Consider the following 132,385-nt stretch of genomic DNA (forward strand, 5'->3'; position numbering starts at 1 on the left):
AAGGGAGGAGGAGAGTCCTAACATTCGACTCCCAGGCCAGAGACTGGAGGGCAGCAACTGGAGTGTCTTTACTGATGCATCAAGTTTGAATAAGGGAATTGAAGAGTCACCTAAAAAGTTAGTTAGGAAATATAAACACGGAGGGCCTGAGGGCTGATCTAAGGAATCCTGACTTTCTTCCATGGGCAAGTAGGACCCTATACTGACAAGGGTGCTCAGTGATCCTGCATAAACCTGGTGGCAGGTCATCTGCTGGCTTGTAACCAGGATACACTAGGTGGGCAGACCAGTGGGACACCCACGAGGAAAATGAGAGCCCGATTCAGGGTAGTGGCACTGGAAGCTATAAGAAAATAGATGTGGTATTGACATATTTTACTAAACAAATTTTATATCTTTGAAACTGGAATACATCTTTCAGTTAATTGTATGTCTCAACTGGCAGCATTTCTCCTTTCTTAACAACAGGTAAAAATTACTGTGTATCTTAAATCTGATGGTGTCCTAGATTCAACGATTATAAGACCTGAAAATGAGTAAGAGATAAGGACTTTAAAGGCTAAGTTTTAAACCTGGGTGATTGAAAGAACTATATTAATTCTAACAAAAAAGTAAGGGCATTTCCTTGACCCTATATAGAAGTCTAACCAAATCTTCTGTTTGAGCAATGACCCATAGATGATACTACTACTCACTGACCTTCCCCATCTGAACTTATTAATTAAAAGTAAGAGGAAATACTTATTAATGACAACTTTAATATGAACATGTGTTTGACCTTCAAGAAACTGTCATAATTTGGGGATTCTCTGGCAGTCCAGTGGTAAGGATTCTGCACTGCCAAGAGTGTGGGTTCAATCCCTGGTTGGAGAACTAAGATCCCACAAGCCATTTGGCATGGCCAAGAAAAAATAAAAACTACCAGAATTTAAAAGGAAGAGGGAATTGTCATTGAAAGGAGTACGCGGTGCTTAGGGATGGATGGCATGTAGTTTCTGGATTCAGCTGATACGCAAACATAACAAAGCAATGGATAACGTCAGTCATTTGAACAATCGGAACTTCTTCAAATACTGGCTCACTTCTTCCTTGGGGTAGGGACGGAGCGCAATGCAAGTGGGTATATTCTCTGGCTGCTCCATCCACAGCTTGTGGTCAATGTTCTTCTGTTGCAGCGTCTCTGCCAGCAACTTTAAGGTGGTCTCATCCGGGGCCTGAAAGGAGCAGAACACAGGCTGAAAAGCCCACTTAGGAAGTAACAAAAAGCAAAAGCAAAAAAAAAAAGTATGAAGGGGGACTCCTCTTAACTGAAAGTGGAGTAACAGCTCTACCAAAGAAGGCGCTGTAGAGAATGTCTCCAGAAGCAACAGCTTCATCGCTCCATTTGCCATTCACTCTCTGAAGGGGTGGGAGTGGGGTAAGGTTTAATATTCCTATGTATAAAATGGAGCTTTATCTCTCCCCTCCTGAGATGCTGAGGGGCTCTATCAGTAATTATGCTCTATGCATTTTCTAGTTCTGGTGACTAAACAGCCATCACTAATCCCACAGCCAGCTCTGACGTTAAGAGTTGACTACTGGAAGGCTTTCTAAAATCACATCACTTCCACCTCCCTCCTACTTCCACCCCAGTCCACACAAACCAAGAAGGATTTTCTTACTGCTGGGATAGTTCCCCCTTGTTAACTCAATGGTGGGCAAATGATTCTCTCGTGTCTTTCAGAAATCGTTTCTCATCATCTTTATCACCCATGCGAATCTCATTACAGGAAATAGTAAAGCCATCACTCAGAAAATAAAGATCGTTAGTGTGTTATGTTGCATAAGGTGTGTGTGTGTGTATATATATATATACACATATATATTGCCTAGAAAAGCAGAAGCCACTAAGATAACCAGAGGTTTGTCTTATCAAAGTAGAGGATGCTGGGATTGCTACTCTTAATCTATTGAGTCCTTTGGGCATGCTGAAGGACTTGCATTGACTTCCCTTCCTTCCTTTTTCAGCACCAGGAGCAGCATAGTAAAGTTAGAGTGAGTTCAAACCCTTGCTGTACCACTTTCTGGGCTTCTCTGGTGGCTCAGATGGTAAAGAACCTACCTGCAATGCAGGAGACCTGGGTTTGATCCCTGGGTTGAGAAGATCTCCTGGAGAAGGGAATGGCTGCCCACTCCAGTATTCTTGCCCAGAGAATTCCATGGACAGAGGAACCTGGTGGGCTACAGTCCATGGGGTCACAAAGAGTTGGACACAACTGAGCAACTAACACTTTAACTTTGCACCCCTTACTCATTGTGTGATCTCTGATAAGTTGTGTGGCTTAGCTAAATCTTTGTTTCCCCCCTGTAAAATGGGATGATAATGCTTCCTAGTAGTAATGAGATTCAGTGAAATTAGGCTCAGATCTGTGTCTGGCACACAGTAAACAGTAAACGGAGTTAATCATGGCATTGTCTTATATCTTATTGGTCTTTGTGGCTACAGGAGCACCTTTATTTAATCAGTGGTGACTCCTAAGTCCCTTTCTTGAGTCACAGCTAACAACAGACTCATGACATGTCTTTTAAACTCAGAGGAGTCACCTAATCTCTGGGCTTCAGATGTCTCATCTGAGAAAAGGGGTAAATATTTTATCTGCTAAAAGCAAGAGAGAGGGAGATGTCCAAACCACATGATTTCTTGAAGTCTTCCTATAAAAGTCCTATAAAAAGAATCCAAAGGAAAGACTATCTGTTTCTTTTCTGCCTTACAGATTCTCAGGACTTCTCCCTGCAGGTTACTATTTGATGTTTCAACACTCAACAGCAAGTTTTCTCTTGAAAAATAATGCTTTTGCCAGCTAGCCGAGAAGGAATTACCCCCAACCCTCCACCTCAGTTATTAAGATAAATTTTATAATGAGAAGAAAGCTGCTTTAAAATGAAAGCAATCATTTTTTCATTATAAAATATGTGCTTAATGTAGAAAAGTAAAAACAGAGAGAAGCATTACCTAAAAAACAAAATTCCACTATTTAGTATTTGGACGTATTTACTTAGTTTTTCCTTTCATAATCTGGATCATTTTGTATGTAGAATATAGTTCAGTGAGCACCACGTCATGAGCACTCTTGCACGCCAGCTAAATGTACTTCAAAAACACGACTTAGGAGGCTCAGTTCAGTTCAGTCGCTCAGTCGTGTCACTTAGGCCAGTTTCATAATAATCCATTATCAGGGCCGAAGTTTAGCCAACTCATCGTATTGGAAATTTAATGATTTCCACATTTTTTACTATTATAAAACGCCCCTATGAGTATCTTTGTGCAATGCTCTTTGGGTGCATCTTGTTATTTTCTTAAGATACGTTTCTAGAGTTCTACCTTCTAGAACTGACAGAAGGTAAGGGTAAGATCTGTTTGGCCATCTGTAGAAAGAACCTTACCTCTGATGCTAGGTTCAAATCACACTAGGGTTCACATTTATTTTCAAATTTTGGGGTCAGACCCAGGTAAATGCTTCAGTTTGATTTCACTTGCAATAAGGAACCCTGAGTCCCTACCCTTCTGGATCGGTTTTCTGGAGAGGGATAAGGACTGTACTTTTCGGCACAGCCATTAAAAGGCCAGCAAAGCACTCAGGTAGAAAGGCGGGTAGAAAGCCCTTCGCCCTCACAAGCATCTATTTAAGAGGGACACAGGTGAGACCGAAGCGGCGCAGAAAGCATTTATAACCAGCCGGGTGTCCACTCCTCACACCGTCAGGCCCCGCCCTGTTTAGGTAAGGCTCGCTGGGCAGTAGCTCAAGCCCCAGAACCGTTTCCACACACACACGCACACACGCGCCACACCCACTGTATGTTAGGCGCCCCCCACACACACACACAAATGCCACACCCACTCCATGATGATAGGCGCCCCCCACACACACTAATGCCACACCCACTCCATGATGTTAGGCGCGCGCCCACGCGCGCGCGCACACACACACACACATGCCACACACACACACACACACACATGCCACACACACACACACACACGCCACACCCACTCCATGATGTTAGGCGCCCGGACTCAAAACTACACCCACTTCCGGTCCAACGTCCTCAAGGTCCCACCCCTCTTCCTAGTGCCTCACCTCGAGGACCACCTTGCGCATGCGCTCTAGCTCCCGGAGGTAAGCTGCTGTGTGCGGGTGGTCGCGGTGAAGGTGCAAGGCCGCGGTGGCTGCGTGACAGGCCTGTGCAACCACTGCGCCTGCTGGCCAGGAAAACGGAGGCTGTGTTAGATCCTTTCGTAACACCAAGTACTGTACCAGGATCTGCGGCTCTCCGCCAGAGGCCGCCATCTTCCTGCTCAACAGAAAGGCCGGGCCTACCCCGCGGTGCATGCCGGGATCAGGGAGGGGCCCTGGGCGCTGCCATGTTTTTGTACGGTGGGAGCGCAAAGCACGCTGGGACCGCTTGGCTTGATTTTGAAGCCGAGGATGGCGGGAATTCTTGACCCTGGCTAGAGTGAGCAAGAGGAGAAGTGATAAAGGGAAAGCCAGACCCAGTGGCGGACGGGGCTCTGACCAGGGTGGAAGGCTGACAGGCCTCTTAACAGCCCCTTCCGTGTGCGAGGACACCCAGAGAGGGGATCCAGAGGCGTGGTGCCGCGGCAGCGCGCAGGGACCGGGAGGTAGAGGCCGACTCGCACCTGGGGATGGGCCGGGCGAGTCAGTGAAGGGGCGTCCTAGCGAATACGCTTGCGGTGTCGGGGCTCAGGGGTGCGTGTCTGCGTTGTGTGGGCCGGCCCTGTGGGTTTGTCGTGAGTGTGAATACATTCTTGGCATTTTCTTTTGCCCGCAAGGATAACGCAATTACTGGTGCATGGACAACTTTTCTAGGAAGGCCTTTGAAAATCTGAGGAGGAGATGGAGCTGGCAAATACTTTAAGACAAGACGGCGAGTCTCGCGGAGGTATTCAAAGGTTCACATTTAACTGCTGCTCCTCAAAATAATTCTCAGGCTGAAAGCCCGTTTGCCCTCTAACCTGAAGTTTGGGAGTAGGATGGTGAACTAAACTAACATGGAAGACTTAAAGGCAGCTGAGATCATTGGAGCAGGAAAAATGACTTATTTCTAAGCTCTTTTCCCTTTTTCGACCAGTAGGCTGCATGCAATAGTATGCTGCTGCTGCTGCTAAGTCTCATCAGTCGTGCCAGACTGTGTGCGACCCCATAGACGGCAGCCCACCAGGCTCCTCCGTCCCTGGGATTCTCCAGGCAAGAATACTGGAGTGGGTTGCCATTTCCTTCTCCAATGCATGAAAGTGAAAAGTGAAAGTGAAGTCGCTCAGTCGTGTCCGACTCTTAGCGATCCCGTGGACTGCAGCCTACCAGGCTCCTCCGTCCGTGGGATTTTCCAGACAAGAGTATTGGAGTGGGTCGCCAGTGCCTTCTCCACAATAGTGTGCTAAATGTTCGTATTCAGAGCTGCAGTTCTAGCCAGTGAGCCTTCTTTTCTTCTCAGAACTTTTGGGAGGCCATTTCCCGCATTACTCCTGTGGAAGGGGCCTTGCCAGGCAGTGACCAGTGTTGGTGAGACCTGGGTTTGAGTCTGGCTGTGTCATTATAAATATTGTTACCTTGAGCAAGCTATTTTACCTTTCTCTGCCTTGATTGCTTCATCTGAAAAAATGGAGGAAAATAATATTGTGGTGGTTGTGGAACTTAGGTAATTGTTTTGATGCTTTTCATTGAAGCATTTAGCAGATGCATAATGTATAGGAGATAAAAACGCTTTAATTCTTTACATGCTTTGCAAGTAAAGGATCTGGTGTAAGTGTCTTAATATGTAGGAAGTGTTCGCAGATGCTTCATTGCTAGAGTTGATTAGCATTTTAAAGCTAGGACCTCAACTATATTGGTCTTTAGTCTCTTGGAAACTGAGATTGCCAGTTTCTGTCCGTTGGTGAGCTTGTTTTCCTGTCTAATGCCCAGTAGTTTTGGTGGACAGTTCCTTTTAGTGTGTGCCTTTATAGTTCTATGCTCCTGATACTTTTCAGGGCTTCAGAATACTCAAGTCTTTATGGATGTCTAAATCCAACAGTTACACAGTACCACTTTGGGAAAACTTGTGTAAAACCCAATTTAAAAAAACCTTTTTCTGACCCTGTTTTTCCTCTGGGTCACTATTATCACAGATAACTAAGAGTAGCTATATTTAGATGATTCCCTTTTTGAACAATGGCCTAGTAAGTAACCACTTGTAGGTCAGAACTTGTAGGTTCTGCCTAAGGGGTTGCTGACCATTGACTTCTTGTTGTCAGCTCCTCTAGTTTTATAAATTGTTGGCAATTGTTATCTACAATTTAACTGACCACAAAGTTCTGGGGAAAGGGTCACCATCTGTTCTTCCCTGAAGTGCTTCCTGTTCCTGGACTTAGAAATCCTTAGCTTTGTTTGAAAGTTCCTTTTTACTTCCCGCAGGTGTTTTAGCTCACTTGGAAAGACTAGAGACTCAAGTGAGCAAATCCCGTAAAAAATTGGAAGAGCCACAGAATGCACAAGCTCTTGAAGCCAGGATTCATGAACTGAAACGTCTACGAGATAAGCTGAGGGCTGAAGTGAAACAGCGTCAAGCCAGAGTGAGTAGAAGTGTGATTGATATTGGCAGGCTTTCCTGGAGTGTAAAAACCTAACATGATCTGGGATAAGCAAATCTGAATAATAAGTTTTACCTGTGGTCTTAACTGGAGCAATTTCAGTCCTTGATCCCTCAAGTAATCACAGCTATAGAGTCAGCTGATATCAATATCATCTAACAGTTGGCAGGCCTTACTAATGGGTCAAGTGAATTCATCATAATCTCTTAACCTGCCCTCATGGACATGAGCCTCTTACCTTAGTTTCAGCCAGACTTGAGTCATTAGTACTTTTGTCATTAATACCATCTTTCTAGAATAATCTTTCACCCAACTTGAAACTTCACAGTAAACTTTGACTTTTCCTTCTTTTAAGCTTTCTCTCTAGCCCAGATCCAATTAGTAAAACCTGTCAAATTCTTTAGATTGTCTTTGTGCCCCCCTCCTCCACCTCCTCCTTACCATAGCTTGTGCATTATACACATGGGTCTTAATATTTACCAGGTTTTAGATGGTAGGATTATTGCAGTAGTCTGCTAGTTGGTTCTCTTCTAATATTTATATTTTCCAATACATTTTGCACAGCCAAGAAAATGTTCATAAAATACTACATTTTTCATTAAATTACAAGTTTTCTTGCTCAGTCACAAGCGTCCTCAGCCTTCCTTCTTTTTCTTCTCTTTCTCTTCCTTGTCTCCATTTCTTCTCTTCCTCCCTCTTCCCTTTCTTTTTTTTAGTAAAGAGAAAATATGTATCTATATATTAATATAGATAGATAAATACGTGTGTATATAACGTGTATATAGTGCACAAATCTAAAGATCCTTTTATAGAGATGAGCATACTCTGGTAAGTACCACATAAATCAAGGTGTAGACTATTACCAGTACCTGAGAAGTCTCCCTCCTCCATCCTCCTAGTCATTTCCTTCAAGGTAACACTATTCTGGTTTCTGTTATCGTAACACTGGTTTTACTTATTTTTGAGCTTTATATAAATGAAAAATGTATGAACTCTGTTCTGTCTGTCTTCTTTTGCGGATTGATTTCTCTATGAGGTTCATCCATTTTGGTGCATGCTGAGGTCTTTCTTGGAGAAGACAATGACATCCCACTCCAGTACTCTTGCCTGGAAAATCCCATGGATGGAGGAGCCTGGAAGGCTGCAGTCCATGGGGTCACTGAGGGTCGGACACGACTGAGCAACTTCACTTTCACTTTTCACTTTCATGCACTGGAGAAGGAAATGGCAGCCCACTCCAGTGTTCTTGCCTGGAGAATCCCAGGGATGGGGGAGTCTGGTGGGCTGCCATCTATGGGGTTGCACAGAGTCGGACATGACTGAAGCGACTTAGCAGCAGCAGCAGCAGCAGCAGCAGCAGTGGTCTTTCTTAGCCACTGAACAGCAACAATGTATGTACTTATTTTATTTGGTTGTGCTGAATCTTTTAGTTGTGGCATGTGAGATCTTAGTTCCCTGACCAGGAATCAAATCAGGAACCCCTGTATTGAGAGCATGGAGTCTTGGCTACTAGGTCACTAGAGAAGTCCGCTGGTCATTCTTTTTTATTGCTATATAATTATTCCATTTTAGAAAATATCCCACAATTTCTTTACTTATTGAACTGTTGGTGACATTTACATTATTTGGGTTTTTCACTTTGTGGGTATTAAGAATAATGCAGTATTCTTCATGCTCTTTTGATGTAAAAAGACGTACTTTTCTGTTGAATTGCTGGGTCACAGGGTACAAAGATTATCTGTAGTAAATGCTGTCAAACAGAATTTGAGACTGATTGTACCAATTTTACATTACCAGCAACAGTATATAGGATTTCCATTTTTTTTCATCTTTCCCAATACTTGATATTGTCAGTTTTAAAAAATTATCATTCTAGTGAGAGTATAATAGTAAGTCACTGTGAATTAATTTGAGTTCTTTTAATTAATGATTTTAAGTACCTTTTTTGGACACTTGAAAGTCTTGTGAAATGAACTTTTCAGAACTTCTGCAGAATTTTTATTGGGTTGTATATCTCTTATTGTAGAATTTTTTACACATTTTGGTTAGAAGTACCTTGTTTTGTATCTGTATTCCAAATCTTCTTTTAAAGACGAACTTGCCTTTTCACTCTCCTGTGACATCTTGTGATGATGAGGAGAAAGTCTTCATTTTAATGAGGCTTGATTTAAGAATCTAACTTCATGTTTCCTTTGAATAAATATCTGCCTAACTTAAGAACACAAAGATGTTCTGTGTTACTTTCTGAAAGTTTTTATTTTACTTTTTACTTTCAGAAATACAGTCCTTCTGGAATTGATTTTTGTGTAACATAGTGTGAAATAGAAGTCGTACTACTACTTCTTTTAAAACAGTATTTATTTTGCTGCACCAGGTCTTGGTTAATGGCACTCTGGATCTGTAGTTGTGGCATGCAGTCTCAGTTGCAGCATATGGGATCTAGCTCCTGACCAGAGACCAAACCCAGGCGCCCTGCATTGGGAGCGCACAGGCCCAGCCGCTGGACTGCGAGGGAAGTCCCTGAAGGTCACACTTGCTGTTTTTTTCCATATGGGTATGCAGTTCACTCAGTACCACTGCTTGAAGGTCACTCTTCCCCATTGATTGCAGTGGATCTTTGGGTCTGCTGCGGGCCCATCTTTGAATTGTTCTGTTCCATTGGTCTGTTGGTCTTTGTGCAGGTACCAGAGGTTTATTACTGAAAAGTTTTGATTCCTGTCGTTTAGGTCTTACTCTTCAGAATTATCTTGGCCATTCTTGGCCCCTCAAATTTCACATAAATTTGGGAATTGGCTGTCAGTTTCTGAAAAGAAACCTCCTTTAATTTTGATGGAAATTGCACTAAATCTATACATCCATTTGGAAAGAGTTGAAATCTTTTTAGTATTGTGCCTTCCAGTCATTGTACATGGCATATATCTTCTAGTTTCTTGGGATGAATACTTAACTGTTTTTTAAGTCTTTTTTTTTCTTCTGTATGTGTTTAAAGTTCTAAATTTCCCTCTAAGCATACTGTCTTAATCCACATGGGCCACAATAACAAAAATACGTAAACTAGATGGCTTATAAGCAACAAATATTTATTTTTCACAGTTGTAGTTGCTGGGAAATCTAGGATTATGACACTGGCAAATTTAGTGTCAGAGGACTTATTACTTCTTTTTAAAAGAATATTTTATTTTGGGCTGCACTGGGTCTTTGTTGCTGCAGCGCACGGACTCGTGGTGACTTCTTTGGTAGTTACGGCACACAGGCTCCAGAGCGTGGGCTTTGGTAGTGTGGTACTTGGGCTTAGTTGCTCTGCAGCATGTGGGATCTACCCAGACCAGGGATTGAACTTGCATCCCCTGCATTGGCAGGCAGATTCTTAACCAGTGGACCACCAGGGGAGTCCCCCTTACTACCTCTTTGATTGTGGTCTTCTCATTGTAACATCACATGGCACAAGGGGCAAGCTAGTGCTTTGGCATCTCATTTATAAGGACACTAATTCCAGACACTATAAGGACACTAATGAAGGCTCTCCAGCTATGACCTAATCACCTCCCAAAGGCCCCACCTCCAAATACCATCACACTGGGCATTAGATTTCAGCATGAAGTTTGAGGGACACAAATATGCATAGCACATGGCTTTAGCTATATCTTGCAAGTTTTGATATGTTTTCATTATCATTTCAGTTCAAAATATTTTTGATTTCCATTGTGATATCTCCTTTGTCCCATCAGTTTAAGAAGTATACTGCATAATATCTAAAAATTGGATTTGTTAATTAATTTTTTTAGTTATTGATTTGTAGCTTAATTCCATTGTGATTGAAGAATATGACCCAGCATGTGGTGAATTTTGACAAATGTTCCATGTTCATTAAATGTGGATTTTACATTTTTGGGTACTGTATTCTCTCTGTATATCAAATAGACCAAATGTGTTCATCATGATGTTCATTTCTTCACTATTTTATTTGTCAACTTATTAGTTGATAATAAGTGTTGATCTCCCACTGTGACTGTGGATTTGTACATTTTTTCCCCTTTCATTCAGTTTTGCTGTGTAGTAGGTACAGACAAATTTAGGATTGTTTTATCTTCTTGGTTGGTAAGCCTTTTATTTTTATGCAGCAACCTTTTATCATTATCAGCTATCCCTGATAGCTCAGTTGGTAGCAATGCAGGAGACTCCGGTTTGATTCCTGGGTCAGGAAGATCTGCTAGAGAAGGGATATGCTACCCAGTATTCTTGGGCTTCCCTGGTGGCTCAGATGGTAAAGCGTCTGCCTGGAATGTGGGAGACCCGGGTTTGATTCCTGGGTGGGAAAGATCCCCTGGAGAAGGAAATGGCAATCCACTCCAGCACTCTTGCCTGGAAAATCCCATGGACAGAGGAGCCTGATAGGCTACAGTCCATGGGGTCACAAAGAGTCGGACACGACTGAGCGACTTCACTTTCACTTTCCAGTATTCTTAGGCTTCCCTGGTGGCTCACCTGGTAAAGAATCTGCCTGCAATGCGGGAGACCTGGGTTCAATCCCTGGCTTGGGAAGATCCTCTGGAAAAGGGAATGGCTACCTGCTCCAGTATTCAGACCTGGAGAATTCCATGGACTGTATAGTCCATGGGGTTGCAGAGTCAGATGTGACTGAGCAACTTTGACTTTATCATTATGCAGGGTTCCTTTTATTTTAGTTAAACTTCTTGCCTTAAAACCAACTTTGTTAAGTATAACTTCGACAGTTCTTTTTTTTTTTTTTGACTATACATTTTATTTTATTTTATTTTTTATGTCTCTGCTTTTTTTTTTTTTTTTTAATTTTAAAATTGTTTATTTTCCAGTTTTTTTTTTTTTTAAATTAAAAAAATTTCAGGTATACACGTGCTCCCCATCCTGAACCCTCCTCCCTCCCCCCTCCCCATACCATCCCCCTGGGCCATCCCAGCGCACCAGCCCCAAGCATCCAGCATCGTGCACTGAACCTGGACTGGCATCTTGTTTCATACATGACATTTCACGTGTTTCAATGCCATTCTCTCAAATCTTCCCACCCTCTCCCTCTCCCACAGAGTCCATAAGACTGCTCCATACATCAGTGTCTCTTTTGCTGTCTCGTATACAGGGTTATCATTACCATCTTTCTAAATTCCATATATATGCGTTAGTATACTGTATTTATGTTTTTCCTTCTGGCTTACTTCACTCTGTATAATAGGCTCCAGTTTCATCCACCTCATTAGAACTGATTCAAATGTATTCTTTTTAATGGCTGAGTAATACTCCATTGTGTATATGTACCACAGCTTTCTTATCCATTCATCTGCTGATGGACATCTAGGTAGCTTCCATGTCCTGGCTATTATAAACAGTGCTGCGATGAACATTGGGGTACACGTGTCTCTTTCCCTTCTGGTTTCCTCAGTGTATGCCAAGCAGTGGGATTGCTGGATCATAAGGCAGTTCTATTTCCAGTTTTTTAAGGAATCTCCACACTGTTCTCCATAGTGGCTGTACTAGTTTGCATTCCCACCAACAGTGTAAGAGGGTTCCCTTTTCTCCACACCCTCTCCAGCATTTATTATTTGTAGACTTTTGGATCGCAGCCATTCTGACTGGCGTGAAATGGTACCTCACATAGTGGTTTTGATTTGCATTTCTCTGATAAGGAGTGATGTTGAGCATCTTTTCATGTGTTTGTTAGCCATCTGTATGTCTTCTTTGGAGAAATGTCTATTTAGATCTTTGGCCCATTTTTTGATTGGGTCATTTATTTTTCTGGAGTTGAGCTGTAGGAGTTGCTTGTATATTTTTGAGATTAGTTGTTTGTCGGTTGCTTCATTTGCTATTATTTTCTCCCATTCTGAAGGCTGTCTTTTCACCTTGCTAATAGTTTCCTTTGATGTGCAGAAGCTTTTAAGTTTAATTAGGTCCCATTTGTTTATTTTTGCTTTTATTTCCAATATTCTGGGAGGTGGGTCATAGAGGATCCTGCTGTGATGTAGGTCAGAGAGTGTTTTGCCTATGTTCTCCTCTAGGAGTTTTATAGTTTCTGGTCTTACGTTGAGATCTTTAATCCATTTTGAGTTTATTTTTGTATATGGTGTTAGAAAGTTTTCTAGTTTCATTCTTTTACAAGTGGTTGACCAGATTTCCCAGCACCACTTGTTAAAGAGATTGTCTTTAATCCACTGTATATTCTTGCCTCCTTTGTCAAAGATAAGCTGTCCATATGTGCGTGGATTTATCTCTGGGCTTTCTATTTTGTTCCATTGATCTATATTTCTGTCTTTGTGCCAGTACCATACTGTCTTGATAACTGTGGCTTTGTAGTAGAGCCTGAAGTCAGGTAGGTTGATTCCTCCAGTTCCATTTTTCTTTCTCAAGATCGCTTTGGCTATTCGAGGTTTTTTGTGTTTCCATACAAATTGTGAAATTATTTGTTCTAGCTCTGTGAAGAATACTGTTGGTAACTTGATAGGGATTGCATTGAATCTATAAATTGCTTTGGGTAGTATACTCATTTTCACTATATTGATTCTTCCAATCCATGAACATGGTATATTTCTCCATCAATTAGTGTCCTCTTTGATTTCTCTCACCAGTGTTTTATAGTTTTCTATATATAGGTCTTTAGTTTCTTTAGGTAGATATATTCCTAAGTATTTTATTCTTTTCATTGCAATGGTGAATGGAATTGTTTCCTTAATTTCTCTTTCTGTTTTCTCATTATTAGTGTATAGGAATGCAAGGGATTTCTGTGTGTTGATTTTATATCCTGCAACTTTACTATAATCATTGATTAGTTCTAGTAATTTTCTGGTGGAGTCTTTAGGGTTTTCTATGTAGAGGATCATGTCATCTGCAAATAGTGAGAGTTTTACTTCTTCTTTTCCAATTTGGATTCCTTTTATTTCTTTTTCTGCTCTGATTGCTGTGGCCAAAACTTCCAAAACTATGTTGAATAGTAATGGTGAAAGTGGGCACCCTTGTCTTGTTCCTGACTTTAGAGGAAATGCTTTCAATTTTTCACCATTGAGGATAATGTTTGCTGTGGGTTTGTCATATATAGCTTTTATTATGTTGAGGTATGTTCCTTCTATTCCTGCTTTCTGGAGAGTTTTTATCATAAATGGGTGTTGAATTTTGTCAAAGGCTTTCTCTGCATCTATTGAGATAATCATATGGTTTTTGTTTTTCAATTTGTTAATGTGGTGTATTACATTGATTGATTTGCGGATATTGAAGAATCCTTGCATCCCTGGGATAAAGCCCACTTGGTCATGGTGTATGATCTTTTTAATGTGTTGTTGGATTCTGATTGCTAGAATTTTGTTAAGGATTTTTGCATCTATGTTCATCAGTGATATTGGCCTGTAGTTTTCTTTTTTTGTGGCATCTTTGTCAGGTTTTGGTATTAGGGTGATGGTGGCCTCATAGAATGAGTTTGGAAGTTTACCTTCCTCTGCAATTTTCTGGAAGAGTTTGAGCAGGATAGGTGTTAGCTCTTCTCTAAATTTTTGGTAGAATTCAGCTGTGAAGCCGTCTGGACCTGGGCTTTTGTTTGCTGGAAGATTTTTGATTACAGTTTCAATTTCCGTGCTTGTGATGGGTCTGTTAAGGTTTTCTATTTCTTCCTGGTCGAGTTTTGGAAAGTTGTACTTTTCTAAGAATTTGTCCATTTCTTCCTCGTTGTCCATTTTATTGGCATATAATTGTTGATAATAGTCTCTTATGATCCTTTGTATTTCTGTGTTGTCTGTTGTGATCTCTCCATTTTCGTTTCTAATTTTATTGATTTGATTTTTCTCCCTTTGTTTCTTGATGAGTCTGGCTAATGGTTTGTCAATTTTATTTATCCTTTCAAAGAACCAGCTTTTGGTTTTGTTGATTTTTGCTATGGTCTCTTTTGTTTCTTTTGCATTTATTTCTGCTCTAATTTTTAAGATTTCTTTCCTTCTACTAACCCTGGGGTTCTTCATTTCTTCCTTTTCTAGTTGCTTTAGGTGTAGAGTTAGGTTATTTATTTGACTTTTTTCTTGTTTCTTGAGGTGTGCCTGTATTGCTATGAACTTTCCCCTTAGGACTGCTTTTACTGTGTCCCACAGGTTTTGGGTTGTTGTGTTTTCATTTTCATTCGTTTCTATGCAAATTTTGATTTCTTTTTTGATTTCTTCTGTGATTTGTTGGTTATTCAGCAGCGTGTTGTTCAGCCTCCATATGTTGGAATTTTTAATAGTTTTTCTCCTGTAATTGAGATCTAATCTTACTGCATTATGGTCAGAAAAGATGCTTGGAATGATTTCTATTTTTTTGAATTTACCAAGGCTAGCTTTATGGCCCAGGATGTGATCTATCCTGGAGAAGGTTCCATGTGCACTTGAGAAAAAGGTGAAATTCATTGTTTTGGGATGAAATGTCCTATAGATATCAATTAGGTCTAACTGGTCTATTGTATCGTTTAAAGTTTGTGTTTCCTTGTTAATTTTCTGTTTAGTTGATCTATCCATAGGTGTGAGTGGGGTATTAAAGTCTCCCACTATTATTGTGTTATTGTTAATTTCTCCTTTCATACTTGTTAGCATTTGTCTTACATACTGCGGTGCTCCCGTGTTGTGTGCATATATATTTATAATTGTTATATCTTCTTCTTGGATTGATCCTTTGATCATTATGTAGTGACCTTCTTTGTCTCTTTTCACAGCCTTTGTTTTAAAGTCTATTTTATCTGATATGAGTATTGCTACTCCTGCTTTCTTTTGGTCCCTATTTGCATGGAAAATCTTTTTCCAGCCCTTCACTTTCAGTCTGTATGTGTCCCCTGTTTTGAGGTGGGTCTCTTGTAGACAACATATGTAGGGGTCTTGTTTTTGTATCCATTCAGCCAGTCTTTGTCTTTTGGTTGGGGCATTCAACCCATTTACGTTTAAGGTAATTACTGATAAGTATGATCCCGTTGCCATTTACTTTATTGTTTGGGGTTCGAATTTATACACCATTTTTGTGTTTCCTGTCTAGAGAATATCCTTTAGTATTTGTTGTAGAGCTGGTTTGGTGGTGCAGAATTCTCTCAGCTTTTGCTTGTCTGAGAAGCTGTTGATTTCTCCTTCATACTTGAATGAAATCCTTGCTGGGTACAATAATCTGGGCTGTAGGTTATTTTCTTTCATCATTTTAAGTATGTCTTGCCATTCCCTCCTGGCTTGAAGAGTTTCTATTGAAAGATCAGCTGCTATCCTTATGGGAATTCCCTTGTGTGTTATTTGTTGTTTTTCCCTTGCTGCTTTTAATATTTGTTCTTTGTGTTTGATCTTTGTTAATTTGATTAATATGTGTCTTGGGGTGTTTCGCCTTGGGTTTATCCTGTTTGGGATTCTCTGGGTTTCTTGGACTTGGGTGATTATTTCCTTCCCCAGTTTAGGGAAGTTTTCAACTATTATCTCCTCAAGTATTTTCTCATGGTCTTTCTTTTTGTCTTCTTCTTCTGGAACCCCTATGATTCGAATGTTGTAGCGTTTAATATTGTCCTGGAGGTCTCTGAGATTGTCCTCATTTCTTTTAATTTGTTTTTCTTTTATTCTCTCTGATTCATTTATTTCTACCATTCTATCTTCTAATTCACTAATCCTATCTTCTGCCTCTGTTATTCTACTATTTGTTGCCTCCAGAGTGTTTTTAATTTCATTTATTGCATTATTCATTATATATTGACTCTTTTTTATTTCTTCTAGGTCCTTGTTAAACCTTTCTTGCATCTTCTCAATCCTTGTCTCCAAGCTATTTATCTGTGATTCCACTTTAATTTCAAGATTTTGGATCAATTTCACTATCATTATTCAGAATTCTTTATCAGGTAGATTCCCTATCTCTTCCTCTTTTGTTTGGTTTGGTGGGCATTTATCCTGTTCCTTTATCTGCTGGCTATTCCTCTGTCTCTTCATCTTGTTTAAATTGCTGAGTTTGGGGTGTCCTTTCTGTATTCTGGCAGTTTGTGGAGTTCTCTTTATTGTGGCTTTTCCTCGCTGTGTGTGGGTTTGTACAGGTGGCTTGTCAAGGTTTCCTGGTTAGGGAAGCTTGTGTCAGTGTTCTGATGGGTGGAGCTGTATTTCTTCTCTTTGTTCAGTCGCACTGTGGGGAGGGAGGGAGGGATGCTGCAAACAAATAACACTGGCATGCACTCGCAGTACCTCAGCCACACTGGGTCTGCCCCCGCTCACGGCGCGTGTAACCTCCCTGCCCACACTGCTCGGGCTCTAGGTTGTTCCGCCGGGAACAATCCGAGGCTGGCCCTGGGTTGCATGTACCTCCCAGGTCCAAGCCGCTCAGGTTCAGGCACTCGGGTAGTCCTCAGAGGCGCAGACTCAGTTGGGCCTGAGTTTTGTGCTCTTCCCAGGTCCGAGCAGCTCAAGTGATGAGGTGTTTGGCGAGCGCCAATGCTGCGACTTATCGCCTCCCCGCCACTCGGTTATCTGGGCGTAAAACCGGCGCACCTTCTCAGGCAGATGTTAACCGTCCAGACCCCCAAGAAGTTTTAGTTAGCAAAGAAGCCTGCTTACAGTTTTATAGATAATGTCTCTCTGGGGCTGCGATTGCCCCCTTCCGGCTCTGGCTGCCTGTCACCGGAGGGGGAAGGTCTGCAGCGGGCTATCTCTGTTCAATTCTTTGTTCCGTGTGCAGGCCTGGCGGTGTCTTAAGTTGGGGCTGGCTTTTCGGGTGGTAGATATCCCACAGTCTGGTTTGTTAGCCCAAATTATTTCGCTCAGATAGTGCTCAGGGTATTCAGGCCAGATTCTTACTCTAAGCGATGCAGCCCGCGCTGCGCCTCCCTGCCCAGCCCCCGCTTGCTAATGGCGCATGCAGGCGTCTGCGCTGCTTCTCCGCTGGGGGAGTTACCGTAGGACTCGCAATCTTCGAGTTTTAATTGTTTATTTATTTTTTCTTCCTGTTATGTTGCCCTCTGTGCTTCCAAAGCTCGGCACAGATTCGGCAGTGAGAAGGTTTCCTGGTGTTTGGAAACTTCTCTCTTTTTAAGACTCCCTTCCCGGGACGGAACTCCGTCCCTCCCTCTTTTGTCTCTTTTTTTGTCTTTTATATTTTTTCCTACCTCCTTTCGAAGAGTTGGATTGCTTTTCTGGGTGCCTGATGTCCTCTGCCGGCATTCAGAAGTTGTTTTGTGGAATTTACTCGACGTTTAAATGCTCTTTTGATGAATTTGTGGGGGAGAAAGTGTTCTCCCTGTCCTACTCCTCCGCCATCTTGGCTCCTCCTCCAGTTCTTATTTTTGTAAGTAGCGTATAGTTAGTTTTAATCCAGCCTGGCTGTCTTTGTCTTTTAATTATTTATCAACTTTTAATGATTCCTAACATATCTAGAAGAACTTCCATGTTGCTCAAATGGTACAGAATCTGCCTGCAATATAGGAGATTAGGGTTCAGTCCCTGGGTCAGGAAGATCCTGTGGAGAGGGGAACGGCAATCCACTCGTGTTCTTGCCTGGAGAATCCCATGGACAGAGAAGCCTGGCGGGCTGCAGTCCATGGGGTCACAAAGAGTTGGACACGACTGAGCGTATTCATGGGGTTGCAAAGAGTCGGACACGACTGAGCAACTGAACTGAACTTAGCGACTAAAGCATGTAATGCAATATATCTAGATCTCCATATAACACATATATCTAGATTTCCATCTCCATTAGTAACATCTAATAAAATAGATGTTACTATTTGTTCTTTGTTTCTCTTCTTTCTTGCTACTTTTTGTATTATTCCACTTCTGCATTAGCTTGTTAATTATATGACTTTTAGCATTTTCTTAGTGATTATCTTTGAGAAAAGAAAGTGAAAGTGAAGTCGCTCAGTCGTATCCGAATCTTTGCGACCTGTGGACTGTAGCCCACCAAGCTCCTCTGTCCATGGGCTTCTCCAGGCAAGAATACTGGAGTGGGTTGCCATTTCCTTCTCCAGGGGATCTTCCCGACCCAGGGATCGAACCCAGGTCTCCCACATTGCAGGCAGACGCTTTAACCTCTGCTTGTTTTTCTTACTAGAATATACTTTAGATTTGTACCTTTACCACTTCATAGATAATTATAGAACCTAACATCTTTTCTTTCCCACACATGCAACCTTTCATGTTATTGTTGTATGTAAATTCAACATGTGTTAAACTCTATGAAACACTTCATTGTACAGTCACTGTGCCTATAAAGTTACATACCTGTTTACCCTTTTCAGTGCTCTTTAGTACTGCATTTCCATGTTTTCATCTGGGATTATTTTTCTTCAGTTTAAGTAGGTCCTTTTGATACTATTATCAGTGTTGGTTTGCAGGAAATGAAAATTCTCTATTTTTGTCTGAAAGCACCCTTATTTCACTTTATTTTTCATGTTTAAATGGATATTTTTACTGGGTATTCAAATTATAGGTTGAAATTTATGTTCTTTCATACTTTAAAAACATTTTTTCATTGTCTTCTGGTTCCATAGTTTCTTTCAGATGTTAGTCTTACTATTTGAATATAATGTGTCTTTTTTCCTCTGGCTGCTTTTAAGATTCTATCCTTGGGTTTTAGCAGTTTCACATCATAATGTAGCTAGGATTGGTTTTCTTTCTTTATCCTGCTTTGTGTTATAGCACTCCTTAATCACTTGCAGTTTTCATTTGTTTGGAAAATTTGCCCAGTATCTCTTCAAGTAATGTATCTGTCTTGTTCTTTTTCTTTGTTTCTGGGGTTTCCATGTGTGGATTTTTTGTTCTTACTGTGATCTCTCTTATGTCTTTACTCTTCTTTAATCTAGCTATGAAAATATACCTATTTTCCACTTTTCTTATGTATCTGGTCAGCTTTTAAACCCGTTGAATTCCTGATTTCTGTTAACTGTATTTTTTGGATTCAGGATTTTCATCTGATTCTTTTTAATAGATTCCAGCCCTTTGGTATGAATTTTCCATCCTTTAATCTGTGTTAATGACTATGTCTGATAATAACTCAAATAGCTGAATCCCCTCAGATCTGCTTCTGTTGTCTTCTTTTTCCTTCTGGTTTTTAGACATCTGTTCCTCTTTCCTGATATGCTTGGTAATTTTTCTTTTTAATTCACTGATGGGTAGTGTTTGAAAAAAAAAAATAGGGATTCTGAACTATGCTGTCTTCTTGCAGAAAAAATTTCAGCTTTTTTCTGACAGGCAGATAGTGTAAGGGCACATCACTATCAACCAACTGAGGTCACCTGTTTCTGGTTTGCCCTCATTCGTAGAGTGTAGTCCTTTGTGGAGGCCTTACTTGAAAGCTTGGGTGTGCTAGGACAGATGTGTCAAGATCCGTCTTCTTTGGCAGGCCCTGACCTCCACAGTCTGCTCAGCTTTTTAATTTTCAGCAGCTTCTTTCTGTTATGCCTGGAGGACAAGTGTCATGCAGCCTGTTGGGTTCCCATTTCTATATCTTGGCCCATAGGAAGTCTGCTCTGGTAACCTCAGTCTCCAGTTTCTGTTGCCCTGGCGCTGCGAGACTGCTGCAGAATCTAGCCTGAAGCTTTCTATTTGGCCTGTATGCCATGTGATAAAAATCAACAGGACTATGAGGAGGAAAACCCAACTAACTTCCGCATTCATCTTTAGTCTTCAGTCTGGCTATTTTGGTGGTTCTCTGATGCCTTTGGGCCATTTTCTGTTTGTTTACTTGCATGATTGCTTATTTCTTTTTGGTATTTGCATCAGCTTGGGTAGTTGTCTCAGAAGGAGTTAGTCTGATAGCATCTACTGGGTTGTAGCTCACAGTGTGCAACTTATAATCAGTATTTCTCATCCTGGCACTTAAAAGCCTGCACAGTCTGACCCAACTTTACCAGCTTTGCCTCTTTACAGCTGTTTTTGCTTACCCTAGGCTTTCCTTACCTCTTTTTCTTTCTCCTCTCACAAGACTATACTGCAGCCAAATGCATTGTTCTTCAGGCCAGCATAGTTTCTACTTCTGATTCCTGGTACTGTATATAACCCACAAGATTCTTCCTCTGCTGTGAATTCATAGCACCAGCTGGCTGGCCACAGTAGCATTTCTTGATTCATAACCTAATAAAAAAAATACTCTGCGTTTACATTTTTCCCATGTAGGTGAGGGCATGGGACTTCTATTATGCCTCTGTACCCAGATAAATCTGCTACATGTCTTGCAGGTTAAAGCATCTACTGCCAATGTAGAACCTGACCAAATATTAGAGATTAGTGAGCAAGAAATTTTGGAGAGAAAACAGGAAAACATGAAAGCCATTCTGCAGGCATATCGTTTTACAGGTATAATTTTTTCTCACTTGTTTCAGTCTGAGTCTCCTGTCTAGTGAGATAGTTTGCAAGATGTATTATTAGTCCTGGACCTATTTCATTAACACTGAATTTTGCCCCCCACCCCCCCGACATACACATGCAGAACTGGCATGCTATTCATAGGCAGCTTTACCTGCAAAACTGGCCCCTGTGCAGCAGCAGATTGGTTGGTGACTGGCTTAGACTATTCATTGTAGTGATTCAACATGTGCTAGACCGTGTGCTAGAACTTCCTTTACAGCTGGTTTGCTTGATGCCACTGTTCAAATAGTTTGAACCCCTCAAGTCTCTGTTTGACCATTAAAATGAGGACTTACTTACCTATTATCTGTATCATAAGAGGATTGTGAGAAGACCTGAGTACTACCGTAAGTTACTTGACACTCAGGAAAAAAGGAGCCATAGGTAAATTGAAAATTTCAAAATCTCTTCTTCAATAATTTGATACTTAGAATGTTTTTTCCCCCCACAATTCTGTGGTTTTAAGAAAACAAACTCAGTGAGTCAAAGTCAGAAGAAAGAGTCTAGACATTCGTTCAGTGAGCATTTGAGCCCATGGTGTGTGTACTGGGTGGAGTTGAGGAGCGTGGGATGCACAGATGAAGCCTTTGCCTCATGTCCCTTAAGGCACTGTCTTGTCCCAGGGATCAGCGGGAAGCTGACCAGCCGAGGAGTCTGTGTCTGCATCAGCACTGCTTTCGAGGGGAACCTGCTGGATTCCTACTTTGTGGACCTTGTCATGGAGAAACCACTTTGGATACATCACCATTCAGTTCCAGTCTTCATTCCCCTAGAAGAGATATCTGCAAAATACCTACAGACTAATACTCGGCACTTCTTGTTTGTTCTCTGGGAATACCTAAATGCTTACTCAGGGAGGAAGTACCAGGCAGAACGACTTCAGGTATCTGTGATCTTATAAAGCATTTTGGGAGCCCAGATAGACTTGAAAGAAAGGGACATGTTCTTTTGTACTTTAGATTGGTTCATAATTCCAAGCCAGAAGTTTGACTCTTGTCATCCTAATGCTCATTTCTTATTTACATACAAGCTGTTTTCCACCTCCTCTTCTGTTGAAACTCTGGATGGGTACTGGTGAAGAGATTATTTACTCATGAACGGTGATTCTCAAGCTTTTATACTTCTTGACCCTTCCTTCCTCTCACAAAGTGGTAGGGTACAGTTGCTTTATTTTTAATTCAGTGAAGGCCCAGTAGATGACCTGCTGTGTGCCAGGTATCTTTGCTGAGCCTTGGGAATAGGTGCAAAGCAGAATAATGGTTTCTGAAAATACCATAGAGGAATGCTGTCCATCTTTGACTAAGCTCAGGCTTACATTCTTAGGGTTGTAACTGAGCTAGGGTTGCAGTAAAAAGCAGGGAAAAAAAAGGAAATGAATACAAGCAGGAAATAAGTGACTCTTACAAACTTAACATTTCTCTGTGCATTTGGAATGACCGAAGCTTCTGGTTATCAGTTAGATACTGACATGTGAATGTAGACATGAAGCATTTCAGCCAAACGTGTGACATCCCCTGAGTTCTTAGCAGAAATAGTGTCTCCCCAGCCTCTGGCCATTGACTTAGTAAGTGCTTCTTACAGGCCTTCTAGGCTGCTACCAACTCTTAATTATCTTATGAATCTCTATCATTTGTCCTTTTTTCAGGCCTTTCTCTATCCTTCATTTATTTCTGAGATTTAATTAATGGGCCCTGTTTTGGTAGACATGTTTGATGCATCATAACCACTTATTGCCTTGGAGCTGTAATTGTCATATACTTTGTGTCTCTTTTGATCCCCATCCCCATTAGAGTGACTTTGCAGCCTTTCTTGTGGGGCCCTTGCAGAGAAACTCATTGTGCAACTTGCTGTCATTTACTTACAAAGTGAAGCCGGAAGGTCAGTCCTTCCCCTTTTGTGCTAGACTGCTGTATAAGGACCTCACGACAACCCTTCCAACTGACGTCACAGTTACTTCTCAAGGTAAGAGGAAGGATGCCTCCAGGAAGAAATTATAATATGCTCTGTGTTATTCACGTGATTGAAACAGAGTGAAATAGTGAGACTATATCAGCTGGTCCTGTTGAGATATTATCTTCTGTTTCTGTACTGTGAACAGAAAAATACAGAAAAGATACCAATAATATCTGCCCTATTTCTGTCAGTTTTCCTCTTCTCTTTGTTAAGTAGTAAACATAATTATCCAACTTTTTCTTTCTCCTTTGCTCAGTCCACCGCCACCAGAGTTCTTTCAGCTTACGATTTGTTTTCATTGGAAACCCCTCTTAGACAGGTGATGAGGTTGCATCATAGGGTCGCTGTGGTGGTGAAAGCCTCGCTTCACTGTGAAGCCAAATAGATGTGACAAGTCGGCATACCCTTAGCTCTGCACAGACCGGTCTCTGAATGGGAATTTTTTAGCTATGGCCGAGATTTCTGTTGTTAAATGTAACATAATGGACAATAACAAGAAAAAGGATAAAATGTTTTTAGGAGGCAGGTTTCACATCATAGGTTTCTAGATTTCTCTGGGCAGAGTCTAGGCTTCCCTGGTGGCTCAGAGGTTAAAGCGTCTGCCTGCAATGCAGGAGACCTGGGTTCGATCCCTGGGTCGGGAAGATCCCCTCGAGAAGGAAATGGCAGAGTCTGTGTTTCTGGTCTCAAAATTTCACTGGACCAGTAAGGGGCAAGGCTGTCTCAGCTCCAGACCAAAAACGAAAAAAAAAGCTCCACTGGTTCCAAATATTAGCGCTGTGAGATTGACAGATCCTGTCTTTTTTTTTTTTTTTTTTTCAGGAACAGAAGCTTTACCCAGCACGTGGGAAGAACAGCGAGCAGCCCATGAAAACCTGTTTTTTACGAAGCCCCTACATCAGGTGTTTACTTCATTTGCAAAAAAAGGAGAAAAGCTGGATATGAGCTTGGTCTCCTAGAATATTTTCTTTGGGAACACATCAGAAGTGAGTAAATGAGTACTGACCACACTTGCGGGCAAGGTCCTGGGAACTGAAAACTGTTGAAAGGCTAAGACTCCTTTCCTGGGAACCATCCCTGGAGTCAGAACAGACACCCACTTTATCAAGGATGGTCAGGGGCAAGTTTCAGTCTATTGACCCTGGCATTTTTGGACAGGTCTCCAAAATTGCCTGGTCACTTGCTCCAGTGCTCAAAATCATCTCTTCTTTTTGAGATATTAATCACACATTTTAGCTGAAAATGAGATTTTTTTACAGAAGGCATTTTGTGAGAGAGGGAGTATTACCATTTAATTATGTAGCTTTTATGAAACCTTCAGCTAACTTTGTCTCACTTTCCTGTCTGTGACTTTTGAGAAGAAAGTTCTTAGAACTCTCAGGGTTCATGATATGATGTGAATCATACAGTTAAGAGAAGTGTGGTTGATTCTCGGCCACTGCTTTACAAGGAATGTGGTGTGAGTACTATGGATAGAGTAATTGGGGCTGCATGTATCTCATATCGTTTCCTAAAACATGTTGGGAGAGCACTGAATTTATTGAGTCAGCTCATGATCAGAAGTCTACTCATACCTTGATCATTGCAAAGGAAGTAGACCCCTGTCCTTTATCTCTTCCCTTTTCTGTAAGCTCCAGGCCCTGGCCATGCAATTGTCTTCATCCTCTCCTAGTCCAGTTAGTGAACCACTTCTCCACATAACCATGGCCTCCGCTCTGCTGGCTTTTTTTGTTCCTTGCCATGGGAGTATGTGCAAGGCCAGTGCATGGATGTGAAAACCTGTCACTTGCCAGGTCACAAAAAGGAGTCATCACTACCCTTACTGTCCAAAGCCCTGAGCTGTATTCTGGCCTCACTCTAAAATGGTCCTGTCCTAGAGCTGATGGCCAGGCAGTAAGCTGCAGGTGTGGGTGCCACAGGTAATTCTGGGAGGAGCACAGGGGGATGGTCGAGCCAGCTTGGACCACCATCTAGAAGGAAGCAGCCTAAGAATGAGAGGGAGGTGTTAGTTTAAGTTCTTGCCTTCCAGGCACACTGTAAGGACCAGTGTATCAGGATCAGTTCAGTCGCTCAGTCATGTCCGACTCTTTGCAACCCTATGAACTGCACCACGCCAGGCCTCCTTGTCCATCACCAACTCCCAGAGTCCACCCAAACCCATGTCCATTGAGTCGGTGATGCCATCCAACCATCTCATCCTCTGTCATCCCCTTCTCCTGCCCTCAATCTTTGGCAGCCTCAGGGTCTTTTCAAATGTGTGGGAGAGAGCAAAGCACTTCTCAGATGAGGGCTGTTAACAGAATTGGCACAGATGATCATATTCAAGTTGAATAAAGCTTTTAATAAAACAGTCTTGTTCTTTATCTATACCTGTAAATTCTCTCTTTAAGCAGTAGCAAAGGCGACTGTAGCAAGAGCTCAAAAGGCAAGGCAATATTGGAGTGTTTTCTTAACAGAAAGTTAAAAATATAAATGTAGAAGATCTGTTTATATATTTTTCTTTCAGAAATAAAGTCCCTTTCCCTCCCTCCCTCCCACCCACCAGGTAAAAGGAAATATTGCACTTTCTGCTCCCATGACTAAGGTGATGGGGTTCCAGAAGAACCTTTCAAGATTATCAGGACAAGGGCCATTTCACCTAACTCGGACCACAGACAAGCAGGTCTTCAGAGTGAAAAGCACTGCTTCCAGGTTCTAGCTGCGGAGTGAGTGGTGGCCAGTGAGCGGCCCTCATCTGAAGCAGAGCTGCCCTGCCTGTGCTCCCAGCCAGGCACAGAGGCAGCAGCCTTGTTCCACCTCTGGCAGCCCTTCCTACTCACAGTGGCCATGGCCTCTCTGGGTGGAAGAGGGCTGGTAAGAACTAGGGCTCTGGAAGGAACGTTCCAGTACTATGACTGTGAGCCCTACTCTCTGGGTAGGCTAGAGGCACACTGAGGAATAGTATGGCCACACTCAGAGCTCGCACATCCATGGAAAATGAAGGCTGAAGGAGATTTTTTAAACCTAAAGTCTATGTGAGTGTACACTTCAACAGCCTGGGTTGCTGGGACTTGGTCACATGTCCTTTCCCGAAGCCTTTCTTTGATTCCCAAAAATAAACTCTCCCTCCCATTTGGATTCTCGTAGGGCTGGAAGCCATTCAGGAGTTGTCTACCACCTGGTGAGGCAGTGTGATTGAGGCGCCGTTAGGGAATGTGGCCAGCTTGTCTCGGCCCTTCAAGAAAAAGGTTAGCAGTTCCCCCTTCCCTTTCACAAAGATGGGCCCTCTCCTCACGAAGCGGAAGCCGTATTCTCGAAGGATGACTTGGGTTTCTTCCACCACCTGTAGAGGAGAACCGAGAGCCTGGGGTTAGAGAGTGAGCCTGGGCTGAGGGGCTTGGCAGCACCCAGCACAGTTCCCATACTCAGGCCCGCAGGGCTCCCCTCCTGTCCCCTTTGGCCTGGGCACAGATTGGGGGTGAGTTGGGGGCAGAGAGAAGGATTGCCCAGCTCTTCTCTCTCCTAAAGGTAGCCTTCCTGCCTGCTCTCTTAGGAGGTCAACCATAGGTCATCTTGTTTGGCAACTTGTATCTTGCTTTTCTCTCCTCTTTGCCTTTTTTGTGGAGCTCTCCTGCCAGACCCAGTGACAAAGATCTGGTGGTTTTGAGGGGAGCACTTGGAGGCCTAAAATGTTAGCTAGTTCACACCAAGAGGCAGGATGTTCTTACCCAAAACCTAAACCTACATTTTGCAAATAGAGTTGAAATATTTCCTCCCTTCTACTGAGGCAGCTCTTCCCATTCTTGCTCTTTACGGCAACACTACCCGCTTAACATTCTGGGCCCACAGAACAGAGGCCACAGTGCCCAGCAACACATGCACTGTTCTGATTCTGTCCCCTGGCCTTACCTGGATGTTGCCCATGACCCCTGTGGACTCCATCCTGCTGGCTACGTTGACTGTGTTGCCCCAGATGTCATAGTGTGGTTTCCGGGCTCCAATGACCCCAGCCAGGACCCCTCCTTTGTTCATTCCTGAGGGGGAGTCACAAAATTGAGCTCAGCCACATCGCAGAAGCCACCAACTCCTCAATTTCCGCCTGACTCCAGCCACAAAGCTCCTGGTTATATAACCTGATCTCAAGCCTGACTCTTGAGTTCCCAGAGGACAGAAATCAAGTCTTCTGATCCTCACTGTGCTCAGCAGATGTCAGCCACCCTGCTGTGCTACATAATTTAGTGCAGAAGTTGCCAGTTTCTCTTGCCACCCACCTGGTACTTCAAGTCTCCTGTGACCTTGCCCAGGATTGAGAACTCCCCTCCCCAGAAGTGTATGATGGGTGATGTTAATCCTAGTGGGCAGGACTGAAGTGACAGAAGATTCCAAGGAAAGGGAGACAAACTGAAGCCCCAGCCAGATTCAGAAGGGAGGTCATCATAAACAGCATGGGACAGGAATGGCTGAGCATCACATTTTCAGTTTGATCACTGACCTAAAGACCCTTAAGGTCCCTTCAGCTCGAGAAGTGTGACCCTTCCCACCCGAAGTGCATCAGGTCTATCCAAGACCCCTCCCCTGATTTGTAGAGTCCCCTGCTTGGGGAGGAGGCGCACAGCAGGAGAGGGCGTGCTGAGAGGCCTTACCAATGCGCAGCATGAAGTTGTTGAAGGACTGGTTGTTGATGTTGGTGAGCGTGTCCTTCATGGCCAGCGCAAAATCGGCCAGATCTGCCAGGTGCTGCCAGCGCTCCTTGTCTGACTTCTCGTCCTGCACCAGAGAGTGGCTGTGAGCGCTGGGGCCAGCTGGGCGCCTTCAGCTAGCTTATAAACACCATCCTAGACATGTGTTTTTAAGGTCATCCATAAAATGGAGATGGCTGTTGGTAAAAAGTCTACAGATAACAAATGCTAGAGAGGATGTTCAGAGAAGGAACCCTCCTACACTGTTGGTAGGAATGTAAATTGGTTCAGCCACCACAGAGAACCATACAGAGGTGCCTCAAAAAGAGTTACCATATGATCCTGCAGTCCTGGGTATATATCTGGAGAAAACTTTTAACGATATATGCACCCCAGCGTTCATTACAGCACTGTTTACAATAGCCAAGTAGTCATGTATGGATGTGAGAGTAGGACTGTAAAAGAAAGCTGAGTGCTGAAGAATTGATGCTTTTGAATGGTGGTGTTGGAAAAGATGCTTGAGAGTCCCCTGGACAGCAAGGAGATCCAACCAGTCCATCCTAAAGGAAATCAGTCCTAAATATTTCCTAAAGGAAATATTCGTTGGAAGGACTGATGCTGAAGCTCCAATACTTTGGCCACATGATGCGAAGAACTGACTCATTGGAAAAGACCCTGATGCTGGGAAAGATTGAAGGTGGGAGAAGGGGACAACAGAGGATGAGATGGATGGTATCACCGACTCAATGGACACAAGTTTGAGTAAGCTCCAGGAGTTGGTGATGGACAGGGAAGCCTGGCATGCTGCAGTCTATGGGGTCTCAAAAGAGTCGGACACAACTGAGCAACTGAACTGAAGACGTGGAAACAAATGTCCAATGACAGATGAATGAATAAAGATGTGGCACATATATACAGTGGAATACTACTCAGCCATGAAAAAAGAAAAAGCCATTTGCAGCAACATGAATGGACCTAGAGATTATCACACTAGGTCCAAAAGACAAATACCATATATCACTTTTATGTGGAATCTAAAATATTACACAGATGAACTTATCTATGAGACAGAAGCAGACTCAGAGCAGACTTGTTGCCAAGTAGGGTGGGGGAGGGATGGTTAGGAGTTTGGGATTAGCACATGCAAACTATTACACAGAGACTGGATAAACAACAAGGTCCTACTGTATAGCACAGGGAACTATTCAATATCCTGTAATAACCATAATGGAAAAGAAGATGTGAATATAACAATCATTTTGCATTTGTACCACATGGTGCTAATAGAGTACTTAATGGCAGCTACTTTTATTACACCGTTTCCCACCAATGACGTGTGGGCTGCCTCTCTCTTGCCCCATCCATCTCCTCTAGCTACTGCTGGTTAGCTACCTTGTTGGAGCTGGTAAAGCCATTGGTGTTGACATCTGGGGTGACTCCTGAAGCTGCCATGTAGGTGCTACCAATGGTCTTGATCTTGGTGATGACCCGGAACTTGGGATTGTCCAGAAGCTGAGGCCAGTGTTAAGAGAGAATTGTCAGCAGTCAAGGGAGATGAATGAGCCAACTAAATGACAGATCTGCCTTTTTTTTTTTTTTTTACAACAAACCCAGGAAGCATCGAGAGATGTTTTCCTATTAAAGCTTCATTTAGCCAACATCTGCCATGTTATCCTGGGCCAATGTCCTGATTTTCTGAGCCTCAGTTTCTACCATATTAACACAGGGATAAAAGTGCCAGTCTTGAAGTGTTGAACATGTATGTAAAAGCATTTCCCCTGGTACACAAGTTATTAATACCTGATAAATGTTTGCTGAATCTGAATTTGAGGATAAGAGGAACCAGAGGGGCCTCAGAATCTTCTTTTGGCCAGACCTTATCCTATGAACTTGTAGGTGATTTCCCAGGCTCCCACCTGGGACCCAACATTTCCAGACAACTCCAGAAGGCCATGCGCTTTGAGGAGGAATTTTTATGGGAAAACAGCAGCCAAAGTAACTCCCAAACTTCTTGGGGTGCAGTCTGGAAGGGCTGGCTTTGTGGCAGGATGCGGGGGCCAGGATAGTCACTCACAGAGTCAAAATCTGAGATGATCTCATTGAGGAAGCGTAGACACTCAATGCCACCGTTATTGATGCTCTCCTCTGTGTAGAAGTCAGCAAAATTGGGCAGGGAGGCAAACATAACTCCAATCTCATCATAAGACTGGCTGTACAGCTCCTAAAGAGAGGCAGGGCCAAAGTGCTCAAAGACAGTCTAATGACATGCTACAAAAATGAATGTCCTTCACACCCGTGACATGTGCACTCAGCTTTTTGGACCCACACGTCTCCCAGACTATCCTGACTGAATTAGAAAGTAGCTCATTGCAACTTTGGAAACCAAAAAAGAGCTTTGCTAGTTCCTGCCAACAGCCCCAACTCTAGGAAAGAGGGCAGTGGGAAGCTGGGAAGTGAGGCATGAGAACCACTCGGACAATCAGAGTTGACAGAAAGGTAGGCTCCGCTAAGGCCTCGTCTTCTGAAATGGGCCTCACAGAGATAATGGCTTGCAAAAACAATGTCTACGGTGGTGCTCTTCACCAAAAGAGATTCTTTCGCTTCTAATACTGTGGTGCTGTGTAGGTCCAGCCCTACCTGGACCCCCAGGCCATGTCACAAGAAGACAAAGCCAGAAGACAGCCCCATGGCTCCAGCATGGGGCCTCGCCTCACCTCATCTCTCTTCTTGGACCCCAGGAAATGGCGTGCCACGTGTTCAGGCAGCATGTTGGTGACCAAGGCTTCATTCCAGCGTCGCATCTCATAGACACGTTCCTTCTGGTCGTGGACCTCAATCTTCCACAAGAACAGTGTCCGTGCCAGCTTTTCCACCTATGGATATAGACACAGGCAAGGTGTGTGCCCTAAGCTGGCCATTTGAGGGAGTTCTCGGGTGGTCCAGTGGTTAGGACCAGGTACTTTCACTGCTGTGGGCCTGGGTTCAGTCCCTGCTTAGGGAACTAAGATCCCATAAAGTGAAACAACAACCAAAAAAAAGTTGAAAAATGGGAACTTGAGAGGTTCCAACATGGAAAAACTGAAAGGAAGATGGAGATGGCTGGATAGCAGGGGAAATGAACCCCAGAAAGATTCATCTCATCAAAAAAGGCTACACCCTACAGCTGGGGTGAGGATCCCAGCCTCTGTGGTTACAGGAGGATGTGAGGGGCCTCCTGGGACCTCATTTTAGCTACAGATGGGCCTTGTGGGTGGTGGCAGCAGTGGGGATCTCAGTGCAGGGAAGAGAAGTCCCCATTTCCAGCAGGCTCCAGTCGCCAAGTGGCTGGAGGTGGCTGCAGTTCTCTGACAAGCCACTGGGTGGCTCCTGAGCTAATATGGAAGTAAGTTCCTTGTGTGGGTACTTCTCCTCCCTCTTCCTCTTTTTCCTTTTAACCAAAAAAAATTTCACCAGCTTCTTTCCCTTTCTGGCTCTGTAGTCAGTGTGTTAGTGACCCCCAGAGCCAGGATGAGTGGAGATCCATGAGCCCCTGGCCTAGGAAATTAGAGATTTTATCCAGGCTTTGTGCCCTACCCCCAGGCTTCCATCAGCAGGTCAGAGCAAGAGGTAAGAACTGTTGTTCTGGTATTGATACTCCTGAGGAAGAGACCAGAAAATGGCAGAGGTGGTGGCCTGACCAGGGTCACATGCCATGTGGGGTAAGGAAAACGGCATTCCCCAGGACCTTGGGTTCTTAGATCCCGGGGCTGCTTCTCAGGAGGCCCTGAGAAGTCGGTGCAGAAGGGGTGGGTGTTCAGGCACTCACGTGGCGGGAGAAGTAGTAAAAGCTCAGCATCATGACGAAGATCATCACTGTCATCGAGTACTTAGACGGCACCAGGGGCAGCCTGTGGGGCCCAGAGAATTCAGTTGAAAGTGTGCCATGCTGCCCTCTGCTGACAAGGGAGTTTTTATCCTAACGTGGCTATTCTGTTTCTTATCACCCCAGAAACCTTTCTCAGCCACTTAAGCACTTTCATATCAAGTCCAGATGCCCACTGGGCAGTAAAAATTTCTGAAATCACTGGGTTTTTGTCTTAACTGCCAGCCAACTCCTGGAAAGTTCTGGCTGCACTTGGAATCCACGTCAGGCCTTCAGAGCTGCTCCCTGGATGTTTATTATTAAATACCACATCACCTGACTGATCACAACAGTAGCCGCAACCATGTAGGAATCTGGAGAAGGGAGAGACTAACGTCTCAGTGATGAAATGAGGGCACAGTTGCACCATGCTTTTCTATAACTGTCGGCCATATTTTTGTGTGGAGCTGATTGGTATTTATGCACATACCACAATTTACATATCCTCTTAGTCTTAATTTCATTGGGGTTCTCCTTTGATTTGGATGTTTGTATGTGTGTGGCTATTATGAACAGTGCAACTGTGGACATTCTAGTACACACATCTGGGGACAAATAACATGTACATTAATTTCTCTAAGGTGTATACATAGCAGTGGAGTTACTGAGTCATAGGTCTATTTTCACCTTTACTAATTAACTCCAAATTGTTTTCTTAAATGGTTGTACCATTTATACTTCCACCAGGAATGTATGGGTCACCGTAATCCATGATGTTATCAGCCTTCTTAATTTTTGCCAAACTGGTTGGTATGTGACAGTCTTTCCTGGTGTTCTTAATTTGCATGATCCTGATTACTTGAATGCCCTTAATTTATTAGTGCCTCTTTAGACTTCTTTTGTGAAAGGCCTATTCAAGTCTTCTATCCATCTTCTCTGTTAGGTAATCTTTTTTCTTTTTTTTAAACTTACTTAAAAGTCTAGTCAAGTCACTGCATCATAACATTCTAAAACTTCAGAGCTAAGATGGGATCTTGAAGAATTCTACTGATAACCTCTTCAACAGATGACACAGACTCAGGAAAACTGGCCTGCTGAGGCCCCACAGAGAACCACTGTGGTGGGGAAAGAACCCAGGTATTCTAGTCTGAATGCCACAGGGCCCCTTCCTCCTCTGGCTTCTGAGGTCTGTCCCGCAGCTGTCACCCATGTGGCTGCTCCTTCTCTCTCCACTTCTCCAGCCTGCTCTCTATTCCACCCTCTAGACCGCTCTGCATTCTCTTCACCTCAGGAGAAGCCAGCATGGCCAGATAAGCACTAAAGTCTGCTCCAACCTCCCACAGAAACATGCTGACTTTTCGAGCTTGAACGTCCCAGACAGTGTGCCTCTGGAAGGATGAGACCCTGGGGCTTTGGCCTGTTGTATTTTGTCTCCTGAAGAAAGGGACCGGAAACGCAGGGCAGGACGGGAAAGTAGACACCCTTACCTGTCAGTGCCATTGAGCCCCGAGCTGGAAAACACCTGCATCTTCTCTAGGGCCACCATCGGAAAGCTGTCGGGACAGATAACAGCACATACTTGCACCCAGCCTAACACTGAGGTGACCTGGGCCTTCCAGTCCTCAAGCAGGGACAGGATCCGTCCTGGGATTACAGCCAACCCGTCTGTGAGAAGCCACGAACCCTGATTCCCATACAAGCCTTTGATCAGCCCTAGAGACAGATGGCCAGCTCACTGCAGGCCCATGACCTTGAAGCGGGGACTGGGGAGGCGGGTGGGAGGGAGACCATGCAGATCTCCAAACAGGCTTCATCTTACTCGTGTTGCTGGAAGCGTTTGCGGTCGTAGTCGTCAAAGATGGGGCACCAGGCGTAGATGTTGATGACAGCCACGGCCCCCGCGATGAGCAGCATGAGTGTGAGCTTGACCATGTGGCTGACCTGCACCAGCATGATGGTGGCGATGAGGGACAGCACGGCCACGTAGTTGTAATACTTGGGGTTTTCCACGCAGCCATCCTCCACCTGCATCTCTGCGGTGCCGTTGGTGGGTCCTGTGTAGTACTGGAGACAGCTGAGCTGGAGGCCAGGACCATGAGTGGGTGAGGAGAGCATGGGGTGCAAGGGGACAGCAGACACCGGTAAGAAAAGGCTGGGCCGTGGCAGCTGCTACTTCCCATGGCTCCCTCAGAAGCCCCGAGCAAGAAGGGAAAGTTTACCAGGGGATAGTAATGCGAAAGTCAGTAATTCCTGCTAAGAGCTTTACCATCATCTCTAATGATCATGAAAATTCTCTTGTGTATTCTGAGTACTGGTACCATCATATAAGGGGCTTCCCAGGTGGCTCTAGTGGTAAAGAACTTGCCTGCCAATGCAGGTTAGACATAAGAGATGCCCATTTGATCTTCCTGAGTCAGGAAGATCCCCTGGAGAAGGGAAGGGCAATCCACTCCAGCATTCTTGCCTGGAGAATCCCACGGACAGAGGAGCCTGGAGGGCTATAGTCCATGGGGTCGTACAGAGTCAGACATGACTGAAGCAGCCTAGCACACAGCACACACATGATCATATAAAACAGGCCACCCTTGGCCAAAGTAGCAAAATTAAACAGGTGGTAAAGCCAGACTAGGAATCTGGAGTTTAGGTTTCAGGCCCAAGATGCTCTTGCCCACATCGCACTGTCGTCCCGGAGGAGCCGTGGGCCAGCCAGTCAGCAACCTCACGGTTCACTGTGAAGGCAGCCGGTCCCCGCTCAGACTCCTTTCTGGAATCTGGTTGCCAGTCCCACTGCTGGGCAGATGTGGTCAATGGAAAGTGCATCCATAAACCAAATCAGACCTACTTTGCTTCACTCTCACCCCCTGGCTCTTATCTGGCTTTGGGAAAGCCCTCAGCATGTGACTCTAGCACGGGGAAAGTCTTACACTTAGCCAGATTTTCACCCCTCCCCTGGTGACAGGACCTCCTGATGTCCTTCCAGTGTCCACGACCCCAGACATCAGGTTTCAAGAGTTCCTGACACGCAGGAGGCCTAGGCTTTCTCTTCCCTGCACTGTGGCTCCAGCTACCTGGGCACATGTCAGGGCTCTGAACCCCATTCCTGATGAACTTGGATCGAATGGCCTAGGGCTTCTCACCTATATGCTGCCAGAATAAGTCTCCATGCTGAGTTTTCTCCTGTGCTTCAGTGTTAAAGAGAACAACGCAAATAAGGTTACATTTTAAAAAAATAGGACTCTTAAGAGAGTGCACCTAGTGCTACCAACATTGGAGGGAGCTGTGAGGCCTGGCGAGAGAATACCAGTGACGGCTCTAAGCGCCCAGTGCTCCATAACTGGCTGGTGGCTGCCCACAACTGCCCCTCTGCCCCTTCATGGAACCTGCAGGAACTGAGGAGAGCAGATCTCACGTGAGCTCATTCACTCAGTCCGACTCTTTGCCACCCCATGAACTGTAGCCCGCCAGGTTCGTCTGTCCATGGAGATTCTCCAGGCAAGAACACTGGAGTGGATTGCCATGCCCTCCAGGGGATCTTCCCAGTCCAGGGATCGAACCCAGGTCTCCCGCATTGCAGGCAGATTCTTTACCATCGGAGCCATCAGGGAAGCCCCAACAGAGGAGTAAATCTGCCACCAGCCTCCTGGGCTCAGTGAGGCAGCCGCCCTCGGTGACCCACTTCTGGAAGGTCTGGCCTCGCTCAGATGGATGAAGGCCCAACAGGAGTGCTCCTCTCGGGGAGCAGGTTTGCCTCCATTGTCCTGCTGGACACCTGGCACTAGACTCACTAGGGGACACTTAGACACGAAGAAAGCTTAGAGTACAGGGCCCCTGAGCAGTGAGACATGGAGGAAGAAAAGACGGGTTCAGAACTGCTTCAGTTCTCCACTGTGTTGCTAGCTGGCTGTGTGACCTAAAACAACTGAATTAACCTCTCTAAGCATCATTTTTTCACATGAAACTACAGATGATCCCGACCTCTTGGGATTATTATATGGATTAAATGAATCAACCTGTGTAAAGCCCCCAGCACAGGTCCTGGAGCTGGGCTCCGGGATGCGGGGAGAGCAAGGAGCTGGGCTGGGGAGAGAGGCAGTCTGGGAGGTACCCCGGGGAAATGACCCCGCTGGTCGGGATGATCAGTTAGGAACCCAAGCACCACTCAAACCTGTGTCTAGCAGCCAGTGTGGAGAGCCGGGGGGGAGGATGGGCTGGCAACTGCTCATGCAGGTCAATTCAGAACCCTCTGAGAGCGGGCGTCCCTTCAGCAGGACAGTGGGGGCTCACCATGTCCACCACGTTTGCCATGACAAGAATGAAGATGGCCAGCATGGCCCAGGTGTTCCTGGCCCAGCGCGTCCGGTCAATCCAAGTAGAGAAGGCCACGAGCTTCTTAGGAAAGGCCTATAAGCATGGAATTTCAAGGGTTTTGAGCCTTGACAGCTTTCTCCTCTGTAGACATGGCTGCTAATCACTCTGCTTGCTCCCACACTTCCCAGCAACCTGGGAAGCCATACTGAGCATGCGCATCAACCAAAACCCGACAGCGGCAGGCCTGAGAAGGCACGTGGGTCCCCGCTCAGCCTGCCAGTGCTGCTGACGGTGTGGGAGACACACCATGACCCAGGTATCAGAGCCCTTCCCAGAGCTGCTTGGGCATCAGCCCGGAGCCTGTGGGTGGCCCTCCGGCAGCAGTGCACTCCTGGCCTCCGGGTGGTGAAGCCAGGTCAGGGGAGTTTTCAGGGCCGGGTGACTCTGCCTGGCTCCTCCTGCCTTCCCTGGGTCAGTGTACCTAAAACCCCCAAGTTACTTGTGAGTTACCTGCTGGATTAAATTTCCTAAAATGCTGCTTTTCCCTTGTCATTCTGATCAAAACCTCTGCCTGGCACCCACTGCTTATAGGAGAAAGTCTTAATCCCTTGTGTCTGGCTTTGGGTCCTTTGCAATTGGAGCCAGTTCACCTTCCAGCCAGTCCTCTTCTGCTTTTCAACACAGGTTCCCATTTATCTTGATACAGGCTCTCTCACCCTCACGTGCTCAAGGGCCTGGACCAAAGTGGGTGCAGAGCCAATAGTGAAGGAGTCTGTCATAAACAAAAGGATGGTGCTGAACCATCGCAACAGGAGTCATCTACTTGTCAGGACCTGACAGCGCACAGCTCCATCAGCACCCGCTCTCACCGGGAGTGACACTCACTTCCAGACGCTCTGAGCCAGGAGGAGATGCGCTTCTTACCCGCGGAAAGATGGCAGCCAGCGAGCAGATTGTCAGGATCAGGAGCAGAGCCTCCCCAACCACAAAGGTCACATAGTTCGTCATGAGCCTGTAAGAGAGAACACGATGAGGAAAGGCCCAGGGGCTGGGGGCGGGGGTGGGGCGTGGGCAGGGGCTTAGTGAGCTGGGTCGGGGGCCAGGAGAGCAGAGGAAGGGAGACAGAGGGCAGACTCTCTAAGTGAGGCCAAGCCTGTACCCTAAAAGTTCCATGTGATTTCCCCTCCACACAGCTGCATGCAGGGTCTGGGGACACGCAACCCTCCCCAGCTGTAACTGTTCTTTAGAGGCATTTCCCAGAGAAGGGCAGACTTACAGATGCCCTGGGTAGAGCCCAGTAAAATCTGGGAAGGGATTCTTAGGAACAAGCCTTCTGCCATGTCACTATGATGGAAGGGGAGAGCATGGAACAGAGCAGCTTATGGCCAAGGGCTGCTGAGCTGACAGTGTTCACTGCATCCCTAGACCTTAACCCTAGGTGCAAAGTAGACAGTAAATGTTTGTGGAGTAAATGAAAGAATTTGGTCCTCACAACAATTCTGAGTTAGCCAGATATTACTATCTTCAGATCATCAGCATCCTGATCTTTCACTTTACAAGGGAGCAAACTGATGCTCCAGGAGCCCTTAGTGATGTGTCCAAGTTCATAGACCAAATAGGCGACAAGCCACACCTCGAACCTAGGACTATATGACAAGTCCAAGGCTCTTTTAAGTTCCCCAAACTGTGATCAGAACAGGGCTCCACACCTCTCCCAGTGGGGAATCCCTGAACTGGAACGAACTGCTGATCAGCTACGGGGAGAAAGCAAGGGAGAGGGCAGCCATCCTTCAGTTCAGACTTCAGCAAGGACTGGGGCAAGGATTCCACAACACCCTGCCTTGCCCTGGAGGACCTGCTGCCGTGAGAGGAGACAAGTCTATACCCAGAGCCTGAAATACGTCTTTACTAAGATGAACCAAGAAAGGGAGCAGGTGGGCCATGGTGATTGAGGTTGGAGAGCATCTCCAGCCCGTCTTCTTGTCCCAGCACCACTCAGGCCCACCCAGCCAGATGTCCATCCCCTGGACCCCCTCCCTTCCTCAGCTTTCTCAGCCCTGGTGTGAGCTCCACTTTGACGCTAGTTCTATTCCAAGACCCAGGGGCAGACAGAAGGAAGGGGGTGCAGGGCGCAGTCCCAGCATTCCCTGGACTGCTCTGGGGGTGCAGCACAAGGAACCAAGCCTGACGCCCTGAGTCAGGCTCCATCTGAGGCCTTCTCCCTTCAGGCCTCCAGCCCAGGTAGCTTGTCCCCTTCCGCCCTCCCGACTGTCGGGCCTGCCCTGCCCGCCCCTTACCAGGGGTCAATGAGGATCTCCACCACGGCCGTGCAGAGCAGGACAACGCAGGAGCAGCTGAAGGCAGCCCCGCTCTGCTTCTCCTTCTCCACCGAGTAGCGGGTTTCCATCTCGGGGTCCATGAACCGCATGGACAGGAGGAAGGTGTTTCTCTTCTTCACTCTGCAGTGCAAACAAGCCCCGTGAGACACATTTAAGAAGACTAAACTTCCTGGAGTGTGTGCCAGGGCCGCTCAAGGCTAAGACCAAGGGGCCGGGTGTCCACGGGGCCGCTTACACCTGGGCAGACTCCCGCTCTAGCAGCGCCTCGTTGAGTAGCTGGTTGAGCTCATGCTCGTCCTCGGAGGCGTCCACCACGCGATCAGCCAGGTCCTGAAGGCGCAGCCTCCGGCGAGGGTTGGGGAACGAGGGGTTGTCGGCCTGCAAGGCAGGGCAGCAGAGTTGGGGGGGCAGGTGGGGTGGAGCGGGGAGAGGTTGGGGAGATACACGGCAGTGTTGGGGGAAAGAGAAACAGAAGGGATCACAGAGCACCGCCCCATGGCTCTCAAAACCATCTCCTAGGGAAAGTCTTCCCAGTGGTCTCACGTGGCTCCATCCTGCTTGGGTCTGGACCCAAAGCCGCAGGCTTCCGGCTTTCCCTGAACTCACCCAGGCCCCAGGCCCCTAACAGGAGCTCTGCAGTGACCACCCACTAATGGTAGTGTGGGAAGCAGCCACCGGGCTCCTGAGCAGGAGACCTGGAGTCAGAGACTGCTGCTGGGCAGCGCGGTGCCAGCACCTCCTGCTATGAGGACGGGGGTGTCATACAGCCGTATGCATCGGCATTCTAGGGGATGGAAAAGACCCCCAGCCCTTGGGCTTAAGGGAGCTCTTAAAAGAGCTCAGATCTGGCTCATCTGAGGGGAGGAAGATCTGAGGGGGAAAGCAATGCAGAGAAACTAACAATCTTACTGCTAGTGGGGTGGTGGGGCTGGGGTGCCCCCTACCATTTTTATTCCTGGTCACAAAGGAAAAGCATCAGCTCCAGACACATGACTCCAGACCATGACTACACAGCCGTCAGTCCAAACGACAACTGGGACTGGGCTCGTTAGGGCTGTCTGGATGGGTCCAAGAGTCTATCCGGAAGCTAGAACCAAGATGCCCTGGGCTGGAGCTCAGGCATGCCTCGGGTGGAATCTGACCCGTATAATCCACGCTCCTCCAGCCCCAATTTCTTCTCTGTAACACAACACGGATATTCTTTTCCAGCACCAGGAACCTCTGTCCCTGAAGCATATCTGAGAGCAATGAGACACTGGCTAATCGTGAGGACAGAAGAAATCACAGGCTGCTAATTAAGCCTTTGTGTCCTTGTTAGTGAATTACACTGCATTGGTATTCCACTTTCTATCAAAAAAATCACAACAAGGAAGAGTTACTGAGCATTGTGGTGCTCAGGAAAACCCAGTTTTTCTTCAGCCCCGTCCACCCTCTTGTCCTCCAGCACCTGGTCTGCAGGCACAGGGCAGCAGAGACCGGTGGTGAGGCTGACCAGCTCACGGCAGCCTCTGCAGGGCAGCAGAGACTGGCGGTGAGGCTGACCAGCTCACGGCAGCCTCTGCAGGGCAGCAGAGACCGGCAGTGAGGCTGACCAGCTCACGGCAGCCTCTACAGGGCCGAGACCCATCTCAGCACTTGCCTCTGTCAGTGGCTATACTGAGGAAGCTCTTCAGTAATGGACGGATCCTGGACAGGATCCTGAACTCCCAAAGTGGACCCTGGTCTCAGGGGGACAGCCTGTTGATTCCTTTGGAAACCCTCCATCTGAGCACAGCACTTGCGGGCTTTGGACCTAGCTAGATAGGTGGTCACAGCCCTGAAGGCCCACTTCCAAAACAGTCCAGTCCTGGAGCAGTGTCCACTGGTGTCCCCACTGTCCTCAGACCTACAGGGTTCGGGACATCAGAGCTGGACCAGGCCGTGGCAGTGGGCACATCTTCTGACCTTAGCCAACCCATCCCCAGTAACTGAAGAGGGGCCAGTGAGACCAGGTAGGGGGTGACCTGCCCCATGTTATGCAGTTCCAAGGATGGAGCCCAGCTAGGGGCCAGGACTGCCCTTCAGCTCAGGACTCTTCACCTTCTGCCTCCTCATCTCTGCCCACATCCCAGGGCTCAGCCCCACCCATACCTGGGCATCTTGCTCCTCGGGCTCCTCAGATATAGAGCCGCTGGTGTGAATGCTCCCGTTGGACTCCTTGGTCTCAATGAGGGCAGGGGAGCTGGGCTTTGAGGAAGGCGGCGCTCCGTTCAGCAGGGCCTGCAGCAGAAGGGAGGGGCCGTCAGGGCCCCCAGGCACTGCCAGCTGCCCACCCAGGCGAGGGGCTGGTCTACTCTCTGGTTTGGAATCTCCCCACTAGAGTTCAGAGGCCTCATAGCCTTAGAAATCTCACTATTCGTTTCCTCCTCCAGAACATCCATATTAGAATGCTGTAATTTTCTAGTATTAAATTTCTAGTATTAAAACTTTTCCAAGCAGAGAAAGATCCTATTGTTCCAACTCCTATTTCTAAGTAACTCGGGGACACAGAGCTTCACAGGGATCATTTTTGGGGTAGAGAGCCCTGTCAAACACCTTCCAAACATCTGAATAAATTCCATAAACCAGTTTACCCAGGGATTAGTACTTTTCCTTGACGGAATAAATGAGATCCTCTACACAGGAACACAGTCCACTCATTCATTTACTGAGTATTTATTGAGTAGCTACTGTGTGACAGGAACTGTTGTAACTTCTGGGGACACAGACACAATGTCCTGACCTGGGAGCCCACCTTCTAGTGAGGACAGGCAGACAGCCGTGAACAAAGAATAAATGATTACAGGAGGTCCGAGAGCAGGGCCTGGAGAGGCAGGGGAGGCACGGGACACAGGGTTTCCCGGGGAGGTGACTGTAAAGGGGAGGCTGGGGAGGAGTCACTGTGAGGATCACATTTCCGTAAACACGTGAGAGAGCATGTTATGCAGCTCTCGGGTTTTGGGGAGCAGGAAGCCTGGAGTGGGCGTGCACCCGGCGTGGGTGTGCAGCCAGAGTGGGCGTGCACCCGGAGGGTCTGAGCAGCAGCCAGGAGGCTGGCGCTGCCCTAGTTGAGCGAGTGAGTGAAAGGGGTCGGGCGGTGAGGACCTCCTGGGAAGATGCTGAGCTGGGGGCGGGTGACATGATTCACCCAACATCCCTGCAGGATCACTCTGGTGGCTGTGAGCAGACAGGGCAGTGGGACGAGGGCAAGAGCAGGGTGACAAGTTGGGGGACCACCGCGCTGACACAAGCATGAGACGACAGTGATGCAGATGGGACATGGCTGCCAGGGGTGAGAGAGAAAAGGGGGCCTAGAGGTACATCATGCAAGAAGGGGCTCGTGGAGTGTAGACAGGGGGCAAGGGTGTCTTCAAAGGTTTGGGGCTGAGCAGTTATAAGAATGGAGTTGCCACTGATCGAGATTGGGAAGACCAAGGAAGAGTGGGTTCTAGGGTAAAGAGAGGTTTGGGAACTCAGCTTTGGACCAGTGGGCTTCCCAGGCGGCACAATGATGAAAAAAACCTGCCTGTCAATGCAGGAGACACAAGAAATGCAGGTTCAATCCCTGGGTTGGGAAGATCTCCTGGGGGAGGAAATGGCTCTACCCACTCCAATATTCTTGCCTAGAGAATCCCATGGACAGAGAAGCCTAGCAGGCTACAGTCCACGGGGTCGCAAAGAGTCAGACATCACTGAGCACGCATGCACACACACACACAGATGGAAATTCACACGTGACTGGAAGTTTAGTGCAGGGATGCCAGGGAGCTGAGATCGCAATCTGGGAGCTGTTGGTGACGGCATTCAGGACAACTAAATGAGACTGGCAACAAGGTCCATAGAGAGGCGAAACGTCTTTCCAACACTTGGGAAGGATTCATTGTGGTAACTCTTCTCACACTCTCCTCCTCATCACTCTGTTTAACTAGACCACGGGAGGAGGCCGCTGCAGATGGAATGGTGTCTGCCACGTGCAGCCCAGAGAAGCCCTGTCACCTCTGTCCCTGCTGCTCCCTGTCACCACTCACACATGGATCAAGCATCATCTCCTCTATTTTGTCCGTGCTTGACTGCTTCCAACTCACTCCCTGCTGAGCAGGTTTGGTGATCTGCTAGCTCGGCCTTCTCAGAGCACATCTGGAGCAGAAGTTCTAAACTACCATTGAGCTAATCACAAAGGCTTATAATAACTCTGCTAAGCTGTCAGCACAGTTAACACCCCCTGGGGGCTGACAGTTGCTGCAGCACCAGGTAGAGAAGACAACTAACGGATATGATCTACAGCAGGCCAGCATCTTCCGTTCTCCGAGGGAGATGGGCCACGGTGCTGGGCACGAAGCGGATGCCTGACACAGATCTGACAAGCATCATGTGACAGAGGGTTCATCTCATAAACAACAAAGTCTACAAATCAAAGGTGCAGAAAGTCCTCAAAGGTTAGATACGAATATGCCATTCACAGAAGAGAAGCCCCAGGCTGACAACCATGTGGAAAGTGTCCAGTCATACTAATAACTGAAGAAATGCAATTAAAACAGTGAGATACCCTGGCTTCATCTTTCAGATGAATAAAGAAAAAAATGAGTCAAGAACCAGCAAGGGCCCAGGGAGGGTGACAGGAGGAGGGGACATGGATTAAACTTACATTGTACAGAAACTTTAACCCAGCTTTTCCACTTTGAGACATTTATATTTTTCAGGTAGGGGCATCTAAGAAACAGCTGAAAGTCAACTTTACAAAATACTGAAAACCTGGATTGCCTCAAAATGTCAGTACACGTTTTGAAGGGAACAGCGCCCATGATTCCATGAGGAATGGGTCGGCTTGTTTGTCTGGTTGGAGCACTCGGGAAGAGTCTGACTCCCATCCATGGGATGCTGTTGCCTGTGCTTCCGTCCTGCATGGTGGCATCCGGGTCCCGGGGCCGAACAACTCAGACCCCACTCCTACTCACCCGGAGCCTCTGTGCCAGTGTTTCAAGCTACACATCCATGAACTCAACTTTTCTCTAATTGGAAAACTGAATAATGAAAAACAGCTTTATAAAGATAAGCCAAGACCCCACCTGTGACCCTCTCGGGGGTGTCAGGTGCCACAAACAACTCCTGGCTCACATGATGCACCATGCAAGGGTTGATTGAATAAGAAAACACAAGATTAGAGTGAACAGGAATGTGTGTGGCCGTCACAAAGATACATTCGACTGCTGCTCTGTGACTTCAAGGTGGTCCCTAGGACAAGCAAATTTGTGGGTAATTTTTTTTTAAGGAGTAACATTTTAAAATTTACTAAAAACTTTTTTTTGGCCAGAAACTGTAAATGTTCCATCACTTCACAAAGGTCACTGATTCCTCAAATGATTGTCAGTTAGCATCTTACAGAATTGCTTAGAAGAAGATTTTTAGTTTGTTCTAGGGAATATATTGAAATTCCGCGTGTAGCACTCATAAAATATGAAGACGCAAGAATTCTGTGACCAGGTCAAGGGTCATTTCCTGGGGCTCCAGTTTCCACCCTGACATTTCCTAATTTTCTGCAGGATAGCTTTCTACTTTTTCTGAGTTCTTTAGAGCATTTCCTGTTGCTCAGACTTTACCCTTGGCACAAAATATCTTGTACTGCTCTTTACTCTAACACTGCACCTAGAGGACCTGTCACGGTTCTGCCAACTCTTCTACAATCTCATATCTAGGCCTGGGGGGTGGGCGGAGGACTCACCGAGCCGTTGAGGCCATTTTGGGCAGCTGTCTTCTTCACCTCTGGCTTGGACGCGATGATGAGGTAGGTCTCGATGCCCTTCTCTTCCAGGTAATCACAGCGACTGCCCCCCTCGCCCGGCTCCACGTCGAACTCTCCTTTCAGGCAGTCCATGGTGCTCTGGGAGATGTGCACGCGCCTGGGTTCCGATGAGAGGGGCCCTGAGCGCAGGCCAGGCAGCCCCCAGCCCACCCGCTGCCCCCGGGACACAGCAGTGCCCGGCGAGTCCTGCCACTAGCTGGCTGTGTGGGCAGCCCCGCACCTCCCCCTCTCTGAGCCTCAGCGGTCAATCCGTGAGATGGTCTGTCCTCCCAGGCGGCTGAGGATATCAGATGAGATAAGGAACTGAAGTCTGCTCTGAACACGAAGGTCATAAAGTCTGATTAGTATCCACCCAGTGTGAGTTTCAGCTGTACCACCAGCTGTCAGGGAGTAGTAACCCATGTCTAGGGAGCCACTTTAGGGAGAGAATTGTGACTGCGTCCGAGGGAAGCTGCCGGACCCAGGCTGGGAAGGTTTGGCCACATCCCTGTCCATCCTGAGGACAGGGCCTGCCCAGCAGACCCTGACTGAGTCTGTAAAGAGCTCAGTGAGATGTGCAGGTGCTTCAGGGTCTGTCAGGAGACTCTCCCAGCTAAAAACGCCCTCCACTGAGACCTGCGCCCTGCTGGAGCTATGGGGACCTGGGAGCCCGGCAGCCCCATGGCAAGTAAAGGGGAGGTAGGACAGACTCCTGCAGGGCCCAGGAGGAGGAGCTGCTCCCGGGTGCGGAGGCCTGGTTCTCCAAGGTCCCTAGTCCCTTGTCCGAGGGATGGCTGGGACGGTCCCCTCCCTCAGCCCCTATGCCCGTCCCCACCCTGGGAAGGAACACGCGCTCACCCAGGGATGCCGCCAGCCTCCATCTTGTTGGCCACGGTAACGTCGGTGGACCACACGTCGTACTGCCAGCGTTTCTGGCCGAGGACGCCCCCCAGCACGGTGCCCGTGTGCACCCCCACGCGCATGTCCACCCCGGTCTTCGTCTTCTCCCGCACGTACCTGCCAGGTACCCACACAAAGGAGGGCAGGTTGAGCCTGCGCCCAGCCAGGCAGCCAACCCCTCTGCAGCCGCTACCAGCTGCCCCCCCTGCTTTCTGCCCACGTCTGAGTCACCCACTGCTGGGGTTACAGCAGGCAGCGGCGTGAGCCCACATTCAACAACATGTGTATGATTTGGGGGGAGACGGGGGCCGGAAACAGCAGAGACCCTCTGCCCCCGAGGGACCTCCGACTGCTCTTATCCGATCACTCGTCTGTGCCGCTGACGTCACCGAGCGCCTACTATGTGCAGGCCCTGTGCTGGTGTGTGTGCGTGGAAGGCACCAGCCCCAGCCTGAGACCTCCAAGAGGAGACAGACGTGAATTTCAGAATTTTGCCCAACCGTGATGGGAGTGGAGGTGAATCTCTAAATCCTGAACCACGGTTCCCAGGGAAAGGCAGTCCCGGCTTCTCTCCAGCCAGTCCTAGAGGAGGATGCTAACAATGGGAAACCACCCCCTTGGACACACGCCCAATTCCCAGACTCAGCAAGGTGCTTTGGGGGTGCTGATGCCACCCAGGGCCCCCCAGAGGCCTTGAGGGGACAGCCAGGAGCATCCCCCAGGGATGTCCAAGCTCAGGGCAGACACCGCAGCGGGAAAGATCCTGGGGACCCAGAGCTCACTGCCCTCAAGGCAGGAGTGGAGCTCTGAGCTCAGAGGCCAGGGTTCCAGGCCCGGCTCTGCTGCACATCAGTGGTCACTCCCCTGCTGCACTCGGATTTCCTGGTTGAAGAGACAGGCATGGGGATCTCTGAACTTATCTGTCCTGGGGGGTCATGATGAGGAAACACAGGGAGAAGAGATGGGGGGACACTTGGGAGGATAATAAAGAAAATGTGAGGTGGAGGCATTTCGTGATGAGGGCACCTCCCAGCAGAACAAACAGCATGGCCTGAGGCTGGAAAAGCCTCCGTCAGAGGCTGCACCCACGTCACAACCCGACGGACCTTCCTCGGGGGCCTGGGCTGCACAGGGCCCATCAAAACAGGCCAGCTCGGAAGGTGTGCTTCCCCAAGGGGCCGGGACCCATATTCTGGGAGCCCCCCCATCTCCCGCCAGCGGCACCCCACTTACGAGATGGCCTCCACCATGGCGAGCCCCATGAGGATGGAGCAGACGGCGTGGTCCTCCCGGTAGTCAGGCAGCCCACAGATGCAGTAGTAACAGTCGCCCAGGATCTTAATCCGCAGCTGGTGGTATTTCTGAAAGGGAGGGGTGTGGACTGGGGTCCTGAGGCCCCCCTCCTCAGTGAGGAGGGGTGAGAGGCAAAGATCGCTGGGGAAGGCTGGGTGGGAGGAAGTCGTGGCAGACAGGGAGGATGGGGAGGGGAGGCCCAGGCCACGTGGGTGCCCCCTGCCCCGCACCGTGGAAAGCCAGCCGAGGGGCAGGGTACTTACAGCCGCCAGCTTGTCGAAGCGGGCAAAGAGCTCATTGAGCAGCTTCACAAGCTCCTGGGCGCTGCAGGCTGAGGACAGCTGGGTGAAGCCCACGATATCAGCAAAGAGGATGCTGCAGGGGAGGAAGGCCCAGCGGTGAGGACGTGGATAGCAAGCCAGGCTCCGTGCTGCCCACCGCCAGCTCCCACTCCAGCTCCCAGGCAGCCAGGTCCTCGTCAGGCCCCAAAGTGGTGAGACCCTGGCACATCCAGGGCACATTCAGGGCTCTGGCCTCTAGCTTAGCTTGTCTGTGGTGTCTATACAAAGACGGGCCTAGACCATATAGCGCATCTCAGCCCCCAACGTCCAGCAGCAAGGCAGCTCCTTCAGGGGCTGAGGTTCATACTGTGGGGAGGGAGTGCGTGTTTCTAGTTCCCAAGAAGACTCTCGAGCTCCACAGTCCTCAGTTGACCCCCCGAAGCCCCCATCCAGTGCTTGGAACCCAGGTGGCCGGCGCACCTGACGTTCTCATGGCGGTACATGTACATGGTGTTGAACTGCTGCTGGTCCTTCTGGCTCTCATCCTTCTTCATGTCCTTCAGCATCTCGTCGGCCACGTGCTTGGGCAGGATGGAGAGCATAAGGTTCTCCTGTGGGAGGGGAGAGGGTGAGCAGGGAGGGCAGGGCCGGTGTGGACACTCTGGGAAGAAATGCCCCAATCCTGGTGACAGACATGGGCCAGGAACCAGGTGACCTTCCATGGAGACCTGGCAGGGCAGACCCCACGCTGGGAAGCAGCTGGAGGCCAGGACAGGTCAGTTCCTGCCCTGAACAGGCTGAGTGTTGAGACCTGAGCGTCTTCAGAGCACTGATGGGGCTCAGAAACCCATGGAGAGACTGAGTGACTCGTTACCATGAAGCACTTAGAGTGGCATCTGCACACAGCAGGTATGCCATATACCTTAGCTGCTCTTGTGTCGCTTGACGTGAAGTGTCACTAAGGCACCGAGACAGAAAGTGTCCAAGAAAGACAAGGTCTACACTTGTCCCGGGCTTCCAAGCTGACCACAGGCTGACAGATGACAAGCTCCAGGGGGTTTTCAGGTCAGCAGGAGACCTTCTGTCCCTCGGCCAGGCCCTGTGAGCTCTGTCTGGTCCAGGCATCATGATGAGGGGACACAAAGAAGGATCCTGCCTGCCATGCTCGTCTCAGCCTTTTTCTCCCCCTGACATATGCATGCGGGGTGCACAGTAATACAAGGAATCAGCAGGTGTGTGAGGGGCTGGGGAGGACATGCCAGGCTGGGAAGGGTGGAGAGGGCCCACAGGACACCAAGGATCGAGAAAGTCCAGCGTGGTGCTGCCCGGCTACTGCAAACTCCGCAGCCCCTGCCCACATGGTCAGGCCTCCCCCCCACCCTCGGACTCTGCCCCAAACTCTGTCCTCCAAAAAAAGACTCTCTGGGCTCCCTGGGAGCCTTGGGGACATCAGGATACAATCTAGTCCTGTGCGGTGGCCGCTCCTAGCACAGCCTGGGCTCTAGGACTGTCAACCAGGGCCAGACAAAGGCAGCAGCTGAAACACAAAGCTTTGCAGCTCTGATGCCCCAAACCCGGGTGCCTTGAAGACAACAGAGTGAGGAGGTCGGGGCTCATCTCTGGGGAGTGCCACGGGGGAAACTGTCACATTTTGCATCATATGCTTCTGTAGCTTTTTGCAAGAGAATAGATGAGTTCTGAAAGCAGATCATCATTCAACGTCAAATTGTCAAATAATAAGAAAGAGGCTGTGTTGTAAATTATGGCTACTGATCTTCGTGTGCCGTGTGAGGCAACCTCATGGTCGACCAGAAACGGTTAAGCAGGCAGAGTCTACTTTAAGGTAGAGTCTGATAAGGGGCCTCCCAACTGGCACTGGTGGTAAAGAACCTGCCTGCCAATGCAGGAGACGTAAGAGACGTGAGGTTGATCTCTGAGTCAGGAAGATCCCCTGGAGGAGAGCATGGCAACCCACTCCAGTATTCCTGCCTGGAGAATTCCATGGCAGGGCCTACCTTAAGTCACTCCGATAAAACAGGTCTTAAATAAGAAGTAGGCATAGTGTACACAGAAGAAGGGACAATTTGTTAGATGAGAAAAAATGCAGCAAAGGGACTTGACAGAAAAGAACATTCTAGAAGGTGGAGGGCAGGAGCAGGAAAGCGGCTGAGTGGGCAGTGAAGGAGGGACTAGGCCCATGTCACAACCGCAGGAGTTTTGTGCCGGCCAGGCTCTGCTCTCCTCCTCCTCCCACCACCTTCCACATCCGATTTCACATCCCCGGATGGCTCCCACAGTGCTCTGCTCTGTGGTCCCAAGGCCTCCTCCATGTGACCCACTTGCTTTCACGGCCCCGACTCCCCGACTTCCCTAGTGGCCCCTCCCAGTAGACAAGCTGGACACCATCTGCTTTTTTCTGCATGCCTTCCTGCCCTCTGCTCTGGTGTCACTCTTTCTAGAACACCCTTCCTCACCGACCTGCCACCTCCCCAGAGCCTCCAGCCCCTGGCCAGGTGTGTTCACCCTGCTCCTCACTTATACCCACTTTACCAGCATCTTTGCTGATGCTGACCTTGTTTGCCCTTACATTTCAGAGATTCTAAACCCATTCCTGGGTCCTGGCCTCTTTTAAGACTGTGTGATGCTAACGATGGATCTTTCTGATAAATCCTCACACACATAGAAGGTTCCTGACAGTCACTCTCAGAGTCCAGGTAAAACTCCAGCATTTCCTCCACGTCTCCTTGGAGGAGGGAGAAGCTGGGATCCAAGTGCACTTGCCAGGTGGGTCTCACAGAGGGCGCAGGCGTGGACAGGACAGGAGCCACCCAGGGCAGTCTCAGGGGCCCAGAGCAGAGAGATATGGCTTGGCCTCCCCAGCAGAGAGGCAGAGCCCCACCCTGCTCTTCCTAAGATAGCAGTTGCTATATGTTTTGAGAGTCATAAGAATGTTCCAAGCCTCTGACCCATTAATGGCTCCTCTGGGAATTTATCCAACAGAAATAATCCGAAAGAAATAAAAAGATTTATGTGCAAGAAGAACCTCACTGCAGCATCACTTACACTTGTAGAAAAAACTCTAAGCAGCCCAAATGTCCAGAAAATGGCTCATTAGATTGTGACACATCCTCTGGATGGAAGATTACGAAACTTTAAAAATGACCTTGATGAAAACTGTTACAAGGAAAGAAAGAGAAGCAAGACACAGAACTGTATTCTGTGAAGGTGACGCTGGATACACGTGCATCTTAATAACAGCAGAAGGATATATGCCAGACAGAAACGGGCGATTCAATGCAGGAGATCTAATTAGGAGAAAATTCCAGATGTTTTTCGAAACTGCTAAATGGTGTCATCTAGAGAAGGAGGTGGCAACCCACTCCAGTATTTTTGCCTGGAGAATTCCACAGACAGAGGAGCCTGGCAGGCTACGAGCCCACGGGGTTGCCAAGAGTCAGACACGACTGAGCAACTAACCCACCTCCATATGGCGTCATACTGCTGCGGCTTTTTTAAATTACGTTTTAAACTGGAAATAAACACAAAACTTCCTGTTGCCTCCAGCTGTGACCTGACCCCAGCTTGTCTATAGCTACCACGGTTTTCTTCGAAAAGGACAATCCCGGCAAGGCCACTGAGCTAGCTCCAGACTCCTGTGTCTGCTCGGGTCTAACCTGAGAAAGAAGACCGACGGCCAGGCACGAAACAAACGGGAGACCACAGCCTCGCAGCAAAGGGAGGAGGGAGGAGGCGGTAGCCCTCCCTTAGGAGCCGTGAGACAGAAGCAGCTCTCTGGGCTGCCTTCTTTCTGCAGTTCTCAGAAGACAGCACCTTGCCTGGCGAATGGACGCTATTGACCAATATCACAGCTGTCCCTCTTCTTCCCTAAAACCTTCCTGCGTACCCTGTATTTTCACAAACGTGTAAACAGCCTCCATTCTGCAGGTGCCCGAATCAAGGTGTGGAGGGTTAGTGATTTGTTCCAGTTCCTCGGGCCTCATGGAAGATCCAGAACTTGAACCCAGGGCTCTTTGACTGATGGAATCAGGGGCTTCTTCTTCTTACCCAAAGGATGCAGTTTTCTCACACTAACTCTCTCACCTGCATCAGACGTTGTTCTGCTATGAATGTGAAGTGCCCAAATCTTATCTAGTAAGGAGCTCACCTGGGAGTGAGCCCACCAGAACATTCTGTGGGCCCCAGTCCCCATGGTGCTATGTGGGAGAGTGGGTCCTCTGTGGGCGCCTCAGCATGGTGGCCTGGGGCACACCAGACCGCAGCTGGACTCCTCCTGATGGTCAGCAGAGGAGGAGGAGGAGGGTGCTGCTGAAGTGGGTGCAGGAGAGGCCTGGGCTCAGTCCTGGGCAGGCCTCACCCCATCTTCCCCGTGGGCTGAGGGGAGGAGGAGAAAGGGGCCAATGCTATGAGCTCGGCCTCAGTGACTGACAGTTGGCTCTGAATGTAACCAACAATGAGGGCCCTGGGATACTGGGTTACCCCAAAGTTGTGAGAGATATCAGCTCCAGCAGCTCCAGAGGGGCTCACTTAGAAGGGGTGCCAGCAGGACTCCCCTACAGAGCAGGTGCAGTGAGCTGCCACTGGACTGACCACAAAGGGCCCAAGGTGCCCGGTTACTTCTGGAAGTACTCGACACTGCCAGGAAGAGCAGCAACCTCTGGTGAGTCCTTGGGTGCCTAGGCTTTAGAAGGTCCCCTGGTTCAGCTAAGCCCACCTCATGAGACCCAAGTCTTCATGACCCCGAGTCTGGCCTGCAGATGGGGGCCTGAGGCTCACCCAGCCCAGGACCCTCAGCTGACTGGGGACCACACTGAAGTTTGTAAGCACCACTTTAGAAGCATTTGAGAAGGATCGGAAGGTAAGGAAACTGAGGGGAAAGGCACAGCTATGATTATGTAGTGAGGAGGGGCTTACTGGTATACCAAGAAAAAGATCGTGCTGCTTAGGTCACTGCTAGAGACCCTGGCCTCCAAGGCCATGCTCAAGCAGCAGGCAAAACCTTCAACCAAGACCTGAGGATTAGAAAGAACACTTAAAACCCAGAGGACAAGGCAGCAATGAGATTCAAGTCACCTCCAGAAACTTGGACTGTATGAACAAAGATGCAGAGGTCCAGCCCTCACCCAGGCTCCTCTAAGAAAGACAAAATCCACTGATGATCACAGTCCCAAAGAACTGGGAGTAGAACAGGAAGATGTGATCAGAGTTTATCAGGAACAAAGAGAAGGCACAGAGGGAGGGTGTTCAACAATTTGGATGATCTTTTCATTTAAGTTTTCTTCTCCTTTAACCCTTTTTAATTTTTTAAATTAGTTTTTTGTAACATTTTCAAAACCAAATTGAAACTATCACCTCCACATCTTTAAAACTCCTGGCATTTTGAATTCTAACACTCAGCATTCATTATCAGGTGAATTTCTATGATCCACTCCAGACCCCTTCCTATCATCTCTCCTTTTATAAAAAATGACGTGTGTGCAGAGGCCACTTTTCTCAGGACTGTGCCTTTCCAGGCTGGTGGTGTCCAGAAAAGTTCTGGCAAGAGCCTGCTGGACATTTGCCAGAAACTAGACTGTGGGAAAAGGACATTTCCGTACCTTGAAGCTACTTTAAAAATCTGATGGTCTAGACCAAAAGTAGGGATCGAAGTTGGAGGTTGAAGACAGATGTGAAGATAATAGTGACTAACTACACAGCAGGCTTTGCTAAAGAGACAAATCATTTTAAAGGTTTAAAAATCTTATTGGAAGGAAGAAGAGTAGCTGAAGCGGGTAGAACAACAACAACAAAAAAATCACTGAGTTGGGGTCAAGCTTCTAAGGCTCCTGTGACCCAGGGCATACACTGCCCCTTTGGCCTTGATTGCTCATCTGTAAAATGGGTTCTCTCTTTCTCTGTTCAAAGTGGAAATGCTTCCAGAAAGAAAACTTCAGAAGACACATAGGATGTATTTATGGAATATCTGGATGGGACATCACAGGACAATTGGTTACTCCCTAGTGGTCTGGTATAATGTACAGGATGAAGTTCAAAGTGGGTAAATGTAATAACCAACTACAAGAGAATAGAACTGGGGAGGCACAGTGTATCAACACGGGGAAAGTCTAGCCATTTGAGATGCTATTAGATCTTAAATGAATCCACAGCGTAAAATGGTGCCTACACAAGTCCCTTGGCCCTTAAAAGATGTTAAGGTCCTGAAAGAGGAGGTGGTGGAGCTGCTGGGTCCTCCTCCCCCCAACAAAGAAACAGATCACCTGGGCCGTGGTCAGCAAGTGACCGTGAGGTGAGGGCGCTGGCGTTGGGGCACCTGAGGGTGGGCGGGGGGTGGGATGGGGGACTGGGAATCAGCTCAGGAAAGGGAGGGTCCTGCAGCCTCACAGAGAATGAAAGTCCAAGGAAAGCTATTATGTAGAAAAGGGATGCGCTTGCTCTGAAGGCCTCAAAGGGAAGACTGCAGCAAATAGACTATTGCTTCCAGCGGAGGCAGAATGTTCTAAAAGTCAAAGGAGTTCAAATAAAGAATGTGCTGCCACGAGAGGTGGTGATCTCTCATCCTCAGATGCCATGTGAGAAGGCTGCAGGAGGGGGCAACCACCAATGGAGGACTGGCCAGCAGATGGGGATTCAGGGACCCAGAGGCTGTGACGTGGTTCCACGTGAAGAAAGAAGGTGGGTGAAGAGCCTCCCGTAGCCCCTGTCCAGCCCTCAAGCTTTGATGATCATCCTGAAAATACACAGCAACGAAAGGCAAGGCCCTGACCCTCTGGGCAAAGAACCAAACGAGGTCCAGAAAGAGAAAGAAAGTCTCTGGTAGGCCTTATGAGTAGAGCAGAAGTCTGACCTTGTGAGTCGAGGAGAAGGACCCAGGCCCACTCCAGGGGCTGGGGCTGGGTGAGCAGACCCAGGTGGGGTGGGGGTCCTGGTCCCTGGGAGAAGAGACCACAGTGACCCCAGGCAGGATGATCGGCCTCCTGAGCTGTGGTCTCCTCATCTGGTCACGTGCTGAGCTGCTCAGATGAGCCCTGGACAGAGCACTGTGAGCACAGCCTCAGCCAGGCTTGGGGAAGGGACAGACCAAGCCCCCTTCTCCTTAGTGGGACTCATGCCAGGTCTCACCTTCCTGCCGCCCTGGGATTGAGACAGAGGAGGGGGCCAGCACTGCTCCCAGGGGCCCCGAGTGGTTACAGCTGATACTCCGATGAGGCAGATTCACGAGTTAATTACAGCAGTGTGGCCACCAGGGACTGGGATAAATGAGCTTGGCTGATGAGAAGCTAAGTTTCTACAACATCCTCGTGGAAGGGACAGAGGGAGGGAGACGGGTTAACTGTGGTGAGACCGACAGTGCCCAGGTGGTTGGCGCGTGTGCCTGTGTGTAGTGTCTGTATGAAGTAAGCGTGTTAGTTCTGCTTATCTAGTGAAAGGATGTGTGTGTTCTTATGTGTACACATGCACACGCACACACACACACGTCACTACAATGGGCTGGGAGAAGACCCACAGCAGTCTGCAAACATGTCTGTTCTAGTCTTCATTTATCCACATTCTTGGAGTTTCCAGGCCACTTAGAAGCCAAAAGGTCACTAGCCCCCAGTGGGTGCCCATCTTGGTCTGACTACCTGAGCAGACGAGGCAGAAGGAGAAGGAAACGCCGAGTAGGAACCTGGCCTGTTAGCCCGGGGAGGTCAGGGCCCAAACAGCACCTGACCTGATGAGAGGACACGGGACCACATCATGTAATCTGGACAGTCTGCCATTTGAGTGTGAACAGACAGCCACCATTTAGACCCAGGGGGCCCACACGTGCTGCCTCATCCCAAAGACAAGGTCATGACTGAGGTCAAAGAACAGTCACTGGTCGCCTAGGCAGACCCCTGAGCTACATGCTGTGAAGGCCAATGGTGAACAGTATTCCCAGGAACTCAGGGGAACAAGGCCGTCAAGTTGCATGCCGACTGGCTGGTCTCACAGGGCACGAGTGCTTTGCTGTCTTCAGGCAAAAGCTGGGAGAGAGCAGAGAACGGAGAGGCTGCATAACTCAAAACCCAGCGTATCTTTAAACAAGACCTTCTGGGGCGAGACAGGCTCCAAGCCAGCAGCCCAGGATCTCCCAGAAAGACGAACTCCACACCCAACCTCAGAGTTGAGAGAACAGCCCAGAAACCGTACAGACCGAGGGTCAGTCCCCACCCCTACCTTGCTAGAGGGGAGAGCGGGTGCGGAGCAGGTGGGGCTGACAGTCGCCTGTCTGGGTGCCTGTGCAGTCCCCAGAGACAGGCTACTGCGGGCCAAGGTGACCAGCATCTCAGGAGACAGCCCTTTGGGCCCAAAGATAGCCACCCACGTGGTATCTGGAGCCCTCACCGGACAGCCTGGCACAAAGCAGGTGCTCCTAAGAGGTTTGGTGAGTTAATGAGCTGCCAACCAGGAGCCACGGCTCAAGGGGCAAGGCATCACCCTCCAGAACAGCACTTTCTGCAGTCATGGAAATGTTTGGTAATCTCTGCTGTCCAACGCGTAGCCACGAGCCAGCTACACAGAACTCCCGAGCACATGAAATGTAGCTACTGCAGTGAAGGAAGTGATTTTTAATTTAAAATTTTTAAATAATTTTAAACAGTCCCAATGACTGTACACCTCTAGAATGCTACAGCAGCAATTAAGTCCAGCTCACATGCCAACTCTGAGGGACGGAGAGCAGCTGCCCAGAGCACTGTGTTGAGAAGGATGCTGAGGTCACATCTGTGATCAGTGGAGAAGAGTGCTAAGACGCCTGCTGTGCAAGCACAGACCATCTGCTTTCGTCTTGGACCCAGAGCAAACTCACCGCCTCCAGGCTAAAATCCTTAGAGCCATCTCTGAGCCATCACTCTCCCATATCCCAGTCTACCCTCCAGTACCCTGCCTTCAAAACATATCCAGAATCTTCTGTTCTCCTCATCACTCCATCCTGGTCTGGGCCATTATCCTCTCTCACCAAAATTACTGCAAAGTTTCTAACTGGTCTCCCTGCTTCTACTGCTATGTCCTCTCCACCAGCAGCCAGACTGATACATTTAAATCCTCCAAAGCAGGGTTCTCCTTAAGGGAAAAGCCCAGGTCTAACAGCCCCATCACCTCTCTGCCGCACCTCCCACCTCTCATCCCCTCAGCTCTGCTCCAGCTGCACTGACTGCCTTGACGTTCTGTGAACATACCTCAGGGCCTTTGCACTTACTGCTCATTTCTCTGATCACTGCATGGCTCGCACCCTCACTGCCTTCAGGTCTCTGCTCAAATCTCATCTTATTAGAAAGCCTTCTCTGGCCCATGACATTAAGCAGCCATCTAGACTCTGTTCTGTTCACAGCTGTATCTCCAGTGTCTAGAAGCATGTTGAAAGTATCTGTGGGATGAATCCTATCTTTGAGACAGTCTGACAATCTTATCCTGTTCCCATTTCATAGACAAAGAAACGGGGGCTCAAAGGGCAGAAGTAATTGGCTCAAGGTCATGCAGCAGGTAAGTGCCCTGGCTCGGATGTGAATGCAAGTCTCACTCTGCACCCCATGCTGTCAGACCTTTCCATTTCCCAAGGCAGTCAGAAATAACAAGTTTTTATATAGAATGTCTACATTTTTAAGTACTGGAAAGTTGTGAAGCTCTGGGCAGGTCAAAGAAAACAGAAACCAACAGAGTGGATGTCGTCTGGGACTACTCGCCTGACCCTCCTAGTTAGTAACTCTCCCGAATAGATAGCCTCACCAGGATGGAGAAGGGGTGGGCCTATTCCCCAGAAGGGTTTTGTTGTGATGATTAAATAATTTAGTAAAAACTCAGCCTACGACTTAGCACAAGAAATTGTTAAAATTAAAAAAAAAAGCACAACTACCCCTATTACTAACCAAAACTTCATCCTTCTAGCCAGATAAAGGTGGGGATGCACCATAACCCTGACCACGCTGGATGCAGACTGTGGACTCTGTGGCTGTGTGCAGAGGAAAACAGTGCTGGGCTATGTGGCCAGGGCTCAGGACCTTCCAGAGCCTGGCAGGGACCCAGCTCAGCAGCCACACAGCCCAGACAGGGGGCTGTCCGCCAGCCTCATGGGCAGTGCCACCCCACCGGCAGGGGCCCTCCCTGGCCTTAGAACAACCTTTCCTCTGAGGGCTCCTTACTTGCATCATCTAACATGCATTTATTTTGCCAAATCCTGGAATGTTAGAATGAAGACCATGCTGTGAAATCCAAGAGGTGAGAGCTGGAACGGAGAGATGCACTAATTCTTACTTCATGTCATGGGAAATTCACCTTCTGGGTTTTCTCAAACCAAGAAGCCTTCAAGGCTAAACTAAAAACACACTCGCGCGTGGTTCTGTGAAGCAGTTAAGGCAGCAGGGATCTCCGGAGGCTGATGCCAGGGGGTTTCCTCTGTGGTTCCCATCAAGTAGGTGATGGGTTTGCCCCACCCACATCAGCTGCTTATATAACAGGACGTCATCATGTAAAGAGGGAGAGGCAGAGCTGCAGCGGACAGCAGGGTGCGTCCTCCTCCTCCGCCCCCATCCCCTACTGGCTCCCCGGAGGCAGGTCCCCAGTCCCAACCTCACTGTTGCCAGGACAACAGTGGGCACTCTGAGGGCTGACACTGGAAGCCAAAACCTAGGCTGGGAGGCAGCGAGCTCCTCACCTCTCTGTCACTCTCACTCCCCTCTCCCCACCAACCGAGGCTGAGATCACTCTGGGCCTTATTCTCACAGCTAAAGGTCTCAAAGGGAACAGGGAGGCCGGCTTGGGCAGAGACATTCAGAAAAAGACAGGAGATGAGTCCCAAGCCTCTCTTGCCTGAGAAGTCTGACTTTCATGGTAAATGGGTAAGACTCCTCTTGGAGACCTGCTCAAGGACAGAAGGTCACCCACCCCAGCAAAGACTCCTGCTCCAAGAAGAAAGGCCATCCCTGGTCACAGGTGACCTGGGCTTTGGGCTGAAGTAGGAGGAGAGGCAGAAAGAAGCAACTGTTGTCTACACATCCCACTAGGAGCTGAGTGGGACGCCCCCAGTGCCCACCCACACTGAATTTCCCAGGACACCACGGAGCAAGGAGATCTGGCCCTGGCCCTCACTGGGGACGGGTGATGATGACTGCTTTTCTGACCCTGGGCTCCCCTGCAGCTTCCTCCTCTGGGAGCGTGGGGACCAAGGGCAGTTCTCCTCCCCCAGTGAGGGCCTGGTTGGCTTCCTAACTGAACGTGATCTGAGGGGAAGTGCAGACCTGCCTGTCCCCATCCTCTCTGCACCCTCCCCCACAGGCTCCTCCAACCACTTCCCAACCCTGGGAAGTGATTCTGAGGATGTGATTCCGAAAGGGTCATCATTCTGCAGTCCGTCCTTGGTGACAGGTGTGCTGGGTGGATTTCCTGGATGCCTGCAGTTGCCAGGTGGCAGCTGGGGCGCTTAGCAACCCTCAAGGTCCCCAACTAAACCCTGGAGCTGTGGTCACATGAGAATAAAGAAAAACAACTCCACCCTGTGGTCCCACTGGATGGCCTGAAGTGTCAGATATGTGCTCAGCAATGCAATGAGAGGCCCTCGCCTGCCAGGGCATGCTTGCTCTTAGAGCCTCAAACCCACGAGGCCCCACTCTCCCGGCAGAGGAGGAGACAAGCCGAGTCACTGGAACCCAAGACTCTGTCCCATCTCCTCATCACCCAGGGGCTCCCTTGTCTCAGCACAGCCTTTTTCACCTCAACAAAAAGGAAAAAGAAAAAAATCCCAGTAAACTTGAAAGCCTGTTCTAGCTGAGAGCCCAATTTAAAAATTGTATTTAAAAAAAAATTTTTTTTTAAAAGAAACCCCTGGATTATGGGAAGTTTTTCTACTTCTCTGTATCTTCAAAATGTATCCAACAACAATAATATTAGTGGTAGACAGTTCAGGGTCTACTATTTCAGTTCAGTTGGTCAGTCGTGTCGACTCTTTGTGACCCCATGGAATGCAGCATGCCAGGCTTCCCTGTCCATCACCAACTCCCGGAGCCTACTCAAACATGTCCATTGCCTCAGTGATGCCATCCAACCATCTCATCCTCTGTCGTCCCCTTCTTTTCCTGCCTTCAATCTTGCCCAGCATCGGATCTTTTCCAATGAGTCGGTTCTTCACATCAGGTGGCCAAAGTATTAGCTAAGTATGCAAAGTATGCAAAGCTTCAGCTTCAGCATCAATCCTTCCAATGAACATTCAGGACTGATTTCCTATAGGATTGACTGGTTGGATCTCCTTGTAGTCCAAGGGACTCTCAAGAATCTTCTCCAACACCACAGTTTAAAAGTATCAATTCTTTGGCGCTTAGCTTTCTTTATAGGCCAACTCTCACATTCATACATGACTACTGGAAAAACCATAGCTTTGACCAGACGGACTTTTGTTGGTAAAGTAATGTCTCTGCTTTTTAACATGCTATCTAGGTTGGTCATAGCTTTTCTTCCAAGGAGCAAGAGTCTTTTAACTTTATGGCTTAGCTCTGTGCTAAATAAACCCTTTACATTTAGCTTCCATAATAAGCATATGAGACAGCGAAAACTTGAATATCTGGTTCTAAACTGCTACATCTGAGAATAAGCTGTGACTTTTATAAGGGTTAACACTTGCAAAACACAGAAGGAGGAAAAAAGACTTGAAGGAATACGCCTCTATCGTATTTTTTCTTTGGACTTGTCTGTTTTGATCAAATATTGTACAATGTATACTGAAAAAGAAAAGAAACTCTTCCAACCTGTGTTCACCTGGCTGTGACTTGACTCAAATAAGAAAACAGTGGGCAACAGCTCACAGGATGCTACCACTGCCTTGGGGCCTGTTCCCTGCAGCTGGGGTTTCCAAACAGACATCTGTGGGGGGAGCTGCAGGAGTTCCAAAACAAAGAAGTCTTTTCTAGATAAACAAGGAAACCTTAAGTGCCTAAGTCCATTCTCATGCATTGCTGAGAGGAGGTTAAATTGTTTGAACTTCTGTGAGACAATTTGGTAATATTTATCAACATTAACTATGTCAGTATGTCAGCAAATTTGGAAAACTCGGCAGTGGCCACAGGACTGGAAAAGGTCAGTTTTCATTTCAATCCCAAAGAAGGGCAATGCCAAAGAATGTCAGACTACTGCACAACTGCACTCATCTCGCATGCTAACAAGACAATGCTCAAAATCCTTCACGCCAGGCTTCAGTAGTACAAGAACTTCCGGATGTACAAGCTGGATTTTAAAAAGGCAGAGGAACCAGAGATCAAATTGCCGACATCTCTTGAATGATACAGAGAAAGCAAGGGAATGCCAGAAAAATATCTACTTCTGCTTCACTGACTACGTTAAAGCCTTTGACTGTGTGGATCACAACAAATGGTGAAAAACTCTTCAAGAGATGGGAATACCAGACCACCTTATCCATCTCCTAAGAAACCTGTATGTGGGTCAAGAAGCAACAGTTAGAACTGGACATGGAACAATGGACTGGTTCAAAATTGGGAAAGGAGTACATCAAGGCTGTATATTGTCACCCTGCTTATTTAATTTATATAGAGAGTACATCAATGTGAAATGCTAGGCTGGATGAATCACAAGTTGGGATCAAGATGACTGGGAGAAATAGCAACAACCCCAGATATGCAGATGATACCACTCTAATGGCAGAAAGTGAAGAGGAAGTAAAGAACCTCTTGATGAAAGTGAAAGGAGAGTGAAGAAGTTTATTTAAAACTCAACATACAAAAAACTAAGATCCTCACATCCTGTCCTGTCGCTTAATGGCAAATAGAAGAGTGAAAAGTGGTAACAGTGATAGATTTTAGTTTCTTGGGCTCCAAAATCACTGTGGATAGTGACTGAAGCCATGAAATTAAAAGACGCTTACTCCTTGGAAGAAAAGCTGTGGCAAACCTAGACAGCATATTAAAAAGCAGAGATATCACTTTGCCAACAGAGGTCCATATAGTCAAAGCTATGTTTTTCCAGTAGTCATGTACGGATGTGAGGGTTGGATCATAAAGAAGGCTGAGCACTTAAGAATTGATGCTTTCAAATTGTAGTGCTGGAGAAGACTCTTGAGAGTCCCTTGGACTGCAAGGAGATCAAAGAAAATCCTAAAGAAAATCCAGTCAATCCAGTCAATCCTAAAGAAAAATCCTGAATATTCACTGGAAGAACTGAGGCTGAAGCTCCAATCCTTTGGTTACCTGATGCGAAGAGCCAACTCATTGGAAAAGATGCTGGTGCTGGGAAACACTGAGGGCAGGAGAAGGGGGTGAGAAGATGAGATGCTTAGATAGCATCACCGACTCAATGGACATGAGTTTGAGCAAGCTCCGGGAGATAATGAAGGGAACAAAGAAGCCTGGTGTACTGCAGTCCATAGGGTCTCAAAGAGTTGGACAGGACTTCGTGAATGAACAACAACAGCAAGAGCAACAAATCAACATTAAAAATGCACGTGCCTGGTTCCTCAGAATACTAAATACAGAACTACCATATAACCCGCGATGCCACTTGTGTTTATTCCCCAAAGGCTTGGAAAGCTGGGACTCAAAGAGATACTTACACACCAACAGTGCACAGAGGCATCATTCACAAGAGCTGAAAGGTGGATCCCATCAACAGATGAATGGATAAACAAAGTGTGTTATACATATATACTGGAATATTATTCAACCTTAAAAAGGAATGAAATTCTGATACATGCTACAACACGGATGAACCCTGAAGACATTATTCGAAGTGAAACTAGTTACCAAAGGACAAATATTGTAGGATTCTACTTATATGAGGGGGCTTCACAGTGGCTCAGTGGTAAAGAAGCCATCTGCAATGCAGAAGATGTGGGTTCAATCCCTGGGTTGGGAAGATTCCCCTGGAGAAGGAAATGGTAACTCATTCCAGGACTCTTGCCTGGGAAATCCCATGGACAGAGGAGCCTCGTGGGTTGCAGTCCATGGTGTCACAGAAGAGTCAGACATGACTTAGTGACTAAATAAAAACAATAATGTATATGAGGTACCTAGAACAGTCAATTTCATAAAGACGGAAAGTAGAATAGTGATTTCCAGGGGCCAGGGAAGGGGAGGATGAAAATTTAACATTTAATGGGTATAGAACTTCTGTGTAGAATAATGAAAAAGCTCTAGAGGCGAAGAGTGGTGATGGCTGTACAACATTGAGAATGTACTTAATGTCACTGAACTATAAACTTCAAAATGTTTAAGATGGTAAATTCTACCTTATGTATATTTTATTACAGTATACATATATATACATATATATACATGTTCACACATATATGTATACACATATAATTTTTAAAATGCACTGATCAAGCAATTCCACTTCTAGGTTTTTAGCTTTCAGATATATTTATACATATATAATATGGTATCCCTATAAAGATATCTATTATAGTAATGTTTGCAGTAGCATAGAACTGGAAATAACCTAAATGTCTACTTACAGGAGCCCTTTTAAATAAATGATGTTACCTCCACACAATGGAATTCAACACAGTCACAAAAAGCATGAGGCAATGCAATATGGACTTGGAACCCTCTCTAAGGGACTGGGTGAATAGAGAGTGCAGAAGAGTGAACATACCATCTGTGTGTGAAAAGTCTATACAGGCACACCTCAGAGATATTGTGGGTTCAGTTCTAGAACACTGCAATCACATGAATATTGCCATAAAGTGAGTACATGGATTTTTTGGTTTCTCAGTGCATATTAAAGTTATGTTCACACTATACTGAAGTCTATTAAGTGTACAACAGCATATCAAAAAAAATACTTCATTGCTAAAAATTTTTAACTTTCACCTGACTCTTCAACAAGTCATGATCTTTTTGCTGGTGAGGGCCTTACCTTGATGCTGATGGCTGCTAACTGATCAGGGTGGTAGCTGCTGAAGGTTGGGGTGACTGAGGCAATTTCTTAAAATAAGACAATGAAGTCTGCAGCATCAGTTGACTCTTTCATAAATGGTTTTTCCATAGCATGTAAAACTTTCAGAACTGGAGTCAATCCTCTCAAACTGGGTTTCTGTTTTATCAACTAAATTTATGTAATATCCTATTACTAAAGTCTTTGATGTCATTTCAACAATCTTCACAGCATCTTCACCAGGAGTAGAATCTATCAAGAAACCATCTTCTTTGCTCATCCATAAGAAGCCATACTTCATCCATTGGTGTCATCAGTAATCAGTCACATCTTCAGCCTCCAGTTCTAATTCTGTCTCTCTTGCTATTTCTACCATGTCTGCATTATTTCCTTCACTGAAGTCTTGAACCCCTCAGTCATTCATGAAGGTTAGAATCAGCTTCTGTTAATGTTGATATCTTGACTTCTTCCCATGAATCACAAATGTTCATAATGGCATCTAAACTAGGGAATCCTTTCCAGAAAGTTTTCAATTTACTTTGCCCAGATCTATCAGAGGGATCACTCCCTACGGCAGCTATAGCCTTACAAAATACATTTCTTAAATAACGAGACCTGTAAGTTGAAATTATTACTTAATCCATGGGCAGAAGAATGGATGTTATGTGGGCAGGTATGAAAAAAGCATAATCTTGTCCTTCTTCATCAGAGCTCTTGGGTGACCAGCTGCATTGTTAACGAGCAGTAATATTTTTAAAGGCATCTTTTTTCTAAGCATTAGGTCTAGATGGTGGACTTCAAATATTCAGTAAAAATATGCTGTAAACAGACGTGCTGCCATCCAGGCTTTGTTGTTCCATTTATAGAGCACAGGGAGAGGCGATGTAGCATAATTCTTAAGGGTCCTCGGATGTTCAGAATGGTAAATGAGCATTGGTTTCAACTCCCAAGTCACCAACTGCATTAGCCCCTATCCAGAGAGGCAGCTCATTCTTTGATGCTTGGAGTCAGGCATTGACTTCTCCTGTCTAGCTATGAAAGTCCTAGATGACATCTTCTAATAGAAGGCTACTTCACCTACATTGGAAACCTATAGTTTAGTGTAGCCACCTTCATTAATGATCTCAGCTAGAACTTCTGGATAACTTGCTGGATAACTTGGATAATACCAGCATTTGCTGCTTCACCCTCCATTTTTATGATATGGAGATGGCCTCTTCCTTAGACCTCAGAAACCAACCTCTGCTTTTCTTCTGCAGCTTCCTCATCTCTCTCAGCCTTCATAGAACTGTTGAGAGTGAGGGCCTTGCTCTGGATTAGGCTTTGGCTTCAGGGAAGGTTGTGGCTGGTTTCATCTTCTATCCATATCACTAAAACTCTCCATATCAGCCATAAGGCTGTTCTGCTTTCTCAGGAACTTTTCCTTTGCATTCACAACTTGGCTAACTAGTGCAGGAGGCCTAGTTTCTGGCCTGTCTTGGCTTCTGACATGCCTTCCTCACTGCTGCTGCTGCTAAGTCACTTCAGTCGTGTCCAACTCTGTGAGACCCCATAGATGGCAGCCCACCAGGCTCCTCCATCCCTGGGATTCTCCAGGGAAGAACACTGGAGTGGGTTGCCATTTCCTTCTCCAATGCATGAAAGTGAAAAGTGAAAGTGAAGTCGCTCAGTCGTGTCCGACTCTTAGCGACCCCATGGACTGCAGCCCACCAGGCTCCTCCATCCATGGGATCTTCCAGGAAAGAGTACTGGAGTGGGGTGCCATTGCCTTCTCCGCCTTCCTCACTATGCTTAATCATTTCTAGCTTTTGATTTAAAGTGAGAATCATGTGAGTTTTCCTTTCACTTGAAAACTCAGAGGCCACTGTAGGGGCACTGACTGGCCTAGTTTCAATATTGTTGAGTCTCAGAAAATAGGAAGGTCCAAGAAGGGGGAGAGAGATAGGGGAACAGCCAGTCAGTGGAACAGTCAGAATAAATATTATTTATTAAATTTGCTGTATCAGATGGGTGCAGTTCATGGTGCCCCCCAAATAAATACAACAGTGAAAGCAAAAACCCCCAATCACAGATCACCACAGCAAATCTAAAATTAATGAAAAAGTTTGAAATATTGTGAGAGTTACCAAAATGTGACCCAGACACATGAAATGAGCAAATGCTGTTGGGGGAAAAAAATGGTGCTGGCAGACTTGCTTGGTGCAGGGTTGCCACAGTCTTTCTTTTCCTTTCTTTTTGGACACACCACAGCTTGTGGGATTTAGTTCCCCAACCAGGGATTGAACCTGGGCCCTCTGGTCTGGAAAAGACCCCGATGCTGGGAAAGACTGAAGAAAGGAGGAGAAGGGAGCGACAGAGGATGAAATGATTGGATGGCATCACCAACTCAATGGACATGAATTTGAGCAAACTCCAGGAGAAGTGAAGGACGGAGAAGCCTGGCGTGTTGCAGTCCATGGGGTTGCAAAGAGTAGACCATGAATGAGCAACTGAAAATAACCCTTCAATAAATAAATAATAACAGGAGCAACAGTGTGTCTTATGGCTGGCGTTACAATGGAAGCCCAAGGACAAGGGAAAGACTCCTTCAAAGGGAAGAAAGTAAGAATCTGGCAACTTAAAATTCTTTATCTGATTAAAAAGTGGCTTTCAAAATTGAAATAAAAATAAACTCTTCTAGCAATTAAAAATGGGGGAGAATTTAGTGCCAACACACCTACCTGAAAAGCAGTACTACAAGGAATTCCTCAAGAAGGTGGAAGCACAGCAATGAAGAAGTGGAGTATAATCGAGGGTAAAATATGGGCAAACATAGGTAATGACTATTAGCTGTAAAACAATGATAATTGGGTAAGACTGTTTCGTGGGGTTTAAATATATGTTGAATTAAAATACATTATAATCGAATCACTATGTGGTACACCTGAAACTGAGAAAACACTGTAAATCCACCACATCCCAATTTTTTAAAAACCTGAAATAAATAAATAATAATATACATTACAATGGCTAGAAAATATGGGGGAGGGGGAATTAAGTGTTGTGAATCTTTACATTGTGACCAAAGAGGCAAAAATACTTTGGGGTAGATGCAAATGAGTCATAATTGACATTTATCGATCTTATTTCATTTTTGAAAGGCATTTTGATACATACACATGCTAGGTCAAAAATCAAGTTCCAACAAATTTCACAGGGCTAAAATCATACAGTTCAGTTCAGTCGCTCAGTCGTGTCTGACTCTTTGCGACCTCATGAACCACAGCACGTCAGGCCTCCCTGTCCATCACCAACTGCAGGAGTCTACCCAAACCCATATCCATTGAGTCAGTGATGCCATCCAACCATCTCATCCTCTGTCGTCCCCCTTCTCCTCCTGCCCTCAATCTTTCCCAGCATCAGGGTCTTTTCAAATGAGTCAGCTCTTTGCATCAGGTGGCCAAAGTCATACAGAGCATGTTCATTGACCACAGTCAAATTAACCTAAAAATCAACAATAAAATGATAACTTTTAGGAACTTCCCTGGGGGTACAATGGTTAAGACTCTGTACTCCCAATGCAGGGGGCATCAGTTTGGTCCCTGGTTGGGGAATTATATCCCTCAGGCCACATGGTGTGGCAAAAAAAAAAAAAAAAAAGATAACTTTTAAACAGTCCCCAGATATTTGGAAATTAATTAATGTACTCCTAATGGCTTAAAGCTCAACATTCAGAAAACTAAGATCATGGCATCCAGTCCCATCACTTCATGGCAAATAGATGGGGAAACAGTGGCAGACTTTATTTTTCTGGGCTCCAAAATCACTGCAGATGGTGACTGCAGCCATGAAATTAGAAGATGCTTACTCCTTGGAAGGAAAGTTATGACCAACCTAGACACCATATTCAAAAGCAGAGACATTACTTTGCCAACAAAGCTCCATCTAGTCAAGGCTATGGTTTTTCCAGTGGTCATGTATGGATGTGAGAGTTGGACTGTGAAGAAAGCTGAGTGACAAAGAATAGATGCTTCTGAATTGTGGTGTTGGAGAAGACTCTTGAGAGTCCCTTGGACTGCAAGGAGATCCAACCAGTCCATTCTAAAGGAGATCAGTCCTGGGTGTCCTTTGGAAAGACTGATGCTAAAGCTGAAACTCCAATACTTTGGCCACCTCATGCGAAGAGTTAACTCATTGGAAAAGACTCTGATGCTGGGAGGGATTGAGGGCAGGAGGAGAAGGGGACAACAGAGGATGAGATGGCTGGATGGCATCACTGACTTGATGCACACGGGTTTGGGTGGACTCCGAGAGTTGGTGATGGACAGGGAGGCCTGGCGTGCTGCATTCATGGGGTCGCAAAGAGTCGGACACGACTGAGCAACTGAACTGACTGAAACAGTTCATGGATCAAAAGCACCTCAATGGATTTAGAAAATATGAATTTTAGAATTTAGAAAACTGAACTAATTGACAACAGAAATATGACATATTGAAACTTGTGGAATAAAGCTAAAGCAACATAATGAGGGAAATCTACAGCAAAAGTACATGTTTTAGAAAAGAAATGCTGAAAAAATTAGCTTTTTAAGTTCCATTTCAAGAAGATAAAAAATAACACCAAAATTAATCCCAAAAAAAATAGAAGAAAATGACAAAGTTAGAAGTATAAATTAATGAATTATAGAAATGTACAAAAACCCAAAAAGGTGTTTCATTGAAAAGGCTAAAACGTGAATTAACTTTAGTAAAACAGATTAAGAAAAAATTTAAAAATAGAAAGCACAAATTACCAATATCAGTAATGAAAAAAGAAACACAAATCCCATAGACAATGACACATAGAGATAAAATACAACACACGTAGAGCAACAATTTGAAAACTTAGATGAAATGGATAAGTTCTTGAAAAAACAAAAACTTTCCAAAACCCACACAAAAGGAAATGTACATCCTTACTTTTTAGATGGACCAATCTACTCATAAAGAAAAATTCCAGACCAATAGGGCTTCACAAGTGAATTCTTCTAAACATTAAAAGAGTAACCTAAGAGAGGGAACATTTCTCCAGTAAATAAGTTGGCATAACCATGATACCCAAACCTGTCAAGGACAGAGAAATAAAATTAAAATGGAAAGCAGATCTCATGTACATAGTCACAAAAGTCCTAAAGAAAAACACAAGCAAATGTTAACCCACAGGTGGCAGAACTCCAGTGCTTTTCTCATCCTCAAAGGGATTGACACAGATTATCCCATTTTATCCGCAAATGTGTTATCATCTACACTTCACATATAGGGAAACTGAGACCCAAAAACGGAAAGAACTAGCCCAAGGGCACACTCAGGCTCAAGTCCACTTGATGGACATTTACAGGCACCTGCTGCACCCCAGCAAGGCCTGGGGGTCTGTCCCTCCTCTCCCTTCACCTCCCTGGACTCTCATTCCAGGGCCAGTGTCTGCCCTGCTGCTGCCACGCAGCCTGGGCAGACAGCCAGATACCCTCTGGCTACTCCATAGTGTCCAGGAGGCCTGGAGCACACAGGGATGGTTCTCTCTGCCAGGCCCCAGGCTCCCTGCACTGACCCTGCCAGGAGCGAGCATACGGCCCGGGCATGAGAAAGCAGGCCTAGTGGCCTGACCGTCACCGCTCCCAGCTTCCCAAGTTACAAAGCACTTCTGTCTGTGTTTCTCATTTGACCCTCAGGGAACCCTCAGCAAGATGATGCTCATCAACATCTCCACTTTGGAGTAGCAATACTCCCACTTTGAAGATGAGGAAAGTGAGGCTTTCCAGGGTGGATAACTTGTCCAAATCATCCACACATGGAATAACAGACCCAGGGTGAGACATAGGGCCTTTCTCACCACCCCAGAAGGCCCCCACCAAGCACCGTGGAACGTGATTGAAGATGTCCTGGATTATACACTCTGAGACTGACAAGATCAACACAGATGAGTATGCTCAAAACTGCACAGACTATATAAAAAAGAACCCTCCAGTCTAGCTGAGTGGTGACACACACATTTTTTTTTTAATGTAGAGAACACAGAGGGATGCCTCCACAGTATGAGAGATCAAATGCAAACAAGAACTAAGACAGTATAGAAGGCAGAAATTAAAGAATGCCTTTGAAGGGGCTCAGTAAAGCCAGTAAAGCAGGATTCTTTAAGTTACAGCCACAGCAGCTCCTCGGTAACGACAGGAAACAGGGCCGAGGAGAAGGGGACAGGTGTGGTGGCCCCTTGTCACCATGGAAGTCAGGATGGTTCCCCTTCTAAAGCCTGTCTTCTGAAAGAGATGAGTCCAAGGCTCAGCTCAGACGCTTCTAGATCTCACTGGTAAACAGAGAGAGAAGGAACACCCCAGGACAGAGGAAGCCAGGACACATCAGCTAAATGAGTCAGTGTGTGCTTTCAAACAGCACTGTCTGGAGAATGTGAGGTTCACCAATGGAACCCCCCGAAACTACTGCCCTGCCCACCTGGGTGGCAGGGTCCATGAAAACAGCAATTTCGGTGAACCTGCTGAGCCCAGAGCAAACAGCACCACCTGAACAGAAAATGACATGGTTCCCAGAGCAGAGAGGCACATATTTTCAACCTACTGAGTTCGTTTATTCAGGGGAAGTCAACCTATGGAGAACAGGAAACTGGTGGATGAAATTTCTGAAGACCTTCAAAAAGCATCTGAGACGAATGCAGACCAAAAACTATTTAAAAGACTGGTACATTGATATGGGAATTACTGCCATAAATCCCACGGATCTTTGTCAAACATCTGGATTGCTGGGGGTGTGGGGTGTGTCAGGATATGTCAATGGTGGCGGTAAGGACAGCTGCACATTGAAGCTTCATGAAGATTAAGGTACTACTTTCCCCAAGTCAAGGGCTGTCCTTTTTCAAAAAAATTAATTAAGCTGCGATTCATGGGGTCGCAAAGAGTCGGACACGACTGAGCGACTGAACTGAACTAAACTGAAGTTGCACCAGCCTAAGTTGCAGCATGCGGGATCTTCAATCTTCGTTGCCATGTGGAATCTTTTATGCAGCACATGAACTCTCAGTTGTGGGATCTAGTTCCCTGACCAGGGACTGAACCCAGGCCCCATGTATTGGGAGTACAAAGTGTTAGCTACCGGATCACCAGGGAAGTCCCATGGCCTCTCCTTCTTTGCAGAAGTTGTGGAAAGTTTCAACCAAAATTCTATATCCACATGGTAGATTTAGCTGGTGAGTTTATCTTCCTTTCCTTGGCAAGAATACTGGAGTGGATTGCCACGCCCTCCTCCAGGGAATCTTCCTGACACAGGGCTCTAACCTGCATCTCCTGTGGCTCCTGCACTGTAGGCAGATTCTTCATTGTTGAGCTACCAGGGAAGCCCATTCTTTCCCCAAACCTATTTAAACTATATTAAAGACGTGCAATATGCAAGAATGTTATGTATTTGTGTATTACATGTGTTGGGGAAGGGAGAATTTCTCCGTCTATCCCTCTCGAGTCCTTGTGACTGAAGTTATAATAAAGTTTACACAAGACAGATTAACAGGAAAAAAAAAAAAAAAAAGACTGAGTCACATGAGAGCAGGGAGCTTCTGCGGTGGATGAGGCTGGAGTGAAGCCAGTAAACAGCGTGGGCACAGCAGGCACTTCTCTCAATGGAAAATGTAAACAGTGGGGCCCCAGGGGCTGGGCTGCTTTTACCGTGTTCACAAATGACGTAGCAGGAGAAGGCAGTGGGGAGCTTGCCCTGAGTGCAAAGGAAACAGTGCTCATGGGAGGAGGGATGAGGGGATGACAGACTTCACCCAAAAGGACCCTGAGGCCAGGGAATGTGTCTTCCACCCCAACCCCACTGCAGGGAGCCCTGAGCACACAGTAGGTGGGGAGCATGAATCTGCACAAGAGGGAGTGACAGAAGGATAAGAGTGATGCCTCCAAAGAAACGGTGGTGCTGGAGAAGACTCTTCAGAGTCCTGTGGACTGAAGGAGATCCAACCAGTCAACTCTAAGGAAATCAATCCTCAGTATTCATTGGAAGGACTGATGCCGAAGCTCCAATACTTTGGCCACCTGATGCGAAAAGCCAACTCACTGGAAAAGACCCTGATGGTGGGAAAGACTGAAAGGCAGGAGGAGAAGGGGGTGACAGAGGCTGAGATGGTTGGATCATATCACCGACTCAGTGGACGTGAGTTTGAGCAAACTCCAGGAGACAGTGAAAGACAGGAAAGCCTGGTGTGCTGCGGTCCATCGGGTCGCAAAGAGTTGGACATGACTGAGCAACTGAGCAGCAACAACTCTAGTAAAAGAGAATTCAAACTCCAAGCCCCACTGAGCCCCGGAGACCCAGAAGTAACTGGGCTCACTCCCTTCCGACAGGCCCCAAACTGGGGTCCCAGGCCAGTACTGCCCCACGGCCTTCCCCAGAGAGCCTGACCTGCTGCTGACTCTGCTCCTCCAGGTTCATCTTCACCTCCAGAGACTGGCGGGCCTCCAGGAAGGCCTTGCGGTGCTTGCGGTCTGCCATGTAGTAGGACATGATGCCCACGACGATGGCGCACAGGTAGAGGAAGACGTTGGCCAGAATCTGCATGCCAAGGAGGAGGAGAGGAAAGGACAATGGTCAGGGCCCATCTTCAGGAGAGGGAGGGGACCAAAATCTACCAAGTTGCCCAGGGTCCAGGGAGGTGTCCAGCAGAGCCTCCGGCCTTGAGCAGGGATTCAGATCCCTGGAGTAGACCCTGCCCTCCCACCACGGATGCCTGAAGTTATTCAAGGGTGTGGCTCCAGGCCTGGAAGGCTGGCAGCAGGACCACTGTTCTCGCATCCTCCTTTACATGGTAGCCAAGCTGGCCCATCCCACCCACTGCGAGGCCTGAGTGGTCCCTCCGTTACTCATCCATTTGCCCACTCACTCGTTCAATGACCACTTACCCTTACTTCATAGGTGCATTTAGGCACTGTGCTGAATAGCTGGGGAGGAAAGTGAAAGAGATCTACTGGCCAGGTGTGTATAATCCTAACAGCTACAGGTCATAGGGAAAGTCACAGGAGACCAGAAGAGGTCCTAGGCTGATTGTGTTGTCACAATGCTACCTAACATGTGAATCACAGGTTACAGACCTCTAGGATTCACGTGCATCCTCTGAGCCAACTCACCTGCCACCTGGTGAGAGGGCGGCCAGCACCAACATCCAGGTCTCAGAAGGAACTACAGCTACAGGAAGCAGAAGAAGGGGTTTGGGATCTAATGTCGGTCCAGTGAGCTCAGTGTACTGGCGCCAAGGGCTTCTTTGGGCATCAAGAGGCTGTTTCCCCAGCCCTGGCACCTGGCAGGCTCCCCTAGGTGTCTCTGGTCCCTAGCTCCCAGAGGCTGCCAGAGGTAACTTTGACTGTGGACCTGACATCCAAACCACATTTCCGGGTGCTGGCTGCTGCCGGCTCCAATCTCTGACCCAACTTGGTCCCATTTGGGGCTGGATCAGGTTCTAATTTCATACTGTTTGTGGGGTTCGCAAGGCAAGAATAATATTTTTTCCAGTAATCATGCATGGATGTGAGAGCTGGACCATAAAGAAGGCTGACCACTGAAGAACTGATGCTTTCAAACTGTGGTTTAGAGAAAATTCTTAAGAGTCCTCTGGACAGCAAGGAAATCAAACCGGTCAATCCTAAAGGAAATCAACCCTGAGTATTCATTGGAAGGGGTGAGGCTAAAGGTGAAGCTCCAATATTCTGGCCACCTGTTGCAAAGAGCCAACTCACTGGAAAAGACCCTGATGCTGGGAAAGACTGAAGGCAGGAGGAGAAGGGAGCAACAGAGGATGAGATGGTTGGATGGCATCACTGACTCAATGGACAGGAGTCTGAACAAACTTCAGGAGATAGCGAAGGACAGAGAAGCCTGGCGTCCTGCACTCCACGGGGTCGCAAAGAGTCAGACACGACTTAGTGACTGAACGACAAAGGTTCTAGTTCCTCCCACTTCTCTAAGAGCCCTGGCTGTGAATCTTTTCCTCCCACTTCTCTAAGAGCACTGGCTGTGAATCTTTTCCAACAAGGCCTGTTTCCAGGTCTGGTGCCTCTTACTCCCCTGAGGCTGCCCCAGGTTCCCTGCCTTGATTCTCTGAGGGCCTGTCAGAGGTGAACAGACCTCTCCTCTCAAGGGTGTGGTTTTTGGAGCAGAAGGTGGAAATTGAGAGGTGGGAAGGGAGATAGAAGTTCTTAGTTCTTGGCCCTAGGAGAAGAAAAGATCAGTCCAGTGGAACATAATAAATTCTGAGGTAGGTGAAAAATGCAGGGAAGTCCATTTTAAATTTTTAAGCAAGAAGGTTTAATAGATAATAAGGCAAGTTAATTGTAACATTAATTTTCTGAGTATCCTTGGTTATGCTGTATCCCTTCTGTTTTAATGTTTCATCAGGGCTGCTGGTTGATACTAACTAGGAGAATCTACCACCCAGAAAGAAGCTTCCTAAAGAGCTTGTACTTGGCTACCAGTCTGAGCCTGGAGGTGTAGGGGGACACTCAAGAAAGGCCCACTTAGTAATGAATTAATTAGCAGGTGAGACGTACAATAACAGAGGTGTGCTTAGTGCTGATAATCAAGTCACTGGGTGATAATTTCACAAGCTTCTTGGACAGTTGGTTCTGGCAATTAACAATAGCCCGATCTTGGGCCTGGGCAGCTCTGATGGTCTAAACCATTTGTAGGGCAAGCAGGTGGGATCTTAAAGTCCTTTGGGACATCTCCTATGCCTTCTTCTGGACCATGACAGCCCATTACCATGAGCAATCAGTATCAGTATGGCCTCAGGCCACTTTATTAAACACCTGATGATCAAAAAAGCTGCTAATTTATAATTTATGTTCAGTGAGTCAAAGCAAATCACACAGATCACTGGGTCTCAAAGCCAGTCTACTTTGAGGTCCAGGAAACTCCACCAGCCTAGAGGCCACTCTCCATGGTGCCCATGGGGCCTTCGAAATCTGCTTGCTCTCAAGTTCAAGGCTCAGGAAACTAGAGTGTCAAGGTCAGGCTGCTCCCCATGCATACTCATGGAATAGCGGCACCCCATCAAAGCCCACGGGAGGGCAGTCCAGATACAGTAGCCACCAGGCCGAGAGTCTGGGGACTGACAGGGCTCAGGGTCCTGGAGGGTAAGGGAGGTGCCACACATCTGGACCCAACACCTGTCAGTGTCAGCAACTGAACCAGGGGCTCCAGACAAGGTGCAATAACCTGGGGCCACCGGCCTGTGTCTGCCCTGGCCACAGCCAGCCTGGGCTATCACATGGCTGGGGACAGAGCTCCACACTCAGGGGTCTTCCGGACCACTCATAAGGATGGAAGAGGCAGGCTGTGTAAAAGGTACCATGCTGAGATGCTTGCTCCTTGGAAGAAAAGCTATGACAAACCTAGACAGCATATTAAAAAGCACAGCCATTACTTTGCTGACAAAGGTCTATATAGTCAAAGTTATGGTTTTTCCAGTAGTCATGTATGGATGTGAGAGTTGGACCATAAAGAAAGCTGAGCACCGAAGAATTGATGCTTTTGAACTGCAGTGTTGGAGAAGACTCTTGAGTCCGGAGGACTGCAAGGAGATCAAACCAGTCAATCCTAAAGGAAATCAACCCTGAATATTCATTGGAAGAACTGATGTTTAAGCACCAATACTTTGGCCACCTGATGCAAAGAAATGACTCATTGGAAAAGACCCTGATGCTGGGAAAGACTGAAGGCAGAAGGAGAAGGGATGACAGAGGATGAGATGGCTGGATGGCATCACTGACTTGATGGACATGAGTTTGAGCAAGTTCCAGGAATTGGTGATGGACAGGGAAGCCTGGTGTACTACAGTCCATGGGGTTGCAAAGAGTCAGAAACAACTGAGTGACTGAACTGAACTGAGCTTGTGTCAGGGATCACTGTTATGCATTACCTCCTGAGGCATCCACCAAAGAAAACCAGACTTGCAGACAGACCAGCAGAGAGGAGCTCTAGTGGAGAAGTTCCAAACCAAAGATTATAATCCCAAAACTAGAAGAGGAGTCAGATTTGGTTCATGCCTGGGGCCGTGTAGGCAGGACAGCATTCCTTTCATAGAACTGTACATATTTTAAAATAAAACCCATTTTTGCAATGCCACTTGCAGGAACAGAATCTAGAAAGTACATTCAAGGGGAGCCCTGGACTCTGGCACTTTCCCTTGCCAGCCAGGTGCTGCCAGGTCAAACAACTAGCTGGAGTTCATTTCATCATCTTTGAGCTGAGGGAGGGACTGACTTATCTGGAAGGTCCCTCAGCCTTGACACTGGTCCTCTGACCTCACTGAGGACAAAGGTTGGGATTGGAGACCTGGTCCCGAGAGGCCAGGGGAAGGACAGCAGGTTGGTTCCAGGTTGGCCAGAGATCCACACTGCCTCTCGTGCCCTGGGCACCCCTGGTCCTGGGAAACCTCACCCCTTCCTGACCTGCACTCTCAGCTGCAGGGACATGGAGGCAAAGGCTGCATCTGCGCCACGCGCTGGAGGCTCAGGTGGGTCCTGCAGGTGCTGTCCACGCCAGGGAACCCCCTCCACCTTTCAGTGAGTGCATCTGTTTCTAGGTGATTCTTCCCATAGTCCCAGGCCTTGGGTCTCCTGGAGCTCCCCCAATTCTCTAAACTTGCTTCACCTGAAGAAAAGGCCCTCATGGGGTGCAGCTGCTCTAGTCCATCTGACCTCTCTCGCGTGCAGCCACCGTTCTGAGGCCTGGAAGGAGCTCGGTAACCCCTCAGGGCCAGGCAGAGGTGGAAAGAGGCTCAGCCCACGACAACAGACCAACTCTCAGCCTCCAAATCCAGGACACAAATCCGCCAGGTGATGCTGCCTAGCCAAGGAGACCTCCAGCCAAGGAAGCAGGGGTCTGCTCTGGGGAGGGGCCAGGGGATGCATTGCAACAGGTCCCTTGGGGTGATGGGGGCCCAGCTGCTCCGCCCCAGGTGTGCACAGGTGAGTGGCAGAGCAGGCTTCACGCACTCCCAGTGGACCCCGAAATGCAGCCAGGGCCGGGAGCCCCTGCTCTTGTCCAGTTCCCTTGCCTGTAACACCTGCTCACATCACACCCTTACATCCTAGACACAGGCACGCAGCTTACCCCCTCATCTCATTGAATCTTCACAAGGTAAGTGATGTTATTCCGATTTTACAGGAGAAGAAACTGAAATTAAACAAGGACTCAAACTAGAGGATAAGGTTTCTTCCTGCTCACTGAGTCTTGTCCAACTTTTTGTGACCCCCATGGATAGTAGCCTGCCGGTCTTCTCTGTCCATGGAATTTTCCAGTCAAGAATACTGGAGTGAGTTGCCATTCCCTCCTCAAGGGGATCTTCCCGACCCAGGGACAGGACCGAGTCTCTTGCGTCTCCTGCAAGAATCCTCCTGCAGGTGGTCTCTTTGTCACTAGGGCCGCCTGGGAAATCCTCTCTTCTTATTCTCTGATGCATAATCCCATCCTACAAGCACCCTTGGCTAATGTATATATTTATAACCCCACCTTTTCCCAGAAAGGCTATTAGATATTTTTCAACACTAAAATTAAAATTTCCACCAGGATACCAGCCCTAAGGCGCTTACTGTGAGCTGCTTGCACTTTTCATCTGAAACAAAGCAGTACATCGACAGATTTCCACAATTTCCATACACATGGGTGGTCATTAGCTCTAGGCTCGGGAATTCCTAGATTACCTGATTCATATTTATAAATGTAAGTGTGTCTCACTTAGCAAAAGGAATGTGCTCCCCCAAAACGTGCTTTGGAGAAATGAGTTGTGCCTCCTTCGGCAGTGAGCCCCCGCCCCCACCCAGTGCTGCACGGAGGAATCAAAGGTGACCAGGAGGCCACCCCAGAGCCCACGAGCCCAGCGCTGCCAGAGAAGGTCTAGGTCCAGGGGAGGCCACGATGATGGACCAGGCGGGCAGCTGTCATCTCTCTAACTCATCTGCTAGTATTGCCTCTCACACTACAGTTTAAAAGCTGCAGACCCAGCTTTGGCCCAGCTTTTGCAAACTTTTGGCCGCCAGGAAAGCTTGAACCCTGGAGAGAATCTGAGCTGTGTCTTTCCCATGATTACGACAATTGAGCTCTGCTGGTCTGGGATAAATTTTCTGTCGCTCCCACTCCAGTGAGTGGGGAAGGGCCTTCTTGTCAGGATTCAACTCCCTCCAGAGCCACCTTTCTTGTACCCACTGCTGCATAAATACCTCGCCCAACACCCCAGCCCACTGGCTGCCCTCTTCCTGCTCAACCTCCATCTCCCTTCCTCCCCTCCGTCCCCTCCCCAGCCTCCTCACACAGGGTTCTATCCTGTCTCTCACAGACAGCTGGTAAGGCTGGCACCGCTGTGCTTCTCACCCCTGTGTCCTCAGAATCCACCCAGACCTTACCCCGCACCTGGTGTTCAGGAAGTCAGAGCAGCTGGGCTCTACACACCAGGCAATGAAACCACGACACAGATTCCCCGCTCAGCTGACCCCTTCAGCCTGAACACAGATAAGCAGACAAGAAACCATCTTAAAGTCAACCTCTGGCCCCCCACGACCTCCCAGGACCCAGCCTTCTAATTAACATCCCATCTGCAGCACCCCACCCTCTCCCACCCTACGATCAGAGAGGAATGGGGCTCGGTCATTCCCCCAGGATGGTGCAGACCCCCAGGACAGCAGGAGGGGGACAGTCTGAGAAATATCCAGAGTATAAAGCAGAGCATACAAAGCACCAAGAGAAGGGTAGGGATGGGTGGGGTGCCGTGTTCATTCAGAAAGAGGTTAGATGGCATTATACATGCTCCAGAGAGAGATGGGGTCTCTGAAACATGGTAACAGGCTCTGATACCGCAGCCAGTGAATGAGTGTGGCCCGAAGCCTCTGCCTCTGTATCATCCAGAGGATGAATCTGGAGAGTTCCGGCTCCACTTTCCAGTTCTGAAAGTGAGCAGTGGCCCAGATGCACAGACCCTCATTCCTGCTCCTCCCCATGGTCCTGGGCTGGCTGGGACAGCACCACGACCTGGCCGCCCACCTAGACAGGCAACACCTGAGGAGACTGCTCTAGGGTGCCGTTGAGGTCACCTCCTCATACCCTAGTGGTCTCCTTTAGACTGGGCAGCAGTCTTATTTCAAAAGAATTGTTCCTTGAGATGAATGGAGACAGTAGCATGGAAGCATATACACTACCATATGTAAAACAGATAGCCAATGGGAATTTGCTGTATGACTCAGGAAACCCAAACTGGGGCTCTATAACAATCTAGAGGGGTGGGAAAGCCTGGGAGGTAGGAAGGAGGGGACATATGTGTACCTATGGCTGATTCTTATGGATGTATGGCAGAAATCAAACCAATATTGTAAAGAAATCATCAATTAAAAATAAATAAACAACTATAAAAAAAGAATTGTTCTTTTTTTCCTTTTAAACACAAGATTCTAAAAATAATGAATAAAATGAATGAATCTCCCAAGTGGGTAAACAATCAGACTAAAACTTCATCTAACCCACGACAGCTGGACCAAGTGTTTATAATACCCTAGCTCAGAAATGCAACCGTGAGAAAACTCCTTTACGAAATCCTTCCTCTTGGAATCTGACGAGTCACCATGTCCTGCACAGCCTCTAACAGCCCACAGGGACAGGGATGGCTCCAAGTGGGGCTTTAAGATGGAAGTCACCCCAACAGAGGAAGGCTCCTGGCTCAAGTACCCAAGCTGACCTTGCTCTGTAAGTTCATTCAGGCCTGCAGATTCCAGAACATTCCCCATATGGCAGGTGGAGGGGAAGACTGCAGCTCCAGGGTGTCAGCTGTCCTCAGAGATCTTGTGAATCTCTACTGCTGGGGGAAGGCCTCTGTTCATTAGAGCTAACTTAGATGTTTTGGAAAAAAAACTCTCCCAGGAGCTGCAGGGCAGGAAGGAGCACGGGAGAAGACACCTCTGCAGCAACCAGCCTCCACAACCTAAGGAAGACGGGTCAGAGCCTGCAATGACGGCCACACAGTGCCCACCGGGTCCACACGTGGGAAGCTGTGCTCCCAGCAGCCCCTTGGAGGGGCCCACTGGTGGATGAACACATGACAAAGAGGCTGGGCCATGCAGTCACAGAGAACCTCCCCCATCACCAGCAGGCTGTGTGACCTGGAGCAAGTCACTTAACCTCTCTGAGACTTGGCCTCCTCATCCTCACCGTAACCCTGAAGGCTGTTCCACTAAAATTAAAACAGATTCTCTGCAACACCACCTAACAGCGGGGTTGGCACAAAATATGTTAACGACATTTTTTTTATTTCTTCCAGAGAAGAGAAGGAAAATTGGTATCTAACACTTTATTTTAGGCTATGCTGTGCGGCATGTGGGATCCTAGTTCCCCAACCAGGGATTGAACCTGTGCCCGCTGCATTGGGAGCGCAGAGTCTTAACCACTGGACCACCACGGAAGTCCCCCAGTAACACTTTAATGAAGTTTTATAAGAACTTTCACATTCAACGGGTCTCCTAGCAATGTTGAAACTGGAACACAGATCTCCCTTTTCATTTTTCCCCCTAAAAGCAGAGAGTTTAAATTTCAAGACATTAAAAAAAATTCTGTCCCGGCCCAGAAGACCAAACATTAGAAACCAGCCTGGCCAGGCACGGGTGGCCTTGGGGCAGGTCCACCACCGCTTTCTTGCCCAGCAAGCACACCACCCAAACACAAGGCCAGGGCTGCTTTCCCCACATTCCTGTCTTGGTAGCTGATTTGTGATGTGGGTCAGCAGAGGCTGCACGAAGTCTATGGGGCTGGGGGACCCTGAGAGCTCAGCACCCAGTGAAGACCTGGAGCATTTATGCATATGGGGAGGTCTGCAGTCAGTGAGGTCATGCTTCCGTGCTCCCCCAGGGAGCACGTTGAGCCAAGAGATGACTGGAGTCTCTAGTTAATACAACCCTACTCACACAATGCAGAGCTCAAGCCTTGGGGCACTGTGACAAGCTCTCCCAAGTCAGAGGTTTTGTCAAGTTTCCACCACCTGCCTCAAAAGGATTTCCAGAAGCTTCCTACTTGTTTAATAGCTTGGACATGCCTCTGCTAAAAGATATTCAATGTTCACCCTCTTCCAAAACAAAGATGACTTCCAGATAGTCATCCAGCCATCTTGACATGCGACACAAGGTCCCTTGTGACCTGCTAGGAGACCAGAAGAGCTTTCTAGGTTGTGCCCTGGGGCACCACTCCAGACTCAGACACGACGGCTCCCCTGAAGATGTGGAACACAGAAGCCCTGACTGCGGGGCTCCCATGCCACTCTTACGTCTTGTATGTGGCTGCTGCCCACCAGGCTCCCCTCACTCCAGCCACACTGGGCATCTCTCCAGTCTCTAACAAGATGTGCTATTTCAGGGCTCTACAGCTCCATCCAGAACACCCTGTTCTCTCCCCTCCTCGACCAGCGGAGGGCTGGCTACACTGAAATGATCCCCTGACTTAACCAGGTCAAGCATAAGCATGCAGCGCACCCTTGGCCCTTAGTCATCCCTCAGAAACCGTTAGCTGCTGTTACTATTTCAAGATTATCTCCAACACCCTTCCCTGATTCCCAGACAGAACCATCCATCCATCCACCCATCAATTTAGTGAATGCCCACCCTGTGCTAGGTTGGTACTTGGCATTTAGCAGTGAATATGGCAGAAAAAGTCCCTACTGTCATGGAGCTGATGATTTGGTAACAAAAGACAAATAAGCAATAAATAATTCAACAATAAGAGTATCAAAACTCAGCAGAGAATAGAAATGAGTGAATGACTGGGTGGCTGCTGTAGAGTGAGTGAGGCAGATGGCTGGGCCCCATTCTTCACTGCCCTGTAAAGTCCTATTCAACCACACCTCTGCCACGGCCTCGTGGAGAGTGATGAGGTTCCTCCCTCCTGCTGACTTGCACTGTGTGATCTACTTCGGCCAAATGGATGTCCGTGCATATGATACAAGCAAGAAATACGCTCGCTTCCCGCTCTGTGCTGCTGCTGTCGCCATGAGAACAACATGCACCAAAAGTTCACTGGTCCAGTAGAATGAGAAACCCATGGAGCAGAGCTAAACTGAAGCTGCAGCTTGTAGCCAAAACCAGCTGAAGCCCAGCCTGCATCAGCCACACCCTAGCCAACCCACATCCCAGGCAACCCACACACATGTGAGCAAGAAATGTGCGGTTGTGACCCACTGACGTCTGGGCTGTTTGTTACAAAGCATTAGGTGAAAACAGCTGACTGTGGTTAGATGGTTAGGATAGGTCTCCCTGAAGTGGTGTTGTTTAAACCGAGATATGAATGTTAAACAGTCCCAGTCACAGGAAAAATCAGAAGAAAGAGCCTCTTGGATGGAGAATGCACTGGTGCAGACTCTTTCCCATGAGACAATCCTCCCCCCTCCACCTCCTGATGCATCTGTGCGTATCACCCAGACAAGTATACAAGGAACACCTATGGTCAGGGTGTGTCTTGTACTCACACTTGCAACCGCAGGGCCTGGCCCAGTTTCTGGCACAGAGCAGAAGTTAGCTGCACGGATGGCTATCATAGAAAGAAACTGAACGAACAGTCCATTCTCCACTGTGGTGTCCCTTTAGTAGGAGCCAAAATCCAGCCGCAGAAAGGCTGGAACAGTTCTCAACTGGGGTGGGGTGGTGGTGATCTGGGGACCATCTGGCAATGTGTCCGGGGACATTTTTGATTGTCACAACCAGCGGGGAGGATGCTCCTGGCATCTCCTGGGTGGAGGCCAGGGCTGCTGCTGAAGACTGCAGCGTGCACCAGGCAGCTCCCACAATGAGGCACTGTCCAGCCCCAGATGTCAACAGCTCTGAGGTTGAGAAACCCTAGCCCAGAGCAATGCCTTCTTCCCTTTTGATTCCTCAGTCTTCACTTGAAACTTGCTTAAGCTTTTGGACTGAAGAACAAGGAACTCTGAGAACAAAGATGGAACACGAAGATTTTTTTTTATATCAATTGTAGACCTCATGGGCTAAGAGGACAACACTACCAATACTTGCTAAATGAAAGGACACAGCAGCTTGACAAATGCTCCCACAATGGACAGAAGGAAGGTCCAAATCCCATAGATAGAGACGATTAAGACCAGAGAAGGGCACCTGGGCTGTTTCTTCCCTGGAGGAGCAGATGCAGGAATACACGTCTCACAGTTGGCATTTGATACTGATGAAGGATTATCCACTTGAAGTCTATGGACCAGGTTAGGGAGAGTCAGTGAACCTCTAAAATTGGCGGGGCAGGGGTGGAATTTTTGCCCTCTTCTGGGGAGCAAATTCCGTTGCTTTCACCAGATTCTCCAAAGGGTCTGTTTGCCCAGATGATGAAGAACCACAAAACAAATTAAAAGTGCTCCATCTCCTCGTGCGGCTTCACGGCAGAAATACAAAACATCAGGTCACGGCACCTTGTGTCTCTTCTTACATATGTGACCCCATTAGTCACCTTGGGTTTTTTCCTCAGGCCAAATGATTCCCTTTCTACTTAATGGAATCTATTTTTAAAATGTTTAATCATGTTTGGCTTCAGATTTTTTTTTTTAACTCAACCCACAACTGTCCCAAGTTCTTACTGAGTGATGGACCCCATACTGGGTCCTGGAGAGTAAAAAAGAACTTCAAGAGCCCAGATCTACTAGAGGAAAAGAAGCCACAGGAAATGCAGGAAACACAGACTGGGAGAGGAGAGGAGGACAGGCTGGCAAAGGTGGCAGTCCCTACGGCACAGCAAAGTGATTCAGTTATACGTGTATATATATACATTCTTCTTTATATTCTTTTGCACTATAGTTTACCACAGGATATTGAATAGAGTTCCCTGTGCTCTATAGTCCCCAAGAAGGAGTAAAATGGGCTAGTCACACTCAATTCTGGGTTTTCACACACGCTAAGAACACAGAGCTTTTATAGACATGTTAACAGAGGGATCAGTAAGTGTGTCAGTGTGTGTGTGCTCAGTTGTGTCTCTTTGCAACCCCATGAACTCTACTTTGGCCACCTGATGTGAAGAGCTGACTCATTAGAAAAGACTCTGATGCTGGGAAAGATTGAAGGCAGGAGGAGAAGGGGACGACAGAGGATGAGATGGCTGGATGGCATCACAGACTCAATGGATATGAGTTTGAGTGAACTCTGGGAGTTGGTGATGGACAGGGAGGCCTGGCATGCTGCAGTCCATGGGGTCGTAAAGAGTCGGACATGACTGAGCCACTGAACAAGCCAGGATCCTCTGGCCATGGGATTCTCCAGGCAAGAACACTGGAGTGGGTTGCCATTCCCTCCTCTAGGGTAATACTTGGATAGTAAAAGCAACTTAACCCAATTTCTCACAAGGACCAAAGTTAAATACAGAAAAGGCAAAAAGTAATAAACTGTACACTCATGGAAGTCACCAGAACAATGAGAGGGTTCCAGCTTCCTGCTCTGGCCTTCTCACCTCTAAGCAGCCCTACCTAGATTGAATGCAGAGATTCTGACTTCCTGGAACTGTCTTTGAGTGAGCTAGAGAACAAATGCACCAGCCCAGAGGAGCATACCATCTGAAGACAGAAGGAGAGTTCTAGAATCCCAGCAGTATGACCGCCACACAAACAGCACAACATGAAAGGGATCTGCAGTGTCACAAGCACACTGAAGCCCCTGTACACAGAGCCACGGAACTCAGCAAACTTGGGATTCCAAGGACTCCGTACCTCTAGATGCAAGATGACTCATGTCCTGAGAGTAGAACTTTCTGCAGACTCTCAGCTGCAGAAACCCGCGTCATGTCTTTCTCCTTGGAGATTTGATTCCCTCTCTGCTCTCTGAGTGCTTCTGAGGGATTACTCAGCCTTGCTCAGCCCTGCAGCCTCCCAGAGCCTTGCCTGGAGACACCCGGGATGTGGTTTTTTAGTCACTGGTTCTGACTTGACCCTTCAGTGCTTACTCCTTAGTTGCTGTTTCTCTAGTTTCTGATCCAAGTGCATTAAGACTTAGGAATCTAAATTTTGCACCCCCACTCCAGGTGACTCTCTTTTATTTACTGTTCTAGGTGGTAGGCATGCGAGCTCAGTCGCTCAGTCATGTCTGACTCTTTGCAACCCTATGGACTGTAGCTCTCCAAGCACTTCTGTCCGTGGGATTCTCTAGGTGCTATCAGTTCGGTTTGGTTCAGTTCAATCAGTTGTGTCCAACTCTTTGTGACCCCATGAACTGCGGCCAGGCCTCCCTGTCCATCACCAACTCCCGGAATTCACCCACACTCATGTGCATCGAGTCAGTGATGCCATCCAGCCATCTCATCCTCTGTCGTCCCCTTCTCTTCCTGCCCCCAATCCCTCCCAGCATCAGGGTCTTTTTCAATGAGTCAACTCTTCGCATGAGATGGCTAAAGTATTGGAGATTCAGCCTCAGCATCAGTCCTTCCAATGAACACCCAGGACTGGTCTCCTTTAGGATGGACTGGTTGGATCTCCTTGCAGTCCAAGGGACTCTCAAGAGTCTTCTCCAACACCACAGTTCAAAAGCATCAATTCTTCAGTGCTCAGCTTTCTTCACAGTCCAACTCTCACATCCATACATGACCACTGGGAAAACCATAGCCTTGACTAGATGGACCTTTGTTGGCAAAGTAACGTCTCTGCTTTTTAATATTCTGTCTAGGTTGGTCATAACTTTCCTTCCAAGGAAGGAAAGCGTCTTTTAATTTCATGGCTGTGGTCACCATCTGCAGTGATTTTGGAGACCCCAAAAATAAAGTCTGACACTGTTTCCCCATCTATTTGCCATGAAGTGATGGGACCGAATGCCATGATCTTAGTTTTCTGAATGTTGAGCTTTAAGCCAACTTTTTCACTCTCTTCTTTCACTTTCATCAAAAGGCTTTTAGTTCTTCTTCACTTTCTGCCATAAGGGTGGTGTCATCTGCATATCTGAGGTTATTGGTATTTCTCCCGGCAATCTTGATTCCAGCTTGTGCTTCTTCCAGCCCAGCCTTTCTCATGATGTACTCTGCATATAAGTTAAATAAGCAGGGTGACAATATACAGCCTTGATGTACTCCTTTTCCTATTTGGAAGCAGTCTGTTGTTCCATGTCCAGTTCTAACTGTTGCTTCCTGAGCTGCATATAGGTTTCTCAAGAGGCAGGTCAGGTGGTCTGGTATTCCCATCTCTTTCAGAATTTTCCAGTTTATTGTGATCCACACAATCAAAGGCTTTGGCATAGTCCATAAAGCAGAAATGGATGTTTTTCTGGAAATTTCTTGCCTTTTCCATGATCCAGCGGATGTTGGCAATTTGATCTCTGGTTCCTCTGCCTTTTCTAAAACCAGCTTGAACATCTGGAAGTTCATGGTTCACGTATTGCTGAAGCCTGGCTTGGAGAATTTTGCTGTAGTAAATATAAAAACAAAGACAATATCCTGGAAGCTTCCTGGTTCTTTAAACCAAACTGTGAACATTGCAATTGCTTTACATCAACTCCCTCTGCTTACTGCCTGTTTTTCTTCTGTCCATTTATTCTCTTGCCTAACAATCTTCTGATCCTTCTCACCCTGAGTTACAGAGTCACCATCAAACACTGGCCTGGGAGGAACCTGCCAGGCCACGGCCCAGTCCTCTCTGTGCACCATCTGAGTCACACAACACACAAAGACTTTCAAATTCCACAACTCAAATTTAAAGTCCTGGCAAGCTATCACCATTCCTAACTTTCTTCAGCCTGAACTGTCTTGAATTAGCACCATCTGAGTAGGCTCCCAACCCTGGCAGCACCTGAAACTCACCTGGGGGCCATGCCCGGGCAGCATCCCAGAACAGTGAAATCTGAAGCCCAGATGTGGGCATCGTTCAAAAGCTGCCAGGTACAGCCCGGGAACAATGGGAACACCCAAGCTGGTCGCAGTCTCCCCAGCCAGCCCCAGGCTGAAGGTCCCATTTCTGCCAGCCAAGGGTTAGGACCACAGTTCACTCAACTGTGTACCCAAGATAACAGCACCCAGTGCCAAGTAATCCTCAGTAAGCCTTTGTTGGCTGACTGTTCTCCCTGTTGTTGGTGCTCCTTTCCACGTCTCCAGTGGGTCATTCATTCCATCTGGTCTTTCTGGGTCTTCCTCATTGTCCTCCTCCTGCCATCATCTAGCCCAAACCCTCACCTCCCCCAGGACTGGGCACAGATTTGTTTCCCTGGCCCTTCTCTGGTCTTGCTAATCTACCCTCTGTTGAGTTCAGTTCAGTTCAGTTGCTCAGCTGTGTCCGACTCTTTGTGACCCCATGAACCGCTGCACGCCAGGCCTCCCTGTCCATCACCAACTCCCAGAGTCCACCCAAACCCATGTCCATTGAGTCGGTGATGCCATCCAACCATCTCATCCTCTGTTGTCCCCTTTTCCTCCTGCCCTCAATCTTTCCCAGCATCAGGGTCTTTTCAAATGAGTCAGCTCTTCGCATCACGTGGCCAAAGTATTGGAGCTTCAGTCTCAGCCTCAATCCTTCCAATGAATATTCAGGACTGATTTCCTTTAGGATGGACTGGTTGGATCTCCTTGCAGTCCAAGGGACTCTCAAGAGTCTTCTCCAACACCACAGTTCAAAAGCATCGGTTCTTCAGTGCTCAGTTTTCTACCCTCTGGGATCATGTTAAAATTCCACAATTACCTTTTTGAAAGTTCCATCTCCTGCTCAAAACACTTCAAGTGCTGCCAATTTTCCTCATTCTGGTACGCAAGATCCTACATAATTCTGTCCCCTAGGACCTTTTCTAAATATCTCCCACAGTCCCCGGATGTAAACCACCTGGTTTAGCCAAGTTGATGTCCCCAATGTTGTCACCCGGCAGGCGCTCCTGAACCTCAGCATGTGTCACAGCCCACGTCTGAGGACCCTCAAACTTTTCCACCAAAGTACGTGTGGAGGAAGCTTCACCTCTTTCCCTGCTGGGGCATGCAGCTTCTGCATTCTATCCCATAAAAACCCATGTTTGTATTACTATTTTTAAGTGTTTTAAATGTTTGCCTTTGAGTAAAACACATGAGCCTGTCTGTTACATTACACGCTCCACTTGGGCAGGGACAAGACCTGTTCCAAGGACCCTGTGTGGCCTCCACTGGACAAACACCTAGCACATAGGAGGCGCCCAATGACTACTGAGTGAAGGAAGGAATCAATGGGGGATGGAGGGGGGAGGGAGAGACGGAAAGGAGGGAGGGAGGAAAGGGTGCAGGGCAGGAGGATGGAAACAGATGTTACAGTCCCCTTAGTTATCCCCAGTACACCAGGCCAGCACACCCTTGCATCCATCCCTATGTGAGTAGCGCCCTACCCGAACTGGCCCCTCCATCACCTTCCTCCCTTCCTTCAAAATCTAGCTGACCTCCACCCCTCCACAGAGCCTTCCGGGATGGCCCCACCCCTGAGCAATCACACTCTCCTTGTGTTTCTTCTCTAGCTTCTTAGAGAGGAAATAAGGGCAAGATAAGTCATTCAGAGGGGAAAAAAAAAAAAGTTTAACTATGCAGGCATACTCTGATCTCATTTTCAGAGTAGAAATGAAATGGCGCAGGAGCAGAAACACCAAAATGTCAACAGCGCTTATCATGCAGGGGAGGGAGATTTAGGATGACTTCTGTTTTTTTCCTTTTCACCGCCTCATCTTTCTGCAGTGACTCTCTCTGGGCAGAGACAATAAAGACAAGGGGCACTATGGGAAGTTTCGGCTGCTCCCTCCACTCGCTTGAAACACCCTAACCACCACCAGACCGGGACCCTTAGAAACAGAGACTCGTCTGCAGGGAAACTCCCTCTTGCACTAGGAAGGATCTCAAGAAACACCCGGTGGCGGGGAGCCCCACCCAGAACCGCCCCTGTGCACATACCTGTTTCTACGGGACGTGCCTCGCCCCCCACCAGATTTCTCAAAGGGCCATCTGGGAAGATAAACCTTCCAAGGGTCTTCAAACAAGACCTGGGCACAGCATCGGATGGCCTCGCCCTCGGCCATCCTGCTCTGCTCCATGAAATGCAGGAACACACAGGCTTGCAGCCACCAGGAGTGAAGGAGAGCCCCGCCCCAGACTCTAGGGGTCAAGCCGATCGTCTATCATTTAGCATTCAGTGCCAACACGTGCAGAAGAGGCACCGTCTCCTGAACTGGAGCTGGCTCTGGTTATCCCCACAGAGCCATCATCGCCTCGTACTGACAAGCCTTCCCTGGATAAAGGCGAGGGTGCATCCAGCTGGCAAGGTGGCTGCCATGAATCCTGAGTGGTCCCACTCCAGGTCATCACCACTGGAAGGGAGATCCTCTCGTCAACTGCAAAGTCTCTTACAGATGGTGCCAGGCGGCTCACTGGGTCTAAGTTCCCCTCTGGACCTGGTTTTCGTCCTCTGCTCTCAAATGCTTTGTCCACTTGTGAGTGCCTCCACTGTCCTTGCCCTCAAAGATCGGCCACCCAGCCAGCAGGGGCTTTCTCACCCTGGGAACACATGTATCCCAGGCTCCCAGGAGAGCTCTCAACCCATCCCCTGACTTTCTGAGAAGCTTCGATTTCTTAAAATAGTTCCCTTTGGTTTCTGCTGAATTTCCCCACTTATCAGCCGTATGCTTTTGATGAGATCTTCTCTTCTAACCTGAGTGGAGGATTAAAGCCCATCACCAGCATGGCCAGTGGTCTGCCCCATGGGCATCCGAGTCCCTCCCAGCTCACACTCGGTGTCACACTTCTTGTGACATCCTTTCTCTGGGGGCCCCCAGGACTATCGGTCCCAACCCCTCTCAAATCTATTAACACACACACACCATCTCTCTATAAGGGAAACACCCAAGGACAGTAAAACACAGCAGTTAGAGACTGGGCTTGAATTCCAACTCCACCACCACGGGTTGTGGCCTTGGGAGGTGTCATCACTGCTCTAAGCTTGCTCCCTCCTCTATGAAATGAGAATAACAGGACTCCTACCTCAGGGTGGGTTAGGGAACTCATGAAAACGATGTGTGTAAAGCACCTGGGCTCTCTACTTGTGGTGCACGGGCTCAGCAGTTGCAGCACACGGGCTTAGTCGCTCCTGGGCATGTGGGATCTTAGCTCCCTGACCAGGGATTGAACTCATGTCCCCTGCATTGCAAGGCATATTCTTAACTCCTGAACCACCAAGGAAGTCCCATAGATCATTCATTTTAGATCTTTTTATTATCACTAGCATTTAGTGCTATGAATTTCCCTCTTGGCACTGCTTTGTCTGCATTCCAAAAAATTGGTATGCTGTGTTTTCACATTAATTCAACACATTTTCTAATGTTACTTGTGATTTGTCTACCCATTTATGTATGTGTTGCTTAATTTTCCAGATATAATTTGGAATTTTCAAGATTATATTTATTTCTACCTCAATCCATTATTTTTGTCAGATAACATTACACTTTGCATGATTTTAGTAACTTTTTAATGTACTGAATCTTATATGGTAGCCCAAACTGTGTGTCTTCATGAACATTTCAGTGCATCTGAAAAAATATTATACTCTCCAGTCATTGGGTAGAGGGTTCTGTAAATATCACTTTGGTCTGGCTGGTTGTTAAGTTCTATTAATGCATACTTTTAATTTGTCATGTGTTCTATATTCTTTATACTTCTAATTTGTCTATTTCTTTTACCAATAACTGAAAGAGGTGTGTTGCAATCTTCAAATATAATTACAAATTTGTCAATTCCTTTAAGTTCTATTGTTTTTTGTCTATTTGTTTTAGGGTCTTAATGTCTTTTTGATGAATTGACTTATCAGTATGAAATGTTCCTCTTTATTCCTGATAATTTTCCTTATTCTAAAATCTGCACTGTCTGTTACTAACATAGCCGTCTTAGCTCTCTTTTGATTAGTGTTTATATGGAATAGCTTTTTCCATCCTTTTAAATCTGTGTCTTTATAATAAAAATGGGTCTCTTTATGACAGCTTATAGTTGGTTCTTACTTTGTTATCCATCCAATAATACCTGCCTATTAAATACAGTCATTATATCACATACACTTAATATTATTTTCAGTATTGTTGAATCTAAAACTATCTTTTGTCATCTACTGGTCTTATTTGTTCTTTGTTACTTTTCCCCTCTTCTCCTGCCATCTTTTGATTTTGTCTATCATTCTACTCTATCTCCATTATCGGCTTGTGTGCCACACCTCTTTGTTATGTTTTCTAATGGTTGCTCTGAGATTTACAATATAGGCATACCTCAGAGATGTTATGGGTTTGGTCCCGATCACTGCAATGAAAGAGAATATTGAAATAAAGCAAGTCACACAAATTTTTCCAAACACATAAAACTTAGGTTTACACTATATTGTAGTTTACTAACTGCAATAGCTTGTCTAAAAAAACAACACGGTGTGCTAAGTCACTTTAGTCGTGTCCAACTCTTTGTGACCCCATGGACTATAGCCCACCAGGCTCCTCTGTCCATGGGATTCTCCAGGCAAGAATACTGACATGGGTTGCCATTTCCTACTCCAGGGGATCTTCCAGACCCAGAGACTGAACCCAGGTCTCTTTCATCTCCTGTATTGGCAGGCAGGTTCTTTACCACTAGGACCACACCCTAATTAAAAACAGACTTTATTGCTAATGACCTGAGCCTTCAGCAAATCATAATCTTTTTGCTGGTGCTTCAAAATATTGGAAAAGTTACCAAAATGTGACCCAGAGACACAAGTCAGCAAATGCTGTCAGGAAAATAGTGCCAACAGAATTGCTCTATGTAGGGTTGCCACAAACCTTCAATTTATGAAAATCACAATGTCTAAGAAGTGCAATAAAGCACAGCACAATAAAATGAGGTATGCCTATAGGCATCTTTAATTTAGCGTAATTCATTTCATGGATATTTAATTTCCAAATACATGGGTTTTTAAAAGCATCTTAGATATTAATTTCTCATTTTGATATAAATTTCTCATTTAAATGCTTTCTTCTCTGCAATGATTCTGTGTTTTTCAATCTTCTAACCTTATTGTGGCTTCACTGGCTGAGTCAAAGATCTTGGTAAATGTCACATTGCACTTGAAAATATATGGGTTATTTTCAAACATCTTTTGATATTGATTTCTAACATAATTCCACAGTGATAAGAGAACAGACTCTGTATGATATCAATACCTTTAGATCATGAAATTTTTGCACCTTGTTTTATGTCCCTGGATATGTTCCAGTTCTCCTGGTTTATAGTCTATGAGAACTTGAATAGAATTTGTATTCTGCTGTTGTGTGAAAATTGTATAAATCTTAATTATGTTGAATTAGTTTATAGTGCTTTTAAAGTTTATATATCCTTCTACTTTTCTGTCCATCCTATTGATTTTTGAGAGTTTGATATTGAAATTCCAACTAAAAATCTTAATTTACTTAAGAAACTGTAATATATAGAACTATATGTAACTTTGTTCTGCATTTTTCAAGTCTCCTTATAAATGTGTTACCATACTTCCATAATTTAAATTTTTTTAAAAGAAAAAAATACAGTCTACATCAAATATTATTACTTTACATGTAGTGTTAGAAAATTATAACAGTATATTTTCATTTCTTCCTTTCCATCCTTTGGGCTATTGTTGTCATACATCATACATCTACATTATAAACAGTACACTGTTTGTTTTTGCTTTATACAGTCTTTTAAAGAGACTAAAAATGAGAAAAAATAACTTCCATAGGCCTCTTTATTCTTTTTGTACAGTCCAAATTTTTATCTAGTATCAATTTTCTACTGCCTGAAAACCTTTGATTAATGCTTTGTGGTATAGGTCTGCTGGTCATGAATTCTCTCAACTTTAGTTTTTCTATTAAAAAAAAAAAGTCTTCACCTTCTTTTTTTGAAGGATATTTTTTGAGTATAGAATTCTAGTTTGATCTATCTTTCAGTTCTATTGTTTTCTGCCTTTAATAACTTCTGGCCAGACATCTACTATCATTGTTATCTTTGTTCCTCTATGTCTTTCTTTCTGGTTGTTTTTATGAGTTTCCCCTTAACTACTAGGATTAACTAACTTGATTGTGATGTGCTTTGGTATGATTCTATTTTTGCTCTTTATATTTATTTGACTTATTTTGAGCTTCCTGGAACTGTGAATTTATAGTTTTCATTGAATTTGAAATTTTTTCACTATTAGAAAAATACTATTTATGTCTTCTCTCTGCTCTTCTTCTGGGATTCTATTGCTTCCCACTGCCTACAAAATGTAGTCAAAGCAATTTCAAATAGCTTTCTGGGTCACCCATTTGAGATCCCAAACTACCTTCCAGACTCATCTGTCTCATACACCCAATTCTGCAGTCAAAGTTGTGTGTGTGTGTGTGTGTGGCCAGACCACTTCCCACCAGCAACTGCCTCTGCCCCCTACCAATCCAGGGCTCAAAATATATCTCTCCCCTCAAGGCACAGTTCAGTACTGCCTCCTCTAAGAGACCTTTCCCAACTAAGGCAGAATGATGCCTTTTCTCCGTACTCTCACAGGCCGTCTGTCATAGTGACTCCCTGAGAGCTTGAGGGCATACTCTCAGTCAATGTGGGATGAGTCCCACCCTCAGCCCCCAAAGAAAGAAAGGCTCTGGACTCAGTGATGGGAGTTAAGAGTGACATTATGTCAAAATGCACCTAAGCGAGACTTTCCAGAGAGAGAAGTTGAGCACACAGTATTTTAGGAAGAAGTGAGTCAGGCAGCATCTCTCCATTTTCCAAAGGGAAAAATGAGACACACAGCAGATTAAGTCAATTATCCTGAGCCAGAGGAAATATCCTCCAAGGATCTTCACTCTCAGACCAGTCTCTCAATGTAGCCGCTCAAGAGTTGGAAAAAATCCCATTCCAGCTTCCAACTTCCTTCTTATAAAGTCAAGGGAGCAGGAGGAGGCAATCATGTTCCAGGAAACCACTCAGCTCTTGGATCCAGGTCTCTGAGGAGAGAATCCTTGCCAAGACCCCAAGAAAGCAAACAGAATTCCCCAAATTAGAAGAACTAAAGCAAAATGAATCAAGCAACCAAAAGCGGCTCACCAGCAAAAGACATGAAGCCTGAGGCCATCCCAATTTTTCACTGGAAATTCTTTCAGGGGCCCAGAACGCCACAGCATCCCGTCAAACACGCCCACACCAGGTGACCTGCCCCCCTTTCATCTCCGCCTCCCATTCTCATCATTCTCCCCACACAACCACAGGCCCAACAGTCTCCTCTCTAAACAAACTCCTCCTAACGCCCCACTGGCCCCTCACTCGCTTTTCACTCCGTTACTGCAATGTCACCTGCCTCCAACACCACCAACCATTCCCACCCACAGCCCTTTGAAGCTGCCATCTCCACAGTAAGTTCCTGAATCAGAGCCACACAAACTACTCATGAACTCCTTTTTGTTTCCTGTTCCCATCGCGGGTCTGTGCCCCATCACGTGGTGGCCACGGTGGAGCACAGTGCTGGCCTGGGGGCCTGGAGGCCGAGGCTACAGACAGAGGCACTGAGACTGTCTCTCTGTGGGGCCTCAGGCAAGTCACTTCCCCTCTGGGCCCCCGCATCCTCTCTGGAAACACTCAGTAATAACTCAGAGGCCACCCCTCCTGGCAGAAGCAGTGTGGGCACAGGGGAGCGCAAACACAGGAATGAGATCCTCTTAGGTGCAAATCCCAACTCCTCCCGATTTGTAAATACCACTCAAGCGAAATGAAGTGTGCCACCTTCCAACAGGGAAACTTTGGGGTTGTACTAGTGACAGATAAGCATGTAATCATAGTAACACTTGCATCTGAACGGGGTTTTGTGGTTTACAAAGTGTGTCCACTCATCCTCTCATTACAGCCTTCACCACAACCCTGGAGGAGCTGGGACATCATCATCACCAGCATGGCAAATGCACAAGTCAAGTACTATTCCAGGAGCTTTATTATATCATTCAGAGCTTTAGTAATGAAGGCACAGAGCGGACTAAGCAACCTGACCAAGCTCTCGGAGCTGGAAGAGACAGAACCAGACATGGAACCCTGGCATCTGGCCCCACGTCTGGCTCCTGCTTACTGGGTTCCTGTCCTCTATTCTCCTCACTCACTGAGGAGAAGACCAAGCTCAATGACATCAAGTGGCTTTCCCGAGACCCACAGCAGGGCAGAGTTTCAACTCAACTCCTGTTCACTGACAAGACAATGATGAAACAGACAAAATCAGAAACACAAGGGATGTCAGCACTTGGCGGGTATGTGGATACTATGACTCTCCATCAGCTCAAGGAGTGGCCACAGGTGCCCACGAGAGGCCACCAGCACGGACCCCACTGGGGGGTGCTCCTGGCTGAAGGAGGGAAGGGCTACAGATCACCAAGGACATGTGACCACCTCCAGGCGGGGCACCAGCTACTACAAAGGAACGTGTGGATATTAGCACTGAGAGGTTTGCTTCATTGATTTGCATAAACTTACATAAATAACCTCTCAATCTCAAATGTGTATATATCACACACACGTGCAAATTCAAAGAAAACTGTCTGGATGTATGCATACCACACACTTGGCAATTGTTGCCTATGGTGAGGGGAGCAGCAGAGGAAAGGGGGGGCTTCATTTTTATGTTTATATTTCTGCCTGAGTTGAACCTGCCGGCCAATACAAGAGATGTAACAGACATGGGTTCGATCCTTGGGTTGGGAAGATCCCCTGGAGGAGGAAATGGCAAACCACTCCACTATTCTTGCCTGGAGACTCCCTGGGACAGAGGAGACTGGCAGGCTACAGTCTGTAGGGTCGCAAGTGTCAGACATGACTGAAGCAACTTAGCACGCATGCATGAAATATTAATATTTCTTACAATAAGAACAACACATGGTATAGAAGAAAAAATTAATTATCACCTCTATCTGTAAAAAGGGACCTAATGTTAACAGCAGGTATTCTTGAAGGATAATACTATGGATAGTATTTCCCCATACTATTTAGTATTTTCCAGGCAAAAGCAGAGACATTACTTTGCCAACAGAGGTCCGTCTAGTCAAAGCTATGGTTTTTCCAGTAGTCATGTCTGGATGTGAGAGCTAGACTATAAAGAAAGCTAGGCACCAAAGAATTGATGCTTTTGAACTGTGATGTTGGAAAAGACTCTTGAGAGTCCCTTGGACTGCAAGGAGATCCAACCAGTCCATCCTAAAGGAAATCAGTCCTGAATATTCATTGGAAAGACTGATGCTGAAGCTGAAATTCCAATACTTTGGCCACCTGATGTGAAGAACTGATTCATGTAAAAAGACCCTGACACTGGGAAAGTTTGAAGGCAGGAGGAGAAGGGGATGACAGAGGATGAGATGGTTGGATGGCATCACCGACTTAATGGAAATGGGTTTTGAGTAAACTCTGGGAGTTGGTGATGGACAGGGAGGCCTGACATGCTGCAGTCCATGGGGTTGCAAAGAGTTGGACATGACTGAGCAACTGAACTGACTGAACTGAACTGAGGCTTTCCCCAGTGAGCACATTTGTTACTTTTATATTAAACAGAACCATATGAAATGAAATTGCCATTGCTTGCATGTTGAAAATGGTTGGATATTGGTTATTTCATATGATTCAACTTACTCATAATTCATGCAACAACATTCAACAATGCTGGAGGGATTGCTCTGTGCCGGGCCCATATTCAGACAATGATTATTTTTTTAAGAAAATAAATAAACCAAGCTCACTTGTAGGCAGGACCTGAGGGTACTGTGTCTGTGTCCCCAGGAACCTGTGCAAACATGTGTCCAGAACCATACATGTTGGCCGAGTGAAGAGATAAATTAGCAGACAGAAGGACAACAGATGCCCATCAATAGGCACACACATGCAATTAGACTTCCTAAGCAGACAGCATCTCTGTAGGAAAGGAAGAGGGCAGACAGAGAAGAGGATGGGTCAGACTCTGGGTAACTTGATAAGCGTGCTGGTCTTTATTGCTCTGGCAGGGCAACAGGAACACAGAAACTGTGGGGAAGGGAAAGGCATAAGGGGCATGTAGGCTGCAGAGGGACATGGCCCAGGTCAGAGGACAGCCCAGGGAGGCAAACACACCTCCAGCCCCAGGCTGCAGTTTCAGTGAATGGTCCCTGGGACCAACTCCTCTGCTGCCCCCACTCCCTTAAATAGCACATCCTGCCAGGTCAGGGACATTCTGTCAGTCTCTGGGGAGCTATCCTACCACCTAAGCAGTAGTGGGTTTCTCTAGATTACCTTCCATTTTCACGTAGACACTAATTCTTTCATTAAGACCTCATTGGAAAAGAGCCTGATGCTGGGAAAGATTCAGGGCAGGAGGAGAAGGGGGGTGACAGAGGATGAGATGGTTGGATGGCATCATCGACTCAGTGGACATGAGTTTGAGCAAACCGGGAGATCTAAATTTCCATGAGTGGAGACCACCCTCCCCACCAAACCTCAAATTCCAGCTGCGGTCTTTACACCTCTACCATTTGTGTCCTGCAACAAGGCAGGACGGGCAGGGTTCTGAGAGCAGGCAGGGGAAAATGTGTCTAAGACGGGAAAAGGCACCACGCCTCAGTTTGCAGCCAAAGAAAGTGAGAGGATGATGTAAGGCCCAGAAACCACGTCACCTGAGGGCTTCATGAAAAAGTGCAATGGGTTAGGCTGAAGAGGAGACTGAAAGAGAGCAAGATGGCTGAATCCAAATACCGGGAAGGCGACTGGGTAGAGAATGAAAGGTAGACGTGACTTCCTTCCCCTGGATAAACCAGAAGCAGGACCAGATGCTTAGAGGGGCAGGATGGGGCTCCAGCAGGAGGGCCAGGAACACAGGATGGCACTAAAGTCCTCCAAACCCATGTTCCGGATTAGTCAAGTCCACCCACTCCCACAAAACCTGCCAACCTTATGTGCACAGCTGGCAGGACCTCTCTAGAACTTTCCTGCACATCTGCTCCAGTTTCTGCTGGTGGTGGTAGTTTAGTTGCTAAGTCGTGTCCGACTCTTGCGACCCCATGGACTGTAGCCCGCCAGGCTAAATCCGCCAGACTCCCCTGTCCATGGGATTTTCCAAGCAAGAACACTAGAGTGGATTGCCATTTCCTTCTCCAGGGGATCTTCCCAACCCAGGAATCAAACCCAGGTCTCCTGCATTACAGGCAGGTTCTTTACTGACTAAGCTATGAGGGAAGCCCATAATGTAATTAAGAACCTAAACAAATAAAATATCAGTATGAACAACAGACAGTTGTTATTTCTAAGAAAAGTAAAATGAGAATTTTGGAAATTTCTGAATAAATGTGAGTAACTAACAGAAACTGCTGCTGAATTAGAAGTGGGCAAGACAACAGTAAAATTTAGCCAAAATGAAAGTCATAAAGATCTAAGATTCAGTCCCTAGATTATTTTCAAGTGACTTTTAACCCTCTCTCCACTTTAAGGAAACTAGAAATTACAGAGGTCACATCTTACCTACAGAAGGTCACAAGGAACACCAAAAAGGACACCCAGAGGCGATGATCTTTCCTTTCCACAAAAGACGAGTAGCTGGATGTTTTCAGCTGAAATAAGCTACTTTAAATGCATATAAATGTTTACATTTACGTGCAGCTTTTTTGTGATTGCTGGATTCTACTGACTTTTAAAAATCTACTTTGTGGAGTTAAAGTTTGCATACAGTAAAAAGCACCCATGTAAAATGTATATTCCCTAGCCATCCATGTAGTGATTAGGACTCTGTGCTTTCACTGCAGGGGCCCCGAGTTCCATTCCTGGTCAGGTAACTAAGATCTCGCAAGCCATGTGGCACAGCCAAATAATAATAATATAATGTTACTTTGATGAGTGTTGACGAATTCACACAACTGTGTGACTACATCCACAGTCACCACAGGGAAAGCCTCCATCACCCCCAGAATGTTCTTTTGCGCCCCATCCAACCCCCTTCTTGCCCCACAGTATCTAGGGCATTGTGGCTCTTACACACACAAAATGCATCAAGGTCATCTGGTGATCACCAATGCTTACCACCATCTAGCTTTCATTTTTACTCCCTTTTTTTCACATACAGTAAAATTCTCTTTGTTCTGACACACAGCTGTATGCCCACTGTCAAATAATTTAACTTTTGGCATCAACTGACCAAGCACCTGTGTCGATCTCTCCAGGTTAAAGGACTGTCCCTGCTTTTGGACCTGACACCAGCCATGCTCCATCTTCACTCTCTGATTCTGGGCACTTTGTTATCTCTGTAAATTGAACTGCAAGCTCCATGATCTCTTCTACCCCTAAATCCAGCGATGAGTGTTGTGAGGCGGGCATGAAAATGAACAAAATGAAGCCACCCAGGAGCAGTGGGCACCCACAGCTCCCTTATCCGCAATAATGGAAGTAAACAAGCTTCACATTGACATCTCAAGCATTCAACTAAAAGGAAGAACACATTTGACATTCCTCCAGTCTAAATCATTCCAGAGACTTCCTTCACGGTGTCTCTCGCCTGCTGCTACTCTTAAGTGATCCTCCAAAAAGAGGGAATAAAGAAAAAAGATATTAAGTGAAAGGCCGTGGCCGTGATGCAAACAAACAGCCTTGCATCAAAAGTACAGAATCCTTGGGACTACCCTGGTGGTCTAGTGACTGTGACTGCACTCCCAACGCATTGGGCCCAGGCTCGATCCCAGGTCAAGGAACTAGACCCCACATGCCACAAGTAAAGACCCTTATGCCACAGCTAAGGCCTGGCACAGCCGAACAAATACATTTATTTATTTTTTTTTTACAAAGTACAGAATTTTTTGTCCTCATAGGGAACTTCATCTGCAAAGTATGCATTTCGTTTCTTAGACAACAACAAGAAAAATGGTGGCTCAGCTAAAGTAACCATCCTACGTAGGACCCTTTACTGACATAAAGGGGCAACGTCCCAGATCTGTCCCAGAGACAGGCCATGTAACAACTGTGGCCCCAGTTTAGGGAAGGGGGGACTCCTCTGTTTTCCAGAGTGCTTGATGCAGCACAATGAAAGGTGAGCTGTAATCACGTGTAGGAGTTTAGAAAACAGAGAGCTGACGAGTGAGAAATTGTGGCACTTTTCTTGCAATCTGGGGGAGGCTGCGTCTAGCTGACAGCATCGCCCATTACTGGGAAACGGGCCCCGGGGGGTAGCAGGGGGACTCCCAGCCCCAGCCTGGGAGGATGATCCACTTCAGCACCTGGCAATGCTCCTTGCTCAGATTCCCCTTCAGGAAGTGACTGATCTGGTTTCTTAGGAATTGGTAGTAAACTTGTACCAGACAGGGTGTTACCATCCTTCGAGAATGCTTAGGTCCACCTACCATCAGCAGGTTGGTGACTTAGCCTTGGGTTTATTGGTCAGTCTCTTAAGAATGTGGCCCATGGGGATCAATTCCCCACTGCCCAGCCCCCTTGGGTGAAAAACTCAGCCTTCTGGGGGCTCCAGGGGCAGCCCTGAGCCCAACCCTGGCCTGGGCAGGCAGCTCCCAGCCTTACACTGCCAGCTCTGACTCAGCTGGCCCCATTTCATGGGGACCAGTCCTCAAAGGACATGGGAACAACAACCCATGACCACGGAATCTTGCAAGCGTTCAAATCCAGTCTGCACACACTGGGATTTCGAATGGGGTAAAGCGTGGTATGGGATTTCTTCTGAAACGTGTCCTTTTCTTTTATGTTTACAGCTTGTTTACAGCAAAGAAAGGGCTCTTGAAGAGAGGAACAGGAAAAGGTTTCATCATTATTCAAAGCAAACTTCTTAGGAACCACAAAGAGGAATTCTGCTGGAAGCAACGGCTGAAAATGTAATCTGAGGAAGGAAGATACATCAGACACAAAACAGCCAGGAGGGGAAAGGAGAGAGGCACCGGGCCTGCTGGTATTACATATACATAATAATAATAATAATCAAATGAAAATGAGATGATAAATAAATAAAATTAATAAAGTTAGAGTAACCAAATGTCCTACAGAAAAGGAACAGTTGAATTAATTATGGTACATTTAGCCGACATCATATTATGCAGCCATTAAAAATGATGATTGTAAACACTAATTTAAAACAGAAAAAAGTCTGTGCTATAAAGCTGACTAAGTAGAGAGTAATGCATACAGCTTTGTAAAAATTTCTAGAAAGGAAGGACTAGAAAGACACACACACAAAATTCATTATTATAGGACTGCAATAAATTTCTCTCATTTCCAAAGTTTCTGCAATATTAGACGGCATTTTATAATTAAAAACACTCCTTAAAATAATCCTTTCACAAGGAGGGGGAAAGAGCCAGTTGGTTACACAGAAGAGTGATGAGGAAAATGATGATGAATAAACCTGGTCTGATTCATTCATAGATCAAAGATCAGAGATGGTCTGTCAAGATTAGGTTCAATAAAGAAATAAACAGCTAGCATTCTCAAGGTGCTTTACAATTTATAAAGTGCCCTTACAGACCTATCCCCCATCCCCAACAGGTGACAAACACTCCCGTGAGCAGTCCCCCACCTGACATCCCAGCCCTACTTCACCATGGCTTGTCTAAAGCTTCTCCAATGCAAAAGAACACTGGGCATGGGTGTTCCATGTGGGGGACTGTCCCCCAACAAGGCTGCTTCCTAGTGTTTGGTCCTAAGCCCTCTTCCTTTCTGATTCTACACACTGTCCTTAGGCAACCCCTCATCCTCCCTATGGTTTTGGGTACCACTTAAAGGCTGATGATCCCCAAATCTAGAACCCATGACCTCTCTTCTAAGCGCCAGATCTTAAGCCCAGGGCCTGGTATACAGAAGGTGTTCAATAACGATCCACTGAATAATCTGATAGTTCCACCTGGATATCCCACAGGCACTTGAGCCTGAACTCATCTTCTCCATCCTCTGATTCCATCTTGGTGAGTGGCCTTCATGGTATCATGCCTGGACTACTTTAATAGCCTCCTAAACAGTTTCAACCTTACTCAAGTCCACCAGAAGGATTCTATTAAATACAAATCAGATCCTGTCTGTCTCCTTCTTCAATGAAGCCTCATCATTAGAGGAAAAAGCCAAAATTCCTTCCATGAAGCCTCATCATTAGAGGAATAAAGCCCAAATTCCTTAGCCCTTCCACTGCTTAGCTTCTCTATACCTGTATCTCTAGCTCCTGCCACCCACTCCTGCTCCTGTCACACAGAATTCTCACCAATCCAAAGCAAGTTAGAATCTCCTATGACTCTGATCAGAAAGCCCTGTTCCCGCTGCTCCCCCTGGTAAACTCCTACTTATCCTTCAAAACCCAGCTCAACAGTGAGCTCTTAGGAAGCCTTCCTCTGTTTCCTGAGGCAGGGTCTCTTTCACTAACAGACTTATACCACAACCTGGGAGCTCCCTGATGCCAAGGGATGACTTTCACTCATTCTTTGTATACTCCTGCCTAGAATGATGCTTGGTAAGTGACACAGGAAATATAGTTTCTCTTCAGACTAGAGGAACTAGCAGGAAGGTGGGCTGGGATGGTGAGAGCTCCAACTCTGCTCATTCATTCTTCTACACGATCTTATGCAAATCATTTTTGCCCAAGGTCAAGATTAGAACTAGGCCAACAGGATATCAATGACTCATTTTCTGGGCCCCTAAAACCCTTTTCTATTGCTGCTTTTTCCCTAGACAAGAAAAAAAAATTTATTAACAAGTGGTAAGGAAGTACAGACTAGCACTCCCGAAGAGTTATAAGTCTTGCTTTAAAAATGTCATTTTCAAATCACTTAAATTAACATCAGAACGTTTCCCTAGCCTGGATCTAACCAAATATTTATCAAACTCTCAGAGTTGATGAGGAATGAAATAAAGATAAAAGCAAAGCAGGAATGTATTTATTCAACACACATGTATAGAGGGAGAGTCAGGACCAAGGCACCACAAGGGGCTGTACTAATGGCCTTACTCTCCCTGGGGTAAATGACAATCTGCTAAGAGAGACAAACTGGACGTGTTTCTGATGGATGCGCACAAGCAAATTTCCACCTCCTGAGAAAGGAATACAAACCAGGCTGCCCATCTAGCTGATATGTGGAGAGAAAGGGCCAGGATTGGTGCTGGGGTCGTGACTGGAGGCAGTGTGCCCTCCTCCACCCCGGACAGTGCCCTGGACAGGGCGAGTATGTGTTTTTGAAAAAGAGAACAAATTCTTCTTCAGAACATAAGGCAAATCCCAGGCAGACGAACCATGAGCTATCATCTTTTCATATGCAAGGCAGTTTTTAACTTTGAGTATCTTAGAAATGATGTGTTGGGTCTCATAGAGAATCAATACCTTCAAAAAGTTATATACAGTATCTGCAGAAGACTGGTTCCAGGGACTGTCACGAATAACAAGGCCATATATTAACATAAAGTGGCACAGTACAACGAAGACAGTCTGCTCTCCGTATGTGTAAGTTTCACATCCACGGATACAGAGAAATAACTATACTGCAGACCACACTTCTAACTTCTGAAGCATCCTAAGGTACCCCACCCAGACTCATGGCTCTCTTCATCTCTTTCCCCCAACATCCCTCATGCACCCCCTGGTTTAGTAAAAAGCCTCAGAAGACGGCAGCCCTCCATTCCTTCCTTCCTCATATGTACATATCACTCTCACATCAAGGGGTAGAACCAATTTCCCCTTATCCTGCACCTGGGTTACCCCTTGTGACTTGCTTTGACCAATAGTGATGGGTCTAGCCTTTAAAATCTCTGATAACTACCATCATGCTGTGAAGAAGCCCAAGCTAACCACTTGGAAGGGTCACTTAGAGAAGCTCCAAGGCTCCAGGCATGTGTGTAAGACCTTGTTAGGCTCTGCCAGCATAGCTGTCAGCTGAATGCTGCTGCTGAAAGAAACAGTCCAGGCAGCCAAGTGAGTGGCCTTGGCCAGTGCATGGGAAGCAGGGCAGCACCCAGCTGAGCACAGAGAATCATGAGATTAAATAAACTGTTACTGTTTTAAGGCACCAAGTTTGAGGTTATGTTATATAACCACGGATAACTGAAACACAGAGTAAATGAAGGGATGGTGGTGGGGGTTAGTCGCAAAGTCATGTCTGATTCTTGTGACCTCATGGACTATGGCCTGCCAGGCTCCTCTGTCCATGGGATTCTCCAGGCTGGAATGGGTTGCCATTTCCTTCTCCAGGGGATCCTCCAGATCCAGGAATTGAACTCAGGTCTCCTGCATTGCAGGCAGATTCTTTACTGACATGTATAGTAAGGCCACTGAGAAACAGGCAACCCCACATTAGTGAACTTTCTAGAGAGCCAAAATGTAATCCTTATTCATCCAAACTTGTTCTTATCCATTTCTGATAAAAAATGTTTTTAGAATGCAGTATTAGACTTTACACTAAATGTAACCTAATGTTTTCTTGAAGTGGGGGTCATGATTATAGACATGGGTTATATAAGGTCCTGTAATAGAACAATGCCTCCTCCAGCCAGGAAGGTGTATACAGACTATCGGCTGCAACGCCCAGACAGCTCGGCCTCTCCATAAGCAGCAATATGTCTGCCCCCAGAAACACCTCCTCATCCTCTGCGTTGCTCCTTCTGATACTTGTGGGTGAAGAAACTGAGGACCCCATCCTGTTGGAACTGTATCTCAACAGATTCTCGGGGAAGATCTAAGGGGTTCTTTTATGATGGCAGAAGAGAAGGAACTCTGGAATTCCACTGGCCAGGTTCATATCCTGCTCCTCCGCTTGCTATGTAGCCCTGGATGAGCCATTTCACTCACATATTTCAGTGTCCTCATCTGTAACGCAAAAATACGATCTGCCTCTTGCTGGAATATGCTCAACTGAAACACTGCAAGAGCTCAGTAAACGTGAATACCCTGTCCATCCCCCAGGTTCACTGGGTCTGTACCTGGGGGTTATCTTTGAGTTCAAAATCTGAGTGTCGGTCAGGATGGTACCCACGGAAGTAGATCACGAGTGCATGTGTTCATGAGGGCACAGGTCAGACAGGGGGTGGCCAAGTGTTTATTCAGGGTTGGAGGACCCAATTGGGGCTTCCCAGGTGGCTCAGGGGTAAAAAAACCCACCTGCCGATGCAGGAGACTCAGGTTGGATCCCTTAGAGGAGGAAATGGCAACCCACTCCAGTATTCTTGCCTGGGAAATCCCATGGACAGAGGAGCCTGGCAGGCTACAGTCCATGGGGCTGCAAAGAGTCAGACATGACTGAGCATCTTCACTTTCTTTCTTTAAGGACAGGAAAAGGCCCCAGAAAAATGCAGCCAGGGGAAGGGACTGAGAGGAAACTTTCTGCAAAGCTGTTACATGTTCAATAACTGACCATTCTTTCCCCCAGGCAGTTGGGGTCAGTGGCCTCCCGGTCCCGTCCTATGTGTTTCCTTGGTATTCCAGTTCCTACATGATGCCTGAATAGACACTTGTGGAGGATGAGCCATCTGTCCCACTGTGGGATGGGGGCAGAGCCCAGGGCCAATGGGACAAGAGACCTACTCCCAGTCTGTCTGTCTGTCACTCACACATACCTGTCTGTCACTCACACACACGCACACATGCGCGCACACACACACACACACACACACACACCTCTCGACTGCTGCAAGGAGCCAAGAGCTGGGTTGCTGTTGCCCACTTCCAGTCTGTCTGTCTGTCACTCACACACACACAGATACCTGTCTGTCTGACACACACACAAACCTACACACACACACACATAGACACACACACCTATCTCTGAGGCTGCAAGCCCCAGGCTATGTCCCCTCACATCCCCATCCAGCTCCTGTTCCTGCTCCCTGCATTCACTTCTCATGAACTCCTGGCCACGCCTCCACCAGGAACATTCTGTCACAGGCTTCTCCCCTCTTTACATCCAATTCCCAGGGGGAAACAGAGGGGTGCTCCCTGTGATATTTTAGGGCCTCCCACCTCTTGGCCCTGTTCTTCAACGCTGCTTATAGCAAAGGCATCAGGGGACAGCCAAGGACGCAGGAAAGAGGTCGCAGAGAAAAAGAGGCTTTCAGGGATGCCCCCTGCCCCTCACCCTTCATCCCCTTCCAACCAGTTATCCCTCCCTAGTTACCAGTCCTCCTCCCTTCTCTCATCCTCCCAAGCCTCACTTTTCTCATCTGTAAAATGGAGCCAGTAACACCCAAGATCAGTTGAGATGATGTGTGTGAACCTGAGTTCCAGCCTATACACAGGACATCTGCAGCATGAGCTCCCTCCAGCCTCCCAGAGCCAAATGCGCATTCACTAGGTGGATGATCTGCTATGTAATTTGTAGGTGTGAAAGGAATCACACATCCACGGCTCCATCATGCTCTAATTTGTGAATAAAGGTCTTAACAGGCTATTAATTCCATGAGAGAGTTTTGCTCCTGAATAGCCTCTTTGCTAGGAAATAAAGCTGTAAAATATTTCTCAGGGGTTCCTCACCCCTAATTTGCCAGACTCATTTTTTAAGGACCCTCTCAGAAGCTAACAGATGTCTGCGGCCACATGTGAGGGCCTTGGGAGCAGCCACTGGCCACAGGAATGTTCCCCATCTTGGCTGCATCTTCTTCCCGCCCCATCTTCCCCTTCGTTCTCACCCATCAGCAGCTGCCTGGCCCTGCCCTTGACCCCTTCTCTGCTTCGTCAGCTCACAGATGGGGCAGTAAAAGGCAAGCTGGGCCAGGACCCAGGCAAGGGGAGGGATGTGGGGAAAGCCAGTTTGCTTCTCCCTCCCCAGCCCCACACTGTGCTCTCCTTCACCACAGCCTCTGACATCATTATCTGACTCTCTTCAGTCCCAGACCTGCAAGCTGCAAGGCCCATACTTGTTGCTCAGTCAAAGCCACTCACCCACTAATAAATGAAGCCCCAGTGTCACCCCATCCCACAGCCCCTGACTCCACCTGCTCTTCCTGCCGGATCCCCAACCAGCCTGCCTCCATGAGAAGAGCCAGGCAGCATAGGCTGGGTGGCTTGCCTCTGATACTTCAGGCTACTCCAAGGCCCCATGTCCTTCTATCTCCTCCCACCCCAGACTCAAGTACGGGTTTGTGGGGATGAAGGGCCAGAGGAAGCACACTCAGGCATTGGGAACATTCCTTTGGTGCTGCTGGCACTCACAAAGCCCCAGAAACCCAGTGTCTACTTCTAACTGCGAAACTGAGTTCACCCCCCACCAACCCAGGAGAGAGTCCCTGGCTGGAGCCAACAGGTGATGGCAGAAGACAAAGCAAAAGGAGTCTGTGGGCAGGAGAAAGTGACGCAAGGAAGCGCCCGGTGTTACTCGGACTGTCGGGGGGAAGGAGGTCTGGCTGCCTGGTCCTCATATCCCTGTCCTCCAGCCCTGCCCTCTTCTATGCTGGCACCCCATCCCAGGGGGCTTCAGGGGCCCAGAGGAGCAGCAGGCAGGTGAGCTTCATCCCAAGGCTGTTAGGGGGAGGTGTCCAGGTGTTCTCCCCACAGCAGCAGGGGGCCGCAGGGGGCCCCCTCAGGGCTCCATCGTGCTCCTAGAAACTGAATGCAGGGCCCCTATGACTTAAGACTTTGGTGGGTGGGCCTGGGAATGCAGGCACCTTTTCAAAAAGTCATATTAGTCCCAAACAAGTGACTCAGAAAGTTCTGGAACACAGCCCACTGAAGGCTGGGGCCTCCTGCATTCTATCTCAGGCTCCCAAACAGACCCTGGGAGCCCCGTCTCTCTCCCCTTCTAGTCCCAAAGCTGTATCCAAGGCACTACTTCCATGTCAAGGTCATGCTCTCCTGGGACGCTAACAACTGCTATTCTTGATTTACTTATTTTCTCTCTTTTTTTTTTCCTGTTTCCTAATCTTTTGGAGTTTCTGTTTCTTAGCGCCCCAAAGACATCAGCAATCAAGTATTCACCCTCTGGGCTCCAATGTGGAGAATGTCTGATTTGCCTCCTTCATAGGCAGCGAAGCATACTGGAAATTCATGGGGTCCAGGGACCCCGGCAAAGAGGAAAGAGCTAGAAGTGACTGGTTAGATAAAGGAAAGCGTTCAGAGTTTGATCCCAGGCCCCAAGGGCTGCTATGCCCACCGATCTGCCCGCAAGCTGTGCTTTTCACTGATTCCCAAAAGGAATGCCTCTCACCATTCTTGCCCAGATAGCTTCCAGCAGGACCCTCAGCTGGCAAGGGCACAACTTGAAGTTCGCCAACTTGGAAGTCATTAGGGGTATGGCAGGCTGTCACCCTTTTATGAACAGGGCCTTGGGAGGAAAAGGGACCTTCTAGTGTGCCTGCATGAATCCATGCACACCAGCCCAGGGCTGGGCCCCTGCAGAATCAAGGTACAAAGCTTCTGTGAGATGACTGCATGATCCAGAATGGGAAAACAGGAAGAATCTTGGTCCAAGACCGGGGGAAAAGTTAAAACAGAGGAAAAAACCTGTGTTTTCCTCTAACCAAGAGGGAGGCAACGGGGCGGCCCCACAGGGTGCTTGCATCGACCACCAGCACTGCTGTGCCCTTGGAGACTCAGCCCCACATCCCAGGAGATTCTGGCTGAGATGGGGGTGGTGGTGTGACATAGAAGGAAGAGTCCTGAAATGGGAATCTGGACACGGACATTGCAGCTACCCACTGCCATACCTAGCTGTGTGGACTGAGAGAGGTCACTCTCCATCTCTGGGCTCATACACAAAATGAGGAAAAAGTAGCGAGTAGGATACACAGCTGTGGAATTCATAGACTCTCAGCCCTACAGAACCCCCATCGCCCCATAGGTGACCCAGCTCAGAAGGCCAGGCATCATATCTCCGCAGCCCCTCAGCACCTACCCAGGGTCTTGGCATCCAGTGGGGAGCACAGACTATTAAGTTGAAGCCAAACTTCCGCCCCTTCCAGCAGAAGGCTTCCTCCAGAACCAGCAGACCCTCCCTCACCGTGGCTGGCTACCCTGTCCCCGTCTGCATCCCTGCACCACGGCTCCCGGGGGGAGACCACCACTCCATCATCTGAGCGCTCAAGCACCCTGAGCTCTCAGCAGCAGAAGTGGGATCTGTGACAACCACACAGTCCTTCACATCTTGTTCTTTGAGGTCACCCACAACCTTTCATCTTGATAACAGCAGCGTTAGGCAGGCAAACACCGTCCCCACTGGGCAGAGGCACACTGAGTCCACACAGTCAGCCTCTTGCTGAAGCCACTCAATGCCAAGTTAAGAGGCCAGAAGCCAGGGGAGCCCTCTTTCCCCACAAGAGTCCTTCCCGGCAGGGGTCAGTGACAAAGACAAGGCTGCCTCACTTGAGATCAGGCCCAGGCCCTTCCGGCCACCCACTCAGGCTGGGCGTGGGTTGACAGAGTGGCCAATGTCCGGAAATCCTCTGATCCCTCAAGCCACAGACCAGTGCTCCTGCGAAGCCAGGGGTTGAGAGAGAGGTGGTCCTTCCTACACACGTAGATGAGACCCCCAGACCACCCACCGTCCGAAACAGGTACCCTCAGCTGAGAGCCGCTGGGGAGGGAAGTCATTGGCCGGGTCAAAAGGCGGGACTCACCTCCCTCAGCAACTGCACTCCCTTCAGCCCATCCTGCTGCTGCTGGGCCACAGTGACCCCCAAGACGAGTGTGTGCACGACGCAGGAGACCACGGAGATGATGACAATGGGGCTGAGGCTGAGCGGCAGCGTGATGAAGAAGGAGAAGACGAAGAAGGCCTGCCAGCCCACCGTGTCGCTGGCCGCGTGGGCACGGGAGAAGTTCAGGCCCAGGTAGGAGAAGACCTGGGCTGATATCAGCAGCCACAGCAGGTAGGGCACCACTCTCCGAGTGACCCGGTTGGGGAGCAGCCCCTTTTTGCAGAGCACGAAAAGGATGATGTCCAACACCAGCCCGACCCCAGCCACGGCCAGGGGGGCCAGCTTGTCGCCAGAGAAGACCACAGCGCACATGACCACCACATAGCAGTCGAAGAGGGCCGCGAAGACCACCAGCACCAGCAGGGTCTCGTGGCGCTGCCTCTTGAAGTAGGTCTGGTACAGGTTCTCCAAGGACTCTGGTACGAAGGTCAGCCGCATGAAGCGAGGCAAGCAGAGGCACGACCCCGAGTTCCGGACAGAGATTTCATGGGTCCGGCCCACCCCGCGGTCAGGGTCCGAAGGCAGGCTGACAGAGTACTCGGCCGAGTACTCCGCGGAGTACTCGGGCTCGGAGAAGCCCTGGGTCCTCGGCATCCTGGCTGGTATCTGCTTCTACTGGCTCCGGAGAAGCCGGCCGTAGAGCAGAGGAAGCGCTCTGGCACGGGCCACCTACCGGGACTCTCGGAGACCTGGGGCCACTTCGGGCAGGAACGCAGAGCGGGATTCCAGGGCCCAGGGAGTGCTGACCATCTGGAACTTAAAAGGACATCACTGAGTAGAAGCCCCTCTTCCTTCCTACCCGAGCTTTCTCCACGACCTGCCCTAGCCCTCCGGGAAGAATCCTTGCTGCCAGAGGCTCCAAAACCGAGGCCTTTCTCCCGCCACCCCAACGCTCACGGCCGCCACCCGACCACACACATACTTAGTCTTGTCCACCCAAACACTCTGCTTCCTGTCTCCGGCTGTGGACGGGCCTGGCTACCTCTCCACCATCCCTGGTCTCTCTCCGTGTCATCTCAGTCTCTCGCACCCCCCTGATCTCATCTAAGTCGCCTCCAGGCCCAAGTCTTAGAATGTGAGTATAAAACATGCTCCAAGAAACCAGCGCCAGCCTGGGGGATTCCTGAATCTTTCTCTGTTTACTTCCCTTCCCAGCCAGCCCTTTGCCCCTGGGGCTCCCCATCTCCGGGCACTGTCTGCTCCGGAAGGCAGGCCCTGCCCCTGCGCTTACCTGTGAGGGAACTCGAGAACCGCGTGGCCCGGGCCAGTCCCCTCGCGGGCTGCGAGGCCGGGTCACGCGTGCAGCGGGAGGGGACAGGAGGGCTTGGCGCGCCCGGGGGCTGCTCTCCACGGAGCCGCGCCGCCCCGCTAGCGCCGCGGTCCCCGGTCCCCTCGCCGGGGCGCGCGACCCTCCCGCCGTCAGGCCGGGAAAGGCGCAGGGCTGCCCTTCAGCATCCACAGGCGCCCGGCCGCTGGAGAAAAGAGGAGGCGGCGGCGGCTAGAAAATCCGGGGGCGCCAGCCTCTTGGGCTGCGGCTCGCGGGCCCGGCGCCCTCCCTCTGGCCCCGCAGTGGTCGCGGTGGCGGCGGCGGCAGCGCGGCTAGGGGCGCACCGGGGGCCCTTGGCGGCGGGAGCGCGGGCCGAGGCCGGGGAAGCCCGCCAGCATCCTCTGCCCCGCCCGCGCGCCGAGCGGAGCCAGCCGAGCCCGGGCGCGCTGCACAGTGAGTCCCCGCGCGGCGCTGGCGGCTCCGGGGCCACGCGCGCTCCAGGCCCCGGGAGGCGGGCGGCGCCCCTCCCTCCCAGCAGTCGCCGCCCTCTCGGCGAGCGGGTCAGGAGCTGGGGCGGGAGTGGGGGGCAGGGGAGGTGCCGGGGGGAGGTGCTCCGCTCGGGACCCCGACCCAGTGCGGGGGCAGGAGGAGGAGCGCGGGGGCGAGTTGCAGAGGCCCCCGCGGCCCCACGCTCCGGGACCGGGCGGCAATCGCTGCGTGGAAGCTCGGGGTGGGCGGCGGCAGGAAGGATGGGCTAGTCAGGGCCTTCCCCCCGCAGGCCCGGTCTCGGAAGATAAAAGCCCGGGACGTGCCCTCCCGCAGGTGAGGCACACTCGGGGCATCCCGGGCGCCCCCTCCTCTACCGCGGCTTCCTTCCGGGCTCGGAGAGGAGGGGGCTGAGGTTTGGGGACGTCTCCCCTGCCCGGCGCGCCAGGCCTGTGTCCCCGCCCACCCTGGCAGCCCAAACGCCGGCCTAAGCTTGCCGCAGAAGGGCCCGCAACTGAGCCCGATTCTTGAAGGAAGAGGGTAGGAGTGGCCCAGGAGGCACGTGGAATTGAGAGAGACCCTGCTTCAAAACGGTCTCTTGTGCACATTCCACCTGTTTGAGGCGTTTTTTGAATGTAGGAACGCTGTTAAGAACGAAGATGCTCCTTTGAATGGTTAAGTCTATCAGTCTCTTGAAAGTTAAGTCGCTCAGTCCTGTCCGACTCTTTGCGACCCCGTGGACTGTAGCCCACCAGGCTCCTCCGTCCATGGGATTCTCCAGGCAAGAATACTGGAGTGGGTTGCCATTTCCTTCTCCAGGGGAATCTTCCTGACCCAGGGATCGAACCCAGGTCTCCCGCATCAGAGGCAGATGCTTTAACCTCTGAGCCACCAGGGAAGCCACCAGTCTCTTTCACCTTAGTATAAATTACTTTCCTCGGATTTGACAAAACGTCTTGTCAAGATCAACCACAGGCTTTAGGAATTTAGATAAAGGGGGAGAAGGGAGGTAAGTTGTTTTGAAACACAAGAGACTATGTGGAGGGAGGAGGAAGGGAGTTGCTGAGGACGCCAGCCCTTTCAGGGTGGTCTTCCTGGGGAAAGCAGAACTGGGTAAGAGAAGAGAGGAACCCAGCCCTCCAGGCCCTGGATGAAGGTGACTCCTGGATCTCTTGAGATCATCTGTGAGGGCCCTTTGCAGAACCTCAGGGGGTAGATTAGTTAGAGACTCGATCCTATCACAGTTTTTTCTGTCTGTTTCTCATACTAACTACAAAAAACTACTAACCTCAGCTCAAACCTGTCAGGGTTTGCTTCCAAAGATGAGAAATATGACATCAAATTAGGAGGAGGGTAATTTCAATAATCCCTGGGTCAGGAAGATCCTCTGGAGAAGGAAATGGCAACCCACTCCCTTATTGCCCAGAGAATCCCAAGGACAGAAGCCTGGCAGGCTACAGTCCACAGGGTCACAGAAGAGTAGACAAGACTGAAGTGACTAAACAGCAAACAACAGTTTCAATAAAGCAGCATTTCCCCCCGTTGGAATTCAAATATTTATTTTGAATCGTTCAGTTCAGTCGCTCAGTTGTGTCCAACTCTCTGCAACCCCATGGACTGCAGCACACCTGTCCATCACCAACTTCGGAAGCTTACTCAAACTCATGTCCATTGAGTCGGTGATGCCATCCAACCATTTCATCCTCTGTCGTCCCCTTCTTCTCCCGCCTTCAATCTTTCCCAGCATCAGGGTCTTTTCAAACGAATCAGTTCTTCGCATCAGGTGGTCAAAGTATTGGAGTTTCAGCTTCAAGATCAGTCCTTCCAATGAATATTCAGAAATGATTTCCTTTAGGATTGACTGGTTGGATCTCCTTGCTGTCCAAGGGACTGTTGAGTCTTCTCCAACACCACAGTTCAAAAGCATCAATTCTTTGGCACTCAGCTTTCTTTATGGTCCAACTCTCACATCCATTCATGACTACTGGAAGACAGACCTTTGTTGGCAAAGTAATGTCTCTGCTTTTTAATATGCTGTCTAGATTGGTTAGAACTTTTCTTCCAAGGAGTAAGCGTCTTTTAATTTCATGGCTGCAGTCAAAATCTGCAGTGCTTTTGGAGCCCCCCAAAATAGTCTGTCACTGTTTCCACTATTTCCCCATCTATTTGCCATGAAGTGATGGGACCAGATGCCATGATCTTAGTTTTCTGAATTTTGAATCGTTACACAATGTTAAAGGAGGCACGTTTTTTATGTTTAACCAAGTGCTTATGCTCTTGCTTTAATCGTGTTTGACTCTGTGCGACCCTATGGACTGTAGCCAGCTAGGCTCCCCTGTCCATGGGATTCTCGGCAAGAATACTGGAATGGGTTGCCCTCCCTCCTCCAGGGTATCTTCCCAACCCAGGGACTGAATCTGCATCTCTTATGTCTCCTGCATTAGCAGGCGGGTTCTTTACCACCACCAACACAACCAAGATACATGGGTTAATAAAAGGAAAAAGAAAAAGCTGATAAATTGAGCCTGCTTGGGTGCAAGGGATAAGCACATTGTGCCTTCTGTGAATCCCTCCTGTTTTCCTGGCACACATGCCAACTCTTGGGGTTCTGTGGAGCTCCCCACTTGGCAAGGCCACGCCCAGCCCCTGGGCCCTGTGGGTTTCATGATGAGCCTGCTTCCACCACCCATGCCCTGGCCTCTCCTCCCCACAAATCCCATGAAGGGAGCGGGTTCCACACAGAAATCTCTCGCCCCCTTCTACTCTGACTGCTGACCTCACTGCTCTGCTCCCTGGCCTTCCACAGTCCTCCTCTCTCAGCCGTGCCACCTGTTCAACAGACCTGTGCTGAGAGCACCCAGGATGCCCAGCCAGCCCAGGCATCCATCAGGAAAGACTAGAGGAGCCACCTTGCCCGTGCTCTCAAGATGCTTGCCGGCTCTGCCAGGGTACTATGTCCACCAAGATAGACCCTCAGCTGAGCACAGGCCACCTGAAACAGGGCCTTTCAGGACCAGAGGGGAGCATTGGATTGTCTGGATCCTCTGCCAAGGCTCAGCAGCAGGACAGCACACTCCCAACCCTGTTCTGCAACCTGGGTCATATGCACAGACCTTCCCTATGGATGTGGGAAACCCAGGGGGGCAGCTGCAGCCCCTCACTGAAGCCAGAGGCAACTAAGAGAGGTGGTCAGGGAAAACACAGCTAGTCAGAGACAGACAGTGAGGCCACAAGAGTCTCAGCTGTTTCCCTCACAGCTGCTTCTCCAGAACGTGGCACCTAGTGGGTGTTCAAAACAGCCACTGAATGCGTGGATGATTTCCTTAAGGAGAAATGGCACTTTATAAGTGCACCTGGCTGTCCCTAAGAGGACTAACAGACCTTATTCACTGATGCGGAATGTGTCCTGGGCCAGGGTAAATTAAAGATAACTAGGGACTATCCTGGGCTTCCCAGGTGGCGTTAGTGATAATGAACCCGCCTGCCAGGAGACAGAGGAGATGCAGGAGACAGAGGAGATGCAGTTTCCATCCATGGAATGGGAAGATCTCCTGGAGGAGGGCATGGCAACCCACTCCAGTGTTCTTGCCTGGAGAATCCCATGGACAGAGGAGCCTGGTGGGCTACAGTCCATGGGGTCGCAAAGAGTTGGACACGACTGAGCGACTGAGCACACACGCACGCAGGGACTATCCTGGTGGTCCAGTGGTTAAGACTCCAAGCTTCCATTTTGGGGATGCAGGGGGTGTGGGTTTGATCCCTGGTCAGAGAACTAAGATCCCACATGCTGCATGGTGGGGCAAAAATAATAATTATAATAAATTTAAAAAATAATAAAAATAACCCCACTCAAGTGAAAAGGGGGCAAAGTGTCTTCAGTTTCTAAGCTATGCATCTTGCATTATCTGGACAACTGACATGCATTCTTTTACAATCAAAAGATAAAGTAAATCTATCTTGCAAACACACATGCACACACCCACACAACCCAAGACCATGAATGGCTGTGTGGGTGACTTGCCTATGACACATGTCCTAAAGTGAAGACAGAATTACAGGCTTAGAGGGCATTCCCAACCTCCACCCGATCCCAGGATCTACTCGGATAGGATAACTGTTTGCCGAAGGCAACTTTTGTTTGTATGGTTTGAGACTAGAGATGATTGCTGAGAATTAATGGTTATTGGATAAACAAGAGTGGTGTGCCCCCCTGGGGAAAAGCGGTGGCTCCTGAATCCAGCAAACAATAGATCAGAGCAGAACCCTGGAGTCCTGGGGAAAGAGAAGTAGGAGGAGAGAAGATCCCCAGCTCCCCTGGTGCTGGGCCCCAGGAGGGCCCTGATTGGGGCCTCAGCTGAAAGCAGAGCCTGACACGAGCCTGTGTGCAGGTGGTTTAATTGGGAGAGTGACTCCCAGGGAGGGAAGACAGGAAAGCCAGTAAATACAGGGTGTGTGCCGGAGTGGTCCCTGCCGCGGGCAGTGGGGCTCAGTCCCTCTGAGACCCTCTGAGGAGCTATGCAGAAGGCACCTGGGCATGTTTGGCTGGGTGAATGGAGCAGGGGGGTGGGGGATGGTATTTATCTGTCTGCTTCCATCCTGCAGTGGTTGAGGGACCCCAGTCGGTGGGTTTACTCTCAAGTACTTGCAGGCATGCCGGTGTGAGCCTCAGGAGGCTGAGTGGTGGGCAGCAGAGCAGGAAACAGGACACTCGTGCAGAAAGGCAAGGACTCTACAGGGTGTACCCGCAGCAATTGCAGAGTAGATGGGTGGGCCGGGAGGATGTCTCCTACAGGGCCCAGACCCCTCACCAACTCCTCCGGCTCAAAGGTTCAGAGCCTTCATCTGGAGGACAGGAGCCCTCTGGAGTCAACCATGGGCACTGGCCTAGATGCTGCAGGGGACTCAGACAGATGATTCAAGCTCCTCAATTCTCAGTGTCCTCGTGGTGGATAACAGAGACTGCCCCCTAGGAAATGGGGCTCAAGGACATCAGTGTGTGTGTTAGTCACTCAGTTGTGTCTGACCCCATGGACTGTAACCCACTGGGCTCCACTGTCCATGGAATCCTCCAGGCAGGGATACTGGAGTGAGCTGCCATTCCCTTCTCCAGGGGATCTTCCCAACCCAGGGATTGAACCCGTATCTCCTGCATTGCAGGTGGATTCTTTACCATCTGAGCTCCCAGGAAAGCCCAGCAGAATGGCTGGCAAGTCTCCACAGAACAAGTCAAATGGGAGTTACCGGCCACCTCCTGGTCAGGTCGCCCCACCACTCTGGTACTGCTGTTCCTGCGGGACCTACTCAGAGCCGGGCTGGGCTGCGGTCTCCCTCTGGGTCCCTCTCTTGACCCCACCGTGGCTTTCCTCTCTGACTCTCAGCCCGAATGTCACTTCTTTGTGTCTCTCTGTCCTTCTCTGTTTCTTGCTGCCTCTGCGTCCGTGTTAAGGTCTCCCCAGCTCTGCCTCTCCTCTGGGTTCTTGTTGGACCACTGTGAGCATGTACAAGTATGGGTCCGAGTGTTTCGGAGTGGATGAGTACATGCTTTGTGTCAGAGTCTGTGACAGAGTTACGTATGTGAGATGAGTGTGAGTGCATGCTTGTGATGAGTGTGATGGGTGAGCATGCACATATCTCACCGGCACAGCCACACTGCCCTAGCGGGTAGGCTCCGGCCTCATCCCCTCCTCCCCCATCTGACAGCGCCAGTGCCCTGCTCCCTTCCTGGGGCCTCTGGGTGGGCAGAGAGCACAGTGAGGACCACCTTCTCTTCCCTGGACGGGGGTGTCTCTGAGTCTGTTCCATCCTGGGTGTGAGCATCTCCTCATGAGCTGGGCCAGCTCTCCTCCAGCCCAGCGTTTGAAACAGAGCAGCTACTCCATAACCTGCTGCTGAAATAACGTCAGCTTAATACCAATCATTCATCCCCTTGCACGCACTGGTCCGTACTGCCCCATGGGCGGTGACCCTGTGTTCTGTGGGATCCTGCCTCCAGGCGCTATGGTGTTCTTTCCTTCAGCTTTATGACTTGGGTACCCAGGTCCCCATTTTACAGGTGAGGAAAAGGGCTCAGAGACGAGAGGGGACTTGCTCCGGAGCCCACAGCAAGGAAGGGGCAAAGGAGGGCTGGACTCCAGATGCTCCAGGTGGTGCATAAGCACGGCTCCAGAGGGAATCCTCAGAAGCGTGCTCCGGGCAGGACACTGTGATCTCAGACTCAGTGCCCAGCTTACGGCCAGGGGCACCCGGAAGAATCATGGCTCCCTAGATGTCAGAGCTGGAAGACACTCAAAACATCATTCTGCTTCAGCCTGGATGAGGGAGTTGAGGCCCAGACAGGTTAAATTTGGGGCAAGTAAGACATATGCCCAAGGAGTGCAAAGCAACATGTGGATGCTGAGTAATCCCAAGGCCTCTATGGAAATGTCATGTTTCCAAAAGCACTTAAGCCAGGGTCCCTCTGGGAAGAGGCACCATAGAAATATGCCCTAACGAGCCTCTCCTTGCCTGCTGGGGATTCAAAGGAGCAGGAAAAGATTTTGAACACTGAGAGGCGACAAGACCCAGGCCAGCAGGAGATGGAGGCCTCCGTTCCACAGTGCCTATCCCTCCCTCTTGTCCCAGTACTCAAAGAGCCCAGTTCTTAGGGGGTCAGGCTAGGGGCTTTGAGAAGGGCTGGCTCCATGCCCTCATTGTAGATATTCAAACCTAAACCATTCCAGCAGCCACTCCCTGGCCTGGCGCCCCATCTCAGGACTTGGGAAGCATTTCTTGACCCTATTCTTCCTCTCTCCTCCTCTCACCCATTCTCTACTACCCCAACTAGGGCAATCGATCATTCCAAATCCAAGTCTGATCTTATCCCCATCTTCCTATCCATCCCCCACCCCCCAACGTGCTAGGGGATCAAATGTGATAATACTTGTAAAGTGCTCAATGTCATTTTCCCTTGAAGTTGTCCTCAAGGAATAGTGGTCATTTTTCACTTGGAGATCTGTAGTGGGTTGCACGGTTCCTTTTCACCACCCTTCCAGAAGATAGGTACATGGCCAAATCCCTGGAACCTGTGAATGTGATCTTATTTGGAAAAAGTGTCTTTGCAGCTGTGATCAAGAGATGAGATCATCATGGATTGCCTGGATGACCCTAAATCTGATGTCTTTAAGAGACACACAGAGAAGACAGGCACAGATGAGGAGGTGCTGTGACGATGGAGGCAGAAACTGGAGGGATGTTGCCACAAGCCAAGGAACATCTGGAGCCTCCAGAAGCTGGAGGAGGCGGGGAGGGATTCTCCCCTCCAGCCTCCAGGGTGTGTGGCACTATTGACCACCTTGATTCTGCAATTGTGGACCCCAGACCTGGGAAAGAGTACAATTCTGTTGTTTTATGCCATCCAAGTTGTGATAACTTGTTCTGGCTGCCACAGGAAACTAAGGATCCAATTGTACATTTCCATACCTATACTTCCTGGTGACTCAGGTGGTAAAGAATCTGCCTGCAACGTAGGAGACCCGGGTTTGGATCTCTGAGTCAGAAAGATCCCCTGAAGAAGGGAATGGCTGCTCACTCCAGTATTCTTGCCTGGATAACCCCATGGATAGAGGTTACAGTCCATGGAGTTGCAAAGAGTTGGACATGACTGAGTGACTAACACTTTTCTCTCCCATAGCATGTGAGTTCTATTGATACAGTGATCCTGTTTTGGTTTTTAAACTGCCGATTGCCCTGTGCTGAGGGCTGAGCAGGTCCCTGGTAAGTGTAATCCTTTTCTGCAGCTGCCGTAATAAACTGCCACAAACTCAATGTCTAAACGGTGCAGGTGAGTTAGCTCACAATTCTGCACATCAGAAGTCCAAAATGGGACTCACTGGCAAAAACCACAGCATTGGTAGGACTGCATTTTTTCTGGAGATTGTAGGGGAGGACTTAAATCCTTACCTTTTCCAGTTTCTAGAGGCTGCCCACAGTCCTTCCCTCAGGAACCCTTCCCCAGTCTTCAAGGCCAGCAATAGTGCATTTCTCACCGTGCTTCCATAGTCACACCCCAGAACCAGAAAAAGGGTTTCCAATTTGAAGGACCCATGTGATTACCTTGGACCCACCTGTATCATCTCATCAAGGCTCTTACTCAGATTTCCAAAATCCTCTTTGCCACATAAGGCAGCATCATCACAGCTTCTGGAGACCAGGATGAGGACAGTTTGGGGAGACATTATTCCACTGATCAGGGGAGGCTCCTGACATGCTCTCCAGGCAGGGTTTCTACTTTTGACGCTGCACTAAACGCACTAGCAGGTAAAATCTGGAGGTTGTAAAGGATTTTAAAAGTCTCATTTAAAAAGGTACTTTCTTCTGAGAGAAAAGAGGCCCTTGAAATCTTCTAGTGCAAGGGTAAAGCTGGGAAGGAAGAGGCCCTCCTGTGGGTCCCTCTCCCTTCCATGTCACCTAATTGGCGTTGTTCCACGACTGCTGGTTGGGAACAAGAGGACATTATGGGCCCAACAGAAGAATGGATGCCTGAGGTTCATGGGATTCATTCCAAGATTCTTCTCCAAACCCCCTTTTTGCTGTCTTTGGCATATCTCCCGGAAGCACACACAGTTCAGACAATTTTACTTCCTCAAAAAGTGTCTATGATTTTCCTACTGCCTTCAGATTCAATTCTAAAATCTTTAGCATCCAGGATACTCCTTGATTGGGTCGCCACCTACTTGTCTCACGTAATCTTCATGGTTCTATGCCAGAAAGATGATTATATGTCCATTTTACAGATGAGAAAACTGAGAGTAGGTTCATAACTTGCCCAAGGTTCCATAGCTGGTAAAGCGCATGGCCCAAGTGTACACCCACACATCTGACCTCAGGCTGTGCTGTGCAATCTGACCTGCCCAGCCTTACTGGACATCACTGGGGGAATAACCCTCCATAGCCTGCCCCCTTGCTTGGCTAGGGGTCAAGTTAGCATTGGACCGTGGGGAAAGCAAAGCAGGAGGAATGACACGTCCTAACCAGCTATAGCTGATTTGGGATAAAAAGTGGTTCAAAAAAGGATGAGACCATCAAGGAATAATGCACAAGAAGTCACAAAATGATAATTACCGGAAGACAGTGGTCCAGATTTAAGTGACGCTCTCTAGGATTCATTTCACAAAGTTCTCAGGCCCTGCGGGTGTGCTGACATACACTCAAATTAGACATGAGCAGGTTAATCATATCCATGTGCTTCTGCAGATAGTGATTTTTATAACTATTAAATAACTCACACTGGCATTACTTTCCCTCTCACATTCTTAAGAAAAGATGCTAATACTCAAGGGGTAGTGGAAGTAAGTTAGCTAACAAGGTTTGCCACCCCTCTTGCAATCTTCCTTTGCCACATGGGGGACACCGGTGTTATATTGAGGCATATCTGCTAAGCTTTTTCAAAACCAGACCAAACACTTGGTCCTTTAAAAAAAAAAAATTATAGCTCTTATTTAAAAAAATTCTTTTTTCACTTTATTGCAACCCGCTTCAGTGAAGTGGGTTCAGGGTGGGTTGGAGCAACTCTGTCTCTCACCCACCCTCCCCTCCTAGGTGCCTCTGGCTTTCCATGCACCCAGCCCTGCCAAGTGGGAAGCCAGCAATGGCTCTGCTCATAGCCAAGCAAGGATCAGAACCCCTTGTGAGGGTCTCTGGTTGAGATGGCTCTGACCCTTCCATTCGCTATTAGGCCCGGACTACCTGCCAGCTTTAGATCTGTTTGGACAGGAAAGCTTATAACTCTGCTCTGCTATTTTTAGCAGCTGTTAGGGTTGAGTCAGTCTTTCTTCTGCTGGCTTGGAGGCCTCTTGCTCTTTCTTTCTCGTGCCATCAGAGACTGGCTCTGGCAGTGAGTGCCCGTTTGCCTTCCCTGCACTGCTCTCTTTATCCCTTTCTTAAGGCAGGACAAGTTTTTTTTTTTTTTTTTTTTAAAGAAACCTATTTTTAATTGGGAGATAATTGCCTTACAATATCGTGTTGGCTTCTGCCACACAACAACGTGAATCAGCCGTAAGTATACATATGCCCCCTCCCTCCTGAGCCTCCTCCCGAAATTCCTCACCCCCATCCCACCCCTCCGGAGAAGGCAATGGCACCCCACTCCAGTACTCTTGCCTGGAAAATCCCGTGGACGGAGGAGCCTGGTAGGCTGCAGTCCATGGGGTCGCTAGGAGTCGGACACGACTGAGCGACTTCACTTTCACTTTTCATTTTCATGCATTGGAGAAGGAAATGGCAACCCACTTCAGTGTTCTTGCCTGGAGAATCCCAGGGACGGGGGAGCCTGGTGAGCTGCCGTCTATGGGGTCGCACAGAGTCGGACACGACTGAAGCGACTTAGCAGCAGCATCCCACCCCTCTAAGTCATCACAGAGCACCAGGTTGAGCTCCCTGCACGTGCACAGCGGCCTCCACTGGCTATCCATTTTACACACGCTAGTGCATATTTGTCAATGCTTGTCTCTCAGTTTGTCCCACCTTCTTCCCCCACAGTGTCCAAAGTCTGTTCTCTATGCCTGCGTCTCTGTTCCTGTTCTGCAAATAGGTTTATCAGTACCATTTTTCTAGATTCCATACGTAAGTGTTAATATATGAAATGTGTTGTTTCTGTTTCTGACTTACTTCACTCTCTATAACAGGCTCTAGGTTCAGAGCGGGTTCTTAGGGGTCTGTATTTCTTTGCTTCTCTTAATAAAAGCTTCCCAAGGCATCTACATTCTTTTCATCTTCTTCACGATTTTGGATTAATGTAGCTGTAAGTGGGAATTCTTTTTAAGTCAAGCCCAAGTTCAAAAATACCTTTAAACAAACAAAAAATACATTTAAATAATTTTAGAGAGAAAAATATAAAGGATTTGACTGTTAGCTATAAATTGATACTCATTGTTCATTGTGTGTGTGTGTGTGTGTGTGTGTTTTATCCCAGAGTCTAACAGTGATTGGCATAGAAAAGGCACTTAATAAATGCTTGATGGAGGAAGGAATGCTTAGGAATAAATGAATAAATTCTAAGGTGTTAAAAGCTCGGTGATTAATCCCTCTCAAGGGTAAAACTTATAATTTAACACACAGAACTTTTCTTTAATCAATTGCAGATGGTGAAGTTCTCAGCCATCTCTCCTGGAGTGGGGCCAGAGGTGTTTTTGGGTAGTTGGGTTGTATTAGAATTGTTGGGATTATTTCTGTCCTATGTAACCCCAAACTCAACTCACAATGGCTTAACGGTAGAGAAAATATCTCTATAACAAGTCTTTGGTTAGAACAGGTCTGAGGTTAGTTATTTGGTGGCTCAAACCTATCTGTAAGGGGCATGTTGCTTTCCAGATTCTGCCCTGCCACCCTTGGGGAATCAGTTCTGCCATCACAGGCTACCTCTCCCATCTTGGCCAGCTGGCACCACAATCTAGCATCATACACAGAAACATTATTCCACAGAAGAAGAGAAACAGTTTCCTCCCATGCTGCCCTTTTCAGGAGGATGAAATTCTTTCCTGGGAGCTCCCTAGAATGTCCATTATCTTTTTGGCTAGAGCAGGGTCACGCACCCACTTCCAAATCAGTCACTAGAAGAACTGGTACCACCATAAATGGCTTCAATCACTCATGATTCACCCTGAGCCTCACAGTGGAGGGACAGACACTAGGACTCTACCAACAAGGAAGAAGGGAGAAATGGCTATTGGACAGGCCTTCAACAGCACTGACTCTGCTGGTGCTCATGAACTAGGCCTGATTCCTGACAAAGCCAACTCTCCTGTCACTTTTCCAAGGAACTTCTATAAACCTGGAAAATACTTAAGTTTCCCTGAGGAAATTATGCCAAGCTTTGACTGGTTAACAAGCAACATATTTGGATGCTAAGGGCACCCATGTTTTTCTTATTTTCTTACTCTCCATTCAGTTCAGTTCAGTTCGGTCACTCAGTCGTGTCCGACTCTTTGTGACCCCATGAATCGCAACACGCCAGGCCTCCCTGTCCATCACCAACTCCCAGAGTTGTTAGGCTCCTTTTAATCAACATTCAGTTGTGTTCTGTGACTTCTTTCATAATCAGTCAGAAAACATGTGGTTGAAAGATCTTCAATCTGTTTCACAGTCCAGCAACAGAGGTCATTCATTCACTTCTCAGACATTGACTGTGCTTTTATTAGGCAACCAAGAACATAAAGAAAAGATAAGGTCTTAGTCTGCCAAGAAGTAATACACTGAAGAGACCCCTGTCCAACTGAGGAGAAAATCTATGAAATGTGCCTGGGCAGCAGAAGTGAGTCTAGAGACATTTCAGAGGAAGAGGCATCTGAGTTGGACATAAAAGTTCAGTAAGAATTTGTGAGGAGGAAGAGAGGGCGAGTGCCAAAGTCCACTCAGGCTGCTGTAGCAAAATGTCAGTCTGGGGGGCTTCAATGACAGACATTTCTTTCCCACAGTTCTGGAGGCTGGAGGCCAAGATCAAGGGGCTGGCAGGTCCAGGTCTTGGGAGGGCTCTCTTTTTAGCTTGTAGACAGCCACCTTCTTGCTTGGACTTCAGAGCAAGCTCTGTGTCACTTCCTCTCCTTACAAGGACATTAATCCCATCATGGGCCTCTACCTTCATGACTTCATCTAAACCCAATTACCTCCAAATAACCCCAACTCCAAATGCTATGACATTGGGGGTTAGGACTTTAATGCACTTGGAGGGTACCACGAACACTGAGTCCACAACACCATGCCATGTCGAGGGGGCAGCAAGTACAAAGCTACAGGCTGTGGACAGCAGAAGGACCCTGAGGACACCGAGAAGTTCACTGAGCCTGGACTGGGGGTGGGGTGGAGGGTGGGGAATGGTGGGGGGGGGATAGGGGGCAGAGGGCAGGGGGAGGCTGGGTTATGCCTGGCTGGGGCAGTGTGGAGCAGGGTGCTATAGTCAGGCCCCAGTCTGAACCCACATTCCACTCTTAAGATAGCTCAGTGGTTGTTTTGGTTTCCTGGGGCTGCCATAACACATTTCTGCAAGCTGGGTGGTTTAAAATAGCAGAAATCTATATATTGTAGGACCTTTTTTTTTTTTTTTAAAGTGGACCATTTTATTGCATTTGTTACAATACTGTTTTTGTTTTATGTTTGGGTTTTTTGGCCATGAGGCACGTGGGATCTTAGCTCCCCAACCAGGGATTGAACTTGCACTTCCTGCTTGGAAGGCAAAGTCTTAACAACTGGATTGCTAGGAAGTCCCAGCAGAAATCTGTTTTCTCACAGTTCTAAAGGCTTCAGGTGCAAAAGGAGGGTGTGGACAAGGTTGCTCCCTCGGGAGAATCCATTCCCTGCCCTTCTCTGAGCTTCTGAAGCCGCCAGCAATGGTTGGTATTCTTGGCTCGGGTCTTTATAGCTCCAATCTCTGCTCTGTCTTCACATGGTCTCCTTTCCTCTGGTGTCTCATTGATTCCTCCTTCTCTTCTCAGGGCTTGTCATTAGGTTCAGGGTCCACCCTCATCCAGGATGTGCTCATCTCAAGGTCCTTACCCTCACTGCATCCACAAAGACTATTCCAAACAAGGTCACATTCTGAGGTTCCGGGTGGACATCTCTTTGGGGGATCATACAGCAACAATGCAGTGCTGTAGTACTAGACAAGTGATTCAACCTTTTAAAGAGCATATTTCCTTATCCATACTACAGGGATAGAATATTTATCCTGAGGGGTCATTTTAGCATCAGATAAAATACTTTTAAGTTTAGAGGAAGTCTGTGATCTATAGTAAGTGCTCAACAAGTGACAGGAACTTGGATTTTATCCTATAGGCAACAAAAGGCTTGAAAAGTACATGTTTGAGCAGGAAACACCCCTGCAGGAAAGGGTGTTACTTCTCCAATTTTTTCTGTTTTTGAAGGCACAGGGTAACTGGGTTGGGCCCTCTGTAATGTCGGACTCAGCCAGAGGCTCCTAAAGCAGCAACACTGCACAGTCACCCCAGAAAAGCAGCGATGCAGACAGCAAGAGTTTTAAGGTGAAATGGACACATGAAGCCGGTGTGAGCTGTACATCTCTGAAAACCTAGAGTTATTTAGATAGAGTCCCTCTCTGTCATCCTGAAGGTGCTGCCCTAGCAATAGAGGCACAGCCCAGGGCTGGTAGAAGAAAGGGAAATGAGTGAAACAAGAGAAGCCTGCAGACATGCAAAAACACAACAGATGGGAGGAACTTGGGGAGCAGAGGGAACTTGAAGAGACTCACTGATAAGGCAACAGAAGCTTGGAGAAGAAAGACGGGTGCCCAGGGTCCCTGAGCTTTGAATGACAGACCCAGATTCTGAACCCAGGACCTCCTTCTCTCTACAAGACATGCGTTCTTTCCTACCACTTTGGTCAATTTAAGCAGGAGAGATTTAGTGAAGGGATGTCAGGGGACAATATACGCTATGCTCTTTCAGAGCAGTCTGTCCTATATCAGTGGCTCTCAAACATTACACACCAGAATCCTCTTGTGGGCTTATCTAGATAAGCTGGGCTTATCTGGGCCCCCAAGAATCCGGTACATAGGTCTGGGATGGGGCTCAAGAACTACCGGCATTTCTAACAAACTCTTGGGTGATGCTCAGGCTGCTGGGCCCAGCTCCCACTTTGGGAATCATTGTCCTACACAGTTTCTCAGTTCCTGAAGCATGCACCATGCTCTGCAAACAGCAGGTGTTCAATCCGTCCTTGCTTCAATGAATCATACACCTTGGATTTAAAAGATTATCAAAGACTTAATACCCACTGATGATGTTGACCAGAAGCTGCTAGTGAGTTAAGCCAATCTTCCTACCTAGTAATTTACATTATGATATACACTAGTTTAATTTCAACCAACCCCACTAAAATGCATTTTACAGAACTCCAAGCCTTGCTGTATTAAAATTCCCCAACAATGTGGTGGGTATACACTCTAGTGCAGGAATAAATATCTTTGGGGCATTGGATTAATTTTATCTGGTCTGTAGGGAAAATCACATGAAGTGAGTCACTTTTAGGGCTCTATTAGGGAAAATGGAGTGAAGTTTTCAAAATCTTTAACAGCAATATTGTTAAAGACTATAATCAGTCAACAGAATTAATGAGTGCCTCCTACAAGTCACTGTGACAAGTGCTGTAAGAAATGAGGCTGAATCTTAAGCCCTGCCCCAAAGGGTTAACCATCTGGTTGAAGGGATGAGATAAAGAGGATCTTCTTTTTGTCCCCCCAAATTTTAAACCTTTTGTTTTGGGGTATAGCTGATTAACAATGTGTGGTAGTTTAAGGGGAAAAGTGAAGGGACTCAGCCAAACATATACATGTATCCATTCTCCCACAAACCCCCTTCCCATCCAGGCTGGCACACAACATTGAGCAGAGTTCCATGTGCTACACAATAGGTCCTTGTCAGTTATCCATTTTGAATACAGCAGTGTGTACATGACCTTCCCAAACTCCCTAACTATATACCATCCCCCAGCAACAATAAGTTTGTTTTCTAAGTCTGAGCCTCTTTCTGTCTTGTAAGTCCATTTGTATCATTTAAAAGTAGAGGTTCTCGAGGGGTGTGAGGAGAGCTTAGACACTGGAGGATGCACAAAACCCTGCCTTCTCCACTTTCTGCAGGTAAACCCAGAGCTAAGCTGGAGTTTGCTGCTATCACAGTTCATGAAAGTTTACTGGTGCATCTATTTCCAACTTGGAATCAACCACAAAGAGTGTTTATGCCATGAAAACTGGGCAAAACCTACAAACTGGGGCTCTCACCCGCCTCCTAGAGTCAGTTTACCAGCACACCATAAACTCCCTGGCCTGATAAAGAAGTTCAAGGTGGTTTCCAAGGTGTAGTCTGGGAGCATTGCAATTTACCAGGGAAGCTCGGCATAGAGTGGCGATGACTGAAAGAGGGGCTGTTGAGCCTCATTGCTGGGCTGAGGGAAAGTGGTCCATGTTACTGACGGCCCAGGTGAGCAGGGCGTAGAGGTGCTTAGAGGACCAGGCAGCAGAAGAGCCTGGGCTCCGCATGGACACCTAGGAGGATGAGTGTTGGGACCTTCAATCTGGAAGCCCTGGTGGGACCATGATGACATCAGCAGATGGCAGGCCAGACGGGACCATCTAGAGCCAGTGAGGCCACTGGGATGAAAGATGCCAAGAAGGTCAAAAGATGAGAGGTAAGGCAGCCCTGTCCCAACTCTAGATCTCCCCTGGGAAGAGGCGGGTAGTGGAAGTATGAGGAGGCGGTGGGGACCTTGCATTTACTGGGTTTTAATCTCAAGTTGATCATGTTTAAAACCAGAAATGAGTAACTTACCTTAGAAGGCAAATTTTAAGTTTATCTGTCCTTGATGAAAATGGTGAGCTTGGGAGCCAGGATAACTTCCATTTCACAAGAATAAAGATTATCTTTGAACATCCGAGTCTTATTGCTTTATTACTAAAAATTTCAGACCTGTGACATTTGCCTTTGTAAAATGAGATGCCATATCATATTTTCAAGTAGCAATAATTTTAGGGTTTCTTTATCAAAAGAAATGAGAGGGTTCAACAATGCCTATTGTTAACTTTAGGAAAAACTTAATTCACTAACTTTTTTCTAAATTAGTTTTTCTTTTCCTTCCTCTTCTTTTTTTGGGGGCTAGGAGTGTTGCACTAGAATTATGTACAAGAGATATGGAGGCCTAGTATTTATTGCTTTTGTAAAATCTCAAAACATAATGATTTTTGGAAAGGACCACATGTGTGTGTAGTGAGTCGCTTCAGTCATGTCCAACTCTGTGACCCCATGGACTGTAGCCTGCCAGGCTCCTCTGTCCATGGGATTCTCCAGGCAAGAAGACTGGAGTGGGTCGCCATTTCCTTCTCTGGGGGTTCTTCTCGACCTATGAATTGAACCCATGTTTCTTGTGTCTCGTTGGCAGACAGGTTCTTTACCACTAGTGCTACCTGGGAAGACCAGAAAGGGCCACAGGTGTAATGTAACCAACAACATCATCTCATAATGGAGGAATCGAACCTCAGAAGGGGGCCCCTCACACAACACTGTTAACAGATAAGCCTCTGTCTCAGGCCTTCTGACTTCAATTCCACTGCTTCTGTGTTACCTGAGAAAGTGTCTTTGCGGATATGTAACTACAGTAAGTGAATCTGAAATTCCAGCCAGAGAGCACTGATGCCATTAGCTTTTAAAAAACTTCTAAATTACTAAAAGCATTTTTTCTGTTTTAGTCTGAAGTTTCTACTAATGTAAAGAAGATTTAATTATAGCCCAGAGCGTCCATACTGTAGAGTCCCCACACAAGCTTCAGAGTGAATCTCTTTTTTAATCGGGTGCTATATTTAGTCTTTGGTTTCATATAACATCTTAGATGATTAAAGTAGTTGACATTCATTGGGAGAACTCAAATAACATAGATAAGCATAAGGCAGAAAGTCAAACCATTGGGATTAGCAGATGCAAACTATTATATATGGAATGGGTAAACGAAAGGTGGGCTTCCCAGGTGGTGCTAGTGGTAAAGAACCCTCGTGCCAGTGCAGCAGACAGAAAAGACGCGGGTTCGATCCCTGGGTCAGGAAGACCCCCTGGAGGAGGGCATAGCAACCCACCCCAGTATTCTTGCCTGGAGAATCCCCATGGACAGAGGAGCCTGGCGGGCTGCAGTCCACAGGGTGGCAAATAGTCGAACACAACTGAAGCCACTGGGCACAAACAACGAGGTCCTACCATACAGCACAGGGAACTATATTCAACATCCTGCGATAAGCCATAATAGAAAAGAACATGAAAAAGCATGCGTATTTAAGTATGTATAACCGAGTCACTGTGCTATATAGCAGAAATTAACAACCCTGTAACTCAACTGTACTCCAGTAAAATATATTTTAAAAAGAAAGTCACGCCTACCTGACCCCATCCCCTAAAACCCACGCCCCAGTCAGTCACTCTATACAGTATGGTGAATATGAAGCAGCTTTTCCTCCTGCAATGCTAGTGATTCTAGTGCGAAATGCTAAGCTTTGGGGTGGAGCGAGAGAGGGAAACAGCCCTTTAATAGCTTCTCAGTTCTAAAGATGACAAAAGAATAAGTTAGGGATGTGAAAATCACCCAGAAACAAAATCATAAGGCTGACAGGTGCTATAAAGGAATGTCTCTGCCTACCAGTTATTTCTTAAGGTTCTCAGGGCGGATATCCCCTAAGACACAATTTTCAGGTTGTTCTGGAGGCATCAGAGGGTTCTACCACAGTTTGTTCAAAATTTCACTTAAATAGCCCTGTTAATAAATACCAGATGTATCACATTCCATATTTTTATTTGCTGTTAACTTAAGTTGTCAAGTTAACTCCCTCTTGGCTTGGGCACACCTCAGACAGAGGTTTTTTTCATTCCTAAGGACAAAAATTTGAACTTGGGCCATTAATGAGGAAAATTGTACCTTTGTGGTCTTTTTAAAAATGCAGGGCTATTCACATGAAATTATATTCAATATCTTATAATAACCTATAATGGAAAAAAATCTGAAATAAATAACTGAATCACTTTGCTGTATACCTGAAGCAAACACAATGTTTGTAACTATACTTCAATTTTTCAGTCAGTTCAGTCACTGTCATGTCCTACTCTTTGCAACCCCATGGACTGCAGCATGCCAGGCTTCACCAACTTCTAGAGCTTACTCAAACTCATGTCCATCGTGTTGGTGATGCCATCCAACCATCTCATCCTCCGTCACCCCCTTCTCTTCCTGCCTTCAATTTTTTCCAGCACCAGGGTCTTTTCCAATGAGTCAGTTCTGCCCAACAGGTGGCCAAAATACTGGAGTTTCAGCTTCAGCATCAGTCCTTCCAATAAATATTCAGGACTAATTTCCTGTAGGATAGACTAGTTGGATCTCCTTGCTGTCCAAGTGACTCTCAAGAGTCTTCTCCAACACCACAGTTCAAAAGCATCAATTCTTCGGTGCTCAGCTTTCTTTATGGTCCAACTTTCATACCCATACATGACTACTGAAAAACTATAGCTTTGACTATACAGACCTTTGCTGGTAAAGTAATGTCTCTGCTTTTTAATAAGCTGTCTAGGTTGGTTATAGCTTTTCTTCCAAGGAGCAAGTGTCTTAATTTCATGGCTGCAATCACCATCTGCAGTGATTTTGGAGCCCAAGAAAATAAAGTCTGTCACTGTTTCCACTGTTTCCCCATCTATTTGCCATCAAGTGATAGGACCAGATGCCATGATCTCAGTTTTTTGAATACTGAGTTTTAAGCCTTCCATTGACTATTCAGTTCAATTTTTTAAAAGGGTTAATTAAAAAACCCTGCTAGTTCATAAAAACATACAAACATGCATAAAATTGCAGCATTATTTGTAGTGACAGAAAGCTGGAAACAAAGTCATGTGGCTGAATTATTTACAACATACCAACATAATTATTATTATTCAGCCACTAAAAAGACTGAATTAAATCTAAACCAACTGACTTAAGATTTTTATGAGGTACTATTGAATGAGAAGAGAAAGACAAATAAAAGTATATATAATATGACCTCACTTTTGATGAGATCCAGAACCAAAAAAAAAAAAAAAGCAACCCCACCAAAAAGGCAGGCCTATTTATATCTATGTAAGTAACATGGTAAAGCAGTTACAACATTACTTACGAATATGAAGCAGAGTACTTTAAAATTTGGAGCGTGAGGCTGATAGCGTACACTGAGAGCCTGGGTTCTAAAGTTGGATAAGCTTGGGTTTGAACAGCTTTCTGTTTGACTTAGAGCAAGTCACTTACCCTCTCTGAGCCTCAGTTTTCTTATCTGTAAAATGTGGCCAACATTACTAAAGCCATGCATGTTCTGAAAAGTCCTTTGATTGTTTCCGTCACTGGGAACTTCTTACTGGCTCTCTTTCTAGGATTATCTAATAATTTTTAATATCTAAGATCTTTCTAATAATCCTTCTTTGTACCCCAGCTTTCAGCTCCTGCTCATCCAAGTTTTCTTCCTTTCCCTTTAGGTAGCCCCAACCCCTGGAAGTTTTGTTCATTTCTCATGAAGAGCAGCTTGGCTGTGCCTCACGACACAAAGCCATACTGATTTTCCTTATATCTAAAATTTCACTAGGACGCTTCACTAAAGAGTCCTTGTCCAGCATGCCAGCAGTCCTTTCTTGAAACTGATCACTTTCGTGGGCCAGGTGCTCTCCCCACCAGCACTGTGAGCAGGAGGGAACAGCATGGGGATTTAGCATCCTCTCATATAAATGCTGACATCTCCCCTGTGGTGGTTTAGTTGCTAAGTTGTGTCCAACTCTTGCGACTCTATGGACTGTAGCCCACCAGGCTCCTCTGCCCACAGGATTCTCCAGGCAAGAATACTGGAGAGGGTTGCCATTTCCTTCTCCAGGGGATCTTCTCAACCCAAGGATCAAACCCGCATCTGTTCTGTCTGCCTGCATGGCAGGTGGGTTCTTTACCACCAGCGCCACCTGGGAAGACCGACATCTCCCCTAGGAGGCAGTAACTGCCTGGTAGGTTGCTTTTATATGTAGTGATGTTAAAAGCGTAAACTTAAATACATTTATCCTAATACGATGCCTCTCTCTTTAGCATTTATTGCATGAAACTTTTTGTTTTCTCTCTTATTCTGAAACCAGCAGAATGTTCACATCCTGGTATCTGAGGCATGCAGCACCTCCATTTTTCTCAGTCATAGACTTTTACTTTCTCTTCCCTAGTACAAGTGCTTATGGGCTACATCTGCTGATTCTATAATTACCACTAACACGTAACTGTTTAGGATGCACAGAGAAATAATTTTCCTAAAGTCCAAGCATCCTTTAGAACAGGCTGCTAATTAGAATTTTAACTGGGTGAGATTAGAGGTAAACACCACTAAACTAAAACAACAACTGAGAGTCTAGGTATTTTCCCCTCAGAACGAACACAACCTTATCAACTGCTATGGGAGAAGATATTGATATTTTAATTATTTAATATAAAACATATATAAAGAAACCCCTAAAGTTAAGTACTGTGTCCTCCAGGTCAACGGGAAAAACCACTTTGGATAATGATAGTGGTCAAGTTCTCAAGAAAAAAACTAATACAGCATTTTAACAACCTACATGGTCTTCCATATGTAGCAGCAGAGTATTAATTGCAAAATTGCATATCTTGAAGAGCAGTCCAAAAATGCAAATTCGCCTCTTCAGAAATAAACCTATAAGGAAAAATGAAGCTTTCTTCAAAATTCCACAAATGCAAAAGAACAGCAAGAAGAATGTAAGCTCCACAGGGCAGGGATTTTTGTTGATTCTGTGCTCTGTTATATCCTCAGTGCCTAGAACAGAGCCTGGCATACAGTAGGTGCTCAATAAATGCATGGTGAATGACTGTTTTAACAATAAAGTTTGATTAGAAATTTACCATATTAGAAGTACCCTTGACAGGCAATGGATCAAAAGGAAACAAAAAAGCTAGATAAAATTGTGCATCTCAAATTGATCCTGAAACAAAATGAGTAAACCTAATTCTTCTCAGTTTACACTTGGTTATTATTGTTTTAAAACAGAAACACCAAGTATCTGGATATACTTAGTTGCCGGGAGCCGGCATATTGCATATTGAGTGCATATTGCATATTGAGTGCAACACTTTCCACAGCATCATCTTTCAGGATCTGGAATAGTTCAACTGGAATTCTATCACTGCCAGGAGCCAGCGTGAGGAACTCCGCCCGTGGCAAAGGTCATGAGGAAGGAGGCTCGGCATACGCAAAGGCGGGATCGAGCCTCAGGAGTCCCCCTGGAAATTCTCGAGCATCTACCCCCAAAACCAGAGTCTGCCTACTTTCTGCTTTGTGCTTTCACCTACACCTCTGACTTTACGGGGGGGGCTGTCCCCCACTACCTCTCTCTGAAAAAAGAGTTAGCTTACAGCTCCAGTTAATAATTCCTGGGTGTGACAGTGTTTCAACCTACAAACTCCTTTGGAAATCCTTTAGCCTGCCTGAATAGGTTTTTCCGGCCTCATGTGATTGTTCAGAGCCTCCCAACTGTGAGAGGAAGGAGATGTTCTAAACTGTCTAAACACAGATTCCTTTGAGTAGTTAAAAGATTGATTAGAATTGTATTGGTGAAGGGTTTTTCACTTGTTGGGCCAATGTTTGCTGCTAAGTCTCCATACCCCTTACCTACTGTGTCCTTGGCAGTGTATTGATTAATATAATTGGTGTAAGTAGTAGCTTTAATGTTTGTTACCTTGGACCCTTGAGTTAATTCTTTTTTGTTGTAGCCCACCACACCTTTGCCCTATAGGAATGCAACTTTATCCAATGCTTTTTTGGAGGCTGGCGCCTGACTTTAGAATAATCACCTTTAGAGAAAAATAAGTTTCTTAAAATGTTAACAGGCCTCCTGGCCAGAAGATGATGTAAATCATCTAAACTTTTGCATATGATATGTTTGAAAGCCTGGCTTCGATTAGGATCAGGAACTGCTGTCCTTGCATGACTCTACCCCTTCCCCCATTATCCTCTATGCATAACTTAAGGTATAAAAACTACTTTGGAAAATAAAGTGCGGGCCTTGCTCACTGAAACTTGGTCTCCCCATGTCGTTCTTTCTCTCACCTTCTGGCTGAATTATTTCAGCCTCTTTTCTCCACTGAATTTCCTCACTGAGCTATCCTTATTTCAGCCGCCTTTCTCCACTGAGTTTCCTCACTGAGCTATCCTCATTCTATTACTCTTTATATCCTTAATTAATGTTTAATTAAGCAGTTGTTTCCTGATCCTTGCCGA

The 132,385-nt window shown here is 47.4% G+C and overlaps 4 protein-coding genes across 14 annotated transcripts; 2 read left to right on the forward strand and 2 right to left on the reverse strand.

The window, feature by feature from the left end:
• Positions 1 to 738: 738 nt before the first annotated feature.
• On the reverse strand, positions 739 to 4,370 carry PTRHD1 (peptidyl-tRNA hydrolase domain containing 1). Its single transcript, XM_086325868.1, has 2 exons — positions 4,119 to 4,370; positions 739 to 1,214 (listed from the first exon to the last, which is right to left on the reverse strand). Exons 1-2 carry the CDS (start codon positions 4,368 to 4,370, stop codon positions 1,044 to 1,046), a joined length of 423 nt encoding a protein of 140 aa, XP_086181994.1. The 3' UTR covers positions 739 to 1,043.
• Positions 4,371 to 4,441: 71 nt separating this feature from the next.
• CENPO (centromere protein O) lies at positions 4,442 to 26,025 on the forward strand. Of its 10 annotated transcripts, none has more exons than XM_086325848.1 (8): positions 4,442 to 4,660; positions 4,832 to 4,941; positions 6,453 to 6,610; positions 20,787 to 20,904; positions 21,579 to 21,838; positions 22,746 to 22,917; positions 23,731 to 23,894; positions 25,454 to 26,025. In XM_086325848.1, exons 2-7 carry the CDS (start codon positions 4,896 to 4,898, stop codon positions 23,865 to 23,867), a joined length of 891 nt encoding a protein of 296 aa, XP_086181974.1. In that variant the 5' UTR covers positions 4,442 to 4,660; positions 4,832 to 4,895; the 3' UTR covers positions 23,868 to 23,894; positions 25,454 to 26,025. The 10 variants fall into 10 exon arrangements, with proteins under 10 accessions (XP_086181974.1, XP_086181976.1, XP_086181975.1 ...); XM_086325850.1 differs by having other exon boundaries at positions 4,442 to 4,494; XM_086325849.1 differs by lacking the exon at positions 25,454 to 26,025 and adding an exon at positions 24,938 to 25,258.
• ADCY3 (adenylate cyclase 3) lies at positions 25,229 to 109,204 on the reverse strand. 2 transcript variants are annotated; one of them, XM_086325846.1, is made up of 22 exons: positions 109,066 to 109,204; positions 107,754 to 108,590; positions 70,659 to 70,808; positions 46,806 to 46,936; positions 46,308 to 46,419; positions 45,985 to 46,112; positions 44,710 to 44,868; positions 43,792 to 43,969; positions 40,185 to 40,313; positions 38,290 to 38,432; positions 38,013 to 38,174; positions 36,640 to 36,727; positions 35,692 to 35,808; positions 33,227 to 33,486; positions 32,895 to 32,960; positions 31,372 to 31,453; positions 30,281 to 30,439; positions 29,641 to 29,787; positions 28,959 to 29,078; positions 27,531 to 27,654; positions 26,797 to 26,921; positions 25,229 to 26,230 (listed from the first exon to the last, which is right to left on the reverse strand). In XM_086325846.1, the coding sequence occupies exons 2-22, from the start codon at positions 108,426 to 108,428 to the stop codon at positions 26,048 to 26,050; spliced, it is 3,438 nt and encodes a 1,145-aa protein (XP_086181972.1). In that variant the 5' UTR covers positions 108,429 to 108,590; positions 109,066 to 109,204; the 3' UTR covers positions 25,229 to 26,047. The 2 variants fall into 2 exon arrangements, with proteins under 2 accessions (XP_086181972.1, XP_086181973.1); XM_086325847.1 differs by having other exon boundaries at positions 107,754 to 108,584; positions 109,066 to 109,171.
• Positions 108,879 to 110,266, forward strand: LOC147362837 (uncharacterized; the record flags this gene model as incomplete). The annotated part of the gene is made up of 3 exons (XM_086328375.1): positions 108,879 to 109,661; positions 109,736 to 109,923; positions 110,227 to 110,266. Coding segments are annotated over 3 exons (1,011 nt in total), but the record flags the coding sequence as incomplete, so codon positions are not given.
• Between the last annotated feature and the right edge of the window lie 22,119 nt (positions 110,267 to 132,385).

The sequence above is a fragment of the Bos grunniens genome, chromosome 11, assembly GCF_055505025.1.
Source record: "Bos grunniens cultivar Pamir isolate PY7600 chromosome 11, Bosgru_T2T1.0, whole genome shotgun sequence".
Classification (NCBI taxonomy): Eukaryota; Metazoa; Chordata; class Mammalia; order Artiodactyla; family Bovidae; genus Bos; species Bos grunniens.

Coding starts and splice junctions, on each gene's coding strand:
- CENPO (XM_086325848.1), top strand. CDS start 4,896: ATGGAGCTGGCAAATACTTTAAGACAAGACGGCGAGTCTCGCGGAG. Junction 4,942..6,452: donor AGACGGCGAGTCTCGCGGAG/GTATTCAAAGGT, acceptor TACTTCCCGCAG/GTGTTTTAGCTCACTTGGAA. Junction 6,611..20,786: donor TGAAACAGCGTCAAGCCAGA/GTGAGTAGAAGT, acceptor CATGTCTTGCAG/GTTAAAGCATCTACTGCCAA.
- ADCY3 (XM_086325846.1), bottom strand. CDS start 108,428: ATGCCGAGGACCCAGGGCTTCTCCGAGCCCGAGTACTCCGCGGAGTAC. Junction 38,433..40,184: donor CCGAGGAGCAAGATGCCCAG/GTATGGGTGGGG, acceptor CCTGCCTTGCAG/GCCGACAACCCCTCGTTCCC. Junction 32,961..33,226: donor AAACGCTTCCAGCAACACGA/GTAAGATGAAGC, acceptor CTGTCCCGACAG/CTTTCCGATGGTGGCCCTAG.
- PTRHD1 (XM_086325868.1), bottom strand. CDS start 4,370: ATGCACCGCGGGGTAGGCCCGGCCTTTCTGTTGAGCAGGAAGATGGCG. Junction 1,215..4,118: donor TGCGCAAGGTGGTCCTCGAG/GTGAGGCACTAG, acceptor TGCTCCTTTCAG/GCCCCGGATGAGACCACCTT.